Source organism: Zootoca vivipara, chromosome 5 (genome assembly GCF_965207765.1).
Source record: "Zootoca vivipara chromosome 5, rZooViv2.hap1.1, whole genome shotgun sequence".
Lineage (NCBI taxonomy): Eukaryota > Metazoa > Chordata > Lepidosauria > Squamata > Lacertidae > Zootoca > Zootoca vivipara.
Window position 1 is genome coordinate 49501572 of NC_142588.1, and position 144179 is coordinate 49645750.

Sequence of the window (144179 nt, forward strand, 5' to 3'; positions counted from 1 at the left end):
TTTTTATAGCTGGGATTTGTTTCTTTGTAACCTCAAAATACAATGCTGCATTTATTATTTATTTTACATTTATTTTGTTGTTTAGTCGTTTAGTTGTGTCCGACTCTTCGTGACCCCATGGACCATAGCACGCCAGGCACTCCTGTCTTGCACCGCCTCCCGCAGTTTGGTACCCCCCCCCCATTTCCACAACAAAGTAAAACTGAAGGTGGCTTACATATAAAAATATAAACCACAACAAAAATTAAAAGCAATCCTGACAATGCAAACAATAAAACTAAATTTGCAATTAAGGGGGAGAGGATAAAACAGGATTATTATTTTAAAAACAAACAATTAAGCTTCTAGGTAGGAGGGGAGTTCTTGGGTTAGGCAAGAATGAGAATGTGTATCCATTGCAGCATGTTAAAACTGCAACCGTGCTCAGAAGTTAGCCAGTGTCCCCTGAAAAGTGTGCGGACGATTGCACCCTGAAACAGAGCGGAAGGGCATTCTGCACATGTTTAGGGGCTCTGGGAACCTTTTAGAAAAGTGCATAGCTGCCAAGTTTTCCCTTTTCTCGCGAGGAAGCCTATTCAGCATAAGAGAATTTCCCTTTAAAAAAGGGAGAACTTGGCAGATATGCAAGCGTTAGAGAGTAGAGCCGGGGTGAGGCTCTCCTGAACTAAGCCACGCCTGACCCGTGGACGCCCCGGGTGGCCGTTTGCAAGCTATTTGTGTTTACATCAATTGCTCCATTCCCAGACGCCCCAGTGCACAGTCTCCGTCAGTCGAAGTCTACCAGGAAACGCGAGAGAGGGCGGGGCGGGGCGGGGCGGGGCGGCGGGTCCCGATGGAACGCAACCTGCGTCACACTTGGAACAACCGCTTCCCCGCCCCCGCGGATCGCATCGCCCACCGCTCATTTATCGGAACCCGCCCCTTGGTTGCTAGTAGTAACGAAGACGTTACTGCCCTTTCGGCCAATAAAAAAGGTGTCTAGGCGCGGTTGGCCTAGAGACCTGAGGAAAAGGGGGCAGTCCTCACGTCCGGCTGCCGTTTGAACACCACGTGCGGGGAAGATGCCTTATTCCAAAGCAAGGGAACCGCTCTTCCTTGGGATCTCTATGATGCTCCGTCTTGCGTCGGTTGAGCCACGAGTTCGACGCAGAACCAGAAGTGTTTGTCGCGGGTGGTTGAGGCGGTTCCTGTGCCCTTGGGCTGCTATGGTGGTCCCCGCTGCGGGTTGAGCAGCTGAGCCCGGCAAATAGAAGCGGGGAGGCAAGGCAGGTGAGGCACGTTGGCAGCAGGGATGTGGAGGGAGGGGCGCCAAGGAAGGAGGAACTGTTTCAATTTGGGGCTTTTAAAGTGCGATATGGCAGTGGGTAAGGCAGGACGTGATGGGGGACGTGGAAAAATCGCACGTACGGTACTGTGGAGAAATAAATAAGGTTTTTTTCCCCTCCTTTCCTAGTACTAAAATGCCCCCCACCCCGAAGCGGGATATTCAGGGCAACTTTTTCACCCAGTGTAGAGTTGGAAGGGACCCCAAGGGCCATTTAGTCCAACCCTCTGCAGTGCAGTAGCTCCTGAGAGGTCTTGCATTTGCAAGGCGAGGTTGTTTAGTTTCTCCCAAACATCTCCAGCAGATGCTTAAACAGGCCTGAGCTAACATTCATTAAGCAAGTTCTAGGGCAGCCCTGCCTTATGAAGATCCTGGATCAGTTGAAGTTAGATTTTGCAGCTGCCTATCTGCTTTAAGCTAAGAGAGGAAAGGGGAATATAGGAATGCAATGTTCACCTTTACAATAATACCATGATTTCTAATCCTAGACTGATTGATGGTGGTTGTTCTTCAATTCTGCCACTAGAAGAATGTCTGAATTAAAATTTCGGGAGGTGCTGCCCAAGCAAGGTGAGTGACTTACCCAAGCATTCATCAAAGTGCACTTGCCAAGCTTCTCAAGTGGCTGTTGTTGTGCGTCTCCCTCTGCTTACCTCTTGTGATCCCCCCCCCTCTTTTTGCCAAGTTACAAAGGTTGCATGGGGTTTCACCTTATCACACTACAGGTGGGTAGCACTCTTAGGGTTTGGCCTCTGGCAAATTCTTTATCAGCACTGCAAGATTTTATATCCTGCACTTTCTCCCCACAGCGTGCTCAGGGCAGCTAACAGGATGCAATCTGGTGAAACCATAGCCCAGGCATCCCCAAACTGCGGCCCTCCAGATGTTTTGGCCTACAACTCCCATGATCCCTAGCTAACAGGACCTGTAGTCGGGGAAGATGGGAATTGTAGTCCAAAACATCTGGAGGGCCGAAGTTTGGGGATGCCTGCTATAGCCAGTATACGATACTATAATTTATGAGGACAATTACAAAAAAAACAGGGCCTGAATGTACCTATTGCCTTCTGGAGCTCTGGACAAATACAACTGTAGTCAAATTCCATCTGAACATGGGCAGGGAAGGGGACTGTCTGGAGAGACAGGGTGTGAACACAGAAGAAGCTCTCTTGTGCATTCTCACCCTCCTAGGCATCTACAGCAATGGTATTATAAGAAGTCTCTTTCTGATTGTAAACTGTGCATTGGGGCATACTGAGAAAGGTGTTCCTTCAAGTACCTGGGGGCCTAGAGCATTTAGGATGTCTGTATAATAGTACCAATACCTTAAATTGGACCAGGTAGCTCACCAGCAGCAGTGAAATACTCTCAGAATTGATGTGATGTTCTTTCTGGCCATCTACAGATGCCTGAGAAACATTATATTGCAGGGATATTTCCATGTAAGTATGTTAATATGTAGCACAGGATCAGACATGTTACTTCAAGGTAACAGTTTACCACTGGCCTTGTTACTATGTTGAGACCTGAATGCTTCCTTACCGAGGATTACAGAGCCTTTATTCTTTTCACAGAAGTAGCCTGTTTTATAACTATTAATAGTTTTACACCTGTTTAGCTCTTTCATGCTCTGCATCCTGTGTTATCTATCTCCCCTTAAGTATTTTTAACAGATGGTGAATAATACTGTAGTATGATTAGGTTCTTTCAGCTAGGCTTGCCCTTTGACCCTTATATTGAAACATATTTGTGCTATTGTCTATATGCTGCCTACTACACTTGATGTCAGGAGAAGGGGCTAGTATCACACTTGAACTTCATTTTTTTAGTACACGAATGGCCCAATAAAATGAAAAGCTTTGATGCAAGTACAGTACTATACCAGCAGCTGCCAAAAAAATGTGAGGTGCTTAAATGGAGACTTCCATGTGTACTACTCTACACAGCTTAATAACAGAGAAGTGGGTTTGGTGGCATCCACATGGAACTGTAGTGTTTGAACTGGCAGATATATTCTTGAACATATATTTTATGAGCTTTGTAATTATCTTAGGTTTCTCAATTTTTCTTGTTTTAGGGATGTTAGCAGTAGAAGATGTGACTACTATGGTGTTATGCAAGCCGAAGCTGCTACCTTTAAAGTCAGTTACCCTAGAAAAGCTTGAGAAAATGCAACGTGAAGCACAGGAAACTATTCGACAGCAGGAACTACTAGCTCAGCAATGTTCAAACTCCGAATTCATTCAATAGTTTACTTAAATGGATTTTCTGTACTGCTGTATCAATGTATATAGCAATATGATATGCTGTGTAAAACAATAGTGAAGTAGCAATGCTCTGTTTCCAAAGAAATTTCATATGAACAGGATAGTAGTTGTAGATTCTTACAGATTTTCCCAATTGTACTACTCCCTTTTAAAATATATTCAAGTATGTAGTCATTTAAATCCAGGCAATCTTTTTAAAAATGGCATTCAAAATCCTGCTCTAGGATTTCTGTATTGTTTTTCACATCAGAGGTCAACTTAGCAGCCTTACATATACTCAGCATGGGGAACCTTTTTGGCCCAGCTGGTCAGATCGTTCACCTCTGACAGGTGGCAGCTAATTTGCCTGTTACCTAATATCATAATGATGCTGGATGATTGCCATGAGGGTTGTCACACCCACCAGCCCAAGTCCCTTGTGCAACACTTGGGAACCACAATGCAAGTGGCTTTGCCAGCCCTGTGCTCAGCAAAGTGCAGTGTATTGGGCTGACAAAGCTGCTTTCTGCAGAGATCAGCTGAGCAATTTCCCCAAGGTTTAGGTTTAGAAAGGTTGACACTTCTCCGCTAGACTACTATAAAACTTGTTTCTATACTGTTAAATATACCAATATGCTAAATACTATTTTGTGTTGTGTTGAATTATTCATTTGTACTGTCACTATTGCATTGATGCAATGAAACAATGAAAACATTCAGTGCACACCCTTCTGTATGTAGACATGTCTAGGTTCATGAGAATTTAAGGTGTTTTTTTAAAAAAAATCCATTCTAATTCACATACATGCAGAGATTACTTGTAGAAGGTAAAGTACTGGTACCATAACTTTAGGCTGTAGGTTTCTTGGACTCAGGGCTGGCAAAGGTCATGCAAAGACAGGCTGGCTCCTGTTATTCCATTTCCTGGCAGAAAGCCATACTGCTGGGTGTGGGGCTGCCTCTGAATTCTGCTTTATATGTCGAATAGCTTTTCATGTAAGAAGGAAACATGCTCTGCATGCATTCTAACTGAGCCAGTCAGTACCAGCTGTGGCTGGATACAGCCAAAAATTTCCCAGTCTTCTGTAGCAGAACCAACTCATCCTTCTACACTTCTCTTTTTTTACAGCTAATCTTCCATCAACTTTATGTCTGCATTTATTCTCACACTAGGGCTTTTAACCATGGCTGCAAACTAGTTTGAAGCTTGTTACAGACTAGCATTAACACTGGTGCAAACATATCAATGTACCATAATAAGCTAAGAGTGGGAGCATGTCTGCTAATAGCACACCCCTACTAACCATGCATAAAAGAATCAGCAATTTTATGTCAGCGGTGGCCTCTTTCTTGCAATGCAAACCATTTCTGTGCTTGGCAAGCTTTTAGGATGAATCAGTTAAATTATTCCAAGATTAGTTCATTGTAGAGTAATGATGCTGGCATACAATAGGTAAAGCGACCCCTGACCATTACCGTAAGTCCAGTCGTGACTGACTCTGGGGTTGCGGCATACAATAAAACTAAACTAAAGTGCACTTTAAGCAGATAACACAAAGGGCCACAGGTAGAGGTCCTCTAGGAGCAGATTAGGAGATGAACCATAGAGTAAAGAGTAAATGATTATGTACTTCTAGAATTGTTTAAGAAAACAAGGCAAAAATCTGCTTCACAAAAGTTTATTTTGCAATACATTCTATCAGAACTGTTCGTTTTTCCAGTATTGTAGAAAAAATAGATGTTCCAGCCACCATTTGCTGAATTAATTTAAGAGCAAATCAATTGTTCCCCTGGAAAAAGATGAATACATCTTATGATCAAACTAAATTCTTAGATTCTTTAAAACAAAGAAAAAAACTTTTTTCTCCCAGCAGCAGCCAAAATAGGGTTCCAGCAGCTTAACAAACCATTCTATAAAGCTTTGTATAAACCAGTGATTTCACTATAAAAGCACTGTCCTTAAAGCAAAGGAGTGGTAGGCAGGCATCAATGCAGAACATGGAATGATTAGATCAAACATATGGCACTTCCAAAATAGCTTATTTTATCAAACTTCCACAGAAAGGTTGTTACTTGTTCTGTCCCAACTATAGATCCAGAGAAAAGAAAACTGAAGAATTTCCCTTGTGAACAAAAGTTTATAAAACCGTCAGAGGGTATTTGTTCCCCAAAACAAGTGCATCTCTTAAAAAATAAATGAACTGTGCTAAACAACTCTTACTATAGAATATATATATATATATATATTCCCTTAAACATCTACAGCTGCAAGAGTTTGTTCATTCAGTAGCTTTCAGCTTTCAGGCGGCCTCCATCTCCTTCACTTACAAAGCGCTTCCTTCCCCTAAAATTAAATATACAATAAGCTTTCAGTATATCCCTTAAACTTGGCCATATGAAGAGGAGGGCAGAAAGTTAATTTGCAATCAAAGAAATTGTAAATCGCCCTCAAAGCAGTGTGGTTAGTTATATGTATGCAAATTATAGACACTTGTGTTTGCTCTGTTCTATTAGCAGCATATGAGCTGCTTGTTGGGTTCGAAATCTGATGGGGGCAGGGGAGGAAAGCCAGGAATCTACAAAGGAGAACCCTACTCTGACATTTAAGAATAGATTGAGATTCCAGAATCGGCTTAGTTAATATCCTAGTTTTGGCGAGGGTTATGCTTCAAAATCATTTATTCTGCAGGAATCTAAGAATTCTTCAACAGGGTTATAATAAGTTATGAAAATTAAAGTGATTTAATAACCAGTTTCCTCTGACCCCCAATCATCCTAGCAGAAGTGGAAAGAAAAGCAGCTACAGCACAGAAGAAGATTGGCAATATCTGAGAAAGCACAATGTAGCAACATGAACACAAGTGAAATATCCATACAGTCTTACTCTCATATTTATTTGCTGTCTTTCTTCAGTTGTAGAACCCAAGGTGGGAAACACGTAGTTCCCAGGTGGTCACCCATTCAGGCACTGACTAGAACCAGACCTAATTCACTTCAACAAGGTGATTGGCCTCTTGGGCCTTCAAACCACACACTTGGATTTAGAATAGAAGTTTGGATCAGAGATTCCAAGCTATTCCACCCACTTTAGCCAGCAGCAGTCCTAAAACAGCCTGTACTACCATGCAAGAAGAAAAAAAATAAGTTGCCAATCTGACTTGATTAAATTCTGTTGACAAACTAGCCAGGTTTACACCCCTTGGACTTAATTTGCTGCTCAGCTACCTCTCTGACACAGTGATTCTTAAGTATGTACCTGGAAGGACAGAGGTCTCTCATTGGCTTGGAAATTATTCCTGCTCTAAAGCATTCCTCTACAAACCGTTCAAGCACAGAGTATGAATGTGGCACATCAAGATTAATGTCCGGGATTTCACGGTAAACCCGTTCATAGCCCTGCAACATCAAAATTAGGATAAAATTCATTATCTCAGGAATTTTCAGTATAAATTAAGTAAACTTTAAAAATGTTTCTATCTAAATGGGTATTGTCAGGGTTGCTGTGACTACTCTTGAGTAACGACCTTCCACATGCTTGTCTTTCAGAAGTTTTCATTAGTGCACATTATTTACAGTGTAACAAACTGCTGGTTTCATGTCTACTCGCTCGAGTCAGATTCCTGCACTGCCCCCCTCCGCGTTCTGGACCAACATAAAAGCCTCGGAACTGAGAAGCGCCTCCCTTTTCTCCTCAATTCCGGCGTTGGGGGGAAAGGTCTCCAGTCTGACTGATTCCTGTCCTCTCTTTCCCTCTCTCCCTGCCGATGGATGTTGCCAGAGCCCTGGCACTCTTTCCGTTTCCTGACTCCCTCCCTCAGACCCTTCGCTCTCATGACTTGCTGGGAGACGAGCTGCTTTGGATGGGGGGGGGGTTGTTCTCTGTAAGCCCTCCCCGTTACAGGTATGTTACCTTTAACTTTCACTTAAATATATATAATTATATATCTTTTATATCTGTTGCCAGACTTCATACTAATTTAGTCCCCAATATCTACAGTTAAAATATTAGCAGCGGCAGACCTACAGTTTTGCGGCCCTAGAGCTTAAACTGTAAACCCTTTCGCAACCAGAAATGAAGTCCGGGTAACCACTGTTACCTTGTTCAATGGGGTTGTTCCATGACAGTTCATCATCACAACTACTACATCTCACATTTTGAATAAAATTGCTGTACTGGATTATCTCATGTGTCAAAGTCTCTGGTGTGAATAAAAAAATTCCTATGCCTTATAGTCTTCAAGTTATGGGAGATGAAAATTAGGGAAATGTTATATACTTGCATGATGCATCATAGAATGATTTGAGTTGTGTGACTCAAATTCGGTCTACAAAAACCAAACATTTTAAGCAATGTGGACTAAAGTGTCTTCTGGGGCACCTCCAGGATTAGGGTCCCTGAAGCTTAAACTTCATTGGTTTCATAGTAGATCTGCCCCTGAATATTAAGTAGCAGGTGACAATAGAGCCACCATTACTAAACTTAAGACAACTAATCTAACTTGGTACAAGACAGATTTCTACATTCTTTCTAGCTTTTCTATTTAAAAATATTATTGAAAAACCCTCAAATTCTGTAATGAAGTCAGAATTTGTGTTCCCTAATCTAATTCTAGGGCTGTTCATTTAATGCCAATTAGTATACACAAATAAATGCAACTTACTGTTCTCAGCTATAAGGATATTTAACAGGAAATGCTTGGAAATCTGTTAGGCACACTTACTCTTTTCATTTGGTCCATAGTAATGACAGCAGACCTCCAGAGGGATTTCAACAAATTAAGCATCATTTGAAAGTTTGTTTCTCCAGTTGATTCCAAAACCATCACAACTGCCTAAAATGTAAAATCAAATGAATTAAATGTTCAGGTAGAAATGGTGGGAAAGTACATATTTTAAGCAAGGAACAAACATAACTATACTGCAGAGGAAAAAGGATATTATGGAAACAAGCCTGAGAAGAGAAAAAATTCCCATAAGTCTAATAGAGAAACATGTTTTTTAAGCCAGTATAAAGTATAAAAGGAAGCCAAAGGTCATATGAAAACATTCTCTTTTGAAATGAACAATATGCAGTATTGATATTCCCTTCATTGAAAATGAAGTAAGAGGTAGTCAATGAATTACTTAAGAAGGAACTTCAGTCTTTTTATTTACCAGGCATCTTATTAGGGAAATAAACTAGTATAAAAAGTACAGACTATGTAACACAGGCTACGGTAGGAAGCATCTTTGTCAGCTTACAGGCAAGTGTAAAATAGTACCACCAAAGTCTCAATAAAGCTCCTTCAACATAAAAATCATTATGCATGTTAAAGTTTATAACTTCAGAACTAAACTTCCAACGACAGTTACAATACTATGTTGTAGAAATTAAAATAAAAAATAAAGTTTCAATCCTGCCTTACTTCATATACAAGTTCATGGTGAAAATGTGGTACTTCTAACTCCTGGAGACAACGTTCTGCTTCAGAAACATCTCCTGAAAGAAGGTATTCTTTCAACAGCATATCAATCTAGTAGATTAAAAATACAGAAATGTGTAAGACCAGATGTTAAAAAGCTTACAATTCTGAAATCTATAATGTATTTCAATTTCTAAAGTAAATGTTTACTGATGAGCACCCTCTATGGCACAGTGGTCAATGCTTTCTTGATAAATACAAAAAAAATATGAATTTGTTATATAATGCAGGCACGATCCCAAAAGATAAATTATGTATTAATTATTGTAAATGAGATATAAATGAAATGGAAATGAAATATTGTTCAGTACATATGTAATCATGAATGAATAATCATGAATTTAATAATATATAATGCATTAGTAAACTAGAGGGGAAAACAGAGGCAGCAGTTGCTTTGTCCAGTAGTTTACCCTACGTCTCTTCCTACTTGCACTCTCAGTTTTGTGGCAGAACAGAGGATACCACTCAATGGGGCCACTCAGACAGCATGTAAGAAAGAAAGGCAGCCAGTGGTAGCAGAATACCACTGAAAGACAGCTTGTGAGCAAGTTGAGAAGATGTGGCATAGGCACTGGGCAGGAGTTGCTCCCATCTCTGCCTTGCTTGCTTTAGATGGTGCAACAGGAAACAATAGGCCTGCTTAAGAGGTGCAGCAGGAGAGTGGGAGGACCAAAAACATGTTGTCAAGGGGCCCCATGTAACACTGAACCAGCCCTGTTAACTTGATATAAAAGTTAACCACTAATGAACAGCTGAACTTAATTACCTACCTCTTTAACAAGATGTTTTACAGACTGCTGCCCGCCTCCTGATCCCCACACATTGTCAATGCGTTTTCCACCTTTGGTCATACTCAGCAATACAGTAGCTCGATCCAGAGCAGCCCTGTGAAGAGAATGGAGAGTTGCAAATAAAAGCAAACATATTTAAGAATTTATACATTCACCATTATGACTGAAGCCTTTAAACTACACTGTAGAAATCTGCATTAACAATGAGATGCAAGATTTATACACCAAGACTGCTATTGTAACAAAGTGACCTAATATTTATGGGGTCCAGTAACTTGTGTTCAGCATTAACTTAGGTCAAAAAGCTGTAGCTTGTTCACTACAAATCATCAATCCAATTCAAATTATTGTTCACACATTCAAAGTTTTAAACAGTGAATATAACAGCCACATTAGTTTATTTCCCAAAATAATCCTGCAGCAGGAAACTATTATTAGCTACTATAATAGTAGCAAATAAACCTGGCAAATACAGAATTTTTACTGGGTTATCACCTTTAACTGCAAACCCCAGCTATGAAGGGCAATGCACTTACCGAGCCTGGACACAATCCACAGTGCCTTTGTAACCATCTATGTAACTATTGCAAAGAATCCCATCTCCGACTGCTCTTGCAATAAATTGACCCACCAACTGCCATGAAAAAGAAATATGTCTTACAGACTAAATTTGAGATAAGACAGGGTTTCTTTGATCAGTCACAATGTCACGCAAAGCAGTAGTACACCCCCAAAATGGGAGAAGGAAGCCATACCCAAGCACCCTTGCTGTTCCCCCCTCGGGCTGGTTCAAACAGCAGTACAGGCAGCGCTGCCACCTCAGCTGCCTACATTTCTTAATTTTACATAAACAGATGAGCCAATTACATGCAGCCACAAATGTAATACAGTGGCACCTCTGGTTGCGAACAGGATCCGTTCTGGAGGCCCGTTCCGGGACTTCCAGGTTCGGCCCATTCGCAACATGAAAAGACGTATCCCGCAGCGAACGTAACATGAGGTATGACTATAAATAAGAATATATTGGCACAATACATAAAAGATAATACAATACATTGGGTGGTAGCAGGGAAGACAAGGAGTTCTGGGACACAGAAAGTGAAGGTACATTGTGCCGTGATGGAATTTGCATATAAATTCCAATGATTTAACAATTAGGGGTATCAAAACTTTAGATAAAGATTTTATTGTGTACCTTTATGTAAAAGTACTTAAATAAATGTGAGCAATAGATGTTACCACAGAAACAAATTATAATTAATAATAGGCAAGGCTTTTTTCAGCTGGAACTCGCTGCAACTCAGTTCCGTCAGCTCTCAAGTGGATGCCATTGCCATTATAGGAGAACAAGGGAGACGTTCATGGCGAGTTCTGGCACCTCTTTTTCTAGAAAAATAGGTATTTTAAACAAACCTGCGGTGCTCTGGGGGTGTCCAATACTAATTCTGGCATCTCTCTGAGAAGCCTATCAAATGACTTTTCGACATCTTGTTTGCCAACTACTGTCCCACACAGGTCAGCAAGGAGTTTAGATGTCATTTCTCTGTGACTGGCCTTTCCCTCCAGTGCCAATGATACAGCCAACACTGGTACACTGTATTTCATTTCACCAAGATTGAGGTCTTTCAGCATCTCCTAAATATGTGGAAAGTAAAATAAGCAGTCATTTTATTTTAGTTCAAGTGCACATGAGTTTTATAGTAGAGATGACAGAAAAAAACAAGCAAGGAAGAATGCCTCTCTTATGGAACCAATATAGTAAGAGAAATTCTCTACCTAATGTGTTTGCAAGTTAACTAAACTCCTTTGACATAAGGGACAATTGTCCAATTATGTCAGAGGAGACCTACTGAAATCAATGGATGAAAGTTACTTAAGTCAACTGAGTTCAATGAGACTACTGTGAATATGACTTATTTGGGAATCACTCAGGAGCAATTTTAATTCTTACTATACTTTTGTGGAAGTAGCAGGAGAGAGGAGTTCAATCTAAATATATGGATTTTAAAGAAAGGTACCATTTCTACCTATAAAATGACAAATTGGTCTTTACTGTGAATGTCAACTTTGTTAGGGTTTTAGTCTTGTTTTAATATACTGGCTTGCTTTTGTGTTTTTAACTGTTTTTATCTGATGTGTAAGGTGCCTTGAGACTGTTGTTTAGAAGGCAATTAATGAATCAATGATAATAAATAAAAATTATTACTAGATGCCATCAAACCAATCTGCAACCAACATACCCACATTTCATAATCTAATAAAAGTCTATGTTTATGCCACTAATTATTATAAAAGACAGAAATTTTAAAAGTAACATTAAGGACCTAAGTACCCCCTCTTGAAAGAACTATTTTAAATCTCATTAATCACTGCTTTTGCTTGTAATTTCCAAAATATAAGCCATGAGACATACCGCAACTTCATTAGTATCCCCATGTTCAAAATATTCCTGGATTATTGGAGTTAGCGTTTTCTCAAATGCTCTTCCTTCCAAAGGTGGAACTACTGTTTCATAGACACAGTTATCCTGCTTTAAACGAAGGTGCAACAAATTTAATAAAACAAAATTCATATTGGGGAGGCTCAGAACAATTCAGTTTTAGAATATAATTCCCCTAAAACTTTCACAGGCTTTCTACTCATAATCCCTTTCATACTGGCAGTCAGGCTTCTATGAGTAATGGCTTTGTACTTTTCAGTTGCTGCCATCAGATTCAACTTCTCTATAACAACCAAGAAGGAAGAGGTAAGCTGTTGCACTAATCCAAAAATGGAGAAATGCAGCTATAGCTAAAGATGTGATATGAAAAATGGCTCACAGTGTGTTCTTCAGCCACACTTCAATTCCACCTTCACAATTTATCTGTCAGATGAGCAGAATGGCACAGCAAATGCTGCTTCAAACCCCTATGTTTTGCTCTTTCCCAGTTGCTGATTCTATCACTGGGCCACTGCTGTTTCCTCCTCTAGGGGCTGTTAACTAAGCACAGAATTAAATGTCTGAGGCTAAACAGAATTGAGATGGATTTTCAGAGGGACTGTATGCCCAATTTCTGTTTTTACCAAGACTAGAAAGAGTCAGTGAAAAACAGAGACTACTTACATCATCAGTTTTTGATGAAATAACTGTTCAGGGGTGGGGCACTCATCAGATGAGGAAACTAACCATTTTCCTTACCTGAGCATCATCATAGTTGGGATCTTTAATGTCTACTTCCTCCAAATCATACACTTGCCCAGGTTTTCCCCAAACACCTTTGCCTCCTGATCCACCTGAAAAATAGTTTAACAGCAAAGATGAGAACCAGACTACAAGGCAGTGTTATTTTTGTCTTATTACTTCCCTCTAACCTCTCATAGAAATCAAGTTTTCAAATTCACATGCAAGGCTCACAGAAGCTGAACAGCAAAGGTGACATTGTTCACTATCTTCCTAATATGAACAAGACAGGGGGCAATCACTTTTAATCAGGCTAAATAGAACAGCATAAGCTATCTGCAGCAGTCATTATCAAGTCTCCAAGTATTTGTGTTTGTTTTATTTAAATTTAAATAAATTTATTTAAAGTGTTCATATTAAAATTATGAACCTTAAAATTTCAGAGTTCTAAATTAGAAAAGTATTATACATGCAGATATAAACTATGCCGATCTCTACTGTGTCTATATTCTTGTTGCTATCAAATTAATGTAAAACATTTAGGAATAAGCACAAAATGAAGATCAATCTAAACCTAAATAAACTCTCAATAGGCTATTTCTGTTTGCTGTGATTTCAAAACACACCAACCTTTCTTGGGTAGACCCCTTCCCTTTCCTGAACGAGATCGCCTATCCAGATGCTTTCCCTTTGGACTTGTTGGTACTGTGACTCCATTCTTCAGTGCTTCCCCATTGTCACTCACTGAATCTCCTCTTCCAGAGTCTCTAGAGGAGTTTTTTCTCAGTCTCCTCTTTGCTCTAGCATTGATCTTAGCTTCATTAATAGATGTTACAGCGTTCCAGTTACCATTGATTTCAGGTTTTATTTCCTCAGTTCCACCATTTTCTTCATCACCGGAAAATGGAGTATCACTCAGACTATCCAGTTCTCAAAAACAGAAAGATACAGGAAGGTTTAGCTATTGACCAAAGCAAGTAATTTTAAAATCACACAAATTTCCAACATGGTAAAAGTTCCAATGCCATTCTAAGCATTATGCAAAAAAAAAAAAAGTTTTTAACAATCCTTGACAGATTTAGTTCTTGTAGCTCTCCTGCAAAAGTGAAAACTATTGGGTGTGAACAAGAAGAAAGGTTCCTGGGGCATTTGGTGGAGGGGGCAAAATCAGTTGAAAAAAGCTAACATGGTACAGTATTATAGTCACAGTGAGATATATTGCCACAAAATTGTAGTTTACCTATTGCAAATTATATTCATGAAGGGCTTGTTTAACGATGTGGCTGAAGTACACTCCCCCTTTTATATTTGTAAGCCACATTCATATGTATAACAGTGGACAGCTTATGACATATCTTTTTCATCAAACCTACAGGTGTCTGTGTCTTAAATGTATTTTTGTGTTTCTTGTGCTTGCATTGCTATACAGATGTGATATTTATACAAAAGCTTTAATTTTTAATTTGTTTTATTTACTGTGATTTGGACAATTACTATGCAAATATGGAAAGATGGCATATATATATTTTAATAAATGTATTAGAATTTTTTTGGGGGGCCTTGATTATTGTACAGTAGTTATTTTACACAGGAATATGTATTTTCCAAAAGTAAAAGAAATCAAGGGGATTTTTGAAAATAATAAGCGACAAAGACCTAGTTCAACTTCTTATAAAAATGCAACATGCAAATCTAAGAGCAGGTGGAATAGGATACTGTAAAATTAGAACAAACTCATTAACAAACTCAGTAGCATATCTCAGAGCTTAAATAAGTATTAGGAACAATTTTCTCACTTTAGAAAACTTAGTTTAGTTATGTGTTCCATTCTATAATGGAAATGTATTTTGCAGCATTTCAAGTGTCAAAGACCACAAATGAATTGGGCTGCTTCCTTACCTGTTAAGTTGATGTTGTATGTCTGCTCATTTCCTATTTCCATAGCTGTTTGACAGTAACTGAACCAAACGCAAAAAATTGTTTAATATTGTTGTTTCAGACCTAAACACAAAATAGAACATTTTAGTGCAATTAGAACTATAGAAACTGTAACTGTACAGTGTACTTTCTTTGATAAAATTGTAACACACAATATTTTGTAAACATTAAACCTTATGCAAATTTTCTATTATTTTTATTATTTAAAACTGAATCAGCCAAGTTATTCTCTTGCTCCAAAGACTTCTCTTAAGCTTAGAATTTGTAAATTCCTACAAGCAGAGGTTTGGCAGGAATCATCCCTCCCTTCTATCAGACATTTTTTGAAAACTATACTATTTAGACAGGCCTTTGTAATATGAATTTTCTTTTTTTAACCCACTCAGTATTTGTTTTTACGCATATTTTTGTTGATTTTATTCTCATACCTATACTGCCTTGATATGCTTTTATAGACAGACTATAAATACATAATAAAAAATTTTTTTACTTCATTTATCCAAACAACCTATAATCATTATTTCCACTTTGCAGTGGAACTCAAGAGAAAGTTACTTGTTTGCCACCCAAGTTCAGGACTGAGCTATAAATTTAATTAAGACTAGCATTTTTATTTATCTAGTGAGTATTTGCATCTATGTACATCAACAAAATAGAAATTATTTAGGCTGTAAGCCTTACTACCATGTTTTAATATTTATATAGCACCAGCTCTGCTTAGGTATTTTGCAGGCATAGCACCTGTTTTTTGGTAAATGTTCCAACATTTTATCAGTCCTGTCAAAATACCATGCAGATCAAACAACAAAAAAGATACTTTATTTGTATTCATTCTTTCAATCTAAGAATAGAGCACCACCTTCTGGGAATTCCTGTTGCTCTCTGTTCACCTCCAACCTGCATCTCATCCAGTGTTTTACCCCATGGTAGTACTCTCAAATAAGTTGGCATCATCCAAATCTAATCACATTTGTTTTAGATAGCATAGCTACAATACTTCTACTAGAGGAAAAGCATGCAGATAATCCTAATAGATCTTATATCATGCATCACATTTTTTACCTGTGTAGCTTTCATTAAACATTCAGCAGTCTCATTTGGGTTTCCAGGCAGTATCTAACCCAAGTTTTTTTCTCCTTCCCCCACCTTTTATCCAGCAAACACTATGCATTGTTGAGTGGTGAGATTATGACATCAGGTCTTTCACATCATACCTCATAGCAAAGAGTTTTTCAGCATTACCTTAGCCAATCATTCAGAAGTTTGCAGTGTTCTGAAGCACTTTCCTTTCGATAGAAGAGTTTCCTTAGATCTCTCAAAAGCCAGAAGATCGGAGAGTTGATTTATTAGCTTGTGAGATTAATTTCTGTCCTCTTGGTAGAGTATTCCATTACATGCATCAACTCTCCTTCAAATCCAAAGGAAAAGCACATTGTTCATATAGAAAAATGTATGATAATTTAACATTGGAATTATGTATCTTCAGTATCTTGTGGATATGCAAATGTATAACCCTTCATGAAATTAAAATAATTTCTAAGTGACAGCATGGGCAGGGAGTGGCAAGCAAACCAAAACCCTCCCCATACATCTCTTAGGACAGCAGAGGAAGACAATGCTGAATCCTTGGAGGTAGCCTTGTTCCAGATAGTAACCCACTAGTTCAAAACCACAGAATTAACTTCTAGTTTAACAGCATAACCACACACAAATGTTGTAGAAGTACTACATACCAACACCATGAGGTGCGGTGCTGCAGCATATACAAATTAACTCTAACAGAAGGGTAAATGGGATACGTAGGACAGGAACAAAACAAAATTCATTAAGAAAACTCTTCTCACTTCTGCTACATGCCTGGAAACTACTGGCCTGGAAATCTGTAAGTCATCAGACTGCACATATACAGTACAGGTCTGCCACATACTGCAAGCCAAGCTTGCTAAACCATCCTGGTTTTGTGGCAACTATGAGCCTGAGGCTACAAGAACAGCAAAATTAATGAAGCATCTGATGAGACATAGCTCATGATTGCTATTACACATACACTCCAGCTGGCAATGAACAGTTGGCATGTTCTCTAAAAGTGCATATTTTTTTGAAGGCCTGAAGTCTATAATATGGAAAACCTGCCTACTGCAGATGACTGCCTGTGTTCAACTTCACACACACTTTAAAAATAAGAAAGGGAAGTGGTTGTATGGTTAGTTGATCTTTTAAAAGTTTTCAAGTAACATCTGTTGCTAGACCTTTAAATGGTAAAGGAAACTGTGGTTTAGGAGGCATTTCATTTTTGATCTTACAGCACTTAGAATTTTGTAGTTCCTCTATGGTGTTTCTGAACAGCAAGCCACACACATTAAATCATTATTCTCAACAACAAAAACAGTCCTGTAGCTCCAGAGTACTGAAAGGGTATATGGCAGCAGACTCCTCACCCAATCAGTTTATCCTGAATGCCAAATTAATTTAATCCAGATTACCAAATAATATAAACATAATCCAAATTAAGTAAAGAGTAAATGGTCATGAAAACTCTTTTGTTAATCATTAAATGCTTTATTGAGGATGTTTCCATGTGAAGAAACTGGCTTGGTTCAGATGTAATGGGGAAATGGTTTTCCACAACAATATTAAACTGCACCATCCATACCTCAGGTTTATGTACCTTCTCCTCCCTGAAGGAACTTCAGTGTAAAACTAGTCACAGTTCCCTATGACATCCAAATTGAAGGAGCTATGGTTTCTTTACCCTATAGTGAGTAAGAACAAACCAGAAAAACATAGTTTCAAATCATAGCTTGTTCTCTCACTTTAAACAGACCACAGACACGGAATAGTGGTAAGTTTAAATTCAAAGGCAAAATCTTTCTGTCTCCTTTTCTGGATGGGAGGATGAAGTGTGGTGGGCCTCAAGCTTGCTACAATTCATTTTCAAAACAGGAAGCTATGGTTTGCTGTTATGTCTGAATCAGGCTGTTGTATCCTGAAAAGCAACTTTAAGTTGTTTACAGGGGCTTCATTTATTTGAACTTCATTAAACTTGTACTCCTCAAGGACTAATCAATCCAATAAAACAGAACAGACACTCATAACATTAGTTACAGGTAGGTAGCCGTGTTGGTCTGCCGTAGTCGAAACAAAATAAAAAAAATTCCTTCCAGTAGCACCTTAGAGACCAGCTAAGTTTGTCATGCACACGAAAGCTCATACCAATTACAAACTTAGTTGGTCTCTATGGTGCTACTGGAAGGGTTTTTTAAATATTTTGTTTCGACTCATAACATTGTTATACTTTTTGTAGTCACTCAAATTGTAAGTGGACTAAGGTATGCTGAAGCCTTAAATTAAAATGCCAAAGCTTGACTAATGAACCCTAATAAAAGTGTCTTTAGATAATGCTTACAAAGTGGCATAGTAAACAACTACAAAGTGAGGCAATGCTCTCATTCTTCAGAAGACGGTTTTGGCAATGATATCTTATGGATTCTGTAATATAACGTCCAAGTCCAATGAGTTATTGCATTTCACACAAGGGGATATTCTGATGCTAAACCAGATTCTTAAGGATAAGCATTTAGTAACAAAAGTAAACATAATGGGTTATCTTTGTGAGAAATAGAAAACTATAACAATCACTGTACTGATATCCAGTTGTCCCAAGAACAAGTTGGGAATATCAGTGCACATAAACTGACATAATCCAGTGGAGGGAGTGTTGTACAAAAATTAATGCAACTTCATCCTGACCCCAAAAGCATTAAAATGCAGGAACATCTAGCTTGCTGAGACGCAAGCTTAAAGGTAAGTGAATCGGTATTTGATGCATAAGGCAGGACAATGGTGGTTTTCAAACATCAATTAACTATTTCAACATTGATTTGTCTGCCACAAACCCCTTGTGTGCGGCAGAAAATTCTGGGGCATGTTACAAGGTGCACATTCAGTGACTTAGGTCTATACTGGTTTTCACTTTTCTCCACAAAGAGCACAGCCTCTAGTCTAGGGCCCCCCTCAGTGCTCTCCAGCAGTTACACATTAGGTGAGGCCAGCAGTGGAAGGCAAACTGCCTTTTGCGTGGAAGCCCAACTGCCACCCTTCAAATCAAAACCCGGCCTAAAAAAAAAAGAGCAGCAGGATTTTCCTGAGCATGGTCTTCACATCACTGAGAAAGCCCTTCCTGAAGGAAATATACTCCTGTGGTAAAACGATGCGAGGCCCCACAAATGATACGGCCTGTACTCAGCATTAACAGCAGTTCTCCCCTCCCTTTTAATACACGGGAAGCTGCACTAGGCCAAGTCAGGCTGTTCGTCCATCTAGCCCAGCGCTGTCTACGGAGAGCGTTATCGGTCGTGAGAGGCCGGTTCATGAGCTAAGGTGGGGCAGGGCGGCCATACACGGGCCAAATGACGGACGCGGAAAGGAGAGGAAATGGGGCCCCTTCCTCCTCCTCCTCCTGAGGAGTAGGCAGACACGTACGTCCCTCTCCGCTCGGCGTCGCGAAAGGTGGGACGGCACAGCCCTAACGGGAGAGCCCCCATTCCCGTGCTCACGTTTCTGAGGACGGGGTGGGGTGGGGGGCATTACCGTAGGCGGCGGCCCCGGAGCTGCGCCACACGGTGTTTGTTTTTGTTCTGCCCAGCAACACGGCCACGAGCGGCCGATCCTGATTGGCCCAGCCTCGCCCTGGGGCCCGCAACAGCCAATGGAAAAGGGGATTCCGAGAGGGCGGTACAGGGGAGCGTTAAAAAAAAACAAAAAAAACAGGAGGAAAACAAAGAAAGGCTCTCTTAGAAATACAGTATCGCACTCCAACTAGGCAAATAGCACTGCACCACATGACTCCAGCAAACCAAATGCCAAGCCACGTGCTGCAGGAAAAGCAAAACACCATCAAAGTCGCTAGCCAATCAGACCTGGGGAAAACATTCCTTCCCAATCAGGCAATGAAGATAAGCGAAACCTATTGGCAAGTCTCTGGAAGAGAGGTTGCACTAGCCAATTGCAACTGTGCTACGCAGCGTCCTACCTCCAGTTAGGGAGTTTACTGGTTCTCTCGATTTACAGTACCTGCAAATTATGCCATCTAAACCCCAATGTCGTCGCCACGCACTTCACAATACCACTAGCCCCTAACTGAAAATGAATCAGAAGGCACCCTGCATAAGTTTATCGAAGCCTCCATTAAATTAGGTGGGAAGTCTAGATGCATCTAAACAAGCCCAAGTAGTAGCCAGAACAGATCACAAAAGCAGCAACCTTCAAAAAACCGAACGATAGAAGACCACTGACATGTAATAGCAGCACTTCATTTAACCCACCACAATCCTACTTAAAGCAACTAGGCGCATCTGCAGCAAGGCGCACACCATTCCACTGCACGCTTACCTAGGAGCATGCCCCATTGGACGCCATTGGGCTGATTTCCGAAATGACTTGCTACAGGACGGCGCTGTCAAACCACCCAGGTGAAAAGTCCCGCCGACAAGTGTGTAAGGCTTCGATTCTATGCACTTTATTTGAAAGGGGCTTCCTTCCGAGGAAAGATGCAGAGGTTCGGGTTACATGCCGCCCATAGATTACAGTCTTGTGCCCATTTTCTCGCTTGCAAATCTATGCACACAATGGAATTTATGTCCCAGAACTGCACAGGATCGGCCAAAAGCGCAGTCTAAGGAAACACTCCCTTGCCTGGGACCACTCCGGCCTGGGACAAAAGTTCATTGCATACAGTGGAACTTATTTTCGAAAAAGCATGCATAAAATCGGGTATGACGAAACACTTTTTTTTTTTAAGCCAGCATTCATAAAATTGTTATCTCCCTTTCCCAACCGTTATAGCCAAAATGTATTATCAATTCGCTTTTTTTAAAAAAATGGAGCCTAACTCGATTGCCGAGAAGCCGTTTAGGAACAGCTCCCTTTGCTCAGATACGGGGATTTCCGCTCACATTTTTGCACCGAGCTCGCACGCCGCTTGCTTTGCATCTCTGGGTTTCTTTTCAGCAGCAAATGACAGCGGGAGGGAAAGAACTACCAGCCTAAACCAGCTACTTAAAGAATGAAAATGTGAGAAAGTCACCCTTTTCCTCCTCTTGCTTTTACCCAGAAGCTGTTGATCATAAAACTCTGGCCCACAAACTCTCTCTCTCTCCCCTAGTTTTCTCCTCGGCAGATCAGCACCAGATTCCTCCACTTGCGACTGTTTTCAAACAACCCTTTACTTCCCCCCACGTTTAAGGCGGCGGGGTAGTCCCGCCTACGGAGCGCAAGGAGTAAAGCTATTGGACGAGGTTGCCCGCACAATTAGAATAGTGGGCCTTCCCACCCGAGAAGGGCGGGTGTTTGTGAGGTTCTTCGAAGCTCCTTTAACAGCCATTTTTCACTGGCGCAGATGATTTAACTTAGAGGCGTTCCGTCGGATTCTGGTCTGTTGGCAACGCTCGTTTGCATTTGAGATTCCTTTAACGCTGCAGTCTTTTACATGCCGATTCACTCCAACATGCCAATGGAGCTAACATGCCAATGGATCAGCTTCGTTACTTTTAAATTTTTTTTATTGCATTGTAGTTATAATCTCACAAAAACATTTTTACAGCGGTGGGAGGGCATACTGTACCCTAATCTTTGAATATTCCTCTAAAATTCTGCTGCGTGCAAAAGTAATGACTTCGACAGAACATTTATTGGGAAGGAAATCTCCCGCGAGCCTTGCTGGGTAGTGATTAGACAGCCACGATTGCCTTACAAACCTTGGTCTTGAACCTACTTGCAGATCGATCGCGATCATATTTGCACATAAGCAAGTACCATTGATTTCAATGAAAAGCTTCCCTGAATGCTAAGGAGTGCGACAAATTAAACTGAAAAATGGAGGAACTGCACGCATACCCGAAAGCGACGGGTGGGCGTGCCTGGGTGGTTAGGGAAGAAACAGGAACATGCTGGCTTCGCAGAAGGATGGAAGGGGGAAACGGAAATTTGATTTACTAAGGCTTTCTGCGTGTAGATGCTGCAGGAAAACGTTCCTGCTGTGGACCACGCCTCCTACTGGAAGGTTTTTGCCTTCTCTCCAGTAGGAGGAGTCGCTCTTCTATATAAATCAGAGATGAATCCACCGTAGCTTGAAAATCGCTAAGGTTCGTGGCAGACAATTTAAGGATGTTTCTGCCTCTTGTTTAGCAAATGGCGCTGTGGGTTAAACCACCGAGTCTAGGGCTTGCTGATCAGAAGGTCAGCGGTTCGAATCCCTGCAATGGGGTGAGCTCCCTTTGTTCGGTCCCAGCTCCTGCCCACCTGGCAGTTTGAAAGCACACCACAGTGCAAGTAGATAAATAGGGACCGCTCCGGCGGGAAGGTACACGGCGTTTCCGTGCGCTGCTCTGGTTCGCCAGAAGCAGCTTTGTCATGCTGGCCACATGACCGGGAAGCTGTCTGCGGACAAATACAGGCTCCCTCGGCCTGTAGAGCGAGATGAGCACCACAACCCCAGAGTCGGACCATATGGTCAGGGGCCCCATTACCTTTACCTTTAGTGCACTGTGCTAGTTGCTACATGTGAAATTTCAATACATTTAAAAATCAATAGGAATATCTACTGTATATGAAAAATGCAACTAATGGATTTTTAGCTCAATGGATGTTCTTTGCACACATGCCAGAGACCACCTGACTGAAGCTCATGGCTCACTGGTGTCTGTGGACCACAGTTTGCAAACTCTGCAGGGTGGCAATTCAGAAAACCAGTGTCCCACCCTGTAAAAGTATCTGTTTCTGGGCATTGTGGGCCGGGGGGGGGGGCAAAGTAGCTGGTGAGCTGCCTGTAGTGGCATTTACACTACGAAAAGCAGAATTTGTGAATCGTGGTCCCACATGATTATTAAAACGCAGATGTGATATAAACAGAGCTGAATAATATATATCACGTTTTCAGCCAGGTGATGCTCTTTAAAATATATGCTGAATATAAGAAAAGGAAGAGGGGCCCAGGGTGTTTTGCAATATGTTGATAACAGAGCCAGACAAGTCTTTTGAGATCACAACTCATTTGTTTTTCTGTCCATTCTTGCCGCAACAAGACATGCACTCTGGAAGCACTCCACCTACCAAGAGCAGCGCAAGAGAAAGTGCACCATCATCTGAATGAATTCTCCACGGAGAGAAACAAACAACGCTGAACAGACTTTGCTTCAGCATGAAGGAGTCACATGTCTGGTTTCCCAGCTACACCCACAAGTTTGAACTATTGGAGGCTATTATTACTGCTGTTGTGCTACTATTACTACATACAGTACTAACAGAAATCTCAGATACCAGAGTGTGGTTGCATAAGTAACCAATACATCAGCACCCAGATACGAGGAGGCGACACTGGTATGCGCAGGATAACCCAGTGGTTCACAGAAATTAATGCCCCCCCCAATCCTTTAGGGGAGGGAAAAACCTGAAAGAGGAGAGACCAAAAACTGAGTATATTTAGAAGGCATGGAATGCTTAACTGCCTGTGGAGAAGGGATGAGAAACCAGGAATGGGGCAAGGGAATAGCTTTAACACTTAACAGTGAGTGTGACACCATTTTGTTGTTATCATAATACTGTATTTAACATTTGCATAGTGCCTTCAAATATTCAGAGTGCTCCTCATGCATTATCTAGTTATAATCCTTACAACAACCCTGCAAGGTGCAGTGAGGGTTATTATTCCCCCATAGAGCAGATGGGGGCCAGTGGCTGAGAGAAAACAGCTTGCCTAAGGCTACGTGGCCAACTAATGGCAAAGCTGGGACCTCAACACTCAAACACTGATACCCTGATCCAGCTCTGGAGACCATCTCAGCTGTGAGTCCTGAAAGACCTCCTCCCTGCCTTGCTAGGCTTTTCCTACCTGGTCTGGGAGGGTGGTGCCCTGACTGACGGACTCCAAAAGTTGAGACTGCTGAACAGATGCTAGGGCTGGGATATGGTTTAGGAAGTTTTGTTGGGTGTGTTGCTGTTATTGATATTAATTTTTTTTGTATATTTTAGATCTTATTATGATTTATGTGGAAATTGTTTCAATTTGGTTGTATAACTTTTTATTTGTTGCTTATGGCTATTTTTGTTATGTTTGTAATTATCTTTCTCGTAAGCTGCCTTGAACATGGAAAAAGAGGCATACAAATAAAATTATGCAGGGATGCAGTGCTTTTTTCTGAGGGTACTCAAGGGTGCGCAGTACTGGCACCTTTTTCTGGAAGAAAAACATTTGTTAGATGTGTGACACTTACTGTAACAACTTCAGAGAGTACCAACATCATTTTTTCTAGAAGAAAAGCACTGCATGGGTGTATTATGTGCCACTAGTGCATGGTAGTAGTTGCCAGTAGTTGCACTGCTGTCTGGATTTGGGGTGCTTAAATATGGCAACCCTAACTGCAAGTCATTTTAGGCACTTAACAGGTTCCCCGCCTACTGGAACTGTAATTGGTGTCCTAGAAGCTGCCTTATAGCAGAGCTATATCCCGTCTTAGGTGCTGTTGCATCTCTGATTACACAGTATCGCAGTCACACAGCAACCTTTTATTGAGTGCTGTGCCTATGGATCTATAACATTCTTATCATGACTGAGTCGTTCTGGAGATAAGTGTGCAAAATGTGTATGCAAAAGTTGGCAGCTGTGCAGAGCATGGTCATTTGGGCGTTTACTTTCTCCCTCAGTAATTAATTGCAGAGCAATGGGTTTGCAAACAGTAACCAGTATTCATCAATCAGTCTGGGGATTTCAGTTATCAGTAAGAGAGTCCCAGTAGATTTGGGTGGAGAAACCTCAGTTGTCCAGAGTTTCTAGGCATGTGATCTTCAAGGGCTCTCAGTTAGTTAGCTAAAACTGCTAACAATGCTGAAGATAGGACTAATGCTTCATGCCTACTGATGATAAAGCCTTTGAGCTTTATATTATGAAGTTTTTCTTTCTTTGACTCAAGAAAATCTGATGTTGCATGTCCTAGGCAGAATAATGGTCTTTTGGGAGTGTGTGCAAGCTTTGAAGTTCATAGCATTTTTCTGCAGGTTGTGGATGCTCATGGTGGCCAAAATGACCTAACTTTCCATCTTCTGAGATGGACAGTTGTGTGGCTGAATTGTGTTTTTTTAATGACACCCAAACCAGTGTTTGAGTTTGGCAGCACACAAGAACACAAAAAGACACAAAAAGAAGGCTTTGCAATAAGTTTAATCGTATCACCTTATCTTTTTGTCTGGCCACAAGAAGGGCCTTATGAGATGATAGGATGTGCAGCTGACATTTAAGATAAGGATTTAAGATAAGATTGTTATCCCAGTCCCCTTGCTGAAGAGTCCTTGTTTGCTGCTGTGCCTTTCCCCATTTCTTCAGCCTCAACTAAAGAGTTAAGTTTCTTAGAAGGAAATCCGGATCCCTCTGTTTGGAAAAGATGTAATGTAATCAACAGAAGATGCATATGATCAAACATCCAAGCCAAGTGAAATCACCTGATTGATTCCAGTGCCACCTTTGCCAACTGTAATAAGCTTTCTTTGTTTGTTTTTTAACTGGGAAGTGGTGCTAAAGTGTGATCAGCAGTTTCAATACTGTATTGTCAACAAGTTCTAGGCAGAAGCAAGAGGAAGAAAAGAGTTACAGTATCTTTAAGAAAAATCTAAGTAGCCAGTAGCTGAAAGCTCTTGTATTTCTACAGGCAAATGTATGACATGATTCCCACCCCCAACATAGAACTGTAGTGTTGGATGGGATCCAAAGGGTCATCTTGTCCAACCCCCAGCAACGCAGAAATCACAACTAAATGGGCATCCAACCTCTGTTAAAAAATTTCCAATGAAGGAGAGTCCACCACCTTTCAATGTAGTCAGTTCCACTGTTGTACAGTTTACTGTCAGAGAGTTCTTCCCAATCACTCTTCATGATATGATATTTTAAGGAGCTCCCTAGATATTATCACAATGGAAAGAAGAACAGCAAACATTTAATTTACCTAGGGCAAAGAAAGCTCTTGGACTAACCCTGTTACTAGCCATCTCCAAGTGTTCAATTATCCTTGTCCTCAACTCCCCCCCTGTTAAGAGCGGGCAACTAATCTCACGGCTTCTTCCAACACAAAGGCCTGGTATACTTATACTAATACTACATGGCTTATAGTAATAAAGCCATGCATTGCTAGCCAACTGCACTGTTAATGGTCTTCTAATTGTAATAAGTTTACTTGTTTATCAATCATTTGCTTCAACCGGATGCACAGATACAATGAGCCATGTGCTAAATGCCACAAATGATATCATTTGCTACTAAGCACAGGTCTAGGCTGAGCAGGTCTAGGCAATTCTCTTCCATCTAACTACTGACTTGGCATGCAACCTTAGGCCACTCACTTAATATCTCATCTTCCAGCTGCTGCAGAACAATACTAATTATATACACCACATAAAAGTGCCATGCGGCTTATACTAATGATGCTTGCAATGCCTCTAACAACTGGGTTCACCTGTGGGTATTTGGTAGCTCCAAAGTCCTGATGAGGACATCTAGCACATCTCAGATAGAAAGCTTTTATTAGAAGTAGGCTATGATTTTGTCCTGGAAAATTTTTCATGAATAATGCAACAATGAATGTACAGGAAAAAGAAGTTGCCAAAGAGCTGTTGAGAACCACCTTTCCCTTTAAAACCCTTGGTCCTCCTGATGGTGTTGGACTGCACCAGCCAATGATCAGGAATGATCGGTGGTGGAATCCAACATCTGGAAAGCCACAAGTTCCCCACCCATGATTTACAGAAAATTTGTACATCATGTACAGATATTACTACTACTACTAGCTTACTGGTTCTTTCTCAAAGCAGAGCCCAGAGTGGCTAACAACAAATATAAAATACAACCAAAAATCCTAAGAAACACAATATTTAAAATGAATTAACCAGCATAAAATACATTTACTCCAAACCAACACAGTCAGTTGCACAGTAGTATAAGCCAATAGAGCTGCCCTCATCATGCTCCAAAGGCCAATACAAATGTTTCAAGTTGGCATGTGAATGTAAATGGGGAACAATCTGATCTGTACTGGGAGTTTTGCACATGAGATGCCACCACTAAGTATGTTCTACTGCAGGCATAAGCAAACATGGTCCTCCAGATGTTTTGGGACTACAACTCTCCATCATCCGTAGCTAACAGGACCAGTGGTCAGGGATGATGGGAATTGTAGTCCCAAAACATCTGGAGGGCCGAGTTTGCCTATGCCTGCTCTACTGCATGTACCACCCACCCTCTCCCTCTTCCAACCCAAAACATTTTCCCACTTCCTCTTTAGCCTTACTTTGGTGGAGGCCCTTCTCCATTACTGGGCAAAATTAAGAGATCCTGGTCCAGCTCCACCACTTAGTTCAAAGCTGTGACTACAGGCTGCATGGTGGCCTACTCATTTCATGCTCCAACACAAACATGGCTTTTCTCTTGAAACACACAGTTACTCCTCGCTGTGCTTGTAGAGTCTCTCTGCTTTGTTTGCAGCAGGCTGTGATACCACAGTGGGTGGAAATGGGGACAGGACATCAATTCTTAATTCACCTATTTTTCTTGCCTTGAAAGAGGACACTGGAGGGCAATAATGGCAAGTTCCCACTTTTACCTCAACGCAGTGTTACATGACTTGGATCTGCCAGCATGCCATAGCTATGTGACATATGACTTTGTTTTCAGAGCTGTGATCAGTTCCATTAGTGTGACTTCATTTTTTGCAGCCAGGCCAGGTTTCCCGTCAACAGATGCAGATCTTTCAACTCAGGCAACACCCTCCCCTCTAGTTCAAGGTAAGCGTCTGTGGCTGCTATCTGTTGAAGATAAGCTTAAGTAAGCCAAGCTGCTTTGCCAAGCCTACCAAATCCAACAACAGAATTAGTTGCTTTTTCTTTCTTCTCTTTTAAGATCAGAGAACGAAGAATACATGTTCAGACAAGTTCTAAAAGGCCTCAAGGAGAGATTTCATAATCCAAGATACGACATATCCCAAGTTTTGGAACGATGAAGGGTAAATGTTATGCCAAGGGAAAGGGGACATTTGCATCACAGGCCCCACCTAACACCGGGTGAAAGAACTTGGTAATTAACTAGTACCTGCTTAATGGGTTGCAGTACATGGAAACAGGCTAGTATAACTTGTTTAATGTAGTAGGAGGTTTCATACATACCTGTCTCATTCCTGGCTGAGCTGAGTTAGAGGAAATGGCGTATGCCATTGGCAAATGTTGATCTGATATTGGGTCTGGGTCACCTTATCCGTTACTGAATCCGGATCAATATGGTTTACTGATTGCGTGTCTTCTGCTTTCTGCAAGTCAGCTCTGTGGCTTAGTGGGAAAGCAGTAGAGTTGACTGGCCAAGTTTAATCAGATGTGTAATATTTGCCCTACAAACTAAGATGACCAGGCAAAAAGTCACTTTGGCCTTCATTCCCACAAGGATAATTAATAAATGGAAGGGTAATGCAATGTAGACTAAAGTAGAACAATTATGGCCTGCAGCCCAGTTTCTTCACCAGTTCCCTGTGCAGCAAGCAGGGATTTGGGCTTTATTCTAAAGCAGATGGAGCAGAGGATGAGAACGGTCTTTAATTGACGAACTATGTGGAAGCATGGCATCTGCACACTTTCCAATTGCCTTGCAAACTTAGTTTACAGGGCTTCCACCCAGCAACCTCAACAAAAACATTCAAGGTTCTAAAATGCAGAAGTGAAATTGTTCCCAAGAAACTGTGGGGAGCAATCTGATTTTTAGAAACTTAAAAATCTTGCTGTTATGGTTTAAGCTGCTGTAGAACACACGGTTTGCATTCCTCCACAGTGCTGCTTCTGAAGTGCTCCCAGCCTACACAGCAATGGAATTTCTGTCTTAAAAAAAAACATACACACAAGACTGCAATGCAAAAAACAACAACACACACCCTAAAATGCAAGACTGCATAAAACCTAAAATAAAAGTCTCTGCATCACATCTGATACGTAACTTCTAAACACCACATTTGTGTATCAGTTTCAAAACAAGTGAAATGTAGCTAATAGACATTCACTCACAAATATGCATCAAGTAGAATTATGAAATTCAAATTATTTATCCAAGAGATAATTGGATTGTAGAGCAGTTTGCCACTGGTATTTTAAATGTACTACTTCACACACAGTGTTAGATTAAAAGCTGAATTACAGTACTGACTCATGCCATTGCTGCAATATTTAACTGTCCAGTAGGGGGAATACAATATACATATGAAATCTAAAAAAGGAAAAGCAATGTATTTTAATAAAATGGAAAAGGAGAAAATACTTAAAAATGGGGACAATAACGAATTTCACCTGGCTTATTTCTTTAGCACTACCACAGGAAAGTTATCTGAGGTTCCTGTAAAAAGAAGTGCGTTTTAGTAAGCTTTCATCTATATCCTCTACCCCATAATGCCTGCTTAAGGCCTGTTTACACAGTTCTTCTGACACATGAACAGTTAAATCTTCAGCCATACCCTGATGTGCCAGAGTTATGATATGAACATGATTATCGTTAGGGTCAGGCTTTATTCTGGAACGACCTTCTGAATGCCTTGGCCTGGATGCAGTCAAACAAAATGTTTGAGCAGTAGAGGAGCCTGTCCTGGAATTGTCCATCTCAGCTGCAGAATCAGGGTGAGAACACTGAAGTTTGGACCCTGCATGTTAGCTTAAACAAATTAAGCTTAAATATTTTGGTTGCATTGCGTGGAAAGGATCTGGGGGAACAGGGTGTGATCTTGCAGCTTGCTCCTGACCTCCACAGTAGTGGCATTACGTCCACACAGAGAGGTATGTGCCATTGAAAGAAAAGATCATCAGTTCTTGCACAGCCATTAAAATTCTCTTTATTACAATAATTTGTACATTTTAATAAACACAATTTGAAATATCAGGTACACAGAGCAATTAAAACTTGTGATGCTTCCTAAATAACTTAAATTCTAATACATTCTAAATGTTTACAAGCCAATAATTAAACAAGATTGTGTGAACTCAATAAATAGTAACGTCTGGTCCAGTTCAAGTATATGCCAACAAACACAGACTTAACAGAGACAGAAAAACCCTGAAAGCCTGATACTAAACTAGTGTGCAGGCCAGTAGCATAGTTGTCAAGTTTTTTTTGGGGGGGGGCAATTCTTAGATTCTTTGGTTTTAGAATGAAAAATAATAATAATACATGGGATACTTAACACCCATTACAGTAGTAAGTAAAGACAAATAAGAAAAGATTACTAGTTCTAAATACTTTTTAAAAAATTATCTGAGATACTTTGCAACACTTTATAAATAAGAAAGCTTTTTACATAGTACAGTAGTAATAAATAGTCTGCATTGTGCTATACTGTACATACAACTTAATGTGTACAAATGACATTTGTGAAGAATTCAGTCAGGTATGAAAGTAGCATTTCTTAAGTTTCAGATTTTTGGTGCAAAAATTCCAAGCCAAGGTGGCCCATTGTTGCAAGAGAAGAGTCTCCCACCTCCAATGCCATGTGTGGTATCTCCCAGCAGGATATGCATCCTTCATTGGGAACTGCTCATGTCAGCATTTTCACTGATGGCAAAAGAAAGATCTCCATGTTCCCTCCACAGATTAATTTTATCTTTCCTGTAACAGTGCAAGAGTATTCATGTTTCTAAAAGCCAGTCGTAAAGATTTCTTTTATTGCTGGTTTTCATTTTTCTATTTTAAGAGACTTAACACTCTCTTACCCACCTTTGCAATTTTTATGCTGAAAGGTGGAATAAAATGTTTTAAAGAGGATGGATGCAAAGTTCAGTACACCTGATATGCGGGATTAGATGTGTGCTTGAAAGCCATGTCTGCCCCTGCCTCTTACTTACATTGCCTAGCCGAAGGTCAGGACCTCAAAGGCTCTAAAGTTTTGTTGTTTAGTCGTTTAGCCGTGTCCGACTCTTTGTGACCCCATGGACCATAGCACGCCAGGCACTCCTGTCTTGCACTGCCTCCCGTAGTTTGGTCAAACTCATGTTCGTAGCTTCGAGAACATGGATCAATGCCTTGTCGTGGCGAAGGGGCTTGAATAACTCAGAGAAGCTATGAGCTATGCCATGCAGGGCCACCCAAGATGGAGGGCCACCCAAGATGGCCACCCAAGATGCAGGGCCACCCAAGATGGACAGGTCATAGTGGAGAGTTTTGACTAAACGTGATCCACCTGGAGAAGGAACTGGCAAGCCACTCCAGTATCCCTGCCAAGAAAACTCCATGGACAAAGACAACAGGCTCTAAAGTTTATGAATCTGCAATGTGCTGTTTGACCTCATCTCTGATGGTAATACATGGAATGTTTCTGCCATTTAATGAAATGGAACCTAGCCTAGCATAGCTGCCAAGTTATCCCTTTTTTTCAGGGGTTTTCCATTATGCTGAATAGGCTTCCTCGCGAGAAAAGGGAAAACTCGGCAGCTATGTAGCCTAGTGACAGCACACACTAACAAGATAACAAAGTTAACTGAAGATGCTGGTTCCCTTTCCTAGCACACACACAAAAAATACTATACTATGAAACAGGAAATGTAAGATTTTTATTGGGAGATCTTGGCAACTGGGCGATTTTTGTCTTAATTTACTCATAGATAAGAAATTCTTAAAGGTGCCAATAGCAAGAAAATATAATATGGTAAACTTTATAAAGGCAGTCAATGATGGGAAGATACATTCTCCTATATTTTTCCTATAATTTCTCCTATTTTCTTTAAAAACATTTTTTTTAAAAAGGAAATGCAGCAAATACGCTTGCTCTGATTTTAGATATGGCTCAGCAACTCATATGGTACCTGGTGCATTTTTAAAAAGACCATCCTGTGATTAATGCTACTAACAGTTTTACAGAATCTATGCATTTTACCACTCCAAGCCTTACTGAAACAACAAAAAAGTAAAGCAGTTTACTTTAGTGGAACTCTGGGTGATATAAACACACATATTGCTGAAACACAACTATAATAATACTATATTGGGCACCTATATCATCAACATAGAAATTAATGGAAGTGAAATTCAAAGTCTGCTCAGAGCTTTAGCTAATCAATCATTAAAAACATTTTAATTAATTTAGATGGTGTGTCTGATCAACTGGGTAAATGCAGGATATTTTTTCTTTAAATATCTATCTGCCTTTCTTCCATCATTCAGCTCAAAGCATACCAGATGCTCCTCAATCATTTCCCCATGCAGGCACAGACTCCACCCAACCTGCTTAGTTTCAGCAAGGCTGCTGCATCTTGCGTTTTCAACTATGCCCTGGGACCAAACCTCCCCACCATCATGTGCCATCACCTCCCTCCTGCATCCCTCATTGCACATTCTAAGATGGTGCAACAAGTATGTTCATCATCTGAGACAAAGAAAGAAGTCCTACCTCTGGACCTCTTTTATTCATGTGCAAATTTATGCAGACTTAATACACTTATACTGTCAGTCGACTAAGGTTTCTTAAATTGGGTGATGGCTCTGAGTGAAACAAAATGAAGTGCCTAGTTGATTTCTAAAATTAGGAAGAATAAAACCTTAAGGAAAGAATATAAGAGATAAGCAATCCTACCAGAGGCAAAACTTGGAACATATTTAGTCTTCTGAAATGTGTCAAGGCCACTGAAGGGGGAAAGGGCTTCACTACTTCTGCCCCCCACCCCACCCCTATGTGGATTGTAAGCCCTTTGAATATATGAACTGTGAGTATTTCATACAAGACATGGATATTGTTATCTGATTGAACCAATGTTACCAGCAGTAACACAGCAATAACTTATAGATGTACTTACAAGACCCTTAGTTCATTGCTGGACTAGGTGATGTAAATAAAAGTATTTAAACCAAGGATTTTTCAGGTTATTTCTTCCTCACTCCCAGAATATTTTCACTAAACAATTTACCTGAACCAACACTGAGAGAATCCCTGAGAATTCCAGTTTAAAGACAGCTGTTGTGCCTATTACCGGCCGAGAAAATGGAGCTTTACTGCTATCAGATACATCACTTTGCTTCACTGTATTTCAAGCATTGTTTTTAAATGGTGCTGTCGGTGTAGATGCATAGAACAAGATTTTCATCATGCTTGCTTTTCAACAGTGCAAACAAAAGGTGCATAAGCAGGATCAGCAGAAAACCATTAGTGTTCACCTCATAGCATTTTCTCCTCAAAGTGAGGGACAATCCCATTATCATCTTGTGGCAAACTGCTTTCTTTCTCATTCATCTTCAGATTCTCTTCTGCAAGCTGGGATAGGTACTTCTGCGGTGAATGAAATAATGAAAATATAGGTAATTTGATTTTCAACCACATAACTTCATGCCTTCAAGCCACTGCCACATATGCTTATGTCACTCTATAGGGCTGAAGATGCCTTGAGGGATGGGCTCAGCTGGTAGAGCATGGGACTCTTAATCTCAGAGTCATGGGTTTGAGCCCCATGTTGGGTGAAAGATTCCTGATAAGATATCTAGGCCCCAAAACAGAAGTCAGCATAACCAGGCATTTACCAAGGCTCGCATGCCACCAAAGGACCCCACAGCTGAATGAAATATCATTATTTTACATCACGTTTTATTATTATTGATCTGCCTGCAACCTCCCCTCCCCTCCTGCCCAACAGGAAGAAAACCCAAAGGAACAGGTGGGAGAACTAGCTAGGGATGAGAAGTACTGCCACAGCAGTGGCTGTGAGCTCGTAGAAACAGCTGTCCTCTTTTTCGTCGCAACTAAATTGCTTTGTCAGCTTGTCCCTCTGGGCAGTGCAAGGAGGGGGAGCCATGTCATTTGTGTTTAACAGAACATTAATTCACTAGTGGTTTGTTCTGTAATACTAGCTCTGTTCAGAGCTTGATTTGAACAAGGTCTAAATTTGGGAACATGTGAAGTATTAAAGCAAAATACTTCTGAATATGTGTAGAGAGCCTGCTCCCGTCAAATTGAGTAATAATCCCATGAATATACTGTCCACATTATTTGCAGGACCGGGAAAGGAAGTGAAACACACCAGTCAAAACAACATTTATAATGTTCACTAGCTGGCCCTGGCACGCGTTGCTGTGCCTTAGTCTGTTAAATGGAGGCTCAGAGCACCTCTTCAGATCCCCCTGACCCTCAGAGTCCCCCTGTTTTACACATGTTATGTTTAAACAGGCGTATCCCTGTGAGTCCCCCCACCCTGTTCCGACCCATTACCTATCCTGCCCCCTCTTTCCCCCACCCCCAGGTCATCCCTGTGATTGGGGCCACCCTGTCCTGACCCATGACCTATTCGGTCCCCTTCCCCCCGCCCCCACCCAGGCAAGCCCCCACCTCCATTCAGCCTAGTCTTGAAAACGGCCTAGTCTGTATAGTTGAGCCGAGATACAGTGGGGAGTGAATGTTTTCTAGGTGTGTTACCAGTGTAGGCGTCGGTAGAGGGCGCTGTTGCAGAATCTCTCTTGAATTTCCCAGCTTCCCCGGCCCTCTGAGTTTAGTGCTCCAAACCAGTGGGTTTTACCTGGTTTTCCTGGCACAGGTGTGACATGTGGCCAATCTATGTGCATGGAAACACCCACGTATGCCCATGTGACGTTGTGGCCAAGTTTGAACCTGATCGGGCAAGCGGTTTGGGAGAATGCCGCGGCTTAACAATCATGGACTCTCTACATTTTTATATATACTGTATAGATAATGTCCAGCCATTCTAGTGCTCAGCCATGAAGGAGAGTAGGATAGCCCATCTAAGAGTTGCTTCACACACCAAACATAGTTTTAGATATATATTTGAGCTGGAATTGTGTACACATAAATATGTTTTCCCACCACACATATCATTCATATAGAAATGCCAGGGAATTGGGATTGATGTGGCTTCATGCTGCCAGGTACACCTAATAGTCCACGCAGGGTTGTTGTTATATAATGGCAGTGAGACCGTTTAGATTAGAAACTGCATCTAGAATCAGGGCCAGTTTATCTATTGCATTTGATATTAAGGGGAGGTGGTGGCTCTCCTATTAATTCCCTCACCCCTCCCCCACTTTATGGCCCTACTTTTGTAGCAGGAAGGGTGCTTCACGTCATTTCTGATCAGCCCCCAACTCCTACACGCTAAACTGCAACAGCAACTATGAACCACACATGATGTCACTTCTCTTCTGCTACTCACTGACACCACAGCCCTACACAGGGCAGTGCTCTTAGTATAGACCAGCTGTGCACCTAATGAGAAGCTGGATTCAGTATAAATGCACACAGGGGGTGTGGCAAAGCTGACGACTGTCTAAGTGCTTCTTCTCCTGACTCCTTGCCAAGGAAATGCCAGTTACTTCACGCTCCTAAAAAGGGATTCATCTGTTGCTTAGGTTCACTAAAACCATTAATGTATATAGACTTTTAATGAGCAAATGCATATTTTTCCAGCTATTTAAAACTGCTTTGGTCTTGGATTAGTGGCTGCCCTAAAGGGAGAAAAAGAATCCTGAAGGCAAGCCTTTCACCTGTTGCCATCTGCCCTTTCACTTAGACTTGTGCGTGACTTGCTACCGTGCTCTATGCAGCATTCTGTATTAACTTGCAGCATGCAGTTCATTTTCTAGAGAAAGGCCAAGGCTGGGTGACAGTTAATCTTCTTGTGATGTGTAACAATTTGATGCGCAATGACTTTTGATACGAGCAACAAGGGAATTAAACCAAAGCTCTTTAGCTTCTAGTTGGTTTTGACAACTTGCGAGATTTAACAGAAGGCCTGAACTGTGTTCGCACAAAATATAGAGGTCTGAAATGGCCAGCATTATGATGAAAACAGCAATGGAAGTTCTTGAAAGTCAGGGCAGAGAGCTGTAGGCAAACACATATCCAAATAGAAAAGGCTTATTTATCCAAAACAGAAGTATGTAACAATCTTCAGATCTTGTAATCTATAAGTTGTTGTTCTGTACCAGAAAATCCAGTGACTTACTTCTTTATTCACTTCATTTTACATGTAAGATACTGTATATTTCTAAACTGTCCTGTGATCTTTGGATGAAGAGCGGTATATAAATTTAATGTAAATAAATACATTTTGAAAGAAGAAAGCAAAAAGAGAAAAGGTGGACTTGAAAGTGAATTGGGTGTGCTTGCATTAAGACCTATGCTTTTCTAGTTACAGTATTAGAAAATATATTAGAAAATATAGGAGGAGTTCATTTGGTCTGCTTTGTTAGTAGATCAACAGAATTCTACATTCCTGAACTTGCTTGCAGGTTGGAAGACAACTATTAATTGGATTATGCAATTCTCCAGATTTTGTGCTGTGGTTAGGGAAAAATTAATACATTGAAATGAATTGAAAAATGTGTACTTCACAGGCAGAGAGTGTACAAAATGTGTACAATTTACATGTAGGCTTAGAATGTTCACAGAATGAACTTAGAGACTCATACACCCATCTCTCCTCACTGCTGTCTTATACTAGGTCTTTACTGAACTCAACAGCTAACAATCAATATCCCATTATTTGTACATGATACTCGCTGCTGAAAATGACTGCACTGCCTATAGATGTTCAACCAGGCACCCACCAAGCTGAGGATGTTCCAAAACACCTAGGTAACAGGTAGGAAGGAAGCCAGGCACCCCTGCATCATGCTTCTTCCCAGAGCATAGATGCCATGGCTTTAGCCACCCTTAGGAGGTGCTTTACTAGAAACAATTTCTAAGCTTTGCCATGGCTGCTATAACTGGAAAAGGACCTGAAGGGTTGATCCTCAAGGGCAAGACTGATCCACCCCCCTCATCTGTGTCATTATTTTTGCCATAGTTGAATACTGCCCATAGACTATAAAATGTTGCAGTAAATGAATAGTAGAACTGTAAAATGGGTTGAAAATAATCTAACTTGGATTCACAAGTAGACAGTGTTAAGTGTTTCACATCACAAGGGTGGTGAACATGCAGTAGTGCAGGAGGTAAAGGTAAAGGTACCCCTGACCATTAGGTGCAGTCGTGACCGACTCTGGGGTTGCGGCGCTCATCTCGCTTTATTGGCCGAGGGAGCCAGCATACAGCTTCCAGGTCATGTGGCCAGCATGACAAAGCCGCTTCTGGCGAAGCAGAGCAGCACACGGAAATGCTGTTTACTTTCCCGCTGTAGCGGTACCTATTTATCTACTTGCACTTCGACGTGCTTTCGAACTGCTAGGTTGGCAGGAACTGGGACCGAGCAACGGGAGCTCACCCCGTCACAGGGATTCAAACCGTCAACCTTCTGATCAGCAAATCTAGGCTCTGTGATTTAACCCATAGCACCACCTGCGTCCCTAGTGCAGGAGGTATGCAGCCCCAAAACTTTCTGCGTGCCACTACATTTCAGATACTAATTTGCATGCATAAATCAGTTGTTACCTGAAGATTTTTGTAGTGAACCGTACTTCTGCAATGACGAGTCTTTGCTGTCTCCTCATTTGTATAGAAAAGTCCACAAAGTTTGCAGTAAAAGCCAGTTCTGGGCACAACAAATTCCATGCCTATAAAACAATATTGACTTGCAATTATTATGGGTGGTGGTGGTGGTGGTGAGAGAATCAGATAGCCTTATAAATAGAATTCCTTTCCAAGGGGAGAAAAATGGTTGAATTTATTTTGGCATCACCTGAATTTATTATAGTGCTTTCACTGCTCAGATATTTATAATTTCTGTATCAAAAATAATATAGAGAAATGTAGCACAGGAGGTTGCCCTATATAGGGTCAGACCATGAGTCCATTGTTTCTCACTAGGTGGTCTTGGCTAAGTCACTTTTTCTTACCCTCTCTCCCACCTGACTGTGCCATGTGCCAGTTCTTCCTGCAACCTAGGGAATTGTGGTTGTCCTATTAGTCAGCCTTCAGGTCTGACCTGGTTGTGGATGAGGAGGCTGATCTGGTCTGTATTACTGAGTTCTGGGTGGGTGAACAGGGTAGAGTTGGTCTCACCCAGCTGTACCCACCTGGGTACTGGGTGGAGCATTGGCAGGCTTGAAGGTTGGGGAGGGGGAGTTGCTGTGGTCTATAGAAATTCTCTCTCTCCAGGCTCTCTGTTCAGTGGGGGCCTTTTAATCTCTCTCTCTCTCTCTCTCTCTCTCTCTCTGTGTGTGTGTGTGTGTGTGTGTGTGTGTGTGTGTGTGTGTGTGTTATTGTTTTTCTTTGTTATTATGGTATGTCTGATATACATTCAAGAGGTGAAGATAAGCTGTCATGAATTATTAAATAGATGGGCACCTTCTGTCAAATATTTAAAATGATGCTTATTGTAAGTTTCTGTCTTTAGAGATGTCCTTTTTTTGGGTCTGATAACAATGAGACTGATATTTATGATAAGTTTATCTTTTATACTTGTCATGGATTATATTTTTGCAGTGTATTGTATATGCATTAATAATAAATACTGACCTACCTTGCAGGCTTCTTGTTAACAATTACATACTGTAACATAATTCATGAGAAGGGCTTTGAACACCAAGTAACTGACTAAATAGAGGCTCACCCCAGTATTTGACATCTCTGTCCCAGTTTCAATGCTATTCAGTGCCTCTGGATAAAATCAAAAGGTCAACTTGACACTGTCTATTTTTAATTTATTCTTTCCCTTATGTCACTAACCTGACTAAACACCACTATTAATATATTGCCAAAGCCAACTGAGTGAGAGCAACAGAAACTTCTCTTTTCAGAAGCTAGTAACTCTTTTAAATCTGAAACAGATACCATGGTTTTCTTGCAAAACAAATGTATTGTAAAGAGTTAAATGTGGGTCCCTTGTAATAAGACATACCTAGCGGAATGCTGAGCTCCGTAAACACATCTTCTTGTTCCCATGATGGTGAAAAGTAAGATCTTTTGGATTCCACCTCTGGGAAGTCAGTAGTCTTCATTTCCTGATACCTACAATTTGCTTTGAAAGCAAAAGGCATACTGAGTAAAATCAGTTCTGTGCAATATTTATAACCTGAACCCGACATATTTTCTAGATCAATCCAATGTTGCTTCTACACTAAATATCTCTCCCCCCCCCATCAAGTTTTTTTCTGAATACAATAAATATACATCTCCTCTCTTGCTTCAGACCTCAATAAGGAATAGCTATAATTTTTAGGTTAACAGATGGCAACTCTAGGCTTTAGAAGTTGGCAAGCTATATGTGGATTGAAGATCTGTCAGAAGGACTCCTACAATCTGAGCCTCAGTCACTGAGAAGAGAAACATGCTTATAGTTTGCCAAAAGTAACAGGTTGTTTTGTGCTGTGCCTGGATGGGTCACATTTGAATTCAAATTGTCACAAACATCAGCTAGATAAAGATATTTGAAGTTAGCTGTGTCTTGAGGCTTATACAACATCAAAACCACAATCCCAATGTCTGAATACCAGCTATAGCCATGGCCTTTGACTAGAACAATAATTTCTGAACTATTAACATTAATCATGAACAATGTAACATATGGGTAACAAAAACAAATCAGGAAACATAAATTATTATGCTCTGGCATGAAAAAAGAATGAAATGTGGCAATCCCAAAAGCCATTTCATGCCAAATTAATCTTTTAAAGATATCTAAGGAATATTTTTTATCAACCAGACATAAATAACTTAGTTGTTGACCTGGTCTTCCCATTAACAATTCTAAGTAATTTAAGCTGGGTGCTCCAAAAGTTCAACTCAACTTGTATGAACCCAGAAGTGACCGTAATAATGGATGTCTCTTCCAGAACACTTGCTTGATACATATCTAATTTCCTTGACACCATCTGAATAAGAACTTAATTTTGACAGTTCTGTTCTTCAACTGAGTTTCTTCCTAGGAAAATCACAATGCTTTGAACAATGTTTACTCTTATGACAAAAGAACTAAAAACACTGAGCAGAAAAAGGACAACAAAACTAATCTAACAAAGGAAGAGAAGGAAAAATATACTAGTTACCCGGTGCCTTTTGATGTTCCTGACGTCCACAGCTTGTTTCCTCCTGGGAGTTTTTTACCAGCATTTCCATAGCTTTTCTACTCTCGCTTTCTAATGATTCCATCTCTTTATCATCATCTATGAGTGTGTCATTCTGCTGGAAGAGCTCTTCTTTTGGAGGACCAGAAGATACACACTGCTCTTCCAACCTTAAATGAATGTTAGTGCTTTCTTTTATTTTTCTTTGCTTATCATGGTAATCAGAATCCCTTAGAGGTCTGTCTTCTTGCAATTCATCTGGCTTCTGCTCAGTGTCCAGATTTAGATGTGGTGCTTTATCAGCTGTATTATCACCTTCAGAGCCAGGGAGATCCCCTGTGTTTTCCTCTTCTGACCCCAAGCTTGATTCCATTGCGTTTGATTTGTCATCGCTTCCACTTAATAAGCTGTGCTCATTCTTCACCTGTAATCCAGCAGTTAAAGAACTCACTAAAGGACATTCTTGGTCTTTCTGACCTACTGTTACTATTTCTTCAAGTTCAGTTATATCAGGTTCCATTATAAGGTCATCTTCTCCCACCTCATCTACAGTTACTAGCTCTTCCATATTAGTTGGATACCAGGTCTCAGCTTCCATCTCACTTCCGCTCTCCCAATCCTGTAACAAAGATGTACATCCCATTGTGAATATGTCAATAAAGAGGATATTATTGGAGGCCCAGTTCAGATGCAACAACACACCATGGTTCATTATTTTAATAGTGTAATAAGTCACAGCAAGTCACAGGCTAACATGTCCCCTCTCTCCATTATTATTATTATTATTCACATGTGGAGATTGAAAACTTCTGTTTCCCTTTTTTAAAAAATGCGGTTTTTATTTATTTTCATGGTACAGAAGATAATTTTGAGAAAACAATTGTTAAACAGTAAAGAGCAAGTAACTTGTCCTGATAAAATTACGGACTTTTATCATGCCACGTGTTAAGGTTTCATTTGATTACTCTAAGAGATCACACCACATTTTCCTATGAGTGCTGGGAAATTGTATAGCCTGCCACTCCTGGTATATCACAACAATGAAGAACCCCTGGTGAGGCTGTTCCATTAGGCCAAGTGGGGAACTGCCCCAGTATTCACAGTCTGCACCACCTGTTTGCTTATTTACAACCAGTCCAGGGGGTGCACTGTATGTGATACCTTCTCCTTAGTGTCTCGCTGTTGCCCTTGTAGATGAAGATGGTCTTGAGAGTGGCCACACGAGAAAATGCCTTTTCTGTGGTGGCTCCCCATTTGTGGAATGCTCTCTCCAGGGAGACTCTCCTGGCATCTTCATTGCATATCTTTAGGCACCAGGTGAAAACATTCTTCTTCATCTGGGCCTTTGGCTGATTAATCCATCTATGACCTTTAAAATATGTTGGGGGTATTGTTTTTGTTTGTTTGTTTTGTTATTATGTTATATATTTTGTGTTTTTATACTGTAAACCACTCTGTGGTCTTATGTGGAAGGGTGGTATATAAATTTAATAAATAACAACAAAGGGATTCAAAGTAGAATTAGTTGGCTCTGCCCCTCACTGGTTCCAGCTCTGCCCCTCATTGGCTTTGCCTACTCTCAGCCTCCCTGCTTTCTGCCCTACCAGTCCCAATGTGCATCAGCCACCACTGAAGAATCTGTATGGTTTTCACTAGCACCCTTTCACCCCTTATCATTTATGATAAAACAGCCTGGCAGAAATGCTAGGAATTTTTAGATGGATGATGATTCGAACTTGAAAAAAGATTTTGATATCAGCCAGAGTAACATTTTGCCTAACAACTTTTGCTTCTGTTCAAAAGGCTGCATATGACACACACCAGCTGTTAGAATCCTTATGTGTGCCCAATGCAGTGTGCCTATGGCTCTGCTGTTGTAGTCCCATTTGAACTTTTGACCTTACTATTTTTGATTGTCAGTTTTTGTCATATGCCCTGGGAGGAGCAATTGTAAAGGGTTGGGGGAAGGAAACTTCCAAAAAGATAAAAGCTAAGCCTATTTGTTTCTCTCCTGTTTGCTCTATTAAACTTATCCTTCTAGTGTCCTAGAAAGGCGTGGAGGGCAGATACTCTTGGGAGATCAGTTTCCTGCTGCTATAGATACTGCTAGCTTTCACATCTGATGATCAGCTCATGACCCTAAAGATATGATGCTGGAAAACATCCAAGGACATTGGCCTATGTTTCTTCAGAGCTGGACTGGGGGACTAGCTTTATGTATCATTTCAATAAGTTCTCACTTCAACTTTATTTAATTTGCTCCTGCTCAAAGTGACAAGTTGGCCTAATGCTTGGATTTAATTTTTAAAACTCTTTAGCTTTTCAAAGATGCCAAATTTTTGAAAGCCAATGCCAAGTATTCAAAGCAATCTAAGTGTGTAGAGAGCAACTAAAAAAAAAGAGTCTGAGGATCTGTCCAAAGAAGCAAAGGTCATGATGACATAATTTGTAAAGCCTTTGGGTGAAATCCAGTAGTGTCCTTCTACAAGCAGAATACACAACATTGGAGCAACGGATCTTCACCCCTGCAGCATCCCACATGCTTCCATAAAATGCCGCAGAGGTTTGGGGTACTTCCTGGAGAAGATTTGGATGTGGGGAGCTGTGGGAGGAAGAGACAAAAGGGAAGTCCTCCTCCCACAACAATGAGTGTCATCCCCACACCTAAATACTTTTGGAAATGCCCTTCCAGACCCAATTCAAAGTGCTGCTTATTGCCCTTAAAATCCTAAACAGCTTGGGTTCTCTGTGCCATAGGGAGAGCTGCCTTCTGCATTAACTTCTTTTCAGTAAAAGTTAGAATCTGCTCCCCAGATTGTAATTGCATTTCTGGCTTTTACGGGGGCACACAAAAACTATTTACAAAAAAATTAATTAATTAATCAATCAAATAAATCTTTTTAAAAATTAATATAACCGTACTGGCTATTGCTATTATTAATAGACCACCCTTCCTCATGATGGAGCCCAGGGCAGTCATCAACATAATAAAAAGCACAGCAATTGTACACAATAATTTAAAACGTTTAAAAACAGCATGATTAAAATTATAACTTTATACAGCAGCAAAGTAATACAAGACCCATACAAAACACATGCCCCCAAAGTCTGGATGAACAAAAACATTTTCAGCTAAAATCTGAAATTTGACAGTATTAAGATATGATCATACTTCCCTAGTGGGGGTAAATATCCTACTGTTGAGATGCTGCCACTGTGAAGATCCTATTTTAAAGCAACACACCACAGACCAGGCTCATGGATGTGTTGCCTTCCTGAAGATTTGCACCTTCATTGTGCCATGTGTTTCTATCTGATTTTAGTGTTGTTTGTATTTTTCATGTTTTTGATTATATAATGAATATCTGGCAGCCAAGTGACTCAAGAAATTTTCAAACAAACAAATTTTACATCAGGTATCAAGGCCCATGAACGTATAAATCTCACCTTTTCTTTTCTTGAGTTTTCCATAGGATCTTCTGCTTCTTTCATCTGCTTATTTGCGGGAAAGGGGATCTCCATATTAGAATATATATTTTTAACCTAAGACAGAGATTGTCTATGGGTGAAGACAGATGTAATATAAAAAGTGAACTTACATTGCATCCCTTATTCATGATGTGAGCCCTCTTCCTCCCGCCTTCACAATTTGATTGATGGATGTACATACCAGAAAATCAAATGCTGATTTAGTGGAGGCCTCATCCACACTTCCACTTGTCCCGTGCCTAGAAAGCACAGGTCTTAACAGTATTCTGCTTGACTCATGCTTGTCCCGTGCCTAGAAAGCACAGGTCTTAACAGTATTCTGCTTGACTCATGCTTTCTAGGGATGGGTCCAAGCAATTTCCCCCCTTGTCCTACTGCTTTCCCAGGGAAAATCTGCTCTTGAGTTCTAAATAAGAAAAAACGGGAATGTGCAGTAAACCCAATTGTTGCTTGCTCCAACTGAGTTCTAAAGAACAGTTTTCCCTGGGGGAAAGCAGTGGAACAAGAGGAAGTGTGTATAAGCTCTTATTGTTGCCCTTTCTCAGAGGTTATCAGATGGGTTACCTGGTTTTGTTTTGCTTTTTTAGAATTAGAGAGCTGCATGTGCATCTATCAATCCATTCATTGTGTTAGTTGAACAAAACTACTCAGGGGGTATGGCAGCAGGAAGCTTTATTGATAAAATGATGAGATGCCACTCAACCAGTGCTGGACACAACAAGATTTTTCTGCAAGGAACCCCTGTTTTTTCAGAGCTAGACCCCTGGAGAGGATTACTACATTCGGATTAAACAGTGTAGATGCTTCCAAATTCAACTTGCTTGCTGCTCTAAAACCGCTTTGTCTGTCTTCACCTATCACTGGGTGAGGGTCATAAATTTTAAAAAGCATTATCTTGTAAAGGCAGTCACATGTAAAAAAAACACTTCTTCATTCCCCTATGCAGAAAGACTTACTTTGGAACTATCAACTTCTGAATTTGAAATAGTGGCCAGGATTCAAAGAATCCCCAAATCTACTCCTTGAGCTTAAGCCAGCAGCTACCATGTTGCATAGCAAGCAATGTTGAAACTGAGAAGAATTTGAAAAGTAGTCTGTGATGCGGCATATGAGTTAATTATTAAAAGATTTCTTTATTTTTACTGCACTCTGCTAGCCTCCCCTCCCCGCCTCTTTGTGAACTTAAGCTGATCTTTGGTTCCCAGCTACAAAGAGCAAGGTAATAATGCTGAATACTGGAGTTATCAGAAGATCCAGACAATAAGTTACTAAAGTCCATTCACTGTAAAAATGTACTGTAGGAATGCACGTTCTTAACATCAAATGTGACTGCTGTTCCATAGCAATATCTGCACCAGGAATGCATCTAAATCAAATTGTTGCAATATATTTCTTGGGTATCTTTTTCTATTCTATTCCATTGGAAACTTTAGCTTGTATGTCCTTGTGATTTTACTTAACAACATCATTTGCTCCTAATTTCAAATCCCTTAATTAACCAATAAACAACACACAAATTCTTAAACAGTCAGTTCCATTGAGGTTGTTCACTGGCAGAATGACTTATATAATCAACACAACAGTTAAACACACTAATATTATAATAATATAATATAATATAATATAATATAATATAATATAGGGTGATGCCCGCAACATGGGGGAAAATTAATCTGATTTGTAGAAATAAGCAAGGAGAGATAGTGTTGATGGGAGTCTAATCTGTGCATGTTCATTCTGTATATAGAATGTATATATAATGTATATACAATGTACCATATATACCATGTACATAGAAGAGGTACTTTTAATTACAATGTGTCTCATAATTTTTTTTATTTCCAATAGTAACTTAAATCACTTATTACCTCATTTTTAGTTCCTGTCCCTGTCTTCCCATTAACTCTTTTAGCCTCATCAGGTACCTCTTCCTCTGACTTTTTATCAGAATCCTTGAATTTTTCCTTATCACTTTGCTTTTGCTTGATACTGTCAGGGACCTTGTTGGGTTTCTGTTCTAATTTTTCTTCTCTTGTTGGATCTTCACAATGAGAATGCTTGTGTTCTTTCAATCTTGTTTCTTCCTTCCTTTTACACTTCGGAGCTGTATCCACTATCTGTTTTGAATACTTATCAGATTTTTGCTTTGTGGGTTTCCTATAATAGTCTTCTTCTCTGTTCTTATATCCAGGCAGCCCCTTTGCACTGGGTGACCCCCCTCTTAAATATTTTTCTCTGTAGCTTCTGGTTCCTTCGGAACGTTCTTCCAAGTCTAGTTTATCCAAATGGCGCATATAATGTTTTCTCTCATGCTCCCATGTGTCAGTCCTATCCCTTTTCTCTTCCCCATTCTCTCTCCAGGGCATTGATTCTCTTTCTTCTTCCCTTCGGGAATATGAAGACTGATCCCATGGCTCTCTTCCATTTCCCCAGTCTGTCCAGTTTGTGCTCAGCGGACTATGTGGGGAGCTGCAGGAAGTAAAGCTTGGAGTGTGTGATCTTGGGGAAAGAGAACGGCTTATAGGGCTGCGAGACCGAGGCCTTTCAGGTCCATATCTAAAACACAAAGGAAAAGAAGGATGCTACTTACTATTATTCTTATTGTTTTATAATATTTTATACCACATTTCAATCACAAGACAGAAACACCAAAGCAGTTCATACCATCGTAAAACACTACAATATTCAGTAACAATCAATAATAATCAGCAAAATACCAAGGACATTAAGAAACCAGTACTAAAGGCCACAAAACATCTGAGTAAAAGTTCTTCCAAAATAAAACAGGGATAGAACAATCCAAACCCCATCCTCTGCCTGTGGGGCTTTATGGAGTGCCAGAATCACTGCCACATCTGCAGTCCAGCTTCTTACAGTGGCAGCAAAGAAACAGGGTGGGGAAGGGACAAGTGGTGTTCAGCCATATCAGGTCTTTGATGACCTTAGATCAGGCATCCCCAAACTGCAGCCCTCCAGATGTTTTGGCCTACAACTCCCATGATCCCTAGCTAAGAGGACCAGTGGTCAGGGATGATGGGAATTGTAGTCCAAAACATCTGGAGGGCCGAAGTTTGGGGATGCCTGCCTTAGATGTTCCAGGGCCTTCTGTTAGAATCTGGTGGTGATGAAACTGCCAGAGGGCTTCATGCCTGATGTGAGAACATACTTATCTCTGCTCAGTCCAACCCCTCCACCCCTCAGCCCAGCATAAGGATCTCAGCCTTAGACCCTAAAGTGCCACAACAACTTGCATGTCTTTCTATTTACGGTATCTCTCAAAGTATACTGTGTCTGTATAGCAATATTAAGCATCTAAATTGCTTAAGAATGGTCAAAATTACACACAACACTGCATTGTAATTACACATTTGTACAGTACATGTGCATAAAAGGAGGATTTCTTAATTTGTACTTCTGCTAGCGGGTGCCAAGGAGAATACTCCTATGTCTGTCTTAGATCAGGCAGTTAATTTGAACAGTATAACTACCGCATAGCAACAAGAACCAAAATAAAATTGCATGCAAACAGTAAGGATGATAATGAATACAGATTTGTTCACATAACCAAACAATTTGATGATTTTGAACTGAATGCATATCCAGCCATCTACACATATATTAGCTCTAGAGAATGACTAAAGTACTTTAACTGCAAGTACCCTAACTACAAGTAAAAAGATCATTTATGAGTTCATCTACTAGTTTTTTGTCTTAACTATAGACAACAGTAAACAGGAAATAATAGAAAGTGAATTAATATTTTATTTCAAAGTGGTATTTCAAAGTGTCTGTGCATTTGGCATTTTCTTCTTGAAAATTTCAGAAACATGCTGTAGTTTGTGCTCAGCAGATTTTACTGAGAATGTCAGTACAGTATTTCAGCATGCATTTTCTTAATATAGCAAACAATTTTTAAGTATCTTAACTTTTCAAAACAAACACATTTCAAATAAAAAAACTTGTTCCTAGCTTTAGACTTGCAGAAATGTGTCCTGTCTGCCTATTTCTGTATTATCCAAAAGCATCTCTGTTCTATAAAGCAATCTTTTTGACATCAACTGTTAACATTGTGTAATACCTGTCTGTCTCCCGCAACATGTCCCGCTCCCTCTGAGAATGGATGTCTTGGATTATTGCTGCCACATTCTTACCTGGTTTCTAAGCCAAATATAAATATACAGATTAATAATTGTAAATAAGCTTCACACTTCAAGCTATTGAAAGAGAAGCACTGGTATGAATATTTTCAATTTATTTTATTATGTTTACATTTCAGAATGCTATGGCTTAGCTTCTTACTGTTGAATAAGAGAAAACTAATGAACTAAAAACAATTATTCAATTGGCAAGAAACCATTTGGTTAAAGAAGTTGCTAAGGACAGTACAAGATGGATATCGGATATTCCGTTAGTCACGTTGCTGCTGCATACCAGGAGGCAAAGGAGAAGGAGCGAAGAGGGCACAGTGCATTTGCAGTACACCCACCTGACTCCTCCTGATAAGCAGGAGTGACACAGTTGCAGGTCAAGTGAGTCTGCTGCCTCGCTATGGCATCCATTGCTGGCTAGTGGCTTTACATTTCCACTCAAACTACTGAGATATTACAGCTATTAAGAGCCCTAATAGACACATTATTTAGACAATATTTATATGGTATAGTATCCCATCCTGTGGTTAGTTGCAGACAGGGCTTTTTTCTATAGAAAGAGGTGCCAGAACTTGTTTACTTTTTTTTACGGGGAGCACCACCCCAAGTTGTTGACCTGAGCGCTGTGCCGACCTCTGCCTCTGTTGGCACCACCACACTACAGAGGTTCCGGAATGGACAGAAGAGGTGCCGGTACTCAATTCCGCTGACCTCCGGCTGAAAAAAAGTCCTGGTTCAAGATTTACTGCGGTCTTGAAGCAGGGTGGATATGAGTGGCAGTGTGGTTGACCTAAGTCCCAGATTTGTCTGTTCACGGGAACAGACATATGGAGCCTACAGAACTGAAGCAGCCATGCAGCTGAAGCTACCATTCCACATTACAAGTACCCAACTGATCATCTTCACTTGGCATTTATTCTTACCCACCCAACATTCCATTCAGCCCACACTCACTCCTTTCACAGCAGGTTCATACTGAGCACATGTGGGTGACATACTTATGAGAGAACACTGGCTACAAAAATGCCTTTTAAATAAAAACTACAAACATGCCGCACAACGCAACAGCAATGGCACAAGCTACACGTTTCTGTTGATATGTTGTTTACAGAAAAGCCCCATAGATAAAGTTTTGCTGAAATCTTCTCTACACAGGAGTTTATTACCCAGAGTGGTTACATCAATCCCAATTCCCAGGGAACACAGGGTCTGTGAGGGGAATAGGGGTCTTCTAACAACTCTCAGCACTCTTAACAATCTACTGTTCCAAGGATTATTTGCAGGAAACCATGACTGTTTAAAATACTATGACAGCGCTTTAAATGTATACATAGTGTAGATGGGGTCTATGGGAGAAATCAGGGCTCTTATTTGTCCAATACTTTAGTCTAATACTCAGTCTACGTAAGCAGAAAAGGCAGGCTTGCCCAATAAATGATACCACAGGTATATAAACAATGACATGGTGAAGAGGAAAACAGTAGAAAAGAATTTATGAAAGCTTATCTGAAAACAACATACTAGCAATTAAAGCAGTTGAACAACTAACAGCAAAATTCACAGAAAGACAGGATAACTAATTTATTTACCTTCAACTGAAGTTCTCTGTATCTTTTAGACATTCTAATGAGCAATTTGTCATCATTTATCATTGCAGGTTTTTCTTTGTAGTACTGCACCATAGCCTGAGCTGCCTCAGTATAGGCCATTTCTAGAAAAGCCTGTTATAATACAGAAACGGTTTATAGCTCTCTTTGTATTTTAGATCATTTAGTAAAAAAAGAAAAACATGACAAAAACTGCATCTTCATAGTATCTTCATAGTATAGATAGTGAAGATCATTAGAATAAATAGTAAGATTATTTTAATATATTGTGATATTTATGTGTGGATAAGTAGACACACTTAGATCTCTACTAATCAATACCGGTATATATACATACATACACACACACACACACACACACACACACACACACACACACACACACTGACATAATTTTAGTTACACAGAAAGACAGGACACCAGTATCTTCCACTGATATGTGAAAGAAAGTAGCTTGGTAGATGCATCTTGTAATCAGGGATGTTGAAAGGACAGTCTGCTAAGATTTCCATCTTGTGCATAGCTACTATCGGTACAAGAGCCTTGCCCTCCTTTGCATCTAGCCACACAAGGAAAAATATATCCTGAGCCCTGTGAAAGATTTCAAGTAATTTTCATGGGACCGGGTACAAAAAAATTAGCAGAACAGAAACTCATAAATGTGGGTTTTGGTTTGTTTTTTAAAAAAGATAATTGATTACTACAGTTTAACAAGAAGCTATATGCAGAAGGAAAGGAACATTGGCCTGATTTACACTTCATGGTAATCTAAAAAGTGGTTTACTGAAGCTGTGCAAACTGATGCATTCTGGAGAGCAGCCTGTACCCACTTTGCTCTGACTTGGTCCTTTGAGCCACAGTGCAGCAGCAAAACCAAGGTGTGGCTTAGCATGTCATCTGAACTGGCAATTGGGTTTAAAGCAGGGGTCCCCAAACTACGGCCCGCGCCGACCCCCGCCGCCCGCTGCCGCCGCCCGCTCTTACGGCGCGCAGCACGGCGGCGCACTTCCAGATTGGAAAAAAACACCGGAAATCGTTTGTGCATATGGGCCTCTCCCGACCCAGAAGAGGTCATTTCTGGTGCACTTCCGGGTCGGGGGGAGGCCCATACGCATGCGCACAAACGATTTTCGGCGACTATTCGAACTTGGGAGCGCGCCACCGCGCCAGTAAGTGTGTGTGTGCATGCACACAGGCGCGCACTCCCCCGCCCTCCGGCCCGCCGCGCGATCGGCGCGGCGGGCACCGGCCCAAAGCTGGGTAAGTCTGGGGACCCCTGGTTTAAAGTTTCTCTTCCTTAACCATGATAGGGGTTGGGAGAGAAATTTGGTTCACTTTGCATTTCAATATGAACCTACCTAATTCACATTCCTTAAAACAACACGCACACCAAAACAGCCTTCCTTCAAATTTCACACTTCTGGATTTTACAATGCAGTTTTCCAACCAAATAATGTGTACAAAAATGTTTATATTAGAAGAAAGCATGCCTAGTGAAAACAGCATACAAAAATTAGTTATATAAGGAAAAACTGCTTCCAAAAATGTATATATATCTATATAAAGGCCAATATTGCATCTAAACTGTGTATTTTTGGGATAAATGTACATTAAAGTTCTGGTGAACATTATTGAATAAATTTGCAAACTAGTGTGAAAATGTGGAGATGCAAACTCAAGGTAGGAAAAATGAGAAATTGAGAGACACAAAATCAACAGAATCATCCATCCTTAAGATTGGCTCTTAACAGTGGACAGGAAAACCTATACAAGGAACAGGTAGGTAGCTGTGTTGGTCTGGTGTAGTCGGAACTATACAAGGAAGGTCTCCACTGAGAAAAGGTCATTAATGCCACTAATCTCCTACATTGCAATCCTGTGTTTGCTTGACAAACTTCCTGTAAAATATGCAGGCATCTGAAAATACAATGATCTAAACTGGGCATCTGAACTAGAGTATACTCAATTCACCTTATAAATAAAACAAGCAATTACTCTGGAAGAGTTAAAGAACTAACTACACACAGTCACTTTTGAAATAAGAAAATGCAATTTATGTTAAAAACTCAAACAATACATTTACATACCCTGTTTCTCATATTTTAAGACATACCCATAAAATAAGCCATAGCAGGATTTTTAAGCATTCAAGGAATATAAGCCATACCCCGAAAATAAGACACACTGATAGGCGCAGCAGCAATGCCGGCCGTGGCAGGAGGAGGAGGAAAAAAATAAGACATCCCTTGAAAATAAGTCATAGTGTGTTTTTTTGAGGAAAAAATAAATACTGTATAAGACATGTCTTATAATATGAGAAACACGGTATTTATGCTTATACTATAGCAAACAATAAAAAGAAGGACATACTTGATTGGTAGATTTCATAAGGATATAATTTGTGACTTTTCCAAAGGGAAGTCCAAGATTAATAACATCATTCTCTGTACAGCTTCCTTCAGGAAGATTACAGATGTGTACTACTCGACCTGGTGTACTTTTCCTTTGTGGCAGCTGAAAGTATTAAAAATAAATCTAGATACAGATATCTAAAACAGCATCCAACTAGACGCATACTTTAAAAAACCCTCTTTCTTAACTTGCACTGTATAGGAGTACAAGCCTTAAAGGCAAATCTATGTACAGGATTCTCCTGTAATCCTATGCATTCATTTCTTATCTCAGACATATCAGTCTGAAGAAGTGTATCTGAAGAAGTGTGCATGCACACGAAAGCTCATACCAAAATAAAAACTTAGTTGGTCTTTAAGGTGCTTCTGAAGGAATTCTTTTATTTTATTTATTTATTTATTGTTATTGTTGTTATTGTTATTATTATTTCTTATATACTGACTTTCCTGTCTTAGGGTGGCTAACAATAAAAAATGCAACATTAAAATGAAGTTGAAACCATAATACAATGGGAGCCTCCCCCCTGCCTCTGGCTTACAGGAACGATGAGGTGGGGACTCCCTTACACTGAGGGGTGGGCAGCTGTGTGCACCTCAGTGGAGAAGTTTAAAGGAGCCCCTACCTAGCCTCTGGCTTGCACAAGCTGGAGGTGGGGCGGGGGCTCCGTTATACTTCTACATTAAGGCACACACAGCTGCCTTCCTCTCAGTGGATAAGTGCCAGGCAGGAGGAGCAAGCTGCCTCATCCCCAGCCCCACGAAGCACTGGGGTGAAACCGCCTTAGCTCCAAGCTGAGGCTGTTTCACCCCGGTGCCTTGCAGGGCTGGGGATGAGGCAGCTCGCCCCTCCCTTCTGACATCACAGTGTAGTACCAGATTGTGATGTTTGGCTGGTGATACATTGCAATGCTGAAAACCTAACACTGCAGTTAACAGCTCTCTACAGGATGCTTTTTAAAGCCTTTTAATTTTATTTCCTACATATCACTTAACCAGAGAGGAAGCATATACATGAATGTGGAAGGAGTATAGGCCCAGCCCTGGGCTACATGCAGGCCAGCAATTAATTCACAATTAATTAGAAATACTGTTAGATCATTGAAGGATATTCAATTATATTGTTTTAATGCTGTTAAAGAAAACCCTGATGTTCACTAAGAGCTGAATGCTGAACTATACTTAGTATATTGTGTGAGATACTCACATTTACTCCGGATGGTACAGAAGAAAATGTAGAACCTGGCTGGCCAAATGAAGGTGTAGAGTTGTATGATGTCCCCACATTTAAAGAGTAATCTAAACAAATGGAACATATTGAGTGACAACCCAGAAATGTGTATGATGTCCAAAAAACGAAGAAGTGCTACTTCCTTAAATAACTAGTATCTTTCTAACATTGGGAAAGCAAATCTGTCACAGCCTTTCATGTTCATGGAGGTATAAGCCCATCCTACAAAGCTGTCTTTCTCTAATGATAGGCCACCACTGTCCATGATTCTCTGAGAAATTCTACAAATAGAGGGTGGGCTGGGATGATTTCCTGAGCCCAGTGAGGCATCAAGTCAAAATGAAATATCCATCATGGTCCTGTTTCTACTGGGCAAGATGAACATAAGGAGAACCCTGCTGGATCTGACCAAGCACCTATACAGTATAGTCAAGAATTCTGTTCTCACAATGGACAAAATGCCTATGAGAAGCCCACATATATGAAATGAGTGCAGCATTCTCTTGTTCTCCAGAATTGGTATTCGGAGGCATAGTACAGTACAGTACTTCTAATCCAAGATATACTATGTACCCATTATGACTAATGGCCTCTGACAGCCCCATCCTCTATGATGAATTTTGTTTAAGCCCCTTTTGAAACCATCTAGCTTGGTTGCCATCACCAGAACTTTTAATATCAAATTCCATTGGCTAAGAATGTGTTTAGTGTGTTCCATAGTTTAACTACGGTATGCATTGTGTGAATGAAGATGTACTTCCTTTGGTCTGTCCTGAATCTCCCACCATTCTGATTTATTCATGGTAGCACCATTGTCTGACCTTGAGGTGTGCTATTTGTTGTCTTTAGGATCTTTGTTGGAAAAGGCAAACAGCCAAGGGGGCATAGGGGTTTGGTTCAGAATTTCCCCATGCCTGTCTTCAGATTTTTATTTATTTATTAAACAATTTTTCAACTTTAAAAGTTTTCAGAGTGGTATTAAAAATACCAATCTACATATAAGAAATCTAAATAAATTTAAATATATAAAAATTGAAGTAATATAAAATGGCAATAAAAAGCAAATAAACCAACTAATTCAATTGAAGTAAAGTAGTAAAGTATACAGAAATAAACACATCATCAGCCAGCAGTCAGAGGAATAAAACCAAACTTACTATTTATTATAAAGGTTTAGATTCATTTAAAAGATTTATTAGAGTATGGCAACAGTGACAAAGCTATGGGGCATTCTCCTTTGGCTGTATGCATGATTTGGGTGATAGGTGGCCTCCTGGACAGATGATCTAGTTCATTTGCTATCAAAAATGTCTGGATGGGCTCAATCACAAGAGGTAAATATATCCAAATATACAGTATATTTGTTCTTTATTTATATATTCTTGCATAATGCTACATTATTACATAATGCCCTTTTTTGTTTAAACTTTGAACACAAATACATTAACGTATAGCTAATATTATGTCATTTGCGAATAAACATACAATTAAACATAACCCGGCTTGCTGCAACTGTATGCCAACTAAAAAAAGGTTAAGGATGCAATCCTATGCTCACTTACCAGGAGTAAGTCTTGTTCAACTCAAAAGGTCTTACTTCTGAGTAGACATATAGAGGAGTGCACTATTAATTACATATTTTTGATATTGTAATTTACCTTCGGAACCAGAAAGATTAAATGCAGATGTGTTATTTGGAGAAGAGTGCAGCATTCCTTCTGCTGAATTTAGCACACACCGTATGTTGGAACTAAAAAGAAAGAAAAAAGGTTGACATTCAGCAATACAGTAGGAAAACTGGAAAAGATCTTGGCCTAAATACTCAAAGTACCTTAAATTCCCCTGCTCACTACCATAAATTATTCTGTTATTCCAGGGACATTACATCACTGATGTATTAGGATTGCGTTGTAGGGCATTTGCACTATTGGTTTTGCTGCAGCCTCCTCAAGAATGTCAACCCATAAGGATCAAGCATGCAAATGAAGTGGGAGTGGCAAAATAATGGTTAGGATTGTCAAAAACAGCATAAGCCAGTGTGAAGCTATGGGTTTCAGATGGAAATTGTATCTAGAGATAGCATGCATTCCTTCTGCTTCCAGGAAGAACAGCAGTATGTGTGCAAATACATCTGTCTTGCAATATAGTTGTCTTGCAAGACAAATAATTGGACCTTGGTATTCGAGTCTACATCTTGATGTCATTTGTCATGCATGCATTGTCTGTAGAAGATTCGAAACACATATATTCACTTGTAAAAGGTTCATGTGTTATTACTAGAATTTACATCCACACAGTATTGATGGCTAAGATCACAACTTTAAATCAAGAAGCATGTACAAGAAACTAAATAAAACAGTTATATAAGTCACATAGCAGGCACAAAATTGTTTCTTTACTTTACACTCACTTCTCTGAGAAAGCAATGCATTTTTGAATGTGAAGATTTCCTTTAATATGCTGATCCCAGTCCTACATAAAAATAGTGAGAAAATGGAATAAAATTGTGGAAAAATAGAAGACAACATGTACAGCAGCATTTGTTATAATAGGTCATATGAAAGGCTGTAGTAGAAGTTTCTGGGGATTTTTGTTTTTGTATAAAATTCCATAGTATTCTAAATTTTGACATGAAATTACTCCAGGTGAAACAAATCTGACCCACTTAAACTCTGCAAACATGCACTATGCAAATATCCAGGCCCAAAAATTCCTCGCCATAGCTGGAGTCCACAAACTACCAAGCCCTACTGCTGTGCTCCTTCCAGTGACTCTACTGTGGCTGAATTAAGCTGTTCCAACAGCTGCTGGAAAATGCTCATCCCATTCACAACAGTATCACTGGAGGAACACTGAAAGAGGACAGGACGTATTCTGAACCCCCTATTGAGGACGGGGTTTTTGTATGTGAAGGAGCCATCTCTGCACAAAGGGATTAACTGATCCACCTAAATCCATCCCACTTTAGTCTTGCTGGTGCTCAGGTATAGGTTCATTCTGTCCCCTTTTCTTATTATTTATTTATTTATTTCATTTGAAACCACATGGTGGTGTACAACAAAAAATACATCAAAATTACAGTATGAATTAAAGCAGCTGTCAATACCCCAGGGTAGACATACAATTAGCAAATACAGCAACTAATGGACAGCAAGGTGCAAACATCATTCACTCATTCATTCGTTTTATGCTTGTTTTTTGAAAGAACACACAAGAAGTCTGCATTTAAATGGTGCGTATTTTGTTCACACTTTTAACATAAACTGCACAATTTTCAATGCATTCATTTGTAAAATAAAACATTTTGTATGTGTCACATAATATATTGCTTTCATGCATATTTCTGTGCAGTGAAACTGCACCTCAAATTCTGAAAAAGTGTATAGTCAGACTGGGAGTTACGTTTTTATCCACAAGCAAATTCAGGAGCACTAGATCAGGTTGAGCAACTGTAAAAGAGCAAACCAGACAAATTCCTCCTTCATGCCTATCTGCACAGTGCCCTACAGTGCAGCAGAACTGGTACGCAGGCTTTTTAATGCATTTTTAATCTTTTGTTGGAAGCCGCCCAGAGTGGCTGGGGAAACCCAGCCAGATGGGCGGGGTATAAATAATAAATTATTGTTATTATTTATGTTTTTAAGTGCAAAATACAAGTACCAAAAAAGCCGCGTAACAAGAAATCTCCTGACTGCAAGATTTCTGTTTTTTAAAAGGACATATAAGGGAGGTTGAGTAAAATTAATGTAGCCAAAATTTCTGAAGTGCTGAATATACTCTGAGTGCCTACAAATGTTTTCTTAAAAAATATTTCAATGTATGTGACATTTAAAAACAAACCGAAAAATCATTTACCAAAATTTCAAATAAGAAGAGTTATTGACAACAAAGATGAAAAATATCTCAACCCTGACATATGATTCTTTTCTTAACATGTCAAATTATGTATTTATTGATGATAACAATATTAATTTCATACCTATCCTTCACCTGAAGGTTTCACGGAAGGTTACAACATTAAAAACTGATTATTTCTCACCATACTGGGGAACATTCTGATATAAATCACATACAAATATGAATCAGGTTCCAAATGCATATCACCTGAGGTTGGGACAGACATTTGTCTTATCAAGTTTTGTTCTGAAGGATACACTTTTCCTAGCATAAGAAATGTGACTCCATTAATATTATTATTTTCTTACAGAAGAAGTTCATCATTTCACAAAAACAGCCATCTTGTAAAATAAAATAACATGACCTTACTTGTGACAACTGGATGAGAGCAGAACCTAGCTATTGCAGAATCATGATTAATTTATCTACTATTTTAATACCTGCTCTTCATGAAGAGGTCTGACAAATGATTGAAATACTACAACTCTTCTCCCCAAAGTGCTTTGGATTTAAGGAAAGTTCTACATTTATAATTCATCTGTGTATATCAACTTACTCAGTGTACAACTAACATAATGTTTTAAAGCATGTTTAGCTTGAAGCAAGCCCTAGTGATTTTAATGGCTAAATCTTCTTAAGATTGTAACCTTTGAGTGATATTTAACAAAGTTTTACTCAGAGCAAATTACTGAAATTAATGGACACAACATTGTAGTGGTTATTCATTTCAGTGGGTCTGCTCTTGAGTAAACTTGTAAGACCCAGGCAACAACCCACAAATACACAGCATAAAAAAAATTAATATACTCAACAGTTACTCAACTTATATCAGGAATGCCTTGGAGTTAATTTAATGAAACACACTTCCAAGTACTAGAAAGATGTCCAGTTCTCCCTAAGACTTACCTTTAGATCAAAGACCTTCTTATCGCATAAGGTGCAGATGTGAGGGAAGCAAACAGGTGCTATACTATGAAAGTCATTTAGCTCATGAGACTGAAGAGGTCTCACCGACAAATCTGGTTCCTGCTTCTGTCTCATTCGTGAGTTGCTGAAATTCTGTTTACTGCTTTTGGTTCTGCTGAAAGGAAGTGGAGCGCCAGCACTGAACTTTATGTCAGGCGTTGGTTCTTCAGGGTTGTAGAGATCGTTTCTTATTTCATATGGGGCACTTGTTGATGGCCACATGCTGGCATTGGGCATGGTGTCAGGCTTATTTTGGCTAGGAAAAGTAGAAGGATTTTCCCACTGCTTTGTTTCTGTTTCATGTATTACAGAACCCGCCTCGCCTTTTTGATTTATAATCTGATGAGAATTATGTGGCTCACCAGCAAAAGTCAAAGTCTGCACACCAGCTGTATGCTGGCCTTTAGAACTCACTCCATAAAAGTCTTTCTGAAATCCTGGGTGGTTGTCATGCTTACCAAAATGCCCATCATAGGTTCCAACTCCAGAAGAAGTTGGGACTGAATGAGACGCAGTAGTCACAAAGCCATGCTGGCTGCACTGTTCTGCATCAGGGGGAAATACTTGTTTACCATAGTCATAAAATCCACCTGTAGCAGAGGAGATGCCAGTCTTATTTAGTCCCATAACTACAGCCTGTTGTCCAGCTGTCTGGGATATTACACCTCCAAAAGGATTTATGACAACAGCATTTGGGTTTTGATTTTGAAGGTTATTTACAGGCCCCAGAGTTCCACTCGGTACTGCCAAAGTGGGGTTTTGTGCTGGAAAATGTATTCCACCAGGTGGGAATCTAGAGTTGGTAACTCCAGGCCCTCCAACATGTCCCTGAGGAGCGTTAAACATGGATGGATGTCTTAATTGGTTGAACAGTGGCTGAGACATGGCCACTTTGGAGAGAACTTGATTCAGGACAGTTGCAGCTGCTGTGTTGTTGGTGACTGCTGTCTGAGCCAATTTTAGCCTGTGCAGGGTGAGCTGGGCTTGCAGCTGAGCAAGCTGAAGACCTGCAGGAGAAGGAAGCAGAGGATTCGGGGTGCTGACAGAGAACAGATTCTTGTCCAGAAGCTTGGCAGCACTGCAAAACAACAGGCAATAGTTTTAGTTTAAATTAGTAATTTAACAGTAGACCCTTGTCACCATGACTAAGTGGTAAGATGCTACCCATGATATCTATCCTTGCTAAACCCCTGGAAGGAAGGAAAGTGATTTATGACATACTAATAACCCAGCCCGTCCCCTAATGTGTCTGGAACTATATTCATTTCAGTTATGATGCTGAAGGCAGATCAGTGTTTCAAAGATTTAAAAAGAGGCTTATGTTCATTTGGGACCCAAGCCAAAAAACTATTTGAAGGTCAATGGAAGGACTTCATTGAATCCAGTGGGTTTTCTTATAAGCCCATTACTGAGCAATTAATAGAAGGGCACTTTCCTTGTAACAAATAAGCTAGTGAAAATTAAATTTGCCCAGTATAAGAAACCGGTCAGTGCAGGTCAGCTTTCACCAACCTGGTGTCCTCCTGATGTTGCTGGACTACAAGTCCCATCAGTCCCAGCAATATTAAGCTAAATGGGTCAGTGGTATGATTCAGAAGAAGGCAGCTTCCTAGTTTCTTAAGGCAGTGTTTCTCAACCTTTTTTGGGCCATGACACACTTGTTCCATGAAAAAAATCACGAGGCATACCACCATTAAAAAAGTTAAAAAAATTAACTCTGTGCCGCCCTATATTGACTATATAATTATGACTGTAATTTAACCCATGTGCAACTGTACTTCGTGCCTATTTTATAGTTTTGTTTTTCATCGTTTAATTTCCATCAGCTGTCATAACTGTTCTGTTTTATATACATTATGAATATTTTTTAAAGCTTTACCTCCCCCCCCCAAAAAAATTACAATAGTTCAGCCAGCTATCTCCCTGTCTTGCTATTTCCCCCCTAGGCATTTTATTTTATTTGAATACGTATAGGCCCCCTATTAAGTAGGAAGGAGGAAATTAATCTCCCTCCCGCCGCCCCATGGGAGGGGAGAAGCCTTCAGACCCCCAATTCTCCTCTCAATTCAGACCCCCAATTCTCCGCGGCCCGAAGTGGTACAGTCCAGGCAAGGCTCTGCCTGCCCCCGGATTACAAGGGTGCGCACACTCCCAGGGGAGCTGCGGGGCAGCTCAAAGGCGAAAGGTTACCTTGGCTGCTGCTTGCGAGTAATTCCGGACCACGAAGCCCAGCGTCCGCCGCGCAGCCATGGCGAAGGACGGGCGAAGGAGGCAGGGGAGGCGGAGCAACAATATTGCTTTCCGCCGGGTTAGCGCTGTTCATTGGCGGCCGCCAGGCACGTGACAGTGCAAAACGCCCTTCTTGTCGCCGCACGTCGCGGTACACCAGCCAGCGTCTCGCGGCACACTAGTGTGCCGCGGAACAGCGGTTGAGAAACGCTGTCTTAAGGTACCAGATATTTATTGCTACTGCACGAGCAGAATTGTCACTGTTTCCAATGTATGCTCAGGCAGGAAGGGGAAATAAACATGACAAAAATTACAAAAATGGTGTTAAAATGACAGACAGCAAATATAGAGCTTAAGTTTTAGCAAACCTGGGTGTTGGACTAGATGATGTTCGGGGTCCCTTCCAACTCTACAATTCTATAATCCAGGGCAAGTGTAAAGTGTCATTGATTAAGGCATTGCTGTGGATTGAAGGAGCAAGCGTCCTTCCCTGTGCCAACCATGTGCAACTCACATGACTGTTCCCCTGTTTTAGGAAACCTGCCCAACAGCATGTTCCAGTGGTGTATCTGAGATGTTCTGCCAGTATTATCTGCAATGGCAGTGATGTATCAGGTGTTCCGCCAGTCCAGTGAGGCTTCTGCCAAGTCCTTTAGTCCTTCAACTATAGAATATCGGGTTTAGGTTTATGCCTAAAGGCTTTGAAGGATCAGCATTTGCTTATTAGACTAATTCACACACCACTCTTACATTTAAAAATCCCAGAGCAGTTTACAAATCACACCCAAATATACAACAGAGTAAATTAAAACCGTAAAATCATTTTCATCCTTAAAACAGCTAGTAAACACAGCCATTGACTGCTAGATTAGAAACACGATAATGGTTTTTTCCAAGAATGTAACTACTGACCACTCTTCTCTAACCCTCCCCACCCAAGGACATTTTGGAGATGGGCTTCTGGTTCAGGATTATTAGTCAATTGGGGTTCAAGGGGCTGAGAATGTGTCTCTTGAAAATATAGGCACGGCAAATTGTTTCATTGTTTGCTATTAATTACTGTAAGCATATAAAATAGGAATGGCTTTCAGGCAAAAGTTATTTACAAACAGATAATGTTTATTTTAACCAACTATATTAGTTTAATTATTGTTTTCATGAAATGCATATTTGTAGGGAAAATTTTGTGTGTTTCATACTTTTGAAAGTTTCATGGAACTTCCACATTTTACTCAAAGTATACAAAGTATTCACAATATAACAATTATGTGTTTTATTTAAAATAGGAAGCTGATCTGACATATTTTGGAGGGGAAATTCATAGCACTTGAGTGCCAAGTAAGGAACTGATGGAACACAAATGACTATACTTTGTCATTCCAACCAAGTTACATATCTCCAAATCCAAGATATCTAGCTTATACTATTATTGCAAGTTACACTCTGTGAGCAATGCATTCTATTGTTCAAATGAAGGCAGTTAGATGCAGAGGAATGAGAGCAGCTGCTTTTCATATCTGCAACATTGTTTGTTGGATTTTACACTGTTAACTGCCTCATTGACTTGTGCCATAAATAATCAGCATGCTTCAAATGGTTGTTCTCCGTTTCCACAATTAGTTACACTACTTATAATGCTGAAATGAACAAGAATCATGAGCCAAACAACCAAACGTGGATTTCAAAAGCTATCATAATACTTGCAGATGAAAATTTGAACCATTTACTAATCAGGATTGCCAGATCTTCACTCAGATATGGTGCTTATCTCTTTCAGAGTTCTATAGTGAAGAGAGGATGCAGCCATTAGGCCTTCATCCTTGCTATCCCACTGTCCCCTTTGCTCCTTCACAGATGATGAAAAACTAGAAATCTGTTTCTACGGAAATAATTAAAAGGTCAACTTCAGGCATGGTAAGGAAGCAGGTAAGAAAATGCTAATTAAAACAACAAATTTCAATAATGGTAGTGCCTGGAAAAAGAAAGCAGCTGCTTAAAAATGTATTGAACTATTGATGATTGAAAGTTGAGGTTTAACTCCTAAACACAATTTGTACTGAATGGGACTTACTTCTGAGAAAATATGAGCTGTACTATGGGTAACAGAATAGAAATATAGAAATAGAAATACTTTATTGTCACTGTACCACTTGTTTACAGTGAGATTAAACGAGTCCCCCACCCCCTCACAATCTCTCAGTCCTTGTTACACTCTGGGTGCTGTGGTATGACCATCAACCCCGAACATCAGCTGCAATGTTGCTGTCTTCCATTCAGCAGCCTCACAGCCCATGGGTAGAAACTTCAATACAGTGCAATGTGTCATATGGAACTGCAATTTCAATTCTGCTTTCAACTGATTGAAGAATACCAACTGGAAGAATAATGGCTCAACAGTGAAAGGGAGCTGGTGTGGTAAGAAGCTTCACTGATGAGCAATGAACCAATTAAATAACACCACACTAGAAAATGACAGGATTATGGGGAAAGGAATATTTCACACCCAACATACGAAATCTGGACTAGAAAGAGGGCATATTTATTGCCAGAAAAATAAAAAAATAAAGTTGGTACAAATGATTTGTAATTCAGTTATGCAACTTCGTATCAGTTGAACATGCTCTAAATAATTGGCTTCACTTTATTTATTAAACAAATAATATTTTCCTTCCACAGACACCCCACCGCTTAGCATTTCAACTGATTTCATGAGAGTTTAACCTTAAGACTTGCTTACAAAAGGTAGATACAAATAAGATACACTACACATTCATAACACCAACTTGTTTTTGCTTGGGCCAAGGCTTTCGCCCATCAACACACCCAAGCTATAAAAACTAATGTCAAGATTTGAGGGTGCTCAGCTTTACAAGATTCAAGCCATTATGTACCAAACCTTAGCGTCCCAACATATGTGATTTGATCGGAAACTCCCAACCAAGCATGTCATTACTCCTACTAGAGAATTAGGCACACTCATGCCGAATTATATGCTATGAAAGATAGACTGTGTGGCTGGCATCTGGTATGCTACATTTTATACTTTGCTATGTGGGTATCACAACAATTACAACTATTGTTTTACTCCTTATCCATATTCCGCTAATCATACCAAATGTTCTTTAGGCAACTTGACTCAAATGTGTGTTAATAAACATGAAATAGTAATTTCAATTTTAAAAGTGGAGTTTGAATTATTTTTTTAATTCCTTACTATTTTAGAAGAGCAAATAATGTTTCTTTAATTTGACCAAACGAAAGAGCATGCATTAATTAGTTCAACAGCTAGTTGAACTAGTTCAACAGCTGCAGTGGCAGTCTAAAATGTTCCACTATCTGTGAGATTCATGGAATGGGCACCTGAGAGATATAGTAAAATCATTCATCCCTTCTGCATGCTGTCATAGTAAGTCTTGAATGCACCAGGGGCTTTCCACACCATAAATAAATAAACCAGTTAATCTGAGAGGGCTGATCTATCCCTAAGGACATTGTTTTAGAATACCCAAATTTCATTACAGGAGCAAAATGAACAACTCAGCGGGTAAGGATAGTGTGAAGATCAGCTTCAGTTGCTAAAGCAAATATGAGTCTGCTTAGTAGCAGAACAGAAGGTGAGGTTGTGCCCCTGTGGCAAAATGTTTGGGTTGTTTTGTGCAGCTGTTTTAGAGTACAAGTGACCTTTGCAGCACCCAGACTTTGGAATTCCCTAACTAGGAAGGGTTTTGTTTTTGTTTTTTGGCTTGTTCCCTATGTAATGGCCCTGTGCCACAGCCTTTAGAGGCTGAATTTTATTTTATTTTATTTTGCTTTTTTGCTGTCCCCCTTCCAAGTGTGGAAGCTATTTTATGGGACCAGTCTTTATTCAGGGTATAAAAGAAGTCCCCAGTTAAAGCACAGACCACACAGATTCTTTTTTTAAAAAATGCATGTGGTGGGGAAATACATTTTAGTCTGTAACAGATACAAAGTTTAAGGTCAGACTTAGACTACTTAGCAAAAGGCCTAGACCAGACTATTGAGAGATGGTTAGCAGCAGGACAGGAGGAGACTTCCTTGGGGTGTTTGTTTCATCTCCTTGTAGCTCACATTAGATGTGGAAAAAATGAACAATATATCATGCAAAAAACTGCAAGAGGGCAGTGGACAGGAATCTGGAGAGATGAGAAAGGCTGGATTTAAAATAAACCTGCTGAAATGAACATTTTGTGATTATTATTTTATTTCAGGCTTATATTTGTCTATTGCCATTTTCATTCTGTCATCATCATGATTAATATTGATGCAACCATTTTTCAAAATACTAAAAATATGAAAAATCAATATGGCTTGGGCCCAAACTACCTGAAAGATTGTACCGTACCTCCCTATACAAACCTGCTAAGATCCTTGGGTGCGCAACTTCTCTTGGATGTATTAATCACAGAAGCGCAGAGTGACGCAAGAGACAGCCTTTTCTGTGGCTGCTCCCATATTGTGGCATTGCCTCCCAGGAAGTTAGACTAGCTCCCTCTTTGTTATCCTTCTGCTGGCAGTTTAAGACCTTTTAATTCAGACAGAACTTTGAAAATTAAGGCGCAGATGATGCTTATCACTAGGCTGCTGTTAGGAGAAACTGTTTTTAATTGCTGGTTTTAAATGTGTTTGGATATGTTTTAAATATTGCTTTTAGCTAGTTTCTATTATTTCGTATTTTATAATGTTGTTTTATTATTTTATATTTTATAATGTTGTTTTATAATGTTGTAAGCCACTTTGAATCCTAATTTAAGAGACAGTTGGGATATAAATTTATTAAATAAACAAACTAATTGCATTTTGGAAAATTGTGGATGTATTTCTTTTGATGCATACCACACAACCAGTGCAGCTGAGTCACTCTGCCACTTCGGTCGCCATTGACATTCAAGAACCTATAGTTGTTTATGGTAAGTTATCTGGATCTCTGGATTAGTAAAGTAATCCCTTCTGTGAAAGTGATGAAAAGCTAAGCAGAAAATATGCCCCTTCAAACATTCAAATAATCTGATGATTGCTTATTCAAAGCCAAAATAAATAGCAAATTAAGTAGTTGTGCGTGTGCTTTAAAAAACTATATTTCTATTTTTAGAAACAAAACATCTTTGAATAACATTTGTAGAATGATTGACTTCAACTGGTGGGCTGACCATTAGGTAAGAGAATATTAAATTAGTCTGCAACCTAGTTGTCTTGCAAACCACACTGTAACTGAGATAGTAGGCATTAATTATTTATCCCTTTAAACCAGAGCTTTGCAAACTGTGTGTCACAACACGCCAGTGTGTCGGCTGCAGTGTGTAGGTATGTTGCGCGTCCTGGGGCTGGAAAGGGATTAGTTTAACCTCCAGTCTGCTAGTAAAACTGAATTACTGTGTTGCGAAATGATGCAAAACTGAATTATTGTGTCATGAAATGATGCATGCCTAAAAAGTGTATCACCAACATGAAAAGCTCTGCTTTAAACAAATATGAAGAAGGGACCAGAGGAATCAGGTCTTTGGCTGATTTATATTTTACAGCCTTTTAAATGTGTTTGTGGGAAGGGGAAGGGTTATAGTTTTAACTATTTACTTGTGTTTTTACCTTGTCTTTTATTATGTGAACCTCCTAGAGGTTTTGTGATGAAGGGCAGTATATAAAATAAATGAATTGGAATCAAGCCTTACATCCAATAAGTCACTATCAGGCAGGTGTGTTTGGAATTTTCACAGGGAGTCTAATCAGATTCCCAAACCAGTGACAGCCTACAATGCTAAACTTGTACGTATTTCTGAAAGGTAAACTCAAAACCACAATAAGGATTAGGAGGTGATGGCAGTTAACACTGTAGAAAGTACTTGTACATAAATCCGCCGGCTAACGCAGATGGTCATGTTTAACTATCATGGACATAGCACTAATTTTAACAACATGCTATCTATTCAACACACCACTTCAAAAATTGGCAGCATCTCATTTTTTCCTCTCTCTGAGCAAAGTCTACTTCCTAGCCAGTGAATGATGCTGATACGGTGCCAGCTGTGGAAATACTACACTTAATCCAGACCATCCTATTCTTATGATTATTATGGTGCTGTTGTGTTAACACAGATCTTAGTATTTTGGATATGTGGGATGCCCCATTTATTCAAAATGATAGATGATAAGTCACTGGCTTCCCTACCCATTCTCCTTACTACCTGACTGTGGATATTGCTATAAGGAATTTTACCCACAGTTGTGATTGGCTTTGCATTGTGGGCTGTGGGCTTTTTTCCTCCTCTTTGTATGACTATGATTTGTTCTTTAACAATAATAGAGTAAATCGCTCTATGATTTTGGTCCCATTATACAGTTTTAACTTTATTCCTTACAAGGAAGGTATCGGGACAAACATATATTAGGGTTAAGTGGGGGTGGAAACTCTAGTCCCCAATGGAGATCCTCTTAAGCGATCTTGCTATTTTGCTTCTTAGTCCTGATCTAGTTCAGGGTCTGGCATGCCAGCTACATCTCCAGGTTCACATGTTGCTTATAGAGGAGTGGACCCAATATGCCTGGCATTCTTATTAGCATTGTGCTAGTAAGGGCGGGGTGTGTGTGTTGCATTTGCCAGCAGGTAGGCTGACTGATGCTTTTGAATTATGGTGCTGGAGGAGACTCTTGAGAGTCCCATGGACTGCAAGAAGATCAAACCTATCCACTCTGAAGGAAAGCAGCCCTGAGTGCTCACTGGAAGGACAGATCGTGAAGCTGAGGCTCCAATACTTTGGCCACCTCATGAGAAGAGAAGGCTCCCTGGAAAAGACCCTGATGTTGGGAAAGATGGAGGGCACAAGGAGAAGGGGACGACAGAGGACGAGATGGCTGGACAGTGTTCTCGAAGCTACGAACATGAGTTTGACCAAACTGCGGGAGGCAGTGGAAGACAGGAGTGCCTGGCGTGCTATGGTCCATGGGGTCACGAAGAGTCGGACACGACTAAACGACTAAACAACAACAACAAAGGCTGCCTGATGGCGGAATCCTTGCGCTGCCAAACTCAATGAGCTGCAATAACCTTAACTGCTTATTCTATATGTGTAGTCTTTGCTCCTGGAAAATGAACTCAATGATGCTGGCACAATAAAATACCAACAGCAGTACTATTAACCAAGTTTTTAAAAGTTGACTGGATTTCAATTGTTGTTAAAAGTTCTGGTAAACAGAACAGTCTGAGCCTCGTGTCTCAGGGAAAACAAAACAAATGAGCAAAGTGAATTTGCCTAGAGAGGGAATTTTACATAAAACGTACTTTCACTGGTGGCCACACACATGACCTCTGAAGCCAGAGGCACTCAGAGAACTCTCTCAAATGAAAAGCCCCAATTGTTGGGCAGGTTTATATGGAAGAAGGCACTTCTTTAGAAACCCTAGCCCCACAACAGTAAGGGGTAAAAACCAACACCTTCTGTTGTGCCTGGATACAAACTGGAATCCAGTGACAATCATTAACTACTGGGGAAATATGTTATTCATGGCAATTCCTGATTAACAACTACCAATTAACCATTTCTAATTCTTAGAGGCAGCTCCATATGTAGCACATTGTAGTGATAAAGTATAGCTATCCATTAGCAATATTGTAGCTCAGGGGTAGGCAACCTAAGGCCCATGGGCCACAAGTGGCCCACGGGGGTCGTTTAACCAGCCCACAAGTTGCCCCTGAACCAAGCCGCCCACGCAGCGAGTCACCGTGCGCTATGCTAAACCGGCGGAGCGCAGGGACTCGTTTCTGTGGTGCCTGAAATTGTGTGTGCATGCTCAGACGCCGAAAATCGCATCTACGCAGACGCCGAAAATCGCATCTACGCAGACGCAGAAAATCATGTCTGCGCAGACACAAATGCTGGAAATTGTGGTCGTGCGCGCTCATGCGTGTGCGCGATCCAACCCACAGAGGGATCTCTGCTGGAGTGAACCGGCCCAGGCAAGGTAAACCTTGCCAACCCCTGTTGTAACTGTTGCTATAGTGTTTGGTGTTTTAAGAAATTGCTCGTTTGCCACTGCCTAAAACAACCACCCCTGTACCTGGACTTATTGAAGCAGCTGAAATACATAGGCCCCTAATCTTTCTTTTCCCACTCTCTAAACTGTTAAGTATACTTTTAGTACACCTTAAGTACAGGGAAAAATCAGGCTCTAGTTTAAATATTATACTGTATAGAAAATTTTGCCCCAGAACTACATGCTTCCAAGAAACTGAGAAACATGCAGATTCTGAAGCAATTACAGATAATGGAAAATATGTTTAAGCTGTCATTCTATGGGCCCTCTAGTTCATCTTCACATTCATCCTCTCCTCTAGACCCATTCAGCCAGAGGCCCAAACACTTACCATAGTTTTCTTTTGTTTTTAAAAGTCAATGGGACATCTATAAGAAAAGTTAGAAAGCAAAACGTGGAGGCAACAGTAGAAAGCTTATTAGGCAAATACAGAGGCCCAGCTGTTGTTAGGGACACTTAGTCACTTAAGTTTTACTTAGAGTAGACACATTGAAATTAACATAACTAAATTAGGTTCATTAAATTCAATAGGTCTACTCTGAGTAAAACTTAATTGAATTCCACCATAATTACAGCTGTGAAGGAATGCAAGACATTTCCTGTATCTTTCCTGCTAAAGAGACTCACTCCCTTCCAACAGGAGCAGCTTGCAGCAACACATACACAAGTCCAGGAACATACTGAATGAAACTGTGTGCCTTTAACAGCTGTGCAGCTGGCACAAATTAAAGACAGCAAGGCTTTTCTGGTCTGGAAATACAATTATAGGGAAAGCTTCACCAGTTGACATTCTGTCTGTTAGGCATCTTATTATTTGTGACCCATGATTTTTAATCACAACAACTTGCAACATTCTGAATGTTTGGGGGGGGGATTGCTGAGGAAGAACTTTTTATAAACTAAAAAGTTCATTTGGATAAACTTGAGCTTATCCAGTTCTTTTTATAAAAGGGAAAACTGGAACTAGTTCCTTGTGGACAGGATGAACTTGAAATAGAACAAGCTACTTTTTAGAAATGAACTTTCAAAGCATGGCTCAATAAATGTGTATTTATTTACCTGTACAATTTACTATGGGTTCAGTTCTATAGGTGGAGAAGCTTGAATGCTGGGGGCCAAACTACATGGTGCATTAGTTATTAACTGAGAATGGGATACCTAGAAGAAGCCTTGGGAGCTGTATAAAATGAGGCTGTGCATGCATGTGATTCCCAAGCCACATGTTTCCTACCTGTTTGTTAGTGGGTGAAATATGCTTTTGACTCTTTCCTAACAAAAGCCAGCTAAGTGATGTTCCAAATCAGGGCTGCAGAGAAGAAAGGGGGTTAAATCTTTCCTGCCAAAAAATACGGTACTCCCTAAGTCAGCTATTTGCACATATTTGCTCTTCAGGGGCAAACAGCAGATTTAGCAGGAAAACAGCGTATTCTGTTCAGTGGCTGCTTTTTGCAGCCAGTCCAGTCACAAACAAGCTGTTTAAATATGCTACTAACATATATAATACACTACAATGTTAAATTAAAAATTGGCTACTGCTTGGCAGACTGCTGTCTTGCTTGGTCTGTGGCTTCATATACGGTAGCTGGTGAGCAGCTAGTGGCAGCCATGAACTGAGAATCAGGATGTAGCTGATGCCTACTGTAGCAGAGACTTTTCCTGCCCAATGACTTTGTAGGGGCAGTAAACAAGAGGACCAGTGCTAGCTGAGACTAAGAGAGCTGGTGGGGTGGGGGAGCAGTCTTCCTACCTTTAAACTGCCTCACAGTTCCAGTAATTCTAAGGAGTAGTGCAGAGAACTGAACTCAGAGGGTACATGCTTGTCATCCCTAGTCAAGTCTTTTCTCTTACTGTATCCTAGGCTGATGGGAAGCAACCATCAAGCTGTTTCTTTTCAGCATAACTTTCAGCTCTTGGGACTTGTGGTTTAGTTAGCAATGTCATATAATTCTGTTGGATATGGAAATGGGGAGCAAAAATTGCCCACAATTTGCATGTTCATCCAAAGCCATGAATGGAAATCACACAAGTGAATATGAGTGATATTCACTATTACTGTTTCTGTGGTCCGCAAATGATACATAAATACATACATTATTATCTGCATTGTTTTTGACATTTCCCTTCCCTAGAAATTAATTATAGAATAAATAGCATTAGTTTTGGCCATCACAGATAGTGAGATGAATAATGAGGGTTTTAATCGAAGCCAAATTGTAGCGGAAGGGAAACAGCGTTGACTGTGACAAACACAGGATGGGATGGAAATCCCTGCTTCCTTACATCCCTAGGTTTGGGGTGGGGGTTAAAAACTAGCTTTCCTGCATATGCCAAGGGACTCTCTCTCATATAAGGGAAACCCCTTCAGATCAGTACATGCAAACCTTACTAGTGAATGAAACTGTGTTTGTGACTGTGTTTTTTCAATTAAGCACAGTTTTTATAATGTTCAAATCTGCCTGTTGCGAGTATAGAAACAAAGCAAATACATGATTGTACAACTAAATAAAAAATTGCACCTGTTCCAGTGCTGTCCTGGTACAAATTACATAAATATAATTCACTGCAACTAACCATAAAATAAAGATTAGCCATTACTTTATGAAACCACATTATTGAATTACTCCTGAATTTGTAAACATATGCTAGCAATACTAAAAAATGAACCCATCAATTTCATATGAAATAGGTATCATAAATTTTAAAACATTTATCATATTGATATGTTCTCCCATTCCAGCTTTCATTGTTAACTACATGTAGATGAGATTCTGAAATATTACCGTTTTGTGTTGTTTATAAATTCATCATGTTATTTTTGTGTTGTTGTTGTTGTTGTTGTTGTTGTTGTTGTTTCATTGAGATATGAATGTGGGAGGTGATTAATAACTGCTACTTCTAATAAAAATGTTTGCAGTTGTTGCTAGCAATATGTTGAAAAGTAGACCTGAATTTTGTTCAAAATATCAAATTCCATAGTTGCGTGGGAAAGCAGCAGAAAGGGAAAGTAGCAAAAGGTTATTACCCCAAACCCTATCTCTCCAAAGAATTTTAGGTGAATATTGGTATTCCTTTATATTATGAAAATACAGGAAAAAGTTTGGAAATGTATCAGTATTCCTATTGATCTAACATTAGATTAAATGCATTTATTTCTGCTGTAGTGTTATTCTAAAACTGTGATGCAGTATATGAGCAGTTGTCCCATGGAAATAAAAGAGTTTTGCGTATAACTGTATTTAAGTTTACATTGTTTGTTTTAAGAAACACTGTTCACAAAGATATAAGATTCAAACATAAATAAAAAGAAATATACTTGTTTATAATTTTATAAGATTTCATAACTCTTATTTTCCAGAAATGAAACATGAAAATTTCTATGTTCAGATAACTTAGGCTCCTGTTTTGTGATTCAGTTTCAATTTTCTCAAATAGTTTGATGCCCAGGGCCTAAATATCAACAAGTAAAATGTATACATAAAAACGCAATCCCTTAGTAATGTAACACATTTTTAAAATGTGGCAAAATAATTTAACAGAACATTCAATAGTTAACTTCTGTTGTAACACAAAGTTTTGTTTCAATTTAAATGATAAACCAATCAAACAATTTTATACTGTAGTCACTACTGTACAGGGTGAAAGAACAACATTATGGAGATAATAGAAACCTGTTTCACTTCCATAAGAGCAGACTGGATGACATAAGAGAATCTTACCTTTCGGAGCAAACCAAAATGCAAACAATATATCGTTCTGATCATGAAAAAGGATAGTGAAGTAGTCATTTCTGGTGTTATACATAGTCTTGTAAATCTTCATTTACACTTTTTCCCTGCTTAAACCACACACACACACACACACACACACACACACACACACACACACACACACACACACACAGCTACATCCAGGACTGGAAGATAGGTCACATGGCTCTGGGTGCCATTCTTATTGCATTACACATACTGAGTGTAAATGGCAAACAATATCAGTTGATGTTTATGCCATATGTTCCGTCTCCTCACATTATTACCACAGCAGAGACGTAATTCAAAGAATCCTGAAGAGAAGAGGATATTCTAGTTTAATAGATTCTGCATAGCAAAAAGGAATCAGTTTGCTTTTGAAGAGGGGAAAAAACACTGGAATGAATAAAGCTATAAAGCTTAAAAGCAAGCACTGGAACATTTACATTGTACTCGATCGGGCAAATTGTCACCCGAACGCAGTGTTACCAAATCTCATATTTTAATACCTTCATTTATATGTATACCTCATACAATATACTTGTACACCATACATTATTGAACATGTTTTGTATTATATTCCTAATACATTCAGAAAGTGGCAGGAGATTCCCCCACACTCAATAAATATTATAGAAAAAATGAATACACTTGTGCTACTATCAGGATAAATATATATAACCAGTAAGCATATATATATTACTGAAGCTCTAACTGGAATAACATAATTACTGACATTAAAAAACTGAATTTAGTATTATAATTCAAGCCTGAAAGAACAGGAATGATTGTTTCAATAGATAGGCTTGAAAAATTAGCTTATTAAATTGCCCAGCTATTAAGATTTATTATAAAATAAATATTTTCAAAGAGTTAAACTTTACCTTTTATTTATGTAACAGACAAGTTCAAATATTCAGTTAACTATAATTTTCAGGCAGTGTGTGTGGGCTAAGGGTTGTTTTTTTAAGTATGCATATGAGGTTTTTTAAATAATGCGTATCAGATAAAAAAAATTCAATACATTTTTTCATCTTTAAATTCATCTTTAAAAGATCCTCTTTTCCAAATATCATTTAGTAAGCGTTGTTAATCTATAAATCTTTTGAACCATAGAGGGCATTTGTTTGTAGTTTACTAAGTTATTGTACCTTAGATAATCAAATTAAAAATATATTTGGAAGAAAACTCAATTTGCTAAAAATATTTTCGTAACATTTATAGATTTGCTCCAAGACTGACTTTTTGCTGTGTTTTATTTGTAACATCTCAGAAATATTTTATTTAAAGAACTTAATGGCATGATTTAGGGCTGTCGTATCTATACAGAAGCTCACTTGGAGTTTAACTAAAATGGAGAGCACTCAGCAGATGGTCTTGGACATTTCTTCCATTGCACGAAACTTCAACAGTAGAAAATAGCCGAAAAGTCCAGAAAAAGCTATGGAAAGCCCCGTAACGCATGTAAAAAACAAAAAACCTGACCATGCTGGGCATATCCTATTAAAAGTACTAAAGACACATTACATACTATTGCTATCAAACCTCCACAATGAATCTGTTTCATGTAAAGTTTCCTAGAAGCATGCGGAAATACATATGCTATGACGAGCCTAATAATCACAGTCGATTTCTAAATCCAACAATGAAACCAATCCTCACCAAAGTCTTGAATATAACTAGCACCTGGATTCTGGGGGTCCTTTCGGTTCCAGCGACTCAGCCATCCTACAGCATGGGTCAATCTTGAGACCCGTTCTTTGCACAGACTAAATGTCCGTCTCCTACAAGTCAAGATGGACTGACGACAGAGTAAAGCAACCCAAATTAGTAAGATTCCTTCTACCTAGCGTACAGCCTGCTCCCAGTATTTTAAGTCTAGGGCAAGCAATATTCCAATTGCTTGGTCTTACATTGTCCCTTATTACAGTCTAAAATTTAGTTTGTCATCCAACATTTTTATTTCACTCAGCACCTTGGGGAGAAATTGCCCCAAATAACAGCATTTCAATGAACCATGGCAAGCCTCACTCCTGTGGAATGTAATTTCCCACCCACCCCAAGACTGAATTTCAATTTAACCGCCAAATATGGATTTCTTCCATAAAAATATAAAGAAGTATAATGCACCTTTCCCTTTGCCCATAGCTACAATTAAATGACCAAAATAAAGTCTTTTAAGGGTTCTTGCCTTATTTGACATCTGAAAATTAATCCAGTGGAGAGATGGATTTGTGATGGTATAGCCTTTCTGTACTTGATATGTAACATCAGGACTAGGAGCCATTTTACTGTTTTCAGATGGGAATTCTGGTCTAATCTCTAACCCACACTTGATCCATATAGATGGTCAACCATCTGTCTACATGCATGCCCAGCTGTTTATGTAATAGGGTGTCTGAACAATCTGTAGCTCAAGGGAATTCATAGACACATCTTAAATTGCACGGGTGTAAGAGAAAATCATTAAAACCATCTGTAGTGTGAAAAAATGCTAGAGAGAAACAAAACATTAAATAGTAATGACTCCAGCAAAAATGATCAAGACAATAAAGTCCTCCTCTTTATTATAGTGTGTGGCAGGAAAGGTAAAGGACCCCTGGACAGTTAAGTCCAGAAGGCGACTATGAGGTTGTGGCACACATCTTGCTTTTCAGGCCGAGAGAGCCGGCGTTTGTCCAAAGACAGCTTTCTGGGTCATGTGGCCAGCATGACTAAACTGCTTCTGGTGCAAACCAACACCGTGACGACTGCAGGAGCGCACGGAAATGCCGTTTACTTTCCCACCACAGCGGTACCTATTTATCTACTTGCAACTGGTAGGCTTTCAAACTGCTAGGTTGGTAGGATCTGGGACAGAGCAACGGGATTCAAACTGCTGACCTTCTGATCGGTAAGCCCAAGAGGCTCAGTGGTTTAGACCACAGCGCCACCTGCATCCAGTATGTGGTATATGCCTATGATACTCTTCTCTTGAAGGAAAAGATAAAATACTATTGTTCTTAATCATTCCCACCTATTCTGTATCTGTTTGAGTGGAAGAATGAGGCAAGGAAAATGTCTAGGATAAATGTCAGAACTCAGGCTGTTAGGTAAAAGGCTATTTGGGCCTACATGGTAGCATTTTCAAATATACTTTCACATTCAAGTTTGAGTAAGGTGATAGAGCTATGTTTAATAAGTTACAGGTAGGTAGCCATGTTGGTCTGGCGTAGTCAAAACAAAATACCAATGACAAACTTAGTTGGTCTCTAAGGTGCTACTGGAAGAAGAAAAAATTATTATGTTTAATAAGGTTATAGTGATGTCAGAGCCACCATATAGGAGTGGTTTTGAAGCTACAAACCTATTGGAGATGGAACAGAATCTATTCCTTTCCAAGTAGCTTAATCAGACTTGTGATATTCATCACTGTTTTCCACTATTTTGATATAAACTTCCTGTTTCTGACTAAGACTTTGTTTGAAATTTAAACTATGGCATTTGCTCCCAAAAGATCGTCACTAACTTGGATGGATGCGGGTGGCACTGTGGTCTAAACCACTGAGCCTAGGGCTTGCTGATCAGAAGGTTGGTGGTTCGAATCCCCGCAACGGGGTGAGCTCCCATTGTTCGGTCCCAGCTCCTGCCAACCTAGCAGTTCGAAAGCACGTCAAAGTGCAAGTAGATAAATAAGTACCACTCCGGCAGGAAGGTAAACGGCCTTTCTGTGCACTGCTCTGGTTCACCAGAAGCGGCTTAGTCATGCTGGCCACATGACCCGGAAGCTGTCTGCGGGCAAACGCCGATTTCCTCGGCCTATAGAGCGAGATGAGCGCCGCAACCCGAGAGCCGTCCACAACTGGATCTAACGGTCAGGGGTACCTTTACCTTTAACTTGGATGGCTTGAAATGATTAGACAATATTTCATGCAGGATAAGGCTACCCATGGCTCTCTGCCACAACGGCTATGTTTTACCTCCACTGTCAGGGGCACAATGTCCCTGAATACTAATTCTGAGAGTCACATGAGGGAAGACTGCTGTCACACTTATGTCCTGTTTGTGGGCTTTACATAGGCATCTATATGGCCACTGTGAGAAGAGGATGCTGGACTAGATGAAATTTTGGTCTGATTGAGCAAAGCTCTTCTGTTCCTATGACAGATTATTGTAGATACAGCCTGACTAGTGGAGAATGGAGTGGAACTATTACTTCTTGTGATCTAAACACTAGACTTCTGTTTTTAGCAGCCACTTTGCAGTGCTGGCTCATGTTTAGCTTGTGATCAACTAAAACTAGATCTGTTTCACATGTACTACTGCCAAGCCACGTCTCCTCCACCCTATATTTGTTGTGCCTTTGATGCTTTGTACCTAAATGCAGAACTTTACAATTATATTCATTTTATCATGCTTGTTTTAGCTTAGCATTCCTGCCTGCCAAGATCATTTTGAAACCTGATTCTGTATTTTATGGTGTCAGCTACCCCTCCCAGCTTTGGATCATCAGCAAATTTGAAAAGCACCCCTCTTACACATCTATACACTCTTCAACATTCAAGTAATTTATAAAACTGTCAAAGAGCATGGAGCCTAGCACAGACTGCTGTGATGATCCACTCTATTTGGCACATTCTCCAAGGAAGACCTGGCCTGAAGGCAAGTCCAGCTGCAGCAACTTCTTGACTTCCTACACAACTGAACTAATACCAATAATGGATTCTTCCTAGAATTGTTTTTTGCATGGAAAATTTCTTGGGTGAGACCTCCTCTTGTCAGAAATGCAAAAAGGGAGCCATTGATTTTGTGGTGATCCTCTGGGAGCTTCTGCTTGTGTAGGGATGGTGAGTTAAGGGACAGTAGGTTATGTTATTAGATTTTATTAGTTTAATCTTGTTGTACCTAAATGAGAATTTTATCTCCTGGTATGATAAAACCCAGATCAGGCTACAACAATTTTAAGATTTTATTCCTTTATGAAACTAGCTTGCTTGCTCTGAGCTAGCCAATTTAGTGTTCAGAGTGGGCCCAGATTTTCCACTGACAGAGGCAAATAAGGGACAGAAATTTTTTACGTACTTAATTAATGTTTGCCTATTGGTTAAGATCCAGAATGCCAGTTGCTCTTTCCTAAACCTGCCATCTTAAACGTCTGGTGTGGGAGGGGGCGCCAATACAACTCCCTGCCGAAGGACATCTAGGTACTCCTCTGCATAGAATCAGAGAACTGTAGAGTTAGAAGGGACCACGAGGGTCATCTAGTCCAACCCCCTACAATGCAGAAATCTTTTGCACAATGTGGGGCAGAATGCACAAAAAATATACATTTCCTACTAAAGCTTTCTAATATTAGAAGCGCTGGGGAAGGCAGCTTTACCGACTGTGCTATACCAGGCTTTCCAGTCAAATGCAGTTCAGGCTACTTTGACTACTATGGGCATTCACTGTTACTGAAAACCCCAATACATGATATAGGATAGAAACTAGACCTAGTGCCTGTCAATAGCTAGGAATCCAGTTATCCGATGGTTGGAGATGTTTTTTCAATACCCCTCTCACAACAGATCAGCATCTGATGAAGGTTTAGATGGTGTAGTTCTCTGCAGAAGCAATGGTCTCTACAGTTATGATCAATTTCTAAACTTACATATTCAATAGGTTTTGAGAGGTCTGTCTAGAAACACATGGGCATGACTGGGTCTCTCATCACTCACTTGACTGATCTCTGTAAAGAGAGTTATCATGGGCGACAGACACAACTGCACCTTTCTCAATAAAAAACCAGTCTCCCAATATTTTATGCAGGCCAGTGGGAAGTGCAGGGGTCCCAGAATACAGTATGTACAACTATAGATTATAATTAGCACTTAAAAAGCTTTTGGGAGTCAATATGAAATATTGAGGCGACTGGAAGCAAATGGGGCTAAGCAAATATGGGGCTAATATGTTCTCTGAGCTTAATGTTTTTCAGGAGGTAGCAGAATTCTGAAACTTTTTTTAGGTATAACCCTACATAGAGTGCATTTCATCAATAGGGCCAAGAGGTACAAGAGCATTTAGACCTGAATAAATGATATTTATAATTATTTCACTTCCACAGATTAAAGAGCAGTGGTCCTGATACTAACAAGGATACTGAGGAAAAACTAGAACACTATGAGGTATGCAGTAGGGTGCAGAAATGTGTGTGGGGGGATTCCTTGTACAAGTGCTTTTATTATTATTATTATTATTATTATTATTATTATTATTATTATTATTATACCACCCTTCTTCCAAAGATCACTGGGCAGCTGACCAAATAAAAATGCAAAATGAGAACACAAAATCCACAATAAAACAAAAACAAACCAATAACAATTCTCCCCCAAACACATTTAAAAAGCCATAGAATGTTAATCAGCCAAAGGACTGATCTAAAGAAATGTGTTTGCTTGGTGTCAAAGATATGTAATGATGGCAGCAGATGAGCCTCCCTAGGGACAACATTCCATGGACAGAGAGTCACTGCAGAAAAGGCTCGTTCTCATGTTGCCACCTCCTGGACCTCCTCATGGAGGAGGCACACAAAAAAGGGCCTCAGATGATGATCACAGGTTCTGGGGCAGTTCATATGGGAAGATGTGGTCCTTGAGAAATTGTGGTCCTAAGTTGCTTAAGGCTTTATAGTTCAAAACCAGCACTTTTCTTGAATATCTCACTAAGTTTCCGCATTATTATTATTATTATTTTAAAAAAACAAACTTTAAAACTCCTTGTTTAATTTAAGACTGCTGATCTGCCAACTGTATCATAGTGCCCTCCCATGGCTTAATACTAAAGAACAACCATGTGGGGTGGGCGGGTGGGGGGACTTGTTTAACCTGTGTCCTCCAGGGAATGTTTCAGTAAGTGCAGATAGTGTCTCAGATTCAAAACTGAGTTACAAAGACACAAGCTTGGAACATATTATATGAAGACACCTATGCAAATAACTCTGAAGGACGCCTATCCAAATTAGGAGATAGGAAATTTGTATCTTAGTAAAAGTTGCAGGTTCGATCCACATATGGGAGAGCTGCATATTCCTGAATTGCAGGGGCTTGGATTGGATTATCCTCAGGGTCCCTTCCAACTCTATGATTCTGTGATCTATGATCTATGATGCAGTTCTTTCATCCTCCTCTAGACTTGGGTTAAAACATTTGTTATCCAAGTATCCATCATCAATCCTGCAGACAAAACTGTTGCAATGCATTATTTTAAAAAAGTAAGCATGGTCTTCAACACTTTTCATTCAGCAGTAGACCTTTAAAGCTAGAATGTGCAACTTGCCAAACACAGAAACCCAAGATACTTCACCAGTTATAGTTCTGCTCTATTACTATAATACGACAAATCTCAATAATGGCATTTGTAGCCATGTCGGTTCCACATTATAACAGTGAAATTATACCGTTTAACTGTGCAATTTTGTGGTGAGAGTTGAAAAGGTGAAAGCTTGTGGTAGATTTGTAAGCTTACAGCAGTTTTAGGCTCCAATTCTATAAAGCTAAGAGTAAAACCAACTGAGTTCAGTGGGTCTTAATTCTGAGTAGACATGAATGGGATCATACTATCAATCAACTATTCAGTTAAAAGGTCCGTCATTTTATTATTCTGCATCAGGACAAGCACATACAGTATCTCTTCCATTCCTTTGGATTTCCTGATTTGATAAGTGCCTTTTCAATAAAAAGAAAACAGACAATTCTGATAAGCTGAGAATCTGAAGATTCTTGTTTCTTAACTAGTTAAAAATTTGTATATCTTTTTTAAAAAACCTACAGGTAATTAGGATTTTTCATTTTGTAGACATGTCCACATTTTATAATAATTTACAACATTGCACTGTTTACTGAGGCATTTTAACATTTTAGTTTGAATCAAAATCCAAAACTGATGTATCTGTATAGTCAATATGCTGGCTGCTTCAATACGAACTTGCATTCTTAATAAAAAGGTAAGTGGTGATCTTTTGAGGGGGGGGGATCTAGAAAAAGAAGAAGAAGAATATGAAACACACTACTGCTGAAGGGAAAATTCTATAAAGGGTGACACCCTATGTTTAGTCATACTCAGGCCCCCCAAAATTAATGGTCTTTAAGTGAAAGTATGATTACTTAGTCAGTTATGACCCCCAGAGCATTTTTTCTCTTTTGCAACCAAACACAAGAAGTCTTTGGTTATAAAAAGAGAAGATGAATGCAAACAAATATATTAGGACCCAATTTGTGACACACCTAGGTCAGCAATTCAGGAATTATCACCTCAGGAGAAAGGACCAAACTTGCAGATAGGAGGTGTGTAGATGGAGGTACTGTTTGTTTGTTTGTTTGTTTGTTTGTTTGTTTGTTTGTATGAATGAATGAATGAATGATTCCACTTGAGGGATGTACACACAGCCATAACAATTCACATTAAGCAGTCATCTAGTCTTTTTTAAGGTGCAAGTACAGTAGCCTCTTCATACTGTCCTGTCCTGCCTTTCATTATTTTTTACTCCGCCCCCCAACCCAATTTTATCTAGTTCTTTTCAGGTTTCAAAATGAAGTTCACATCTTTTGTTTTAATGAGACATCAGTCGTTTCACTCCCCCATCCTTGTACCCCAGCAAGACAGCTACCAAAAGCTAATTACTATCAGTGCAGGATTGATCTGTTTAAGATAACAGAAAGGCACACTGCAGGTGACAATAAAATCATAGAGCGTTCCCCTTACAGAAAAAGGTATAAAGCTTGTGACAGGCAAGTTGAGAGACAGAAGCAGGTTTATAAGATATTTCACTAGCAACTGCTCTCAGTGAGGTGATATTGATTTTCTGCAGCTTGAATAACTCTGGTAGCTCTGCCCAAGTTGTTGATAATCCACACTCTGGATCATCACCTTGTAGTGGTGAGTGGGCTTGCATGTTCTGTGATCCTTGTGAGCGAAGCTGTTGAGAGTAGTGTACTCCCAGCAAGGCAGTAAGGTCAAGGGAGAAGAGCTAGACAAAGAATGATCTAAGATGTCCTCGCACAGAACAAGCGGAAGATAAGAAGGGAAATATTACAATGGCTGTGATGGCTGCAGCAAATAAAAATCTACCAGTCGCCATGATACTCATGCCATCAGAACAGAGCCTTACTGCAAAGACTGTGTGTTGGTCGGCGTGCACTGATCTCCACACTTAAGACTTACAGGCGTCTTCCAAAAACACATCCCAAGCCCAACTCACCCATCCCCCAAAAAGCCCCATGGCGATCGGCAAATGATAATGGGGGCAGGACCATGAAACCTGGAAACCCCTAGTCATGAACAGGCACATGGGTGGTGGATACAGATTCAGTCGTTCTGACTTAAGGAATGAGGCAGTTGAGTAGCCTGGCTATATCTACGACTGAGCAGTCCTATTTAGCATCCACTCTCTTCACCCTGAAAAGGGGGAGGAGGCTAAACATAGTCTGCCTCTTTTTTCCCTGACTAGATTACCGCGCCCAGTGGTGTCACCACCCAGTGATCATAAAAGACAAATGAAATTTGGAGCATGGATTAAACAGACTTTGCTGGATAACACAGATAATGAACATCCCAAACACAGGAGTGTCATCATTGCAGGAGAGCTGCAAAGTTTTAATATCAATAATGCAGCACTTCAAGAAACTCAAAGAGCAAGAGAGGGACAACTGAAGGAAGAAAAAGGAGGAGATACATTCTTCTTGAATGGTCTATCTGAACAAGGACATGGAGTAGGTTTTGCTATAAAAAATGATCTTATAAAGCTCTTGTCAGAAGTCCCTATTGGCATTAATGAGTGACCCTCAACCCTTCAAATAAAGCTCACCCAAAACCAGCAGACAACTATTTTACATGCTAATGCACCAACAGTGTATGAAGACATTAAAGAAAAATTATTCTCACCAGGATGCCATCCTATCAGAGATGCCTAAGGAGGATAAAATTAGCCTCCTGGGTGACTTTAATGCAAGAATTGGGCAAAATTCCAATCTGTGGCCAGGGACTATTGGGAAAGAAGGAATTGGCAAAAGAATTTTACTTTTGACTATACTGTATGTGCAGTGCACAAACTTGTTATAACCAACACACACTTTTGACAAAATAAATAAATTTAAAACAACATGGAAGCACCCTCAGTCAAACCACTGGCACCTCTTAGACTAAGTAATTGTCTGAGCCAAAGATTGCCGTGATGTTCTCCTTAACAGAGCTATGATGAGTGCCGATGACTGCTGGAGAGATAACTGATTAATATGTTCCATGATGGCTATCTATCTCAATGCAGGCTTCAAGGAAGGAAACCGAAGCACAAAATGAACACTCAAACCCTTCAAGATCCTATTGAGTGGGACTGCTTCCAAACAACTCTTAAGAACCATCTGCTTTCAGAGTTCCCTGATAACATCGAGGAACACTGGACCAAGCTGAGAACGAACTATACCAAACCAAGAAACACCAGGACTGGTTTGATGAGAATGACACTGAGATTGAATGCATTATCAACAAGAAAAGGAAGGCCTTTCAGATCTGGCAAAGAGATAGAAACTGTGCCACTAAGGGGAAAAAACCCTATGCCAATGCTAAGGCTGAGGTTCGAAGAAAAACCAGAGAACTAAAGAACACCTGGTAGATAAAAAAAGCTCAAGAGATCCAGCAGTTAGTGGATACTCATGATGCACGGGACTTCTTTAAAGCCACAAAGACCATCTGTGGACCAATAAACTATGGTATAAGCCTCTACACTCAAAAGATGGTACCAACTTCTAAAAGATAAAGAAGCTATTGCATTGTGCTGGAAAGAACATTACTAGCATCTCTTTAACCGCAACTTCCCCATAGATGCTGAGGTTTTCTCACAAATCTTCAAAGTGGGCGGAATTGAACTTACACAACAACTTTACAAGCTCATCAAAAAAACTCTGGGGGAGAGAGGAGATCCCAGCAGACTTTAGCTATGCCAAAAATCATCATTTTTATTTTTTAATTTTTTAAAAGGTAATAGAACGGACTGCGGAAATTATTGAGACATCTCTTTATTAGCTGCAGCCAGCAAAATTCCTGCAAGGATCTTAGCAAACCATCTCCTAACTATATCTGAGGATATCCTTTGTGAATCCCAAAACAGTTTTTGACCTTCTAGGGGGACAGTGGATATGATTTTCACTGCTTCATAGCTTCAAGAAAAATGCAGAGAGCAAAACTGACCCCGTATATGGCATTTATTGACCTGACTAAGGCCTTCAATATGGTAAATCACACTATGTGGACTGTCCTTCTGAAAATCGGCTGCCCAGATAAATTTGTGAACATCCTTCAGCTTCTTCATGATAATATGATGTCAACAATCGCAGATAACAATGGCTCTCAAGGTGAACCATTCATAGTGGGATCAGGCATTAAACAGGGATGTGTTATCACCCCAACTCTTATTTATTATCTTCATCACCATGATCCTACATATTATCAAAGGGAAATTCCCCACTGGGGTAGAAATCATATATCAAACAGATGGAAAGCTCTTTCATCTGAGTAGGCTAAAAGCAAAGGGTAAGGTTACTGTAACTTCCGTCATAGAGCTTCAGTATGCTGATGACAACATAGTGTGTGCACACTCAGAGGATGATCTCCAAACCATCCTAAATATCTTCTCAGCACCACAAATCCAACTTAATGGTGTAATGTTGAAAAATGTCGACGACTTTTCCCACATGGGCAGTGCTAAATGAGAGACCAGTGGACACAAGCTGTGAATTTTAAAACAAATCACCACTAGATGGAGGTGTCTGACTAAAACAATATTAAATAGGTTGCTTGGGTTGTATGCGTCTATACTGAGGGAAAGATAAATCTAGGAACTGGAGGGGATTTATCTCCTTAAAATTATCTCAATAAAAACATAGAAGAAAAACTACATTCACCTAAGACCTATTAAATGTTTCAGAACCATAGTTAAGTCTTTTAGGACCCTCCCTCCAAAAATCCAAGTAATGTTTTGGGGAAATGCAATATGCCTCTCTCTTTCTTGTACTTTCAGCAGGTTTTCTCTATTTCATTTATAATGTGTTTATAATGCAAATGAGGCTTACCACGCAAATTAAAAAACCTATTCTTTCCAGAGCAAGTCCCTAAGACTGAGGTTTAGGTAAAGGTAAAGGGACCCCTGACTGCTAGGTCCAGTCACGGATGACTCTAGGGTTGCGGCGCTCATCTCACTTTATTGGCTGAGGGAGCCGGCGTTTGTCCACAGACAGCTTCTGGGTCATGGAACCAGGATGACAAAGCCACTTCTGGCGAACCAGAGCAGCGCATGGAAACACCATTTACCTTCCCGCCGGAGCAGTGCCTATTTATCTACTTGCACTTGACGTGCTTTCGAACTGCTAGGTTGGTAGGAGCAGGGACTGAACAGGAGCTCACCCCATCGCAAGGATTTGAACCGCCGATCTTCTAATCAGCAAGCCCTAGGCTCTGTGGTTTAGACCACAGCACCACCCGCGTCCCGTAAGACTGAGGTTTAAAACCAAACAAATAAAGCCCTTGAATTGATCTCTTAGTATTTCCCCCATAAATGGGGTTATAGTTACGTTTATGCCACCAGTGAATTTTAAGACATACTGTACATTTCAAGGGAAATAAATGGACAAATGCTGATTAAGACTAAATTCCTTTGCATAACTCACAAAGGAAACTATTCACAACAGAACACTACTGCATTCCATTGTAATTGATGGGGCGGTGGGAAGGGAGAGATTGTAAAATTTGTCTGAAATAAATAAATGCATTGTCTATTAGAAAAAAAATCCTAATTAGGTATTCTCAGGAAATATGGATAAGCAAGAGAAGATGGAAGGCACTCTGGACCACTGAGGCGACCTGGGCCTCAAGCGACAGCAAAGAATCCAGGAGTACCCCCAAGCTACGAACCTGCTCCTTCAGAAGCAGTGTAAACACATCAAGAGAATGGGAATTTGGTAAGTCAGATAAAAATACTTCAAAAAGAATTAGAAAATGTGGTAGATCAAGAATGGGAAAAAAAAGTCAGTTGGTATAGACAAAGACAGTTTGAACAGGGAAATAAAATGGGGAAATTTTTATCATGGCAATTAAGGAAAAAACAAAACGAGAAAATTATAACAAAAGTAAGAGAAGAAGGAAAATGCTGGAGAAAGATTGATGAGATACAAAGATGTTTAATTGGGTACTATAAAAAACTATATAAAGGGGAAGCCGGAAAGGAGATGGAAATCAAAAATTATTTGGGGAAGTATAGGGGAGAAGTATTAAAAGAGGAGGAAATAAAATTGTTAAATGACCCGATCTCAAAACAAGAAATTACCTGGGCGATAAAAAAATTAAAATTGGGGAAATCGCCAGGAACGGACGGCCTGGGGAGTCAACATTATAAAATTTTAAAAGAAGAGCTAATGGACACATACCATAAATTAGTGAATGAGGCACTAGAGAAGGGAAATATACCTCAGTCATGGCAAGAGGCCTATATAATCCTTCTGCCAAAAGAAAAAGGGGAGGAGATATTGGTTTCGAATTTTAGGCCAATATCACTCCTAAATATGGATTATAAAATATATGCGAATATATTGGCAGAGAGATTAAAAAGAGTATTAAATAGAATAATTAATCAAAATCAACAAGGTTTCTTACCAAAAAGGAAAATTGCAAATAACATCAGAATGCTTCTAAACATATTTGAATTCCTAGATTGGAACCCAGGAAAAAAAGCAGCCTTTGTATTTTTAGATGCTGAGAAGGCTTTTGACAGCCTCTCATGGGATTTCATGAAAAACATAATGACCAAAATTGGAATCAAGGGGAATTTTGCGAAAGGCATCAATGCTATATATAAAAATCAAACGGCCAAATTAATTGTAAATGGGAGAATTTCGGAGGAGTTTGGAATAGGAAAAGGAACGAGGCAGGGTTGTCCGCTTTCGCCCTTACTGTTTATAATGTCTATCGAATGCTTATTAAATGAAATCAAAGATGAAGAGGAAATTAAAGGGATAAAGGTGAGAAAACACATAGTTAAAGTGAGGGCGTTCGCGGACGACATTATAGTAATGCTAGAAAATCCAGAAGAATCAATTTCGAAATTAAAGAAGAAATTAGAAGATTTTGGGATCGCTTCAGGCTTTAAAGTAAATGTGAAAAAAACAAAAAATATGACAAAAAATATAAGAAAAGAAGAGATAGGAAATTTGGAAAAATTGACAGGCTGGCAAGTAGTTAAAAAAGTGAAATATTTAGGCATAGAAATGACCACGAATAATATAAATTTATTTGAGAATAATTATTCAAAATTGTGGAAAGAGATTAAAACGGATTTGGAAAGGTGGAAAAATTTATTTTTAACAATCTCAGGCAGAATAGCAGCGATAAAAATGGTGGTGTTACCCAAGATTATGTTTCTCTTCCAAACCCTTCCGATAGTGGGGGGAAAGTCGATATTCGAAGAATGGCGAAAGATTTTAAGCAAATTTATCTGGGCAGGGGGGAAACCCAGGATTCAATACAAATTATTAACAGAAACAAAAGAAAGAGGTGGCTGGGGAGTACCAGATTTAAGGTTGTACTATGTGGCAGCGGGTTTCTGCTGGATCAAGGATTGGCTAACCTTAGAGAATAAAGAATTGTTGGAGGTGGAAGGCTTCCGCAACATCAAAGGTTGGCACAACTACTTATTAATGGAACAAAAAGGAAACAATAGGGAATTCACAGACCACATAGTTAAAAAATCATTATTCCAGATTTGGCAAGAGTTTAAAAATTTAGTGGAGCCACAAAGCCCCTGGTGGGCATCACCCGTGGAAATGTCAGTGATGAGACCTAGTTGGGGAGATGGAAAATGGCCAACATATAAGGACCTGGTAGTGAAGGAGGGAAACAACCTGAATTTAAAACCCTATGATGAAATAAAGAAGTCCTGCTCAAGTTTGTTACAATATAACCAAATACAAAGTATATTTAATTTACATAAAGCAATTGGCTTTTCAGGTAAGGAGTCAAAATTACAAGAAATAATAATAAATAACGATAAAAAACCATTAGGCAAAATGTACAAATTTTTATTGGATTGGGAATTAAAAGATGAATTGACTAAAAAAGTAATGATAACCTGGTCGACCGATATTGGAAGACCAATATTAATTAGTCAGTGGGAAAAATTATGGAAAATTGATGTTAAATTTACTGCATGTATAACAATGAGAGAAAACATCTTAAAGATGTTTTATAGATGGTATATAACCCCAGAAAAGATTGAAAAATTCTATAGATCGGGAGATGGCAAATGTTGGAAATGCCAGGAAAAGACAGGTTCCTTCTATCACTGCTGGTGGACATGCCCAAAGGTGGCAAAATTCTGGAATGAGGTCTATGAAAAATTTAAAAAAGATGATGAAATTTACTTTTGAAAAGAAGCCCGAGCTATTCCTCTTAAGCATGGTCCCATTGGATTTCCCAAAGGATAGAATAAATATTTTATTATATGCATGTGCGGCCGCAAGAATCTTAATAGCATCAAAGTGGAAAGAAGAAAAGATTCCGACAATACAAGATTGGCAAGAGAAATTAGTAGAATATCTAAAATTGGCAAAACTAACAGCGATACTAAGAGAGATTCCTAGACATAAAATAGTAGAAGAATGGAAATATGTGCAAGAGTTTCTGGAAAAAGAAAATTTAGAAAATAGATTAGTAACGTGTATAAATTAAAGTTATAAAAGGTGAGAAAGAGTATTTAGACAAATAGAATATTATAAAAATAGGGGAAAGGAGAAAAGGCAGTCAACAGGTTCAGAAGAAGGGAAGCGCGTAGTAATTAGTAGGAAGGTTAGCTATTATTATTTCGTTTCTTTCTTTCTTCGTATTGTTTCTTCTTTTCTTTTTCTTTTTCCTTTTTTTCTTCTCTCCTTTTCTTCCTGTTTAATCTTCCTCTTATTTCTTCTCTTATCTCCGGTCTCTCCCTTTTTAATTTTTTGTTGTAGATGTATGAATGGAATGGATTATATATGATTTATGAGTTATATGATTTATAAGAGCTATATGATTTGTATATGTATAATTTTTTCTTTTTTTCTTTCTTCTCTTTTTTCTTTTTTCCTTTTTCTTTTTTGAGGAGCGAGTGGATGTAAAAATTATGATTTATCTGTCTTTTAATGATATATGTTCATTTTAAAGTTTCAATAAAGTACTTTTTTAATTCAAAAAAAAAACACATCAAGAGCAGGCAACCTCCCAACCATCTGATGAACCACCCACTAACAGTGCCTCAGTTTTATCTGGATTGAGCTTCGATTTGTTGGCTCTCATCCAGTCCATTACTGAGGCAAGTTTACCTACTGTAGCTAATAGCTATGGATACCAAGCCTTTGGCTGGTTAACAAGCTAAGGCTTTTAAAATATGTTTGTGGGAAGGGGGCTATTGGTTTGTTTGGGATTTTTTTATATGTATTTTGCATCCTCATTTTGTATTTTTGTGTTGTGAACCACCCTATGATCTTTGGATGAAGGGTGGTATACAAAATTTAGTATATCATCATCATCATCATTTCATTGGATGACTGTAACTCAGTTATAACTCCCATGACGAAATTAGCATTAGAAATAAACTCCATTTGTCTCTTTTCTAGTGCTATGATATTTGTTTGCCCAGGCAGGTGCATTATGTGACCCATAAGAGCAGTAAAATAACCAGATGGTACAATAGTGATGGGACGCAGGAGCCTAGGGCTTGCTGATCAGAAGGTCAGCGGTTTGAATCCCTGCAATGGGGTGAGCTCCCGTTGCTCGGTCCCAGCTCCTGCCAACCTAGCAGTTCGAAAGCACATCAAAGTGGAAGTAGATAAATAGATACCGCTACAGCGGGAAGGTAAACGGCGTTTCTGTGTGCTGCTCTGGTTGCCAGGAGCGGCTTTGTCATGCTGGCCACATGACCTGGAAGCTGCATACCGGCTCCCTCGGCCAATAACGCAAGATGAGCACCGCAACCCCAGAGTTGGTCACGACTGGACCTAATGGTCAGGGGTACCTTTACCTTTACCTTACAATAGTGATAGGATAAAATCAGGCCAAATATTTATTGACAGAAGCTGGCAGGGCCAGGGTTGGCATGGCATTGGGTCCCAGGATCAGTTCATCATTCCACAAGCCCCTTGGAATGGATCTGCTGGGTTTAGATTGTTCCAAACCTGAACTACGGGAGTCAGCCAGTGTTAAATCTTGCTGTGGTGCAAGCCAAGCAAGCAAGGTCTCATTGGGAGACCAGGGTGCAGATTCCAACCAGGCAGATACTGAACCTATTTGTTTAAAGTTGAGCAACAGAACATGCATTTGCAGAAGAGATGCATACCGTAATTCTATCTCCAGTAGCTGCTGATACAGACACACTATTAACTTTTTCTCTTCCTATTAGGGAAGACATCATTTTATATTTGGCCCTATATTTTCCATAAGAAAACATCATTTTCCATTCGGCCCTGTATTTATCACATACAACACTGTATCCCTTCCACTGCAGTTCATCTTCTGCCAAAAACTATGTTATTCATCTTGTTGTGGTGAAATTATGTAACTTATGTCAATTATGCCACCTCATTCATTCCAGTGCAAAGGAAATGCAATGCAAATGGGGAAAATACCACAACCAATTACATATTATTTTCAGACTAAGCAAGAGCAACTATTATTACTGATCATATTCACTGGATTGATTTCCATTTCCGACATGGGATAATAAGTGAGCATCAGCAATTTCATCTCCTGTTTCCATTTTCATTGAAATTCCCTGGCATCCCCATAGATACTTGGTGATGAAAATGCTGAAGTACATGCAATTTTCAGGTCTTCATTATAATCGCTGACTTCTAAATTCCTCTCAAGAAGTGAGTCACAGAAAGTTAGGTCATGGAGGGACTTGAGGAAACGGTTCAAAGGCATCAGAAATCTCAAGAAGGATGAGATCAGAGAAAAGTCATTTAGATATGGTGCTCTAGTAGGACTAAAGGAGATGGTTGGCTGTATCAAAGACAGCAGAGATCTCAAGTACTGTATGATGAGATCAGAGAAGAGTTCTTTAGATATGGTGCTGAGATCATGGCAGCTTTAGTGCAGAGGCAGAAACTGAGAATGTAGAAGATAAAAACTGGAAGAGAGAAAGTCAAGGCAGTAATATTGTGTTCCAGATGTTCGGAAATAAAGTGTAAAAGTGAGATCAGTAGGTAGGTATAGGGAGGAGAATTGAAATTTGGGCATAGCACCTATTTCAATTTCTTTAAGGTGTCAGGTAAAACTATTTTAATTAAAGCATTTGATGGGATTTAATTTTAGGCAGCAACTGCTTTTTCATCTGTTTAGTTCTGTTGCTTTGAATTTATATCTCTAATTTGTTTTGTCTTTATTTTTATTTTGTAATGTTTAATTCATTTTTATTAAAGAACAATACAGTATATAACTTGTTATTTTTATAAAAAATGTGTTAAAAGATAGAAAAAAGAAAAGGGAAAAATAATTATTTATGTTCCAACATATTATATTTATTTTTCCATGAATCTTCTATGTGTATAATAAGTAAAATAAACTTAAAATAAAAGAGTAAACAACAGAGGGTTTGAGGACTACACATGCTATCACATATTAGCAAAAGACATACTGTATTACAGTTCTTCTTTTTATATTTACCTAGGAAAAATGTCACGATAGGTTTTGGCAGGAGGGAGGGGAGAAACTCCTCATAATTTCCTAATAATTTGTTACTCAGTGCCAAACATGACATCATATCAAAAGTGGCTTTGAATATAAAATGCATTTTAAAAAATCTAAGTATCGACTGCTGGAGGTGGTGTACATGCTTCTCCCTCTCCTCATCTTATCAGGATGATCAGAATCACATGGACAAAATATCCCTTTTCTACCCTTGCTGCAGGTCTAAAATCTACCAGCCACCACCACCACAACTGGCCTATCTATCTATCTATCTATCTAATGTGCATATTACATGCAGAGATACATTTAACATTCTTTACAATTTGCTGCTGTTACACCTGTTCTTTGATTCTTCCTGGTTTGATAATGGGGGGCATGCTTTATTGTGCAGGACATCGTAGAACACTAGATTAAAACCAGCTTTTACTTAATGCCATAAAAATAGAGTATTAAATAAAAAACAGAAGAGTCTTAATCACAGCTGTAAAAGTGTTGACACTATTCAAAGACTACAGTGATGAGGGAAGGTTTACTTCACATTGGTGGCAGCCTATCTTCAAGAGCAATACATGAAACAGAAGGCTAGTTGTGTTTGAAATCCTATCCAGATTATTGGACAAGTCAAACAGCCTTGATGTTTCACCCACAAAAATATGTGCCGTTCCACACCTTCCAAGCTCTTGGGAAGTTATGAATTTCACATACTTCAACATATGTTGTTTTTCATTTGCTGCCAAAAGATTGAATTTCTTTCCAAGCATACAAAACTAGAGTTTTTGCATAATACTATGGCACATACTATTTGTCTTATCGGTTATTTTTTTTAAAAAAACAACAACAACTGGGCACCCACATTTTAGCCTATTTGTTTTAAGATATGCCCTGTTATTTTTTTCAAAATATGGCATACTTTTATGACACAATTGTCATCTAGCATTCACCATATAACCCCACTGAATTATATAAGACAGAGAGAAAAGTTCTACAGAGGTGGTTTAAATTATTACAAATGCCTAGAAAAGTTGGGAGTATTTCACATAACTCTCTTAGTTTGGGATTAAGTCTTAAATTTGCTACATAAATCCAAGCTACCAGGTCTAACTGCTGGTATAAGCAGCCCTAATTTCAGTAAATTCAAGTTATGGGCTTATTCTGCTGTGAATTTAAATTGTCATAAGCTGCCTTGAGTAGTAAATGGGCAGTACCCTCCTCTAAATTCCTTGACCCAAGGGTGGAGCACAAATGTGAAAAAATAATGCTTTCCCACTGAAAGATTACGCACTTTGCAATATATTTCAGATTTAATGAAAATCACCTCCTCCCCTCTTTTGAAGTCCTTCACTGGATTAGAAGTTTGTAGGATGCAGCCTCAGAATCCACACCATTATCAATTAAACATTTCAGGAATATATATTTTATGTGAACTGAAATTATATGTAATTGATTAGATTTTCACATAGGAATAAATCTGATTTTCACATAGGAATAAATCTGGAGTTGTACACCAAGCTTTTTAAACATTAAGTATTGCCTGATGTTAAGTACAGTACATGTATAACTGTTTGGCTTGCACTTCTAAAATAAACTGGGATGTGGAGGGAGAAACTGGCAGAAGACTGGGTGGCAACTTGAACAACCTATGTGACTCTGCTCAACACAGGACACCTTTAGAGTGAATCAGCTTTTCCAAGCTTAAAGCAGGCACAACCAACACAGTGTTACCCAAATGTTGCTGAACTACAACTCCTATCACCCCTTACCAGTACCAGTAGCCATGCTTGCTGGGGCTGGTAAGAGTTGTAGTCCTCAACATCTGGAGAACACTATGCTGAGTATCCCAGGCTTAAAGCAAAGAAAACCTTAAATCTCCTTTGATTGCTTAAAGCACCAATAAGTCGATCACAGTATATGATAGTGTAGTCTTTAATTTTATATTACTGTGTGTTAAGTGCTCTCAAACACTCTAGGGGCCTGCTTTGCAACTGAATTCACTGCAGCAGGCTGCTCAGAAAAGGCAGACACAAATGCTGGTGTTAAATTTGATGTACCAAGATTAGAAGATATAATATTTCAATATGAGAAAATGAGCTAGATAAGCATATCTTCATGCTCCGTAAAGTTATAGACATGGTTGCCAGACATCAAAGACAGCACACAACCAATTCGAAGATTTGCTTGCTTAATGCAAATAACCTAAAATAATTAAAATATTTTCAGTGTGATATGAAACTAATATGGGTCACCAGTGAAAAAATTCTCCTGATCCACAGACATACACACAGACTTCTTGACCTTTACAATTATGCCCAACACTGGGATGCAAGCTAGTGTGGGGGCACTTCTATTTACAGTAACAATAAATCATTTTATGTTAGCTACTGTCTAAGAGTCTGAGAGATCAGTTACCATGGTCTCTGACAGATATCTGAACATTTCTAGTATAAGGTTTGTCTAATTAAAAGGCATAGTCACAATGTTGTAAAATGAATATCCAACTCTATAATTATGAGAACACGCAAGCAAGCAGGGAGGCATGAAGTATAGTTCTGCTCATAACCTTAAGAGTTAAGCCAAGAATAATATTTTGGTTTCTCAAAGTCAGCCTCACTGATTTGTTATTTTCAATACTATCTTCTGATATCATCACCATATTAGAATTCAAAGCATTAAAAACCAACTTGAGTCACGTTTGAAACACTATACTTATTCTTAAGCGCTTAGAAAATGTTAGGAAGAACAAAAAATTGCATGTGGGACAACACCCCCTCTGTGAAGATTTCATAGTGCAAGGAAAACTCATCAGCAATAATCCAACAAAGTATGTCTCCTAGCACAAGCATTTCCACTAGTGCAACTGGAGTGCCCTCTCCAAATCTTCTCCAGAGGATTGGGAAAGCCCCTGAACAGATTTTTGGGGGTGCCTAGTGAGAGGGAGGGGAAATTCCACTCAGCATCTGCTAACAGAAGTACTTCATTGGATACTGCCCACGGCTTCTATCGGTTTATGGCTGAAAATAACATCCAATAGCTATTGTCTACAAGACACCAGGCTTGGAATTTTGGGTAACAGTTGACTGAGCTCCCACATTAGCACTGCAGGGCATCTTCCTATAGCTGCTGCTCAGGTTCTCATGGAAAGCTTGAAAAGATGGAAGGTTTACAATAGGAAAGCCCACTGATATGCAGTTGGCAGAAAATTATTTGAACAAGAGACTGGATACACCTTCCACTTGCTGGATTCTCTGGATTCTCTTTTCTTTTCAACCTGTGTGAGAGTACAGCGTTATATGCAGCACTCACAAAGATCCTTGACATCTGACTGGACAACAGAATTAATGTACACTTAGGTTAACATTGTATACTTTTAAGTGTAATGCAAAACTCACTGGGGCACAAAGTCCTGGCTTCACATATACAGTCATACCTCGGGTTATGGCCGCTTCAGGCTACGCGTTTTCAGGTTGCACACTGCGCCGAACCTGGAAGTCCCAGAACGGGTTTCAGTGCTCACGCATGCGCAGAAGCGCTAAATCGCGCTTTGCACATGCACAGAAGTGCCGAATCACAACCCGTGTGTGCGCAGATGCAGCGCTGCGGGTTGCGAGTGTGCCTCCTGCAACCCGAGCGTCCACTGTACATTGATGGGGCAGTGACTGATGGGAGAAAAAGATATTGGGGTCATGGTGGTTAACACAACGAAAATGCCAAACCAGTCTATGGCAGCCGTGAAAAAGGCAAATTTCATGCTATGGATTACTACCGAAGGGATTGAAAAGAAAACTGACAATATCACAAGTCCTTTATACAGCACTGTAGTACAACTACACTTCTTCCATTCTCATAATACTAAAATCTGGGATCATCCAATGAAGTGGAATAGTGGGAGATTGAGAACAGACAAAAAAAGGTACTTATCCAAGAGTGAAATTGACAATGACGAACTTCAACTGCTTTAAAAGGGGATTCGATAAATTAATGGAGGATAAAGCTGTCAATGACTATTAGCCATGATGACTATATCCTACCTCTATGATGAAGGGGAGAACTTTGGGAAAGGACTATTACCTTCATGTCCTTCTTGTGGGTTTCCCAGAGACATCTGGCTGACCTCTTTGGGGAAGCAGCTTGGCCTTTGGGCTCACCCAGGAGGGCTCTTCTTATAGTTCTGCAATATGTTCTTTTGTTTGTTATTACTTATTTTTATGTGCTCTGCTGATTTCTATAATTTTGAAAAATTCATTTGTTTTATTAATATATGTTATTTTCCCTAGAGGTTTTGAAACAGAAGGGTAATATATAAGTGTGTTTTCCATTCAAATAAATAGAGTGAATCCCAGTTATATTTTTAATGATCAACTATTAACAAACACTGTAACACAGCATAGCAGCATACAGAACATTAAGAAAAATGGAAATCTTTCCCCTGGAAAATGGAATTAAGCCAATGGCCCCAGGAAACTGGTACTGATATGGAAGGGATTACTAACCATGTGTCCGGGCAGAATTAGGAAGAAAATTAAGTAATTCCTACATAGGGAAATCATGCCCGAACAAAGAACAGAAAGCAAAAGAAATACATGTACACCCCAAGAAAACTCCAGAAACAAACTAATTTAAATGATCATCTGTCTTATGGGATAACTTTGCATGCCTATTATTATTAAGAGTACTAATTTCTCTTAATTTTAACTGATCCAGGGACTGAAGACTTGGCTTTGCTCTCTGAACAATTTCCACAGTGCTACAGCCTTAAAATCTGTTGGGTGTGATCGCTTGCAGACACAGCAGATTTCCATCTGTCATCGTTATCAAGCTGTGGCTGTCAATCCCAGAGGTTTCACGGGAAGCCCTGGTGTTACCAATCAGCCTGACCTACTGTGCACACGCCACATAGCAATAAACCATAACATTATTGTTTTTATAACAGCATTGGGTTGAAAGCTGCTCCTCTGTATTCAAGCCACAGGACTCTTAGACTCCCCAAAATGCATGACTCACATGTGGTGTATCTGGCCAAGCACTTTTGGCAGGTTTGGGTTGCTAAAACTATCTATCTATCTATCTATCTATCTATCTATCTATCTATCTAGGTAAAGTATTCTAGGTATCTGACTGTTGGATGGCCCAGATAAATGGGTACAAAGGGAGGAAAAACTGGACAGGAATGGCTAGTTTTAAAGATGTGTAAAGTCTGTATTTCATTCATGCTATTTCTGAAGCACAAGACCACTGGCAACTAATCATGATGCCACAAGTTAGGAAATTACATCATATATTTGGCAAATATTACAAGATATAAATAACCTGGAACAGCAAACTGTTCACAGAAAACAGATGCAAAAGAGAACTAATTTACATCTGAACAGCTGGCACTGTATAAAACTTACAGGTCTGCCACTTTAAGCAGACATGTATTTGCAGGGAGACTTCCAATCCAGCAAAGAACAAGAATAACCCTGTGCTTTTGAGATGCTGAGGTACTGTGGAGGTTAATCTGATACTTTATGCAAGGCTATCAATGTGCAAACATAAATAACATGTTCCCATTCCCAACATTACAATCTTTAATGTGAGCAAAGGAATAGAAAACATGCTTGTTAATCCATAGCACTTCACTTGTTAAGACCTTTAATGGCTTCCAATGAAAAACTATCCACTTCCTACATAAGAAAAAAGTTTCCCACAACATCCCCTTTTAGCTACGCCTGACCTGTTCACACCCAGATTTGTAAAGTATGGTTGTGACAAACATATGTCTAGAGATACATACAGGTACACTCATTCAAGTTCACTAATCATGGAGCTGTAATTGGCTCCAGTTCTTTATTTGGTAGACATTTGACTGCAGAATCCAGTTTTGCCTCCCCATCACAAGTGAAATGGCACTTAGTCTACACCTACATCAGTAATCCTCACATTTCCCCCCTTTTTTAATCCCTCCTGTGCTCCCCTGCACAATCTTGCAGTGTACTGCACATGTAAAGCAACATCCTCGCTTTCACTGAGACAAGCTGTCTCTCTAAAAAATAATCAGTCGAGTTTTTACTCTAGATAGTGTTACTCATATGTGCTATCATCTTCAGGACTGAACAATGACCAATAATCCAAATAATTTCCACACAAAGAAACATTTGCCAAGCCTCATTCTTTATAATCAAGTGATCTGAGAACAGCAGACGCAACCCTGTGGAGACTGCTGTGATATCCAGCCAGGGCACTGGCCCACATATCTGTCAACAGCAGCTACTGACCTCATCTGCATCACATGATCCTTCACTCCAAGATATGGTGTAGCTGGGAGCGCTGGAATGAGTCTGGTATGAATCCATCAACAAGAGAACCTTTAGGGTAATAAAACTCTAAGTGCAAAGCTTATTTTGTGCTACGTGCTACATTAGGGAAGGGACAGAAGGATGGATCCGCTCTCTCCTCCTCCGCAGCACGCACACACACACACACACACACACACGTGTGCACATGTGCATGCACACACACACACATGCTCTCAAATTCATGTGCACACAAATGTACAAATGGGCATACCTACACATTATACAATACACAGAGGCCACAGTTGTAAGTGGATGGAAAAGGGCAGAGGGAGTGTCCTTTAATTCTCTCTCTTCCATGCACACATCACCATGCCCACCTGCTCCTTCCCCACACTATTTTTCTCCACTTCCCCTTTTCTCCAAATGCCCTCCTTACCCCTCATCCTTCCAACAGATGGGGCAGTGGCAATAAAAGACAAAGAAGGGAGGCAGTCATCTCTAATCAAGTGGAGTTGCTGAGACTGCCTTGGGGCAGAACTCAGCCTATGTGCTAAGCCATATCAAATCTCCCAGATATGAATGCTTAGCAAGCATTGCATTGCTAATGGGGCATTATGCTTTTCGAAGTGTAGAGAGTCCCTCTCATGGCTAGAGGTCTTCAATTGCCCTGCCTGACTTTCTAATTTTTGGTTTTGGTCATACAGATGCAGATTAACTGAGTTGAGAAGCAGGATATAGATTAAGTGTCTTTTCAGTATTAAAACTGGAGCTGTTGCTCTTTCCTTTCCACTTACTCAGGGGCCAGCAAACCTTTTCAGCAGGGGGCCAGTCAACTGTCCCTCAGACCTTGTAGGGGGCCACACTATATTTTGAAGGGGGGGGGAGAACTAATTCCTATGCCCCACAAATAACCCAGAGATGCATTTTAAATAAAAGGACACATTCTACTCATGTAAAAACAATATGATTCCCGGACTGTCCGTGGGCCGGATTAGAAGGCAATTGGACCGGATCTGGCCCCAGGCCTTAGTTTGCCTATCCATGCTCTTACATGCCACAGTATGAGTGGGCCACAGTGGGAAAGCAAGAACAACATTGAAATGATAGGAGGGTAAAAACTAATCACAGTATTTATGTCAGCCCCATTACCCAATCTAGGGAAATGTTGAGTGGAAGGCAAATTGAAGAAAACCAATACTGTGGCCATTCATGCCATTTTAGGATGAAACAGTCTTGCCGGCACCTGACCTGAGCTAGACCTTGAATGGACATTCCCAGGACTCCTTAAAGTTATTTGTCTGTGGAATCCAGAGAGCTGACTCCACTTATGCTCTCCTATGAATCCTGTTTTGAACACAAACCTGAACAGTTGTGACAAAAACAGGCAACACCAAAATAGAACCAATAACTAAATACATTTTATATTGAGAAGGCAAAACCGCTCACTAGGCCAAATGCAATTGCGGGTAAAATTCTTTTCCAGACCCATCAACTGACAGCTACCTAGCATGTGTCCATAGCAAGGTAACTGATAAACAGTGTAAAATGAGAGAAGGAGCACAGGGCAGTGAAACTGGCACTAGCTGAGGTCTAATTGGTCATCTAAATTTATTGCTCAGAAGTAGACTAGATGAGATAGGTTCTCCATCTAGTACATACAACAGTCTCGCCTTGGGGAAATCAGACGGTGCAGCTGTTTGTTCCCCTGGTGGAGGCTAAGCTGCAACACAGCCAAGCAGCAGCTAGATTGTACCACCGCGGGGCTGCACAAACCTACTACAGAACTCTCTGGCTGTCCATTGTCCGCCCCCAGCAATACTGGAACAAAAAGGGGCCCTTGGTAAGCAGGTTGTTTATATTGTACCAGGATCCCTGATGAAAGCTACACATTATTCTTTACACTTTTAATAAAAGGGATTTATCAATTAGGTTAAAAATAAATGCATGAATATTTCAGAATAATCATAAAATACATGAATATTTTCTTGCGTAGCAAGGAATGCCACAAACATTCAGCTTTTAGCTTCATTTTGCATTTTCTGTGCAGCCTGGTTTACATTACTACAATGGGATCTAGTCACATGGGCGTAGCCAAAAAGGAGTGGGAGAGAAGCTCTCCCCCGAATCAAGTAAATAAATAGAAATTCTTAACTAACAGCTCGTTCTGCCCCGTAATGAAAATCCTGGCTATGCCCATGTCTAATCACATAAACTCCTGGAAGGAGTTAACATTTCAAGTATACCATGAGTAGCATAACTACTGCCAGAATAGTGATATAAGGCTACAGTGTCAGACACACAGACATGGCTGGAGATCCTCAGAAACCCATGTATTATTTGGTAACTATCTGGCATTTTCCTATAGAACACAGATGATATTATCATTGTTACTAATTTTTTTTAACTACACTTCACTCTAAGGCCCCAGGGTAGGTTACAAAATTAAAACATAGTGTTTTAAAAAGTTGAAAACAACTTGCAACATGACTATACCTGCATATATTTTAAAAGAATACCTTAGTGCTGAATTCCCAACAAAACATAAAAATACTCACCCAGTTAGTTAATATTAAATACAGTATTACAAGTTGTATTTCGGACTAACTGCAGTTTCCAAAGGTAGTCCCTCATATGGTATAACATATTTCAGTAGTTTAATCCAGAGGTTACCATGGCATTGATCATTGCGGCCAGGCTACCACTGTTAAGGTAAGGATGCAGGTGGCATACCAACCAAAGCTGGTAGAAAGCACAGCATGTCATGGAGGCAGGTGTGGGGGGCAGATGGTATGGAAATCCTGTCTTCACACAGATAACTTCAGTCATTCATACTATTGTCATGCTTTCCTGGGGTGGGTGGGTGGGTGAGTTTTCAGAGCATGGAGTTTTAACGTTTGAATTTGTATGTAATGATAAGAAACATGGAGCATATTCATAATCCTCACACAGAGCACTCCCATGCAAAACTGTTTTCCAGTGGCATTCATATTGATTCGTATGTGTGTCTAAGATTTTAATCTGTTCTGTCATCCTTCATTGGGGGGGGGAGAGAGGGAGAGGGAGAGGGAGAGGGAGAGGGAGAGGGAGAGGGAGAGGGAGGGAGAGAGAGAGAGAGAGAGAGAGAGAGAGAGAGAGAGAGAGAGAGAGAGAGAATTCCTACATTTATATTCTTCCCAGGGTAAATATATTCCAAACAGTTATTTTTATTTATTTTAATCACAAAATTAAAAATGTAAAACAGAATTTAGAAAAAGTATAATCTTGACTATATAGTAATGAAATCAACTAAAGTGTTTATTGGCTGTTAAACCGAGCACAGTAAAAGTGGCAAAATAAACATTTTAACAATATAGCTTATCACTTGTATGTTGCATTATTTATTTCAAGTGAGAGTTGTTTATTACAGTGTTATAGAAATCACATATAACTTTTTTCTAGCCAACTGAAAAACTTCCCAACATTTATTGCATCTATTTGCTACAGATGGGCTGCTCTTTTTGAGATTTACAGTTTTGTACAGCTGCTGTGTTTACAACACACACACAAAAAACACCACGGGGCATTACTAAAACAGTAGACAAATTATTTGGGAAATTAAACAACACCATCTGTACAAGGGAAGCAAAAAGAAAGAGCACAGATCCAAATCTGAGAATAGATGCCTGATAGAAAAGTTTAATATGAAAGATTAATCTTTTAAAATCAGGAATGTGTGGCAATTAGACACACTTCAGAATTCCTCCTGCTCACGCTATAATTAATGTAATACTGCATTATGCATTGTGGGTGACTGTTTACTATAATTTCTGAATCAATTCCATGGCTTCTCTTACACAAACAGGTCTAAAACATATTATATATTTCTGTCACATTCAAAATTTGGAATTGCTTGATTTTCAATGGTTTCTCTCTAAATCATATAATTATTTCCTTGATTATTCTTGTTCACTACCCTTTTGCTTCCCTTAGCCTAACCTTAGATTCAACTTCAATCTCCTTTTATAACTGGATAAAAGATATCACAATGCTGAAGACCACTGCACAGTCATTTTTCCTGAAGTAAACAACATCAAGCAGGGCCCCGGTCTCTGAGATTTCTTTTTTGAACACACACATCTCTAGCCCTCCTAGAAAATTATGAAGCAAAATGTGCAGATACCTCCTAAGTGAGATCTGAGTTGCCTGGTTGCTTCTGCCCTTCAGTGTTTTTGGTCAATGAGTCAATTAACAGATGCATATGGTCCTAAAGAGCTGCTGCTTTCCCCTTTCTTTTTAGCACACTTTTGCTGCTTCTGTCGTGTTTTCTACTCCTTGGAATCTCCATAGTTTGCCATTCCTCCCCCCCCCCCCCCCGCCCCCTTAGCAACTTTGATGCATCTTTCCTGCATGAGGTTCATCTTGTGGCCAGGTAATCCCTAAATTATTTTTGTCAATAAAACTACACAGTATGGTGAATGTTAAAAAGGATCAACTCTCACCCACAAACACTAAGCGCAAAATGTGAAAACTTTGCAAAGAGGCTAGGCAAGCCTCTTGCTGCCCAGGAGCTGAACTGCAGGCAAGCATTAATAATTCCCTACATACTGTAGTTAACTTACAGTGCAATGAAATACATGTCTACTTAGAAGTAAATACATGTGTTTAATTGGACTTACTCCCTGGGATTGCAGCCTAGGCTTTAGTTTGGGGTTGACACTGGAAGAAAGCAAGGCTCTTGTGTCTTTAGCAGCTGTGTGGCAGGCAGAAATTCAGTAGGAAAAGACTTTTCTAGTATGGAAATACAATTATGGGGAAAGTTTCACCCATTCACATTCTTTCTGTCTCGTTTTCTATAGCCTCTGGTTTATTTTTGGGTCACCTGCAAATAAGGACACAAATTTGGATATGGCACAAAACAAATGCAATTTTAATACAAATCTGTGTCCTTCTCTGGAGATTAGTAAAAGGTCACAAGTCACATACAGTACTGGGTCCAGAGAATTCTGTTGGCACTCTACAAACAACACTTCAGGCCAAGAGATATACCAAAAAAACTTAAAGTGAAGAGACCAGAAGGAAACATCGACATTGTCTCTTCTCCAGACACAGCAATCTTTGAAAAAGACCCATGGGCCTGTTCACATTTTGAACTTACCTGCCTCAAACAACTCAAAAAACATATGGTGTCTCTATATTGCCCTTTCCCCTCACCACTGGGCTAGCTTCATCACCTTATCAGAAAGGGTGCTGTCAAAATTTCCAAGTAGAAAACACATAAATGGTGTTGGTGAGAACATTTTTCAGACTCCAGTTCCTCTTCTATATCTAGTTCCTCCTTCCATTTCAAATGACAGGACAGAGAATGAAGGTTTAGAACCCTCATCCACACCACTTTCACTACCATGAGCAACAGAGGAGGCACTCTGTCAGAGGGGAACTCTCCCATTTCCTTGGATCTGGATGCCCACTCTACTCCTCATAAGCTAAACTCTCATTTTAATTGTTCCACATCCTGGGAACATCCAATGACACAATGGCTGTGTGACATACAGTACTCTCTATCACACAAGGGAATGGTGCAATTAAACCAGCATAGCCAGAGATTTTGCCCTACTCATGAGACATTCCGCAAAATTATGCACAAGCAGTATAAAGAATAAAGCAGATTAGTGACATTATGACAGTGATAGGAGAATGTTTTCACGTATGCATTCTGCTAAAAAAAAGTGTGTATCACCATTTTCTCCTATTTTATAATCTGAGAAAAAGCAGAACAACTCTTTGTAAAATATAACCTGCTGCTTCTAACCATATCTCTTGGAAATATAACCAGTGAATGTATAGTTTTCTGAACTACCGGGGTGGCCTTGAAACTTGGCAGTTTCAACCCATCAAAGCTCATAATGCAAGGGCCAGCATACCAGCAAATGAAACACAGTGTTAGTTTGACATTCCAAAGAGAGAGGCCTGGGGCAAAACTACCATAGTAGATTTTCAGATTATCAGGAAGGAATAACAGAAGTGTCAAAGCCTGGGTTATTCCACAGAGAGACATTTATCAAACAAGACAGCTGTTCTGAATCCACCATCTCCCTTCCTGCTGGAAGGGTTGCAATATTACTATAACAGAACATGATAGGAATGGCCAGTCATGCAGGCATAGCATACATGGGAATCCCGCTCTGGACAAAATGTTTCAAGTAGGAGATTCACTTTGATTTGCTTTGAGAAAACTCCACATTTCCAAGAAAGTGAGAAAAGTGGGGAGGTACTTTCCATAATAAAACTTTTTCTTCTTACCCTTGAGATTTTTGAAGAATACAACCTTGTATATTCTTCACACTTCATAAAAATTATCAACAAAGCCACAAACCTTCTGTTGAAGTTGGGGGAAAAAATGTGTACCCTTCACTTGGACTTTTCCATGGGATTAAAACCTCTAGAATATTAATATATTTGACTGTTTACATTTTGTTACATGGTGGTAATAGAAGGCTAACCAAAAAATAATATCCAATCCAAAGCATAGGTTGAGATCAAGTCACATACAACAACAAAAATCCAGCTTCAACACTTGCTTATTGCTTCCACTGTGTGTGACTTGGCAAACATATGCATAATGCCAGCTTATGTCCAGACGATGTATCATACTCCTGGAATAAAAATGGAGCGACTCCTAGGAGCATATGAAATTACTGGCACAGCTGAGCAACAGCAAACTCTTTCTGTCATACACCTTCAGAGCAGTCTTTCCCTAGTATACCCATTAGTTCTCATATATATCAGACAAGCGTACAATTAAGACCAAATTTATAATGTTATTAGATCATTAATTATAGCATATTTTATATTAACTATATTTATCTCTACATTTAGAGAGTTTTTCTCATCAGATTTCTTGTGATAGTTAACTGCTACTATATGCTAGAGATTGTATCTGATTATATATCTCAAATATTAGTTAAGGATTCAGTTTTCTCATTAAAGAACACAAAGTACTGTAGTTTATAATTTAAAACCACTGGAATTTTTTGAACATTTTGTAATTATAAAAACTCAAGCTGAAAACTCTAAAATATAAATGGCATTTTGCCTAGAAATATAAGAAACATTGTTAGTGGATTATTATGCCATATGGCCACCACCAAGATGGCCGCCAGGCATGCGTAGAAGCGACTTCTGGTGCTGCTCTGCCTGATTTCCGGTGCCCACACATGGGAAGAGCGGCACCCAAAATGGAGGCTCCCTGGCAAGTAGGAAATCCAGGGGATTTCCGGGATTTTCCTCCATTCAGGAGAACAGCAGGAAACGGATTAATATCCGGGGGTTTCCCGCGAAAAATTGGATACTTGGCAGCTAAGATTTAGCAAAGAAAAAAAGAAGAAGAAGCCATTTATGAGTTATTTTTATAGGAAAACGGCACTGCCGACATGGGCTCACATACATCTGGATTTTCCCGGACATTTGTCCAATTCCTGCCCAGACACTGCTGCCGACTGCAGTTTTCTGGATATGTCCAGGAAAATCCAGACGTATGGCAACCCTACACCTGTTCCCCAGTAGCTAGTATTCAGAGACACGGTGGCACTGCGGTCTAAACCACTGAACCTCTTGGGCTTGCCAACCGGAAGGCCGGTGGTTCGAACCCGCACAACAGGATGAGCTCCTGTTGCTCTGTCCCAAGTCCTGCCAACCTAGCAGTTTGAAAACATGCCAGTGCAAGTAGATAAATAGGTACCCCTATGGAGGGAAGGTAAACGGTGTTTCCATGCGCTCTGGTTTCCGTCACAGTGTCTGTTGTGCCAGAAGCGGTTTAGTCATGCTGACCACATGACCCAGAAAGCTGTCTGTGAACAAACACCGGCTCTCTCGGCCTGAAAGCAAGATGAACGCTGCAAACCCATAGTTGCCTTTGACTGGACTTAACTGTCCAGGGGTCCTTTACCTTTTACCTTTATTCAGAGGCATAGCACTTCCAGGACTGCAGACATAGACATTGACTAGTAGCCACTGACAGCCTTATCCTCCATTCTATATCTGTCCTATTTTCCAAGAGGAATGTCTTAATCCCCTCTTTAAGCCATCTAAGTCGGTGGACATCACCACAACTTGTGGTAGAGAATTCCATAGTTTAACTAGGTACTTTCTGGTTTCTGAGTGTGTTGATCTGTATGATAGTGCTAAGCAGAAAACAATTTTAAGTATGAAACAATCCTGATAAGCACAAAGCAGTGCAATAACTAAGCTACTGGATACTGACCCTGGAGTCCTTCTCTTGCTCTTCTGTACAAGAATATGACTCACATAACTGTTACAGAAGAGGGATGCTCAAGGCACACATTGCTCATGATACTGGATAGAAAAGCTGGCAAAACTATGCACCTAGCCACCAATGCCTTTATGAGCACACAGGACCCTGCATTTGGTAATTTCACTGAGGATCTAGTCATCAACAATGTCAGTTATATCTGATATAGCTCTACCTCTCTTTCAAATCAGAACCAGTGAAGGCAGTGAAGGTCCTGTGTGAGTGCCTGGAGGCGGTTGGAGGATGGATGGCGGCCAACAGATTGAGGTTGAATCCTGACAAGACAGAAGTACTGTTCGTGGAGGAGAAGAGGCAGGCAGGTGTGGAGGATTCCCTGGTTCTGAATGGAGTAACTGTGCCCCTGAAGGACCAGGTGCGCAGCCTGGGAGTCATTTCGGACTCACAGCTGTCCATGGAGGCGCAGGTCAATTCTGTGTCCAGGGCAGCTGTCTATAAGCTCCATCTGGTACGCAGGCTGAGACCCTACCTGCCTGCAGACTGTCTAGCCAGAGTGGTGCATGCTCTAGTTATCTCCCGCTTGGACTACTGCAATGCGCTCTACGTGGGGCTACCTTTGAAGGTGACTCGGAAACTACAACTAATCCAGCATGCGGCAGCTAGACTGGTGATTGGGAGCGGTCGCCGAGACCACATAACACCGGTCTTGAAATATCTACATTGGCTCCCAGTACGTTTCCGAGCACAATTCAAAGTGTTGGTGCTGACCTGTAAAGCCCTAAATGGCCTTGGTCCAGTATACCTGAAGGAGCGTCTCCGTCTCCATCGTTCTGCCCGGACACTGAGGTCCAGCACCGAGGGCCTTCTGGCGGTTCCCTCGTTGCGAGAAGCCAAGTTGCAGGGAACTAGGCAGAGGGCCTTCTCGGTGGTAGCGCCTGCCCTGTGGAACGCCCTCCCAACAGATGTCAAAGAGGAAAACAACTACCAGACTTTTAGAAGACATCTGAAGGCAGCCCTGTTCAGGGAGGCTTTTAATGTTTAATAGATTACTGTGTTTTATTTTTCTGTTGGAAGCCGCCCAGAGTGGCTGGGGAAACCCAGCCAGGTGGGCGGGGTATAAATAATAAATTATTATTATTATTAATTATTATTATTATTATTATTATTATTATTATATTAAAATATATATTTTGTATTTAAATTTTAATATTAAACATGTCACACGTTATTATTTCTGTCTCCTTGCATTCTCTACATTTGTTAAGTATTTTGACAAAATGATACATGAAATATATTTCCATATGCAGAATGTTATTTTAAGACAACTGTACATAATTCCAAAATCTGAACATTTGTGAGTGTTGGAAATAAAAGAAACTTTGAGTTGTCAAAAGTTCCAAAGCTGTTTTAATCACAAAAACAAAAATAGCAAAAACTTTAACTGTTATGAATTCCAGTTACGTATTCCTCCCTTCTTTTCCAATTTATGAAGAACCGTCTATTAAGAACAGAAGTTAATTCATTTCCCACCATTTGTCTTTATGATTAGCAATGGCATCAATTTTGACTGATACGGACACCTCTCAATACTCAAAAAAAATTAATCACCCCTATTGATGTGGGCTCAACTTTCTAATCTGAACACAGAAACTTATTACAGGTAGGTAGCCGTGTTGGTCTGATGTAGTGAAAACAAAAAATAAATAAAATTGCTTCCAGTTACACCTTAGAGACCAACTAAGTTTGTCATAGGTATGAGCTTTCGTGTGCATGCACACTTCTTCAGAAGAAGCCATTTTATGTTTTCTATCATAAATGTGTTCCCTAGTCAGATGTATTTACTTTACTATTAATGCTTTGAAAACAATGATATCCATTATTCTTAAAATCAAATAGATATTTTAATGACATAGAACATGATTAAATACCTATTTCAAATCTAGATCAAAAGAGATGCCAGTTTACATTCAAGTGAAAACTGAACCTTAGCTGTCATTGAGCCACCAAAGAGGCTGCAGCTTTGGTCAGGCACAAAACTAAGGAAGCAGGTTTTGAGGAAGAGTCAGATAGGCGATACGGTAAACTCATCAAGAAATCTCATATGAAATATCAATCATTGCTATCCATAAACATGAGCCTGGTTTGGATATATTCAGTTACAACTAGAGAAGTGTATAATTAACTAGTTCATTACATGGAATAGCTGGCACATGTGCAATCTTATTTATGATCTCTGCACCTGTGTTTTCTTTGGTTTAAGTTATAGTAGTGATCTTTGAAAGTACATGAGTGAAGCATCTTAACTTAAACAGCTGACACACATTAATGTATTCTAACAAGTGAACAGGAAGGCATAGAATCATTGTATTTTATCAGTAAACTAATAATAATTCATCAATGTACTTGTTCAGATTTCAAGCCTCCAAACCATATAAGGGTAATTCCAGCTATTAACACAATCATATATTTGGTCATCAGCTGCATTCACATGTGCTGCTGCTTGTCCCAGTTTGAAGAACCAGAGTGATGTTGTGGTTAGAACATTTAACAAGCACTAGGCGAAAAACCAGCTTTAAATCTCTGCTTATCCCTGTAGCTCACTTGGTGAGGTTGAGCCATACTTTACCTCTTAGCCTCCCCGATGATTATTCCAATAGAGGTCAACTGAAACTAACAGTATTTTATTGGAACCGAACTGAGGATGTGGTTTGTAATACAAATCCAAAGGGGAAAGCATGCCTATTTTAAAAACTGTTTCCACTTATACTTTTCACATTGTTTGCTATTTCCCCCCTTTTAGTTGTTTACAAAATCAAAAAATCAGGGCAGTGCTAACCCATATACGTAATTGCAGCAAGAAATTCCACTCTTATACAAATATTTCCTGCAGCAAATGAGTAAAGTGCCTAAAATAAAATATAGACACACAACTTTAAGCACCCACATTATATACATCTTGGAGACATGTTTGGCACAGCTCTCAGTGATGGAAGAAACAGCAGAGACAGAATAAATCTAAGGAATCCAGACTGCCTAGCTCCAATGTAGCAAAGTGTAACAAATCTGATTCATCAGCTTTCAAAAAGTAATGTATTTGTTGGTCGGTTTCTTTACAACAATTAACTTGTACACACATCTCCCTTTCTCCCGTATTCATTGTACACAGTATATCTATCCAATTGTCTTCAGTGGAACTTTAATATTTATATCTAAGCTTGTAACCTTAAATGTAGGATTCTGCTGTAGATTGTGCATGCTTTGAAAGTAATTGTATGTGTAAGTTGTTGCAACCTTACTGTACACCCAGTCTTTTTGAAATCAGCAACACTTACTTGCAAGTAACTATGGTTAGGATTAGGCTATAAAAGGGGGAAAGTTTCGGAGAGAGCTGGTTAAAATACTTTAAAAAAAGAAGAAATTGTTCTAAAGCAAAAGGAACTTCACTCACTTATCAAAAGAGTCTGATTTAAATACAGATAACTTGTTTCTCCTGAATCCGGAGACTATGAGCCAACTGCTTCCAGAAACTCTTTAGGAGCATATTTAAGGCCTGATTCTATGAATTATTAGGCCAGCATGTATATCAGATTCTTAAAAACTCTAATCTATCTCTCTTCGCTACAACCTCATCTCAGAACCAAAAGCAATAATATATTTTCTGTTTAGGACTTCTGCAACTTGATAAAATATATAAAGTCAACTCTGCCAAAATTTATTAAAAAGTAAATATATTAATTTGGCATTATTTTTTCCTTTCTCGGTACATTTCATGCAATTAATTTTGGCATATTGTTTTGCTAGTACCTTCTAGTTACAGTTGTAAGTTAGACATTTCCTTTAGAATGAGGCATTCTTATTTCAGCAAATTAATACAGTTGCCTGCATAAATGAAGCATACAGAGTTATATTAAGGCTAACGTTTTAAAATATGTCCTTCAAGAAGTTTAATACCTTTTTTTTTAGCCACTATCTAAAATAAGCTGATTTAGAGTACATGCATAGTTACTCAGCTCAATTTCTGGCTTACAGAACAAATTTTGTATATTCATACTCTTTAGTGAGTAATGTTGCTTTTGATCTACTGTTGCAACTACCTTTTTATTTGTTTGCCTTGGGTAACACAAACACACATTTGATTAGATATTTCACATTTAGTATCTTTTTCATTAAAGTTTGATGTACAAACTAGGGTTCCATTCTTTTAGCCTTCACTGGGTTTTTCAGGAAAAAAATGTTATCATATACAGGCACATAAATGTTGTTTCCATGATTAAGATTAACCGGAATGTAGTACAGGCTGACAAAAAACATTTGCATTCTAAATTGAAGACCAAGAAAAATGCGGGAGCAGGGAGAGTTAAAGTTTATCACATTCTAAAATACATAAAATACAGCTTTCTACACATCACTAACTAGTTTTCAAAGCTTTACATACCCAGTACCTTTGTATTTTTCAAAAAGCTTGTTAGTAAGTAACCAAAATATACCTTTTTGTGACCTTTCAAACCTTCTAATGGTTTTTTTCAAATACTCCCCCAGCCCATTTCTTTACTTGGGCCTCGATAGCAGCCATGACTGAGTAAAATTAAAAATAGAAATCCAAAAGCTATGGCACTATCTAGGTATTTAAATACCACAACTATCTATGTATCCCCCTATGACCTACCATGGATAATGATATGCTGTCAACAAAGAAAAGGTGATAAGGTTCTCTGTTTCTGCGACTTGACCTGACAAAAGCCAGGTCTTGTTAATCACTTCAATGTCAAAAATAGATACTCTTAACTGAGAAAGCAGCTGCGCACATTTCCATAGTTATGTCAGATAAAGTCAATTATATGGAATCTATTAAGCACTTGATATAAAGGAATCTGGTACTGCTATTACCACTTTAAAAATATCCCTTCCTCCCAAAAGCCTTGAAAAAACAGTGCGATCATGAGCATTAATATGCAATTTTTCAAGAGAAATCATTATAATAATGGGGACTCAGTAGCTGGCCCAAAGCCATATTCCTATCCTTTAGTCCAGGCACCCCCAAACTTCGACCCTCCAGATATTTTGGACTACAATTCCCATCTTCCCCGACCACTGGTTGTGTTAGCTAGGGATCATGGAAGTTGTAGGCCAAAACATCTGGAAGGCCGCAGTTTGGGGATGCCTGCTTTAGTCCATAATACAAATGCATAAGATCAGGTAAATAAACACATCAAGTGCCTTGAAGCCACGACTGTCACAATCATGGCATCACTACCACTTCCTGGGGCAATGCAGGGTGGCAAAGATGTTGGGTCTGTGTTAACACATTGACAAGCACATGGAATTGGTTGCATCCTGGTAAGCAGCAGTGACACCGGTGTCAGGAGGACAGCTCTGTGCCCCCACCCAACCTGATTATGAGTACTGTACATCTGAATGTGCATCTAGCACTCTCACAGCTCTTCAGAATGTGATCCTAAGCACTAGGTTAGATTGAAATAAATTCAACTAAAAATAAAGAACTACTAAGCACAGCTTGACAGTACCTTTATTAAGACAATCCAAAAAGTCACAAAGTAGTAGCAAGCTTTAGTTTAGAGCAGGGATGTACAACTTCCAAGAGACTGAGATCTACTCCCACTAAAATAAAACAAAAAACTGGCAGTGCTCTACTTATTGTATTGTCCAAAATTGTTGAGCCTTTTTTGGGGGCGCATTTGTCAGAGTTGTTGAGCTTTGTTTGGGGAGGAAGACTCAAAGGTATTGAGTTTGTAGGGAAAGGGAGACTCAAAGTTGTTGTTGAGCTTTTTGTGGGGGAGACGCCCCGTGATCGACTGTTAGATCGCGATCGACCTGTTGGCCATCCCTGGTTAAGAGTACTCCAGAACCCTTCATTAGGTAAGATCCTATCCAAAGAGTAAGGCTATATATTTAAAGCACATGGCTTCCTCCAAAGAACTGTAGTTTACCCTCACAGAGCTACAAAGTACCCTACATTTCCAAGGATTCTTTTGGGGAAATAATAAGCTTTACATGTATGGTGAGTACACAGGCTGAATAAATCTCTGCTAAATCAGGCATGTCAAACCTGCGGCCCTCCAGATGTTTTGGACTACAATTCCCATCTTCCCCAACCACTGGTCCTGCTAGCTAGGGATAATGGGAGTTGTAGGCCAAAACATCTGGAGGGCCGCAGGTTTGACATGCCTGTGCTAAATGTTGTTAACTATAAAGCTGCACACCTAAAATTATGTGATAAAGCAATGTGTGACTTTCCTATTTTTGAAAACTTCCTAAAGGTAAACAAATTTGTGAAGGTTTAGTCTTGGACAAAACCAACTGTGTGTCTAGCAATAACTTTTCAATGTTTCAGGAATTCAGGAGTTGTACATTGTTTCTTTCCAGAAATGAGCTACAACTGGTTGAATATAAGCAACATGTGTTCAGCTACTGAATTATTCCCCTTCAACTGGTTAAAGGGCAAGCCCCAGAATACTAAATTCCTACCAATAAATCTGAAATAAAGCCTTGAAGTGGACCTAACAAAAACAGGCATTTCCTTTGACACTTTAACAAGACACAGAGGAGAGAAGAAATTTGTGAAACCTTTATTTCTGAGTCTAAGCTATGAGTTAAGGATGATTAGTGCATTGTTTCTTTTCACCATCTGTTTATGCAGCCAATAAAGCTAAAGACTTTGAAACTGAAAGTGTTCGTCAAGATTTCATGCCACTACACCTGAGCCAAATGTTTTCTATAGAAAACTTTCAGCTTGCAATGTGGAGAGAGCAAAAGGTCCCCTGAAACTGAAACTCCAAGCTCACATTTCTTTTCTTCACTTCTCCTGGTTGTTGAATAAAGCTAGCGGCACTTCTTTTAGCAGCTAGCAGCAACTACAAACAAACAAACAATCTTTCGAAGTCCTCTCATCATTCCGAGGGAATGCTTGGGGATTTTAAAAAGGCAGTTGCCAGTTGCTGAGAGGACGATTTCCACATCTGGTCAAATTGAGGCAGAGAAATTGGAGGGGTTGTTCCAGTTTAAAACAAGTTGAAAGGAACAGACCTCTGCCACAGACTTTGTGCATCCTACCAGATGAGTGTGGGGCTATAACTGCCTCAGTACTCGCCAAGAGCACTTAAAACAACAAACAGAAAATATGTGAGTAATGCAAAATAGCGAACATATATAACAATCTTTTTTTGTCTTACGTACTGTGCTTATTATGCAGAAATATATACACCAGCCTATGTCTATTTGATGTCATCCACAAGCAGCACCTCTCAACATTCCAAAGGTCTAGCTCAGACATTTTTTGAAAAGTCTGAAATTGTTTTTAAAAATACAAATACAATTCTAATACTTCTACTCAACTTCACCAAATCCTAAAAATAAACTACGTTTGATATTAAATTACCTAGGAACTTCTTGCAAAAACTTAAAACTCTACTCCCAAGAATAGATATGGCTAAATAAATGCTGAAAATAGAATAAGGAATGAACCATATGCCCTGAAAAACACAAGAGGTACACAAACAAACGGGGGGGGGTGCAAGCTCTTAAGATAAGCAACAAAATATTATGTGCATTCTAAACTAGAAAAACTTTGATAAACTCAAAATATAGCCTATTATAATACCCACAAAGAAGTCCACCAAAAAGTCCTTATAGTGGGAAGGTACTGCATGTGGTTGATTGAGAATTTATTAGAATGCAATTTATCAACTAGTGAACAGTTTGTGTTACTTAATACACAAGATTTCTTGTTATACGAGAGATTTAAGAGGTAATCAATCTTCTGGTATTCACTGCCTGCTGACTTGTTAATCTACGTTATTCATAACGCAGTAACGGCAAGTTTGAATTAAACAAGTTACAGTTGTATTAGGCTGTTGAGTTTCCAGGGGATGTTTTTAATCTTGCTGAATGAATCAGCAGAGTAAAGTTACATCATTTTGGAAAATATTGCAAGAAAACAACCAACAATATCAAAATATCAAGCGCATCAGAATCAATTTGAGTTTCATAACAAATTTCTGCAGGCTGATTGTTATGTGAATGGTGCCACTGACCCCTTGGGTGGGTTATGTCGATCCTCTAGGGTCCACAGACCACCAACTGGGAACCACTGGTCTAATCATTTGCAGTAAAACTTTCCAGATTTATTCAAAACAATCACAAAACATTCTTTTAATATATAATATGTGTATATCTATTTTTGTATATCTATATTATTTGTATGTTTATTATATAAATATAATACTTTTGTAGGGCTACAAAAGCAATCATAAAATGAGTTTGTTCTGAAATCAACCTTAATTGATAGTAGTATATTTAGGACTGTAAAAGCAATTATAAAATGACAAGGCTGCTTTGAAATTAACCTGACTTGATTTATCAAGCCCAACAGCTGTTTGAATATGCAATGAACCGTGAAAGAGTATCACTCACCATGGGGCTCAAATATATTCCCTGCTCCACCAAGACTGCTGGTCAGAAAGTGAATGACAGGCAGTTCACATAAAAAAAAGTGTCAGGAGTATGGGCAGGAGTTAGGCTCTGGGACCTGTAGTGCTTTGCAGGACTGGGCCCTGCCTCAGCTTGTGCTGGAGAAGCAAGGCGTGGCCACACAGGTGAAGACCTCAGCTTGTGCTGGAGAGGCAAGGAGTAGTCTCTCAGGTGAGGCCACTTGTTATCTCACTGCACCTGGTGGCAGGAGCTGGGAGGGATAAAAGCTCAGCATTTCCCTTCAGCTCTTTGCCACAGCAACGCCATCCCTGCCTGGTTGCCTCTGGCCTCTTGCTCCTGGAACCCTTGCCTTGTCGTTGCCTTGCTCCTCGACCCTTGGACCTTCTCCTTGCTTCTTGTTCCTGGATCCTTCACCTTGCTCCTTGGACCCTTGCTTCGCCTTCGCCTTGCTCCTGCCCCGTGGACCTTCGCCTTGCTTCTTGTTCCTTGCTTTGCCTTCGCCTTGCTTCGTGCCCCATGGACCTTCGCCTCTGCCTTGCTCCTCGACCCTGCTTCTTCACCACCATCTTGCCTCTGGTCCTGACGCCCGCCGGCTGGACCGTGACAAAAAGGTTGAGACCTGGAAATCAGGTTTCTAACATCTTGCATATAGAAGATGTTACACATGGCCAAACTTGGCCCTCCAGATGTTTTGGGACTACAATTCTGATCATCCCTGGCCACTGGTCCTGTTAGCTAGGGATGATTGGAGTTGTAGTCCCAAAACATCTGGAGGGTCAAGTTTGGCCATGCCTGTTTACAAGAACTGGCATTCAACGGATGATAGGGAGGGCGATAGAGGCTGCACCTACTCTTTGTTGAATGCAACAGTGTGGGTGGGAAATTCATAAAGAGGTCATTTGCCCAGTAGAAGCTAATGACTACTTAACCAGGAAGTGTTGCATGAGAAAGGCTTCTAAACATAGTTGACTGATGTGAAATCAATACAAAACAAAACAAAGCATAGTCAGGCCTGAATGCAATGCTATTTTCACAAAAATATGGTTTTGAGACAGACAATATCAGTCATGGCAGCCAGAACACATTAGAAATTAATATAAGAAATAAATTATGCTTCATTCTTTTTCAGTATTTTTGTGTTTAAAATGTTATTCCCAGAAATGTCACCAAACGTATTTTACTAATTCATTATACATGCAATAAAAGAAAATTGGGAGAAAATTCATGTTACAGTCAACTCCCATGTACAACTAAATTATGTATAACTAATGCATGGTATGCCACTTAGGAATCATTGATAAAAGGAATCTGTCCCCTCTTCCAAAATGTACCAACTGTTTCAAATAATCTTAACAGTAAGTAAACTGTCACACACAAAAATATCATAAAATTTAGAATATTACATTAATGAAAGACTTTGGAATAACTAAGCACAATTATTTGAAATAACTTCGCATTACGGAATGATATATTTTAATGGCAGGACTGGATGAACAAATCTCTCCCCCCCCCTTTAAAATCAAAATAGAACATCATGGCTAATTAAGCTAGAGTAACAACCAGTAATGTAAAACAAACATTGTTAGCAGTAATATCAGAATTCTACATGAAATTAGTTTGAAAAGCAGCTTTATGCCTATCCAGAAAAACACCATAAGCACTCTCTCTCATTAATTTAAAAAAAAATCCATTGTTCCATGTACAGACATAGTGTGACTATTGTCCTTTGTTCGTTCTCTTTGCTGCCTGATGCTAGAGAGAGAGGGAGCCATGTTGCAGAGCTCCGTGTGTGTTTATATGTAAATAACATAGATTAGCCAAATGCTGAGTTGCTGAGGTCTGTTGGCAATTGCGGAAACTCTGTGGATCTGTAAGTGTGCTGATGTCAGTTGGCATCAGTCGCTGTTATGTTTGGGCTGGAGAAAGCTTTTGAAGCTCTCGACTGATTGTCCAGGAGGGAGAGAACATGCCAGTCGGGCATGTGTCTCTGCCAGGGTCCTACTCGCGAGTAAGAGATCCTAACAGCTGCCACAGGTTGAATTCAGTTCTTGGTATGTCATTAAGATCCCTCCCCCAGTATATAAAAAACCCCAAACAGAGCTTAATTTAACCCAATTTGTGTAATTCAAAAAAGGAGCTGAAGCAACATTAAGGAGCTAAAAATGCTAAAAGTCACAATTAGTCCTTCCAGTGACTGTCATGAAATGGTTATGTGAATCATCCTTACAAAGAAGCTGAAATCAGGTGCCCCTCGTGTATCTGGCTACAACAACTTAGAATTCAGGTTCCTATCCACAATACTACCTTTTCCACTGAAAAAAATCTAGATATTCATAGATAACTTGTTATTTACTTTGAGAAATGTTTCCAACCAAAAACTTGGAGTACAATCCAGCCAAAGTTAAGCCCTTTAAAGTTCTAATCATTTCTATAGAAAAGAGCCAATGAAATACCACATATTGTGAGATTACTATGATTACTCCCAAACTGCAAACTAGATTTCCATAATTTTAACAATTAGATTCATGACAGTAAGCATGATCCACATACAATCTAAAATCTCATTGATTCCAAAACCAGAGATTAAAACCAATGCGAACTAATCCATTTAAGTCAACAGGTTAAAAGTAATTAACCTGGACTGGACCATGCCCTTCGTTCATCTAGTTTCCCAGTACATAAACACTGGAAAAGTCTGTTAATTGCTAATGTGCTCTTCAAAACCAGCTTTCCATGGGAAATAGTTGATCCTGTAGGCATCTTAACTTAATGTGACATTGAGAACGACTCTCAAACCAATGATCTACTTTAAGTACTCAACAGATTGACTGTAATAAATACCTAGATTAAACAGCAGGAAGATTGGCATGTTATAGCAGCTTTAATAAAGATTAACTAATGCATGCTTTGAGCACCATTGTTATGGAGCTATGAAAGCAGCATTACAGTTAAAATGTATCCCTTTTTCAACATACCATTATAAAGTCTGAACGTTCTTTTGTTGACCTTACCCACAGTGATGTAGACAGGGGGTGCCTCAATCAGCACTGAGAAAGCACATAGCTGCCAACTAGCAGTCTGCCCTCGATTATATCTGAAGCACACACCAGGGGCTGCTAGTCAGTCAGTAACTGCACATTTGCACAGTACTAAGGTGCCCTCTGCCTCCACGGCCTAGCAGTTACGGGCAGGAATTCCATTCTTTCCATTATCACTGCACAGCAATGGTTGGCATTTTCCACTAGCAAATCACTTGACTATCGAGCACTGTTCAATAACTCATGGGACAAAAGTTTTCAGTTTCTGAGAGAGAATGGATTTTTCACATGTAGATGAATTATGGAGCATAATGAAAGAAAGCTAAGGGGTAGGCAGGCCAGAGGCATAGGCTGAAGGAAATGTAAAGGGTAAATAATGGAAAAGCAAAAAGAAATAGGAAGAGTAAATGAAGAACAGAACTTGAGGTAAAGGGCAGAGGAGGAACTGAGGGAGGATTATCAGACATGGTTCTGAAGAAACTTCCTGGAGCTTAAAGTAAGCTTGATGGGGTCTACCGTATATTACAGAGAGTGGAAGTAAGGAAAGATGGTCAGGTTGGCAAAAGGAACTGAAAAGGTAAAGTGACTGGGGAAACCCAACCAGATGGGTGAGGTATAAATGATAAATTATTAAATTATTATAGACAATAACATAGGAGAAAGTGAATGTTTTGTTTTCTGGTTACAAACCGTAATATGAAGCCATGATTGTTCGTTGCTTATGAACCATAGCTTGTCATTATGGCCAAATTGAACAGCCTTGCTTGAACATTGTTTGTTTAGCCAGGCAATCACATATCTTCACTAAACTACAGAGACACCTGGCAAGAACAGCGGGAAAACAATCTGTGGTTTGTCGGTCTGTTTGTGATTCCTGATTTGTTGAACAGACCATGGTTAAAACAAACTATGTCTCAGCATTATGTGGAAATACAAGTGAAAAGTGTGTTCTGGGGAAACAATACGTACTGGAGAAATGGAAGGGCCAAAGAAAAAGTATGACTGGGAATGTGTACTACAGGTGCAGTGAGAAGTGGGAAGCAGGAAATCAAGGAAGGGCTAAGGACTGTACACAAAGTTTCAAGGTCTAAAGCTTAGTCCCTAATAGGAAAGTGCTGTCAGCTGTCATTTCCAATGCCATTGCAGCAATGTGACCCAGCAAGACAAAAAGACTAAAAGGCAATTAGCAGTGAGGGTAGAATAGGAAAAAACCTGAATTTTACATCTGAACTAACCAGCTAGTTCTTTGACTACAGGCTTCTAGTATGTGCACACACAGTAAGAATTATTTTTTAACAAAACTGAAAACAGAAAGCTTTCTTTCCTTAATCTATATAAGAGAAGTACAGCATTCTAATAAAAATACAAGCAGTTTAAATACAAGGTTTCTAACTTTCTAGTAATTTAATCCAGGTACTACATATCTTACACTAGACAGACTGAAACCAGTAAGATTTTTAAACATATGACTGTGGGTTCTAAACAGATCATTATTCTTCATGTGGCTATCCCAATTTACTGACTGTAAATCCCTTTTAATCTCTTTGCTAGTAATCTGACCATTCCCTAAAGCTCACTTTTTTACTTTAAAGTGATTTGCAGACATTCACACAGTAATTATCTATAGGCAATGTTGGTGTCATTGTCATCTAACTAATTCTAAACAGTAATTATTATTTTACTCTTCTATTTTAACCAATTATAAATGGCATTTTATTACACCATTTAATCAGTATCTTATATCTTATTCTTGTTACAGACTCTTTGTATCATGACCATGCCAAGGTAGAGACTTTTTATAAGTTTAAGACGCAGAAAATGATTTTCTTCTTAAATACAATAGCTTCACATTTAAGGGTTCCAAAACTTACTAGCACACAGCACTTTCTAGAAAACATACAGCAGAATCAACTGTTTTTAAATATATTTATCATTCTCAAATAAAAATTTCAGAACCTTAAAGAGACAACTTTTTTTCTCAGCTGAAATTGCCTAAGGAATTATCTCTTCCTCTTCTACAGTAACTAATGAAGGAAGTAAGAATGAGAATGACACAGAGTAATCAACTTGGATAAGACAGCTCTACAATGTTATAAAACTCACTGTTCTCACAGTTATCGGGAGGATTAAATGAGATATGCCACCTTGGTGGGAGGGAAGACTATATTACAAACATAGACTCCCCCCCCCAATTCCATAGTGTACAAGCAAATGTTGGGAGATTAAGCTACATGCAAATCAGAGCTGACAAAAATAAAATATATAATATTATTTAAATCAGGTATTTTGAAAATGTTACTTGATTTCTTCACCAAATTTCAGTTTTTCTTTTTAAAATAACCTGGTTTAAAATGAAATCTAAACTTAAGGTATATTTACCATCTTCTAAAACTAAGTTGTGAACCTCTAACTAAGGGCTTGTTCAGGAAACAGCTTCATAGCATAAGTATAGTTCAAGCATTGATGTAATACATCAATGGATGTATTCATTGGTTCCATTCCCGGCCACTGCAGGCATCAGCAGAGTATCCCTAAACATGCCCTGCCCCGCCTCCTGTTCTTCCCTGTTCTGGGTCCAAAAGGACCCGCGCACGGGCGCACCAGCAATTGCAGGTCATTTGGATGTGCCTAAAATGGTCACCACCTGTAGTTTGATATTAATGCTAACCTGTATCTTACCAGGATCATACATTGAGCCCATGTGGCAGATTATATATTTCTGTTTCATTCCCAGTTACTTAAGCTTGGTTACGTGTTCAGTTTTGAGAGTTTGGCATCTTAAAGATGACAAAAATTATTATTATTATTATTATTATTATTATTATTATTATTCACTTCAACAGATGCATGTTATTCTGAGCTGCAAGTAGATATATAGGGTGGGGGGTAGGGAATTGTAAACAGTTATGCCATAAGGAAAGGAAATGCAGGGGGGGGGAGAGAGCTCAGAGATTCACAATTATCTCACAAACAGGAGCCATTCAGAACATATAGCAATTGATAACACAGGATTTTCTAGCACTGGTAAGCAAATTAACATATACTGTATGGTCTGCTAAAAATCCATTTTTTCTCATGCGACACATAGCTTTTCTCCCATTACATGTGTTGATTGGCTTACTAGTGTCAGAAGGTTTATGTATAGCTTGTGTGTGTGTGTGTGTGTGTGTGTTCCATTAAAAGACTCTGAAATCTTTTAGCAAAATTGCTCCAAAATGATCACATTCCAAAACTCATAGTATGGGCTTTAGATACCGGTAGATAAGTATAATTTCATTCACTAGCGACTGCAATCTGTATACAGTGGTGTCTCGCTAGACGAATGCCCTGTAAGACTAATTTTTCGTTTTGCAATCGGAGGTTGCCTCGCAAGACGACAAGGTTTTCTATGGCTGCCGCTTCGTCTTGCGAAGTGTGGCCATAAAAACCTCCGATCACAAAACCTACATTTGTCTAGCGAAAGGGGCATTTGTCTAGCGAAAGGGGAACCAGCTGTAGCGCAAAAAGAAGGCAAAGGAAGATCAGCTGAGAGGCGCTGACAGCTGATCTTCCTTTGCCTTCTTTCCACGCTGCAGCTGGTTCCCCTTTGTGTTCCGCTGGTCTCTGCTGGTTGCCGCGAGCAGTGAGGGGCGACCGGCAGAGACCAGCGAAACACTAGCGCGGGAAGAAGGCAAAGGTTTCCCCACACACACTGCCTGTCGGATCCAGACAGGAGGTGGCAGCGAGAAGAGCTTCTCCCTGCCGCCGCCTCGCTGCGTACAGCTGGCATGGGATGACAGGCGGGAGGCGGCGGTGAGGAGAAGAGCTTCTCCCAGCCATCGCCTCGCCGCGCACAGCTGGCATGCGACGGGCCTTTGGAGACCTTCTCCAAAGCTCCGTCCCATGCTAGGAGTGGAAGGCGAGGCAGCGGCCGGGAGAAGAGTGCTTCTCTCCGCCGCCGCCTCGCACACAGCCGGCATTGGACGGGGCTTAGGAGACGTTCTCCGAAGCCCCATCCCATGCCGTCACCAGTCCCCCAGAGCCCATAGGAACGCATTGATTAAGTTTCAATGCATTCCTATGGGAAACCGGGACTTGTTAGACGAAAAAGTTGTTACACGAATTGACCCGTGGAACGAATTAAATTCATCTAGCGAGGCACCACTGTATATATAAACACTATGAAGCAGATAAAATTATCAAATTAAAATTATGAAAACTTATCTCTTGGGGTCCACTACCCTACTCTTTACACACACATCCCTAACTTTTCTACCTCCCCCAACCCCAGTTGCTTTGCTGCCTTCCTTCCTACCGCCCAAGTTTAGAAGGAGGTTCCTCTTTCTTATATTTTAACCTGGCAGCCAGGTACATTACAAAGCAAGGTACCAGGTAAGGCTCCAGCTACACACCACCATTTCTACAAAATGCCTTTGGGCCCATGTGGCATCCAGGGGCTATTTTAGAAATGAAGATAGCAGGCAACTGCAGCCTTGTCTGGTACTTTGCTTTGGAGCACACCCAGCCACTCAGCAAAAATGTGTTGTTGTTTTTTTGTTTTGGAAGCCATCAGGATCTCATGGGTGTCATGGAAGGTCTCAGCAGGCACTGCATTAAGAAAAACATTGAGAAGCAGAAATGTGCTTTAGGCTGCCATGATCATGTAACAACTCAAAAGAGGGAAGGCCTGATTTTTGTCTGTGAAAGTATTGCATAGAGCAAAAAAGGTAGGAAACTTAAAATGTGTGGACATAAAGCAATAGGCCTTCGCACACAAAGACACATATGTGGGAATAAACACTGACAACACTGCACATGTAAACACAGAGGCTGCAAGTTTGCATGGTTAGTAATGTACAGTGGAACCTCGGTTTACGAACACCTCGGTTTACGAATTTTCGGTTTACGAACAATCCTAACCCGGAAGTTAGTAAACCAAGGTGCCCAAGGCCTACTGAGTGTCCCCGAAGACACCAGAGCGTCCGATACCTTCGGGGAGGCTGGGCCTTCGTTTCGATGCCTCCCAGAGGCCAGGGAGCGCTTCTGTGACTGGGCTGCAGCCACGGAAGCACTCCCCAGCCTCCGCGAAGGCATTGGAGCTGGGCCTTCGTTCCGATGTTTCCCAGACGCCGGGGAGCGCTTCCGCGACTGGGCTGCAACCGCGGAAGCGCTCCCCGCCCTCTGCGAAGGCATCGGAGCAAAGGCCCTGCTGCTTTAGGGGGTGTTTTTCATCATCTAGAACGGATTAATCCACTTTCCATTACTTTCAATGGGTAAGTTCGCTTCGGTTTACGAACGCTTCGGTTTATGAACAGACTTCTGGAACCAACTGTGTTCATAAACCGAGGTACCACTGTATAGAAAAAAAGCAGATTACTGAGCTGTGTCTTGTTCCTCAACCACAAAGCACAATAAAATATTACTGGCAGGGTTACAAAAGATAATAAAAGGCCCATTTAAATGCAAACTTTTTTAGTGTGTCCAGCATATAGGTTTACAGTGCTACAGTACAGTAACATGAGAAGAGAATGTTTTGAATAAGTGGGTAATTGAATTAACAGAATCCTAAAGAAAGATTTCACATTCACATGCTTAAATGGATTAAAAATAGAATACTAGAACTGTCTGACTTCACTTTTTAATTTTAGCTTGGTGATGAACTCACCCTAAATACTGAAAGGCACAGCAGTTTTTTTTTCTTCAGCAAAGTGCTCATCATATGTTTATATGAAGGAAATGTAGCATGTTCTATTAATAACTCCTGCAGCCACGGTTAAATCTGTATACCCTGTGCATCAGGAGAATGCTTTTGCTAGCTACTACAGGTCAATCAGTCTCAAAATGCAATTGTAGAACTTTATGGAAATGCAAAGCATTTAACAGTTTAGTTATTCATTCCCCTAAGAAAATAGGTTTATCAACATTTTAATTAATAAACAATAATAATGCGCAAAAAAGTCAGGAAAAATGTGCAACACTGTATAAAGCTTTCATTTATTTTAGAGAAGAAACCTTGTATCTTTAATATATCATTGTGGACAATTGGCCAATTTCCAGTTCATGTCACTTTCGCATATGTTCATCCATAAATATGTTTCATCCTGTTTCTGCATTTTTAATGGAGGGAAATGATCAAAAAGAATAGTATTTTTAACATGCTCTTTCTCAACCAATTTCTATTCTTTTTTCAGCCATGAACTACAATTGGAACATTCAGGAGGTGCAAAAGCTAATTCCAACCCCTTGTTCCATACAACTAAACACACAGAGGGGAACCAAGATTGCACTGGCTAACCCTGTGCTTGACATCTAAGATATTAGCCAAAGGTGGGAATAGCAATGTAAACTCCTATCATATCAGAGGTCCCAATAGGTGTACAGTTATACAGACATAGGACAACTCCCACTCTTTGGAAATTAGAGGCAGAAGACATGCAGAAGTGAGGCGCTGGTGTCAGCCAGTATGATCGCTCTCCAAGCGTTCAGCCTTGGAAGAGAAAGTAGGAACAGGACTACAGGGTGATTTTATTTCCTGCTTTGGAAGCAGCTGATATACTAAATCTGTTCATCTTTGGATTTTCAAGTGTGTATGTGCATGTATTAATGGAAGGCACTCTATATCTTCCTGTATCCTGTATAATCTCAGTACAGTAATCCTAACAGCCCATGATTATCCAAATCTAAACTATTCAGATAATCATACATTGGATAACTGGAGGTATTACAGTGGATGCTCGGGTTGCGAACGTGATCCATGCGGGAGGCAAATTCGCAACCAGCAGCGTTCACAACCCACAGTGCCATGCCTACACACGCGCAGGTCATGATTTGGTGCTTCTGCACATGCGCAAAGCGCGATTTAGTGCTTCTGCGCATACACCGAAACCCGGAAGTAACCCAGTATTTCCAGGTTTGGCGCAGTGCGCAACCCGAAACACACACCCTGAAGCGTCTGTAACCCGATGTATGACTACTTAATATAGGCTATTAAATGTAATGTAGATATATGGGGCTCAAGCTTCTTTTGAAATGGAAGGGCATTTGAAAAGCAGTTTGTAGCATGGGGGGGCATTTATTCAAAAGGGAGGTAGGGCTCCACCGAGTTAGTGAAGAAGTACTCTAAAAACACTTTGGTTCCCAACTCAAGATGGAAAAATGTTGCTACTCCTCTATTCTGACATTAAACTAATTATGTCATGCTGGCATTATAGTGGCAATGCCAATTGAGATGCTAACATACCGTAAATCTTTCTCATTCTAATGCAATTGCAGTTTTATCTCAGATTTGTTTGTATCCCTATTTCTTTACTATTCTGATTTCATTTTACAACTCTGCCTTGCTACGTAATTTTGAAAATGCCTCAAATGTTTCTGAAATATTTTCTCATAGAAGCACTCAATGTTCAATGACACTCAATCATACAGGCCTGACTTCTTGTTTAGCATGCAGAGATTGTTCTACTCTATTTCCCTTCAAACTCTTCATCTAACACTGATTTAAGCACAGTTCCCTCTTCTCCCTGGCTCAGGCATCAGTAACATCATATTTCTGCTATGAGAGTGATGACCTCTGCTTAAGATACTCTTGCAACAAATGAAGTGCAAGACCACTTAAAAGCTGGATCGATGACAGTAAGTGATCCTTTTTATTTTACATTGGATGTCTTTCTTAAATCAAATATGCTGTCTTATTGCCAGGCATTTTAAAACGTCTTTATAAGCTTAGTCAGAAGATGGTATGTTTGTCAAAGGTTATTTTGATTCTTTTTCTTTTCTGTCTGCATCAGTAAAATAGCTGGTAAACTTTTCAGTGAAATAGCAATCATTTAAATTAGCTTTTGAAATACAATTTGGTCAATATGTGATTAATGAACTTTTGCAGGTGACAGAAATTTTCCTGAGGTAGAGGACAACTAAAAGCCTGAATATAAAAGGAGAGTGACGAGCAGTGTTTCTTCTTTCTACTACTTGATATATAGTTTAAGATATCTTCTTTCACTTTGCCTTCATGTGTTATTAAATACAGGCAATTTTTAAAATTGATTTATGGGAGAGCTTCAGTTTTACCTTGTGAAGAAAAGGCTGAAGGGATTTTAAATTCAGACACAGCCAATAAAAAGTTATTTCTCTTTGTCTACACTGAAAGAAAAGGCAGGCAGAGTTATGTTTTTGCAAAGTTCCTTGCCCATGCTCTAATGTAAATTGATAACACTGAGAAAATCCCAAGAGCAAAGATTTCAGTTTATCAAAATTCAAACAGGAAAATTCCACAACCAGAAAGTTAAAATTGTCAAATTCAGTGGCTGCAGAATAATTATATCAAGCAGCATATGCAAAAAAATGTTATCTAATCTAAAGCTTCAGTCAAATTTAATTGGGTAAACTGTGCATTGCTAGGCAGCATCACTTTTTAACAGTGCTGACTTAAAAATAGACCAATACTGTAAAGAAGAAAGGAGAATGACAGTTCTGATATAAATTGGACTTCAGGTAAGGGGCACATGAATTTCTGCTATGATCCATAAGTGAAGCATGATGTATTGAAGTTTTTTAGCTCAAATGTGAGATTCCCTTCTGGGCAACTTTCAGGAGGGGGACAATTTCTATTTTTCTTCTTCTATTTTTTTCTATTTTCTATTTTTTCTATTTTATTTTTTATTAATGGGGGGGGCGGGACGCCAGAAGGTGATCTCGCCTAGGGCGCAAAAACCCCTAGCACCGGCCCTAGTCACCACAGAAACCCTGCCTCTACTGATCTTGGATTCTCACTGTTGGTAGGACTGAAAAGGAGTTGTGCTGGATGTGGACCAGTACAAAGGGCAGATTCAAAGGACCAAATATCTGTCCAGTTTCCCCAAAAGCCCCCAACAGGGGAATTAAGTATGCTAGCTATTGAGGCTGCATAGTGTATTTCCCTCCTGCTGTTCCTAAGGGGTGGCATATTGATTAAAGGGAGAGGAAGGAACAGAAAAGGATAGTAGAGCTTAAGAGCAATGATGTACTTCTGCCCTGCTGATGAGAGCCCAGCAAGGGTTTGAATGAGGTGTATCAACTTTTAGGATTGCATCCTAAAAATTTGCCTTTGTACAAGAGGATGAGGGGGCGAAGCAGCGGCGGCGGCGACCGGAGGCTCGGTGCACTTTCCCGGGCAAAGAGACCCACCACCATGGACGCGGGTCTCTTTGCCCGGGGAAGTTCACTGTGAGGGCAGTGCTGGCAGCAGCGCGGGCGGCGGGCAGGCTCGCCAGCGCTCCCTCCATTTCAGGGGCGGAGCCGAGGAGCCGAGGAGCCGCCCGCCAGGCTCCGGCGACAGGCGTGGAGGCGCGGGCAGCGTGGGCAGCCAGCGGGCAGTGGGCGGTGGGCGGCAGGTGGTGGCGGGCAGGCTCGACAGCACCCCCTCCATTTCGGCGCCCTAGGCGATGGCCTAATTTGCCTAAGCGGAGGCGCCCGCCCTGGTGGTGACAAGTTTCTATGATGGCAAGGAGGAGGAATCTGACATTGGTTCTACCTCTCTGAAATCACAGCTAGGTTGTTTGCTTTACACTCAGAAAGGGATATCTAGTGCTTTCTGTGTCCCTTGGAATAACACTTACCCTGGCTGCAATCCTAACCACATTTATCTGGGACTAAGCCCTACTGAATTCAATAGGAATTTCTTCTGAAGAGGCATGGTTAGGACTGTGCTGTAAAACTTATTTCTTCAAGCTTTTCTTAGTTCTTCAATGTTGAATTGCGCTTTCCCGATTCAAAGCTTTCCTGATGACATTTAACTTACCTAATCATCATAAATGAATAAAAATGGGGGGAAATTATAACCAAGTATTCTTTTTTTCTGAATAATTAGATGCACATTCTACTAATTGCACATCACATGTGACATTTCCCATCACATCAATAAGCAATTTTTTTTCCTATTTTGCTTGAGTCCACAGGTAGAATGCTCCTGGATTTAAATTTTTAGGTTTAACATTCCTGCACATATTTGACCACATCCACAGTATACCTCCATTTCTCAATTCTACTCCCAAATTCCTTCTCCCAGTTTCATCTTCGACCTTCAATCAGTAGCAGACAGTGTAGTGGAGCTGCATCACTCACCTTAACTCCCTCTGTCTGCATCAATGCTGCATACAGGGATGGAGAGATGGAGGAGCCTAGACATAGTATAGAAACACATCAGCAGGAATAAAAAAATTCCTTCAGTAGCACCTTAAAGACCAACTAAGTTTATATTTTGGTATGAGCTTTCGTGTGCATGCACACTTCTTCAGATACACTAGAAACAAACTCTTCTGTTTCTAGTGTATCTGAAGAAGTGTGCATGCACACGAAAGCTCATACCAAAATATAAACTTAGTTGGTCTTTAAGGTGCTAATGAAGGAATTTTTTTATTTTGCTTCGACTCAGACCAACACGGCTACCTACCTGTAATCAGCAGGAATGTCAGATTGGTTCTGCTACTGTGTTTGTACCATACTGATCTCACCTCTCACTATTCCAGACTGCAGCAGCAGCAAAGCTGGAGAGAGCTCAGTTGTGTGGCGTACCACTGCATGCTGAATGCTTCTGCCTTCAGTACTGGAAGCTATCACTTGCACCAAATGCTGAGGTATTAACCAAGGAGCTCTTATGATTTTAGAACCTAGAATGATCTATTGTTTAGGAGATGGTTGCAATGAATCAATATGACATATGCAAAAAACAAACAAACATTCCTTCTAGTCAACATTTCTTGAACAGTATGAATCCTTGTTCTGGATCTTGACAATTCATCGGTGTACTTCTACACGTAACTTAACATAACCACATAAGAACAGCCTGCTGGATCAGGTCAGTGGCCCATATAGTCCATCATCCCGTTCTCACCGTGACCAACCTGATGCCTATGGGAAGCCTTTCTCCACCTAACTTTTTCTTTCTTCCACTAGCCACCCTTTCCACTGCACCTGTTGACTATGGTTGCTACTGGTCTAGTTCATTTTTCTTATGTTACAGCTGTAACAAAGAACATGACCGCCTAGTCCGATTCAGAACCTGGCAATGGCTGCCTCCTGCTTTTCGGCCAGCATAAAAGCCTGGGCACCCCAAAACGCCGCCCCTTCACCCTATGTGTGTGCGCGCACCTCAATTCGGGCGCCGGAAGGAGAGGTTTCCCCTCTTGCTGGCTGGGGTGGTGCCTGGGCTCCGACGTCTCGCTGAGTCCCTCATCCGCTGACCCTTGAACAGAGCAGTGCCAGGGCTCTGACATGTCTCTTAGCCCTTCCTGCACTCTCTGTCCTCCATAGTGTTGCCAGGGCTCAGACACCTCACTGAGCCCTCTCTCCAAACCGCCCCATTCCTCATTCCTTCCTCCCGACTTGCTGCTTGTGCTGTCGCTAGGCGAAGTGCTGGTCAGGATGACTGGGGAAGGTCCCCCTAACACTTTAAATCATAGAAATCATAGAATTGTAGAATTGGAAGGGCCCCTGAGAATCATCTAGTCCAACCCCTGCAATACAGGGAAGCGTAGCTGACCCATACAGGAATCAAACTTGCAACCTCGACATTATCAGCACCATGCTCTAACCAACTGAGCTTATCTCAAAAACAGTGAAGAATTGTTGAAAATGATTACTTAATTGTGATAGCATATTCTGGTACTTAAGGCATGCATATCTAATATCAGATTATTTCTCCTTCCTTCCAATGTATTACTTCATGTGCCACAGCTCATGCTATTCAGTGGGAGGCAACCCCCAAGTTTGGCTTTTCCATGGTGCAAAGGGAAGCAGAGGCAAGTAGGAAGTGGATAAATATTGCAAAATCAGAACTTGGTTCATGGTTCTCTTGAGTCATACTCACTCTTATTTCGCTCCTTGAAGATCCTGCTATCTCTTGCTCTCTCCACTCCTTTCAATCTCTCAGAGTATTTGAAAGCATTGTCTTAAAACTCCCTACATCTTAATACCCTTTTAAAGGGTCTTGTTGTTTGTCCCACATTTTTAGGATGTGAAATATTTGACTGAGCATGGCAGAGCATTCTCTCTACAGTACTAGCATCAAAATTGTGGTCTATTGTTTCCAAAGAGGCCTCTCAAGCATCTCAGACTAAATATTTTTCCCTACCCAATTTTTCAAACTTTGCCCAAAGTTTGTCCTAACTTCTGATTTCATTTTGTAGCACCAGCTTTTTCATTTGATCTGTTATCACAGCGATGGGAGTTCAGTGTACTCAGTTGCACTCCAGCCAATCACAAAGTTATGACCTGCCTAGAATGTAGAGCTAATTTTACTTTGTTTTAAAAAAATATTTAAGAATTCTCTTCACATTGGAAAAAAAATCTTTAAAAAAGAGAAGTCCAATAATTAAGAGGATAAAGCTACCAAATTATTTCATTTACATGCCGTCACAACTCACAATCAGGGTCAGACTTCTCACAGAAGATAGGAAGGAAAGCTCCTGTATGTGTAGTGACCTTGAATAAAGCTGTAAAGTGAAGGAAGAGCATGGTGCATAAGTGGGAGGAGGGTGGTGACCGGCAAAGAATGTGCCAAGTGCCCAGGTGGCGAAAGAGTAGAGTACAAATAGGTGGCTTGGCGAATATGGATACTCATGAATGTTAAGAAGTGCTAATAGGAAGCATTTAAAGAAGATAAATAGGGATAAGAGTAGAGAATTATACTTGTTAACCGACACAAATTTTTATTCTTGTATAAAAGAAACTAAACCCAAATCTCCAGCACTCTTTCGACATGTGGATTCTTTTACCAACAGGCCTCATTTTATTTGACCAAAAGTATACTGTTTCTGAACTTGCATGAAATATTATAACCATTAGCATGAAATAGCTATAAAAAGACGACCAATCTTTTTTGAATAACAGAAACAGTTTATATATAGACTGTTTAAGTTGTCAGCACATAATTTTCTTTACAGGGGATACATTCGGGCATGACCTTTTATTAAAAAATGAAATGATAAAATGTTAAATTTGTTGTTATCAAGTACAATCTCCTTTGCTTTTTTTTTACACTCTGATGAATATAAATTACTTATTTTTAAAATCTTTAAATACCCTTTAGTATTGTAATCATAATAAATGAGTACCATCCACCATATTATTTTTATTTATTTATTTATCCAAGTGGGAGAAAGCAGCGAGTTACAGAAAATACAGTATATCTAATAAGGCAGGGGTCCCCAAACTAAGGCCCGGGGGCCGGATGCGGCCCAATCGCCTTCTAAATCTGGCCCGCGGATGGTCTGGGAATCTGCATGTTTTTACATAAGTAGAATGTGTCCTTTTATTTAAAATGCATCTCTGGGTTATTTGTGGGGCTAGGAATTCGTTCATATTTTCCCCCAAAATGTAGTCCGGCCCCCCACAAGGTCTGAGGGACAGTGGACTGGCCCCCTGCTGAAAAAGTTTGCTGACCCCTGTAATAAGGGATAGTGTGGAAAAAGTTTTCTCCATGATATATACACAAAGTCCCAAAAATCCTAAACTCCTAAATATGTCATACGAGAGTAAATGACTCTGAAAAAAATATGGCTACTTTAGTCATTTATTTAATAAAATTTGTATACTACTGAATTGTAAGAAAAAACCTCAAAGCAGTATTACTCGACACTGACAAACATACACAGAACAGTCACAGACAGGTATGAGCAAAATCACAGAAAAGCAACTCCCAAGCTGTTTTAGGAGGACTTAATAATCCACTGTATTAAAAGCTGCAACTTACACCGAGTATGCTGACACCTCTTCTCTTGAGAGTGAGTGATGCAGCCTTAGTTGCATAGGCAGTGGCACTAAGGGAACTGAAGTGTGTGTGTGTGCACACACAAAAATGTTCAACATGGTGTGCTTTTGTTCAGGGTTCCAGCTACTCCAGTGTGTTCACCCTGCCCTGCAGTTTTCTGCCCCTCCCCCCAACACCTAGCATTCAATGCTTACTGAGCATGCCTGAGCCTAATAAGGATTAGGTTGGTTCTTTTGTGTGGAGGGGGTTATGGGTGGGCACTGGTGCCAAAATCCAACCTGCATTAAAATATTGGATTCCTCAATGGGTAGCTCTTTATTTCTATGGGCAGCTCTCACTTGTGCTCCTTACATACATTTAAATATAGCTTATCAGTGTGAACCTGGAAATAAGCTAACCAGTTTCGTCTAACTTTTCTACAATTGTATGATTCCATGATTATATGTGGCTCTTCCTCCATCCTCTTTTCCCGGCCACTCCACTGGACTCCATCTACCATATGTTAGTTTTCCTCGAAACAATTCCAATGGCACTCAACACACTTGGTCTTCATTGGACTGTTTTGTCAAGATACCCTCTCAGAGTTCTTTTTTCCTTATTTGTATACTTCTGCAAAGCTTTGTGTTTTTCCAAGTCTACTAATATCTCCCTGTTGTTCACTTTGGTTTCATAAGCAACAGTGCTCAAAGGGCTCAATCATAATTAGAATGTAGGATGGACATATAAAGGCAGCATAAAATCACTTAGCCAAGAAAAAACTGTTCAGATTGAATTAAAATTGTGAATAAATTAAAATACCCCGAGAAACAAAAACAACAGAAGTTTCACTACCTGTGGTCCCCCCTGGAAACCATGGGGAGTACATGCATTGCAACTTCATGTGAATTCTTGTGTTAAATCTCTCGGCAAAATATTTTCAAATTTAATGAATACCTGATGGGAGGGGAAAACTAGGGGAAAGGGTGTGACAGGATAAAGAGTGGACATATGCCACTCAGATCCTGATCCCACCTACAATGTTAGTATAATTCTACACTGACTATAAATCTAATGCAAGCAAAAACTTATCTGTTGAAACAACGAAGAGCCAATCAAAAAAAAAAAATCCTCCCTCATCCTGCCTTGCCCACATCATCACAACAGAATACGGATTTCAGCCCATCATAGTGCATAAAGAGCAGTACTGTATATGAACCCTAGACAAGGAGCCCGCATTTCAGGGGCACACAGCTATATCTCGCAAACGCTGACCTCACAGCATGCACACTTAGAACACACAAAGAGGAACTATTGAAAAAGAGCACTCATATAAAAACAAAGTACCGGTACCTCGTGCAAACAGCCTTGTCTCAGAACATATATTAGTAAAGGGTAAAGGGACCCCTGACCATTAGGTCCAGTCGTGACCGACTCTGGGGTTGCGCGCTCATCTCGCATTATTGGCCAAGGGTGTATAGCTTCCAGGTCATGTGGCCAGCATGACAAAGCTGCTTCTGGCAAACCAGAGCAGCACATGGAAATGCTGTTTACCTTCCCACTGTAGCGGTTCCTATTTATCTACTTGCATTTTGACGTGCTTTCGAACTGCTAGGTTGGCAGGAGCTGGGACCAAGCAACGGGAGCTCACCCCGTCACAGGGATTCGAACCGCCAACCTTCTGATCAGCTCAGTGATAGGCTCAGTGGTTTAACCACAGCGCCACCTGGGTCCCTCTAGAACATATATTAGAAAGAGACTATTAGGAAAACTTCCTATCCCAGAATTGTTTCAGATGTTTTCAGCTGCTTCACCTTAGAACTCCAGACATGACAGCTACTGCCAAACCACTCCAATAATTAGATATGCAAGCTCCTCCTCTTGGTTGCATGGAAGGGGGAACAGCATGTGAGCATGAGGCTCCCTAGAACACATACGCACCCTGTCTTCATGTAAGCACAACCGTTGTCCATTGCATCCCATCAACGGACGTGAAATAGCTATGACAGTAATTATGAATGAGTTGCCAAAACAATGAAGGCATTAACATTTTTACAATGCAAGTGGAGCTTTGCTAGATCTTATTACGGATTTAAAACAACAGCTTGTAATTGACAGTTAATCAACTTAAAGGGGCACAGGACAACAGACTGATCACATATTTATAAATAAGAACTTGCCACAAACCCCATAAAGGGAATAATTAAAGTAATAAAAGGAAAAATTCATAACTGAATCACAAACTTTAGCTGCAAACAGTTAATCAGAATAAAATGCTGTCACAAACATTTTTAAAAACTACAATTTAAAATAATGACTGTGAAGAATTCCAAAATTATTCTCCATTATCTACAATTGTGAGAATTTACTCCCTTAAAATTCCTAATGAATAGTTTTTATGAATTTAAAGAAAAAATATACTAACTGAAATATTTTTCTGTGGTTTGTTCCTCCTGTTAGATAAATTCTCATTATTCTATTGAGAATAATACACATCATGGAATTTACAGGCATTGTTGCAATTCCAATCCATGTTCTGTGGAAATCAGTGGTCCTTTCCCCTTTACAGCCTACAAAATCACCATGTTCTACAGATGGCTAATGACTGGAACTAACAATGAAACACAGATAAGAAGGGAAATCTCTAATCAGAAGGGGAGTCCGCAATCTTTGAAAGGAAAGCATTTCCACTTAATATTACACTTTATCTACCTCAGAACTTTCTCTAAAAGGCTTCAAAAGCTTTTTCCCATGCTGCATAAATCTCACAACAAAAGTTGTCCAAATGTTACATTTCATATCCCACAGGGAAACTGAAAAAAGTTTGTATACTTATGAGATATTAAACAGCAACTAGTCTGTTTCTATATTCCATTTTGTGCATTAGCCAGCAGCTGATATACACATAGTCCATTTCCCCATGTACACTAAACAGCAACAGGAGAAATAAATTATGAAAGAACCATAAAATTATGGTGGACCTTCATTTCCCCCTGAATCTCCTATTTCTCTAAAACGCCAACATCTTTCAGTTTGGATTACCATGCTTACCACTGGATTTTAAGAACTCTTAGTTCTGGATGACTATCTTATTAAAGGTAAAGGTAAAGGACCCCTGACAGTTAAGTCCAGTCACGAACGACTCTGGGGTTGTGACACTCATCTCGCTTTATTGGCCGAGGGAGCCAATGTTTGTCCGCAGCCAGTTTTTCCGGGTCATGTGGCCAGCATGACTAAGCCGCTTGCACTTTGACGTGCTTTCGAACTGCTAGGTTGACAGGAGCTGGAACTGAACAACAGGCGCTCACCCCATCATAGGGATTCGAACTGCCGACCTTCCAAACGGCAAGCCCTAGGCTCTGTGGTTTAGACCACAGCGCCACCCGCGTCCCTATGACTATCTTATTAATCACTGTCAAAGAAGTAGTTCATTAGGTATACAATGTCTTATGTGATACCGTATGTTTAAGACAAAACTAACATATTTAGACACAACATGTGGTAAAAGTAATTCGATGTGGAACTCAACATAAAGAAAAATGTAGCTTAATAAGCTTCTGATTAGTTCTTTTTGCTGTTTCTTAATACGGGTGAACATCAATTTACTTCCTGTTTATTTTTACAAAAGTGGCAAGACAGGAAGGGAAAAGTTTATCTGAAGTGTCCTCCATGTAGACTGAGGGGTGGGCTAAGGCAGTGGAAGTCAAAATCCCAAAACGGAGAAACTTATTTGTTATTTATATGAAACTTTCAAATACATAAAAAAACACCGACAAAGGAATGATAATACGAAACTCATTTGGATAGTCAAACCGCTAGAAAAATAATTATAAACAAACTATATCAAAAGCTTTTTTTTTGTTACAAAGACTAATCCTACATCTTGATACCTCACACCGGCCAACAGAAAACAAACTACATCCATTTTAAATAACTCCACTGAAATTCAATAAGCAAATCTTACACTACTACGGGTATGTCTTAAATACTATGTCAGAAAGAGCAACTAAATTAGATTATTTCAAGAGTTTCTTTTCTTAACTGGAAACCAAACCTGTTTTGGGACATAAGGTGTGAAAGGCCACATCTATTCTTGTACTGTATTTCATTAAGTGAGCTTCCCCACAACTCTTTCAGTACTTACTTTCCCCCAAAGTGTTTGTTTTTAGGGAATTGTTGATAGGAAATCTTAATATCAACATATGTAAAACAAAAACACTAACAGCATGTGGTCCTAAGCATGCTCATTTGGAAGAAATGGGAGTATAGAACTTGTATCATCATTGTTCATATATTACAGTACAACTCTATACAGGTCTTCTCAGAAGTACGTCACACTGTGTACAAGGGGTAGGGGGCACATTAGTCAAGTATAGAACTCATCTTAAAATCTGCAATCCATGAAAAGGCACAGACTAAATCCTGACATTCCCTTGAAGGATTTATTCACACAGCTTTGTCATATTTTTTTCCCAAATTTATAGCGGCTAGAAATTGGGAAAAAGCCAGATATGCTTAAATCATGTTGATGGCAGGATTATAAGGGACAATCCAGCCTCTTGCTGCAGTCTTCCTTTCTTCTTCCCACTGGTCTGAGAACAGAATTCTCCCAGAACTAACCTCTACGCAGGACTGTGGATGTCATCAAGGATGTGCACACACATTCCTCAATCATACTTTTAAGTCTGGAATCCTATGCACACATTTACTTGGGTGCAATTCCCACTATGCTCAATATGGCTTACTTCTGAGTAGGCACATAGAGGATTTCAATTTAAGTCTGAGTAAACTTGAAGTGGATTGCTGCCTCTAAAATTTGTTTCATCCAGTCTCTTCTGATGCTGTTTGTTTCCCATCAGTGTTATTTCAATAATTTTTTTTCCAATCATGTACCACCACGGTAAATGCACCATACCGTAGATATCCAAGATCTATTGGTTTTGATTGCAAGCTCTCAAACATCACGCTGCCACAGCCTTCTGCTCTCTCTTCAGAACTCCGCTCACCCAGCCAGAATACAGCCAAATCCTTTTCATGTCTGTAACATTGCCTAAACATGCCCATATAATTTCATCCAGATTCCACATTCTTAAGGAGCGGCTGCTTTCCCCATCTGAGACCTTGGCTCTGTGCTAATCCTCCACCCCCTAGGAAGTCAGATGTCCCAGTTTAAAAATCCTAAATCAGGTGGCATTTATGCATTCCCACTCAAACAAAGAACAGGTGAAATAATGTAATCAGTATATCGCAGGTGCCTTTCCTAACCAAAACTGATATTATATTTGAAACACTGGAATACAAATCTACAAAGTGTTTTTATGTGAACTTCAGGACATGGGGGATAAAGAGTTAACATTATTCAGCCTACCACAGTTCAGACCTTAATAAGATTTCCATGTATTTTGTCTTTGCAACAACCATGTGAAGTCTGCAGGAAGATGCTGCCTTGCCCAAGGCCACCCAATGAGCTTCACAAATTCAATATCTGAGCGGAGATTTGAAGAGTCTCCCATAAACACAGCGCTCAGTATTTCTCATCATGTTTTAAATTACTTTTAATATTTTATAATTTGATTTGTTGGAAGATTTGAACTTCTATATGAATTTAGGATACAGGATGCTGCATTCTTACTCCTTCTCTTCCTTGCAATTTCCCCACCACACAAAACCGTATTTTTCCAGACTAAAAACCACACCCCACAGCAAAAATTACTATATTCCACTTCTTCAGATACCTAATTTTCCATGAAATGGAAAATTAGGTATCTGAAGAAGTGTGCATGCACACGAAAGCTCATACCAAAATAAAAACTTAGTTGGTCTTTAAGGTGCTACTGAAGGAATTTTTTTATTTTACTTCGATCCAGACCAACACGGCTACCTACCTATATTCCATCTGAAATTGTACCCTTTCTATAATCATAAATGTAAAGTTATTAGCTAAAACCTTATAATTGTGAGATTTAGTCAATGGTTGTTTTATAAATGAATATATAACTTTCAATGTATGATGCTTATACAGTAATTACACCTGTGAAAAATATTTCTGTCCAGAAAGCACAGAATACTTCCTTACCAGTATACAGTATTGGACTGAATAGCTCAGAGTTTAATCAAGTTCTTTCCTATAAAGAGTTAAGACTGCCATTTAATTTGTTTTACTATAAAATAATAAACATTTTACCTGCCATTTTACATATTTTTACAATAATATCAATTTTTAATCATTTTATGAGTAGGAATATTAGAATACTGGTGAATCTTGTAAAACGCAGTTCACTTCTGCTTTAGCAATATGAAAATAAATACAGCAAAACAAAAATGTATGTGATGACAATTAAGAACTTATGAGCAAAGCAATTTTCGGAACTTGTCTACATGTGTAAAAGTAATAGAAAATAATTAACAGTCAAAATAATTTGAAGGCCTCCTCTGAGTTGTTCTTCTAATAGCTGTTTTAATTTAATAACGTGCTCAGTTCGCAAAACACTTTTCAAAATTCTTATGCCAATCACTGTCTATATTATTTTCCAGCTGTTTCAAATAAGTAGTTCAGAAAATAAACCCAATAACAACATATATCTAATCATTTTCTGTTTACTACAGTTAATATTGAAGCATATTAATTATGTCAAGATGCAAGAAGAGATTAAATTATGCAACGCAGTTACAAATACCGCGATCAAGTTCCACTACCATAGATGGGAGTTTGACATTTGCAATTTTACGCCATGCTGCCATGATAAAGAATGGCTGGAACTATCTTCTTTAATTCCATTTTTAAGATACATAATGATAGCAGGTTGTGTATTTCAGCATTAACCAACAAAAATGTTTCTGAAAAATATATTGTTTTAGACCACTATAATTTCTCATAATGCTTAGGCTGCAATCGAAAACGCGAAGAAATAAGCCCCACTGAACTCAATGGTTCAGTGAGAAAATAGTTAGTTTTGAGAAAATATGCAAAGGATTGCATGGATAGAAGAACAATCAGAAAATAATATTGAAATATGCTTCCATCAAATTTTGTGGTTGTGGAACCCCCCAAAATAATGTATAAGTAAGGTCTACAGCACCATACCATATTTTGAAGGCCTAGATCATCTTTCTCAATGGGAAGCAGCTTTACAAGTATGCAGATATTAAGAAAGCTAGGATTACTCCACAAAGCACCACAGCCTTTCTTCTTCATACAGCAAATTTGATGAATCAACAGAAAGAACTACTTTCTCTGGGACCTCTAGGCAATGATATTAAAACTGACTTTTTACCACATGCAAAATTGTCGCTCCACCATGTCTTTTTTAGTCATCAAGGCAAACTATGACTCTTATAGCAACGTCCGCTATTGTAACCACTTTCTGATTTATTTAAAATTTAGCCAGGATTTATTTTATAATAATGTTCTAGCCAGATTTTTTTTGGGGGGGGGGAGAGACCTTTGAATACAATACATATAACCATTTTCCTTCAGGCCAATGGTATCTGTTACACAGTGTTATTTTAATTTCAACTAATCTTCAGGAGTTTCATTTAATTAAGAAGGAAATACATAGAGCCTATGGGCAGATTAACATACCAATTTTCCTCCATGATAGATATACCGGTATGTGGAAATTGAAATAGATCAGCCTGCTGTAATTATGCAAACTTTCTTATAAGTCGAAACAAAATAAAAAAATTCCTTCCAGTAGCACCTTAGAGACCAACTAAGTTTGTCACTGGTATGAGCTTTCGTGTGCATGCACACTTCGTGTTTTTACGACCGCTAAGATTGAAAAAAAATCAAGCCCTTTTCACGCACTGGGGTTGTTTCTGTTTACGTACAGCAGCAACTTGTACTGGATTTGCATCCCCGCCCGCACATCTAATTCTCATCTAGGCCTTAGCAAGAGGAGCCTTTAAAAAGTGGGCAAGAAATGCGAAAGCTGCAACATTAATATGTGAACAAGAAGAGTGTAGAAGAAGCACCCTCATGCTTGTAAACATAGGATGAGCGAGACTTTCTGCCTAAAAGAAAACGCAGCGGGCGCCCAAAGCGGAGGAACAAAATTGAGCCGCATCCATAGTATTTTATATATCAAAGGAATTCTCACGGCTGCCGCGGAAGGTCAGAAAGATTTTTTTAAAAAAAAATCCCTGGAGAATAAAATGGGGATCCCTTTTTTTGTATGTGCCCTGTGCCCACGCGGAGATACTCCAGGGAAAGGAGGGGGAAAGACCGCTAAAGTTATTAAACAATCCCTGAGGGAAGCCTATATGCAAACAAACCTCGCTGGCCCTGCGCTGAAGAGGGAGGAGAGAAAGCGCCACCGAGTCGAAAGGGAAGCCCGGAGACCCCCCCCCCTCTCCGCCGTCTCTCTCTCCCCCCCGCCACCCTCCTCCCTCATCGCCCCAACCAACGTCCCGGCGCGGCTCTTACTTCTGGATGAGTTGGGGCAGGTTCGGCGCTGGCGGCATCCCCCTGGAGGGGCCGCCGCCTCCGGCTCCGGCTCCGGCTTGGAGAGGGGCCGAGGCGCGGGCATCTCTGCTCTCAGGCTGCTCGGGGCCATTGGGGTCCGGGGCCTGGTTCATGGCAGCCGCGGGGACCATTCAGGCAGCTGGCGGCGGGTCAGCCAGCACCACCCGAGCCTCCCTGGGAAGCCGCGGGGAGAGCGCCAGACACCCGACCCCGGCCGGGCAGCGTGTGCAGCAGAAACTCGCCGCAGGCGGCGGCGGCGGCGGCAAGTGCCCCTCGCGGCCGCTCGCCCTTCTGGAAGGTGTCTGCGCTGAGGGGGCAGCGGGAGGCTGCGGAGAGGCATTTATGGCGATGCCTGGTGCAGCGGAGCCAATGGAGGGAGGAGGGGCTCCCTCCTACGCCAGGACGGAGGCTTCTGGAGCCCCGGCCATGGCGAGGGTTTTGCTGATGGGGAAGGGGCGCTGCAGTGAGGCGACGGGGCACCCATGACCTAGGATAGTCGTAGTAAGTCTCCAATAACGGGCAGGGGAGGCTTCCATCATTTCCTCCTGGGACGCGCGGACCGAGAAATCTCCCGTGTCCGCCAACAGCGTCTCGACTTGGTCCCCCCCCCCAGCGGCCTTCGGGGGGCGCAGCGACATGTTGTTTTCCTTCTCCCCTCAGGCCGTTTTGGCGCCATTCCCCGCCTCGCGCCTGCACCCGCCACAGGTGTTTTTTGGCGCGCGCAGCCTTTCTCTCGCGCACGTGGCGCCTGGCCCACTCGCGTCCCCCTCCTGTGGTTCGCGAGAGGTTCGCTCGCGTGGCCGCCTGTGGCAATAAGGTGGTCTTTTACTCGCGCCTCAAGCAGCGTTGTTTCGCCTCCTCAAGACGTCGTGTGTTTCAGCCCTTCACAGGACCCCTAAAACCCCACATTGCAGCCAAAGTGATTCAGGAGACTTTTCGCCCAGTTATGTTTCTTGGGTGGCTTCCAGACGACCTGTTTGCTGGTCGTTCATTCCGATCTGTTCCCTGGGAGCTTGTCTACCTTGCCTCCGGCATTTCGTTCCCTTACTCTTTCTCCTGTCCTCGGATTGTCCTTAATTTAGGGTGGAATTCAATCAAATACCAGCAAATTCAGGTTGCACAAATAAAGTTTATGTGCTGCTCTTGCACAGCAAATCTCCCCTTCCCCACTCCATGGTTTTTTTCCACAAGGAAAGGGGAACGTTAACAATTGCTCGACAGATCACTATGAGTGTTCAATAAACAGCATATAAGCTCCTCACAATCTTAGTGTGAACAAATCAAGACAAATGCTCAGTAAACCTTTGAAGCAACTGTTGCTGAGAAAAGTCAGTAGAGTGCATTTCCCTGCCACTTCCCTTACCTTATTGCAAAAGATTTGTGTTTTTCTGAAGAAGCAGGTTTGTTGAGCAAGAGCACCAGATCAAATTCCATTGGGCAACCTGATTTTGCCAATATGTGATTGTCACTATTTTCACATAGGATTCAATCTGGAAGGACCCTTTGACAATAAAATAAAATAAAATACCCCTTTCATATACAGTAGTTAACTGTGAAACCTGCGAGTAGATTGCCACATTGGATGATTGCACATCCATGCATTTCTTACAGATGCACTGAGAAAATTCCCAGTCAATAGTCATGCCACAAAGTGTATTTGACTGTCACATGGTCGGCACAGGTAGGTCATTTTTCTGGAATTTCCTCAGCAACATGGCCTTGGCGGGTCTCATCTTCCTTTGCTTCTCTGCCTCACTCCCATAGGAACCCATCACCACCACTCAGAGGGTGATTGAGAGTAGCAAGAAGCAGGAGGCAGCAGCCGGTTGCAGCTCACTGCTTGCTCACCTATGCAGGCACCTGCAAGGAGCAGCTGTTGCTGCTTTCATTCTTTCTGGGTGGTGCAGTGGGTGCAGTTGGACCCAGAAGACCTACTGTGCCACCTAGAGGGATAAAGCATGGGAGGAGGCAGCTTCTGCTGCTTGCCATGGCAATTGCTACCACCTGTGGTCATTTATCTCTGGGCAGAGCTCGCTGCATTACCCAAAGGGAATGTGAGTCTGTGGAGAGTGTGGCATCTGAGCTTCCACAGTGCAGAGGTGGTGGTTGCCCCTTGCCGCCACCACTCATCTGTTCATTTACCAATCTGAGTGGCAGTGTTGGGCCCAATCCCCAGTGCCAATGCAGCAGGAACAGGTAGGAATAGGAAAGCAAGTGGAGGTGGCTGTTCTCTTGAACTGTCGCTCAGTTACTTGATTGGGATGGAATGGAAGGAGGGGCTGCTGCAGGATGTACTGTTTTAGCACAGAGAGAGGATCACCAAAGTAGATCTAAGTCTCCCATGGGACCCTCTCAACAGCAGTGTCTGTTTTTCCTCAATGGCAGCTGGACAGATTGGTGTGACCCATATGAGGCGGCTCTCTTGAGGCTCAGCAGCTGCCTACCTGCTTCAGCCTCTGAAGCTAATTGATTTTCCATAAAGCATAAAGATTCGGAAAAATTAAGTTGGCCTTACAGAAGGTTAATCTTTGATTTGTTCACATTGTGCCTTAAGCTTACACTTTTTCTATGTGCATACATATGTCTGTAATTTCCTGAACAGGCAATGTTTTCTACGCAAGTTTCTTGGTAGAGAAGGAAGGAAAATAATAGCTACGATAATGGAGTTTAATTTTGTAACAATATTACCAATTTAATCCCCAGTATCTATGCAAATGGAAGACATGAGGGTAAAGTGTATATGGGACAACATTTTATATCAAGGAATAATATATCTGAAAGTGAAACAAGATAAAGGACCTTTAAAAGTCAGCCATATTCAGTAGTTAAAACTAAACACTACGGGAAAATAATATTTATGTGAATACTATTTAGGTGGCATTAAACAAAAAAAGCAGTTCAGTTGGCAGGGGATTGTCTTTAAATTATAATTTTGTTCATATTCAGGCTAAGTGGTGATTTAGTGTATGTTACACAAAATGAATGGAGGGTGGGAAACTAGGAAGAACAATTTCACAACAATAAAATGAGAGTAGTCAGACTGCAATGTGTGATCCCAAACTATGCCTGATTTACTATTGCATTTACTCCAGGTGCGCTTTCCCATCTTCTAATTTCATTAGCCTTACTACCCGTACTAATACAGTAAGGATTTACACCTCTTTCATCACTTTTACATCTGCCTGTGCTGTTCGTCGCCTCTTGAACTCAGAAATGTTTTTACAGTTCCAAACTCAGGTATGTAGTGTTCCCTTTCATCAACTTCCATTTTGCTTTACAAGTTTTCTTTATACTTTTGGCCCATTCCATGACACTATGCTTCCTTCTCATCAAGACCGCATATATACTACAGACTTATGAATATTGGTTTGTACTAATTGTACTCCCATGGATTCCCATTAAAAATATTAGGAATTTTAGTTTGGTGAGACTTCTGAGAATTATCTGTTAGAGATAGGACTAGAAAGTCTCAGAAGTGTCTGTAATTTCATGGTATTTTTTTTTATTTGTTGCTTTTTTGCCATGGCAACTCAAAGAGACTTAAAATATTTTAAGCAAAACAAGCAAGCATACACATACATACATTAAAACCAGCAGTAAAAAACCAACAATCTAAACAATATAGAAGACAGTTTTATTTTTTAAAAAACTGGTTTAAACATCCTATCCACACAAAAAGGCCATAGATAGTTGAAAGTGAAAGGCTTTATGAAAATGTAACAGTTTCAAAGTTAAGGAGCAAAAACAAGGTAGCAAAATAGTATCCTGTCCCAGACTATTCCTGGTTCTAAAGTTTCAAATCAATTGCTCTTTTTTTCTGTATGTTTTTCCAGCCTTAGGATATTTTCCCCTGTTTCTGAGGGAACAAGAGGTAAATTACCTGCACTGGAGATCAGTTAGGAAAACCTTGGGATCTTCTATATATTAAAAAATGGTGCAAGATTACGCATACACATACACAACGTCCAACTTTGTGCTCCCACACTTTGCCCTCTGAGAACCATTACCATATAGTTAGAGAACAATAGGCTCCTCCCATACAGCACCCTATACAAAACCTATCATTCCAAGGGTTTCAGAAAACTGAAAACGTCCAGTTTAAGCAGTTTTTAAGCAGGTGAAATCTTTTCCCAATTTTTGCTTTTGAACCTGGCAATCCATATTGGGCTTTGAGATGAAAAGGAAAGGTCTGAATTATTCAAATGCTTTTGATTCCTTAAATGCCAGCCGTGTTGCAAGGCTATGAAAAATGGGAGCTTGGGAGAGACGGAGCAACAAAGAACCAAGGCTGCACAACCCAATCCTATATTATTGCCGTGTGTCATAGTAAGGAAAAATGTATTTTAGACTTCAGTTTATTCTCAGATTTTAAAATGTCTACTCTTTTGTGAAATATGATTCTCCAACTGCCCTGTCTCCTATAGACATTCACACCTGTACAAGAAGTGTGTACAGCGGCTGTAAAAATACAATAACCACTCTGAATAAGTGGAAAATTCCAATTACACACAGTTTACATCCACTTGGCTGAAGTGAAAATGATTTTGCCACATGCAAAAACAATGGAAGAAAAGAACAGCAAAATATAGCCACTCACAGAACCTTTACCACTAGCTCTTCTAAATAATTACTTTAATTCAAAGTTTTTCTTCAATTGTGTTTTTAGGCAATTTTCCAATTCATTTTAAAAGTTTCAAACTATTCAGGTTATGCTTTCTGAATAATCAGCTTATACTATAACAGAACTTGCGTGTCAGTTTGTTAATATGTTAAACTGCTATTTAATGCTCTAAATTTAAGGGCCCAGTACAACCATCCAAGACAGGCCCCCTCCACCACACATACCACAGCCCCATGCTATTAATACAGTATCACAACTCATGCAATAAAGGTTTATGTTCTAATTCTGAAATTGCATTTAACATAGGTTTGAAATTACACTCTGATCCACACTGGGATTTTTCTACCATGCCCCCCAAACACACATTTCCTTTTTGCTACTTTTGTTTAACGTAACAACCAGCTTGAAGAAGCATTCTGCTATTTAGTAACTTTTTGACTGGTATTCATAAAATTAATATCCTTTCACTGTTTTTATTTATTTATTATTCTAGTTTACTAACACAGCACCAAACATTTCATCAACAGATCAATTCTTTTAAAGTTTATTTTTAATTACAAAAACATCATCTCGATTTCTTGCAAGTTCACACTCAACAGACAAAATAGTTAGGAGGTTTAACCATTCTTGCCCCCTGGGGCTATGCAAACTTCAGTTGTTGCTGTATTTTGTAACTTACTGTAAATGAGGGTAGTTCATACTCCTTTCCAAAAGTACCGTAGTTTCCTGCCCTCCAGATGCAACAATTGACAATGAAAATTCTGAGATACTTGTGAATATATATTTACTCACTTTTTCATTTACTTATAGTTTGAGCATGCAAGTGTTATAAGCAGCACTGACTCCCACTGTTCCTGGGATTAATGGCCCTGATTATTATAGGGCTTTGCTCCTCCCTCCTGTCTCTGAAACGTCTTGAGTGAGCACGTCACAGATGAAAAATGCAAATATCTCTGGGTGGTATTTAACTAAGTTTTACGCAGAATA

At 39.9% G+C, this 144179-nt stretch overlaps 2 protein-coding genes and 1 long non-coding RNA gene across 40 annotated transcripts; 1 reads left to right on the forward strand and 2 right to left on the reverse strand.

Annotated features, from left to right (window-relative positions):
* The first annotated feature begins 1198 nt into the window (after positions 1-1198).
* LOC148685670 (uncharacterized) lies at positions 1199-2239 on the forward strand. Its single transcript, XR_015950232.1, has 3 exons — positions 1199-1269; positions 1813-1894; positions 2134-2239. It is a non-coding gene; the product is annotated as an uncharacterized LOC148685670 (long non-coding RNA).
* A 2994-nt stretch (positions 2240-5233) lies between these two features.
* On the reverse strand, positions 5234-21122 carry PDCD4 (programmed cell death 4). 35 transcript variants are annotated; one of them, XM_088670614.1, is made up of 14 exons: positions 21033-21122; positions 17578-17677; positions 16167-16332; positions 14886-14987; positions 13617-13916; positions 13005-13099; positions 12240-12353; positions 11240-11461; positions 10363-10460; positions 9806-9920; positions 8976-9083; positions 8292-8402; positions 6827-6966; positions 5234-5360 (listed from the first exon to the last, which is right to left on the reverse strand). In XM_088670614.1, exons 4-14 carry the CDS (start codon positions 14926-14928, stop codon positions 5333-5335), a joined length of 1374 nt encoding a protein of 457 aa, XP_088526740.1. In that variant the 5' UTR covers positions 14929-14987; positions 16167-16332; positions 17578-17677; positions 21033-21122; the 3' UTR covers positions 5234-5332. The 35 variants fall into 35 exon arrangements, with proteins under 35 accessions (XP_088526740.1, XP_088526735.1, XP_088526723.1 ...); XM_088670609.1 differs by having other exon boundaries at positions 12240-12356; XM_088670597.1 differs by having other exon boundaries at positions 5234-5914; positions 12240-12356.
* An 8683-nt stretch (positions 21123-29805) lies between these two features.
* On the reverse strand, positions 29806-62860 carry RBM20 (RNA binding motif protein 20). 4 transcript variants are annotated; one of them, XM_088670616.1, is made up of 14 exons: positions 59858-62860; positions 57608-58745; positions 55215-55276; positions 54463-54554; positions 52781-52872; positions 51536-51679; positions 49148-49279; positions 47489-47568; positions 45279-45966; positions 43369-43413; positions 39904-40540; positions 38757-38876; positions 37349-37470; positions 29806-33241 (listed from the first exon to the last, which is right to left on the reverse strand). In XM_088670616.1, the coding sequence occupies exons 2-14, from the start codon at positions 58550-58552 to the stop codon at positions 33131-33133; spliced, it is 3270 nt and encodes a 1089-aa protein (XP_088526742.1). In that variant the 5' UTR covers positions 58553-58745; positions 59858-62860; the 3' UTR covers positions 29806-33130. The 4 variants fall into 4 exon arrangements, with proteins under 4 accessions (XP_088526742.1, XP_088526741.1, XP_034988679.3 ...); XM_088670615.1 differs by having other exon boundaries at positions 43369-43416; positions 59858-60172; XM_035132788.3 differs by having other exon boundaries at positions 43369-43464; positions 59858-60172.
* Positions 62861-144179: the final 81319 nt, after the last annotated feature.

What these genes read in the sequence shown, in the direction of transcription:
- PDCD4 (XM_035133021.3), bottom strand. Translation starts at nt 14,928, where the DNA reads ATGGAAATAGGAAATGAGCAGACATACAACATCAACTTAACAG. An exon ending in ATACAACATCAACTTAACAG is followed by an intron (nt 13,917 to 14,885) that starts GTAAGGAAGCAG and finishes TCTGTTTTTGAG; the next exon opens with AACTGGATAGTCTGAGTGAT. An exon ending in GGGATACTAATGAAGTTGCG is followed by an intron (nt 11,462 to 12,239) that starts GTATGTCTCATG and finishes CCACATATTTAG; the next exon opens with GAGATGCTGAAAGACCTCAA.
- RBM20 (XM_035132788.3), bottom strand. Translation starts at nt 58,552, where the DNA reads ATGTCTCAGCCACTGTTCAACCAATTAAGACATCCATCCATGTTTAAC. An exon ending in TGCATTGCTTTCTCAGAGAA is followed by an intron (nt 54,555 to 55,214) that starts GTGAGTGTAAAG and finishes CTTTCTTTTTAG; the next exon opens with TTCCAACATACGGTGTGTGC. An exon ending in ATGTTGCGGGAGACAGACAG is followed by an intron (nt 45,967 to 47,488) that starts GTATTACACAAT and finishes TTTGTGTTTTAG; the next exon opens with ATATGGACCTGAAAGGCCTC.